The sequence below is a fragment of the Ammodytes marinus genome, assembly GCF_949987685.1.
Source record: "Ammodytes marinus genome assembly, chromosome: 9".
NCBI classification, from domain to species: Eukaryota; Metazoa; Chordata; class Actinopteri; order Uranoscopiformes; family Ammodytidae; genus Ammodytes; species Ammodytes marinus.
The window spans coordinates 7703044-7824939 of record NC_137213.1 but is presented as its reverse complement, the minus strand read 5'-3'; the positions used below and the strand labels follow the sequence as shown (position 1 = coordinate 7824939).

The 121896-nt window shown below is 42.4% G+C and overlaps 8 protein-coding genes across 11 annotated transcripts in view; 5 read left to right on the top strand and 3 right to left on the bottom strand.

Moving 5' to 3' along the window:
• Positions 1-10599: 10599 nt before the first annotated feature.
• Positions 10600-12230, bottom strand: cUnh14orf119 (chromosome Un C14orf119 homolog). Its single transcript, XM_080033876.1, has 2 exons — positions 11487-12230; positions 10600-11385 (listed from the first exon to the last, which is right to left on the bottom strand). Exons 1-2 carry the CDS (start codon positions 11928-11930, stop codon positions 11212-11214), a joined length of 618 nt encoding a protein of 205 aa, XP_079890002.1. The 5' UTR covers positions 11931-12230; the 3' UTR covers positions 10600-11211.
• A 324-nt stretch (positions 12231-12554) lies between these two features.
• On the top strand, positions 12555-36302 carry acin1a (apoptotic chromatin condensation inducer 1a). The gene is made up of 18 exons (XM_080034455.1): positions 12555-12696; positions 15760-15825; positions 16695-16806; positions 16909-16964; positions 17766-20717; positions 22975-23106; positions 23296-23378; positions 27825-27882; positions 29981-30020; positions 30270-30412; positions 30529-30672; positions 30815-31010; positions 31306-31451; positions 33785-33892; positions 34001-34108; positions 34196-34490; positions 34795-34895; positions 35032-36302. Exons 1-18 carry the CDS (start codon positions 12559-12561, stop codon positions 35332-35334), a joined length of 5181 nt encoding a protein of 1726 aa, XP_079890581.1. The 5' UTR covers positions 12555-12558; the 3' UTR covers positions 35335-36302.
• Positions 36303-42649: 6347 nt separating this feature from the next.
• Positions 42650-59918, bottom strand: mmp14b (matrix metallopeptidase 14b (membrane-inserted)). The gene is made up of 10 exons (XM_080034459.1): positions 59332-59918; positions 51047-51195; positions 50798-50920; positions 50324-50631; positions 48633-48794; positions 48118-48269; positions 47900-48038; positions 47610-47760; positions 44380-44495; positions 42650-44246 (listed from the first exon to the last, which is right to left on the bottom strand). Exons 1-10 carry the CDS (start codon positions 59428-59430, stop codon positions 43783-43785), a joined length of 1863 nt encoding a protein of 620 aa, XP_079890585.1. The 5' UTR covers positions 59431-59918; the 3' UTR covers positions 42650-43782.
• Positions 59919-61901: 1983 nt separating this feature from the next.
• Positions 61902-69199, bottom strand: sall2 (spalt-like transcription factor 2; the record flags this gene model as incomplete). Its single annotated transcript, XM_080034456.1, has 3 exons — positions 61902-63266; positions 63617-67464; positions 69124-69199. 3 exons carry the CDS (start codon positions 69197-69199, stop codon positions 62961-62963), a joined length of 4230 nt encoding a protein of 1409 aa, XP_079890582.1. The 3' UTR covers positions 61902-62960.
• A 9335-nt stretch (positions 69200-78534) lies between these two features.
• On the top strand, positions 78535-83623 carry LOC307255712 (E3 ubiquitin-protein ligase TRIM11-like; the record flags this gene model as incomplete). Its single annotated transcript, XM_080034463.1, has 7 exons — positions 78535-79026; positions 79111-79206; positions 79908-80141; positions 81354-81376; positions 81582-81727; positions 82248-82519; positions 83354-83623. The coding sequence occupies 7 exons, from the start codon at positions 78535-78537 to the stop codon at positions 83621-83623; spliced, it is 1533 nt and encodes a 510-aa protein (XP_079890589.1).
• Positions 83624-85973: 2350 nt separating this feature from the next.
• cbln12 (cerebellin 12) lies at positions 85974-87530 on the top strand (the record flags this gene model as incomplete). Its single annotated transcript, XM_080034466.1, has 3 exons — positions 85974-86255; positions 87124-87243; positions 87333-87530. The coding sequence occupies 3 exons, from the start codon at positions 85974-85976 to the stop codon at positions 87528-87530; spliced, it is 600 nt and encodes a 199-aa protein (XP_079890592.1).
• A 3798-nt stretch (positions 87531-91328) lies between these two features.
• chd8 (chromodomain helicase DNA binding protein 8) lies at positions 91329-113067 on the top strand. Of its 3 annotated transcripts, XM_080034452.1 has the most exons (39): positions 91329-91389; positions 93421-94404; positions 94864-95157; positions 95870-95983; positions 96128-96630; positions 96772-96883; positions 97414-97617; positions 97784-97852; positions 97953-98008; positions 98109-98226; positions 98336-98419; positions 98510-98647; positions 98773-98894; positions 99143-99386; positions 99474-99650; positions 100970-101113; positions 101233-101331; positions 101433-101592; positions 102495-102705; positions 102820-103015; positions 103193-103363; positions 103457-103750; positions 104168-104388; positions 104517-104719; positions 104859-105015; positions 105219-105308; positions 105430-105533; positions 105744-105867; positions 106076-106151; positions 106258-106529; positions 107116-107348; positions 107603-108262; positions 108348-108454; positions 108588-108797; positions 109056-109151; positions 109260-109373; positions 110613-110714; positions 110802-110906; positions 112137-113067. In XM_080034452.1, exons 2-39 carry the CDS (start codon positions 93523-93525, stop codon positions 112503-112505), a joined length of 7635 nt encoding a protein of 2544 aa, XP_079890578.1. In that variant the 5' UTR covers positions 91329-91389; positions 93421-93522; the 3' UTR covers positions 112506-113067. The 3 variants fall into 3 exon arrangements, with proteins under 3 accessions (XP_079890578.1, XP_079890579.1, XP_079890577.1); XM_080034453.1 differs by lacking the exon at positions 109260-109373; XM_080034451.1 differs by having other exon boundaries at positions 109056-109373.
• Positions 113068-119009: 5942 nt separating this feature from the next.
• Positions 119010-121896, top strand: part of tox4a (TOX high mobility group box family member 4 a) — a 5545-nt gene continuing 2658 nt past the window's right edge. Inside the window, exons 1-7 of one of the 2 annotated variants that reach the window (XM_080034457.1) lie at positions 119010-119490; positions 119565-119630; positions 119752-120051; positions 120215-120535; positions 120848-121180; positions 121323-121403; positions 121493-121896. The exon at positions 121493-121896 is cut by the window's right edge and continues 295 nt beyond it. In XM_080034457.1, the coding sequence (XP_079890583.1) occupies positions 119386-119490; positions 119565-119630; positions 119752-120051; positions 120215-120535; positions 120848-121180; positions 121323-121403; positions 121493-121896 (1610 nt within the window). In that variant the 5' untranslated portion in view covers positions 119010-119385. The remainder of the gene's footprint in view (positions 119491-119564; positions 119631-119751; positions 120052-120214; positions 120536-120847; positions 121181-121322; positions 121404-121492) is intronic. The other variant, XM_080034458.1, reaches the window with a different exon arrangement.

Below are 121896 nucleotides of genomic sequence, written 5' to 3'. Positions count from 1 at the left end.
TTCTGGCAGAGGACATAAAAAAGCAAGAAATCTTAAAGAAACGACTGGATACAGCCCAGGGACAGCTGAGTGAGTATGAAGTCCATCAATGAGTTACAAATATAGCTTGAATTTAGTCTTTAGTTTCTTTGAGATGTCGTTTTATCCATATACATATACTGTATATCATCTAGAAAAGTCAAACACTGAAGCATTTCCTATTCTTTTGACCAGTCATAAAAGTTATCAACATGTTGAAAGAGGTGAGGGAGGTCGATGAGCACACCCAGACAACATGGACAAGTCAAACCTTCAGTGAGTCATCCTCTACCACTTTTCAGTTGTTAAAGTCGTACTGAAGTGCAAATGATGACGGCCAAAACTGATGCCATAAATGACTTGCACTCACACCAATCTCTCACATTTCATTGTTTGAAATCAGCTCTTCAGTCTATGCTTGAAAGCAAAGCAAGGGAACTTGCCAAAGCTCAGGCTGAGATCATAGGTGAGTCATATTTTTTCCTCATAAATATACCTCCTCGTTTTCAAGTTGGCATTTTGATGAGCTGACTTCAACTGTCCGTCCTCAGAGCTACAGCGGAAGCTGCGATCAGACGGTGAAGAATGCTCCGGTCTTGAGAAAAAATATCAGGGTAAGTTGTGGACATGACTTCAGCTGAGGGCTCCAGTGAGGTCAGGTTTTAGTTTATGTTCTGATTTGCTTTGTATGTTGCTTTCTACTAGAGTTAAAGACCGAATTCGAACTGAAGATTGCAGAGCTGAACAGAACCGGAGAATCCAAAGAGGCCCTCAGTGAGTAAAGCTTCAATGAAATGTTGGCATTATTGCCCCAGTGTATGGCATTATTCACATTATACTGTAGATGAAATACACTTTGCTGTTAGATTTTTTTCAGAAGTATATACTGTCTGATGATGTTTGTTGTGTTAATTTGACACAGTTCTCAGCGTGATAAACCTGCATTATGAACTGAAGACCCTGAGCGACCTGATATCCACCACAGAAGACCAAGACACGGTCTTTGGTGAGTCGTTGCGACTGTGCATATGTCTTTGTAGAATGTCTTTGCTTGAATCTTGAAAAACCATCGAAAACAAATGCAGATTTTTCACTTGGTTTGACAAAACATGTTTTTGTTATTCACTGTTTCTCTCCGTCTCCTCACAGAGCTGAAGAACAAACTGGCGGAGAAGCAAAGAGAGCTGACCTCCAAGACTGAAGACATAGAGCGACTGATTGCCAACCCTAAAACCAGTGAGCACAACCATTTGATAGTCGATGTTCAAAGGTGGAGTCAGTTATTCTGGAGAATGCTTGTTGTCAAAATCATGTTTATTTAAAATCAGTGAATTAATCCTCGTGATCCACTATCAGTGCTGTGTGTGCGGTAACAAAAAAAGCCAGTGTTAATACACAGCCTAGGCTCTGTAAACTGGTATGTAAACAACGGGTATGTCAATGGATGTTCAAATGTGTATCATTTGACGCACTTCGTACAGTATAATGAAGTATTTAGAGTCAGGCGGGCTATCCACATAAAGGTCTAATGTAAATCATCAGACCCAACCGATCCACTTCATTAGCAGTCATTGAGCTAATTGAAAAGATTACAAATTCCCTGGACCAAAAGAAATATGCAGCTGGTGTTTTTATTGATCTCAAAAAAGCATTTGATACCATAAATCATGATATATTAATTAATAAATTAGAACGGTATGGTATCAGGGGGGTTGTATTAAACTGGCTGAGGAGCTATCTACAGAACAGGCAACAGTTTGTGAAGATGGGTGAATACGTGTCAGCTTGTTTGGACATTGCTTGTGGGGTCCCCCAGGGGTCAGTGTTAGGGCCAATTCTTTTTATTCTCTACATAAATGACATATGTAAAACATCAAATATTTTACAATTTGTGTTATTTGCAGATGACACAAATATTTTTTGTACGGGAGAGGACTTGCAGCAGCTTCTGGAGTCAATTACTTCTGAAATGAGCAAATTAAAAAGGTGGTTTGACAATAATAAATTATCATTGAATTTAAGCAAAACAAAAATCATGTTGTTTGGAAATTGTAATTTAAATAGTGATATAAATGTCAAGATAGATGGTGTTAATATTGAAAGAGTGTATGTAAATAAATTCTTGGGTGTGACAATAGACCACAAGCTATGCTGGAAACCTCACATAAATCATGTTAAATCTAAACTGTCACGAAGCATCTCAGTCCTGGGTAAAGCAAAGCATATATTGGATCACAAATCATTGCATATTCTTTACTGCTCAATGATCTTACCTTATTTAATTTACTGTGTGGAGGTCTGGGGGACCACTTACAAAAGCTCACTGCTACCACTAGTCACACTTCAAAAACGAGCCATAAGAATAATCAATAAAGCTGGATATTATGATCACACCAACCTCCTCTTTTTACATTCCCGTATCATAAAGTTCAATGACCTGGTTGAATATCAAGTTGCACAAATCATGTTCAAAGCTAGAAACAAACTGCTACCAGGTAACATTCAAAAAAAATTTTTTGACAGAGAGGGTGGTTATAATTTGAGGGAACAGTTAAACTTTAAGACACTGGCTGCACGCATGACTTTAAAATGTCATTGCATTTCAATTGGTGGTGTGAAACTGTGGAATGGTATGAGCACGGAGTTAAAGCAATGTCCAAACATGATTCAGTTCAAAAAAAAATTCAAAGCAATGATTTTTAACAGGTACAGGGATGAGGGAGAGATTTAAGACGGAAAGTATATGTATGTGTGGATATGGATATGTGAGTTGTACAAATATGGAGATATGGACGTATGAATTGTGTTGATGCATACGGTGGATGTATTTTTGTATGGATGTATGTAGTGGATATTTCATTTCATTTTTCGTTTGACTTTTGTTTATCCTCGGGAGACCAATTCAGGGGTGTCCCTCATTTGCAATGGCGTCGAGTATATATGGATATATGGATTGTATAAATATAAAAAAATATATATATATATAAAAAATTATTATAAAGTTATTGAGCTGTGGAAAAGGGGTAGGATTAAATAAGTTTATACTTCTTCCTACTCCTTTTCAGGCATATCAATTCAATGTTATGTTTATTTTTTGTTTATTTTGTTTATTTTTATTTGTGAAATCATTTGAACATATTCTTTGTGTTGTGTTTTCATGCTTTTAGTTTTTCTTTTTTTTTTGATATGTCTGAAATAAAGTTTAATCAATCAAGTTTAATCAATCAAATAATTCCACGATCGTTTGTGTACCAATTACTGAATAAAACAGCACAGGGTTCACAATGAAATATCATCTACTACTTTTTCCCACGTAAAGTTTTTTTTACATGTTGCCATGACCGTGGCTAAAATATGCCTGGCTTAAATATCTTTACAATGCAAGTTGAGGTTGTAGTCCTAAGAGTTTGAGAAAAATAGGCACTAGTCAGTGGTTGCTGTTCACATGCTCAGTCCAACTCACTTGCATGTTGGTTTGTTTCAGTTCTAAGAATCATTGTGCTGCAGAATGAGATATGGGACGTTCAGAAAGAGGTCGCCAATGAGACCACTAATAGCCGACTCCAAGGTAAGCATCATTTAAAGAGCTAATTTAACCATTCGAGGGTGAAATAATTTGATGCATACATCACATCATGTAATCCGCATTAAGGAAGATTTACGTTTTCTCCCAGAGTTGCAAACACGATTGGATCGCCTGATCAGTGAAATAGACGACAACGATAACACAAAACTGAGTGAGTTTTTTAATTAATTGAGAGAAATTATGTAGTGTTCCATTTGAATTCAGCTACATTTGTGCTCTCTGTGTTGTGGTGTGCTTCAGTGCTGAACATCATAGTCCTGCAGGGTCAGGTGGAGCTGCTGCAGAGACAGTTGTCAGACCTCCAGATGTTACACACCACCATGGTTACCCGTAAGTATCTCCAGGAAAACCCAGAGCCGGCAGATTCTGAGTGGCTGCTTAGGTTGTTTGTAATGTTGTGATTATTGTATCATGATCTGGTACTTATGACGCATACAATGTTCAAACTTCTTTACATTTGTCTCAGAGCTCAGAAATGAACTGACGGCTAAGAAGAAAGAGCTGCAAATATATGTCAACAAGCTGAATGAGAGGGACCAGACCAATGCCGGGTTGAGTGAGTTAAAAGAGAACTTTCAAAGTCTACAGTCGGTGTTGAGAAATTCAGTCTGAGATGTATTTCTCTTCAACATGTTGTTTCTGCGTTTCTCAGTTCTGTCAGCCACTGATCTGCAAAACCAACTCAGAATCCTGGAGAAGAAACGACACAATGATAACGCAACATCGACTTATGCAATTACTAGTGAGCGCCTTCAACATTACTGAATTCATATGTATCAGCTGTGCCCCCAATTAATCTGTGGCATATCTTACGTTTCTAGTGCTGCGCATTGAACTGGAGGCAAAAGTGGAGGAGCATTCTCGTGACCAGGCTGAGATCAAGGGTAAGTTCAGTAGGAGAATGTGTCGATTTTTCTAAAACAAGAAACAAAAAAGATGTTTAAGTGTGACGTGGATGGGTTTTTTTCTGCTAGCTCTGCAGAATAAACTGAATCAGACGTCGCATTGTTCCAGTAACGAGCAGGAACTTGAAGGTGAGTGTAGTCTCTGTTGACTTGTTGCCCTCTATCCCTGCTGGCATACTGTATTTCACACCCTTTTGATCCAACAATGGGAAATTAAATTGGTTTATTGTCTACTTACATCAAAGTGATTATTGTTACAAATAGGTTATCTTCTGTCATAAATGGTTTACTTAATTGTGTAAGTATTTGAATATATAGACTGGATGAAGTGTTAACGTTTTTCTAGTCATTTGTGCAATATGTGTTATTGTTTTTAAGTTTTTTTTTGGGAGACTTGGGGAAAATGAATGTGGAGGCTCAGTTCCTTCAGGGGCAACAGTGCTTCTTCAACCCATCAACTACCTTTAACAAACAAGATAAATGAGGAGATTAAAAAAGCAAAAAACATAACATGTTTGACTGTGTGATCTGCATAACGTGATATGAAATATGATGTGTTATGAACAGTTCTTGACTCATGATGAAGCAAATAATAATAATAATAGGGATAAAGGGAAACCCTGGCCAGGCCCCAAGATAGGAGATTTTGCTGCGCAGATGGTTGCCAGTCCAAGCTCTAACTTTTTAGATAAGCAGAAACAAACTTCTCATAGATCGCTTTCTTTAAGGTGTTGAAACGTTTCATCTAGCTCTGTCTGTGGGATCTGAAGTTGGCACGTATTTGTCCTTGTAGATCTGCAGAATGACCTGGATGCCAAAATGAAGGAACTGCAATCTAAATCTGGCACCATCACTTCACTTGGTGAGTGCTGGTTTGGTTACCAAACAGGGAATTGATTAATGGAGGAAATTATTGACTGGCTAATGAGCAGGACGATCGCCAGTTGCAGTAGAAATTGATTTCAATACATTTCTTCTTCAGCTATGGCAATCTGCACACAGACTTTTAACGAAAAGAAATGAGTTGAGACAATCTGAATACTGTTCTTTGGTTTAATTGCTTCTAACTCTGGCTCTTTCAGCACTCCAAGTGTCGACGTTAACGCTGCAAGTGGAGGGGCTAAAGACACAACTACAAAACTCTGTATCTGAGGCCAAAGTAAAAGGTCAGTGTGTGTGTGTGTGTGTGTGTGTTTGTATGTAACTTTGCAGTTTATTAATGCTTAATTGTCTATATATTTCTTCATTGCTTCAAAATAAGTGTAAACCGCTTCTGTTTTATGTAGTTTCCGTGGAAATGAAGTTGAGCAACACAAATATGGAAATGGCTGTGTAAAACAATAGGCTCTGTTGTGAGGAGTTATCCCTATTGAGGCATAATTCGGAGGGAATGTACTGTACAAGATAACACAATGCTTTTGTTTGTTGCCTTTTTTTGTTCTCCAGAACTTCAAAAAATTATAGATGACAAGACAAATGAGCTGTTCAGACTAACCGAGGAGTTGAAAGCAAGAAGTGCTCAGCCACAAAGATGTGAGTAGAAGGGGAATAACAAGCCACTGAATGATATGCATAGTCAATGTGGGGAAGCTACACATGCTAGAATATCACTCTCAATGTCGTTTCTTACAGTTCTACAGATCGTTATACTGCAAACAGAGATTGAGAGATTGGTAAATGTGGCAGAGAATGACACAGATTACAGTAAGATTAGAGGTGAGTTGAGACACATCTTAACTATAAATACTAAGGACTCTAGAGCAATAATAGCCTGCACATCATACACTTTCCTGCCTCTCTTATCTGCAGGACTCGAACAGCATTTGAGAGACTTAATTGACGGAATTAAAGATGAAAACGATGAATACACTAAACAGAGTGAGTCGTCAACATAAAGTGTAATTGCTCAGTCGTTGCTCAATCGTGGTCTTGTATCCAATGAGTTTACCTAACCCAGACTTTTCTCCTGTTAAGTGTTTAAACTCTTGGCTGAAAAAGAGGAAATAGCAAGACTTAAGAGGCAAGCGGAGAGTCAGACAAAAGCAGCACTGGAGCGAATCAAAGGTGGGGTGCAGAGTTTAGCCTACAAGACAAATTTATTGTGAATACTTTTTCATACTTTTTAAGGAAATAAGGCTTTATTGTCTCTGTCTGTCTGGAAGATCTGGAGTATGAACTGGAGGACGTCAAAAATCAGATAAAAGAAAAAACCCTTGTGCTGGACTCGAGTGACACGATGATTGATAGTTTGTGTGAGTGTTACCTTAAGCTATAAAAAAAATATTACAGAATTACCAAATGGTTAAAAGTGGAATTCTTTATTTTGTTTAGCGGCTCAGATTATGGAACTTCGGAAGAAAGTCAAAACAAAGGAAGATGAGATATCGTATCTCAAAGAGGAAAACGCTGAGAATCTCCGAGGTAAACAAGAAAATAGGAGTAACATTGTCATATGCCATGTGATACAGACACAGATGAATTCACAGATGATCCATGAATCCTTTTCAGAGCTTCAAGACAGACTGGATTTGACAAAGAGGCAACTTCAAGACAGTGAACTCCGACTCAAGGAAACTGATGCAAAGAATTATAAGTCCAGTATGAAGTGTTCTTACTTGCTATTGTTTCCTGTCATGTTTGTTTTCCTTTAAGCACAAAATGACACTGCAGCTTTGTTTTGTGTCTCTGCTAGTAATGGAGATTGCTGATTTAAGGGCACAACTGAAAAAGGCTCAGAGACAAGCGTCTAAAGCTGCCCAAAAAAATATCAAAGGTTTGTCTGTCACTTTCCTATTATTGTGTCTCTGCTGTCATCCAACACATAATTTCTTCCTTCGCATGCTTCCTCCTTAATCTTGAATGTTGTTGAGGGGGAACATGTATTTGGTTTTTCATGGGGTTGTGGTTATTTTCTGTCTTTTCTCTCAGAATTGGAACAACAAATACAAACACAGCAAAGAGATAACAAAAAACTTGAAAACACAAACGAAGGTATGCACCCTCATTCTCATATCTATAAACTACACAGCTACAGCAAGGAACTGGTGAGCTTAGCTTAGCAAAAGGAAAAGGAACAGCTAGCCTTGCTCTGTCCAAATCTACAGAAGCCAAGAACGTCCATGCAATTACTTTTGAATGTTGTTATGCTGAAAACAGACTTCTGTTTTCTCATCGTCACAAGATAATTAAGGAAAACTGAAAAAATAATACATAATGAGGGGAAACAGCCTTTTGTGGTAACAGGTTGATTATTGCGTAGTCTCAAGATAATGCTTGTTTTCTGGAAAGCACTGGATAACTGTAAATAATCGCAAACAAGGCTGTTCTTGGATTCTGTACCAAAGTGTGTTTATACACCAGAATATTTATTGGCCCAATTGAAAGTGACGGACCTCCTGCGACTAACCACACATTGTTTTTTTTTTTATACATCATATTTAGTAGGCCTACATGTGAGCTTTCACTGGTGCTGGTAGGTGGATTTTGTTACTTTTGGACAGAGACAGACGAGCCAATTCCCCCAATCCCCCCCATTGTGCTGAGCTAAGCTAACCGGCTGCTAGCTGAAGCTTCATATACCTTGCAGACAGGAGAGTGTGCACAAGTGTATTCCCCCAAAAGTGCTAAACTACTTCTTTAACACTTGTGTTTGTCCATTTTTCACCTCCTTCCTCTGTCAGATTTAAGGCAGCAGGTCAAGGAACAGACAATGTGCTGCTCGAATGTCAACAAAGAGTGTGCCGGTGAGATCCTCCACAAGACTTTATCATTCATCCCTCAAGCAGCTCATCCAGCCAGCCATTTCTCAAACCTCAATATTTCATTAAACAGATTTACAGAGACAATTACAACAGAGCCAGGGGGATGTGGATCGCCTGCAACAGCAACTGCGTGAAAAGGATTCCAACCTCCAACAGCTGCGTCAGAAGTCCAGAGAGCAGACAGAGAGTTATAATAAACTGCAGGAAGACTACAACAGTATGTTCAAACCCTCTGGAAGTTTTCATACATACACAATATGTAGATTCATTCAGTTTAATAGAATGAAGGCGGCGGCAGTGGTCTCCTGATGCTTGACAAATTGTTTACATCTTGCCGTCTCTTCTCTCAATGCTAGACCTGCAAAGTGAGAAGAACCAACTTGACATCGACCTAGAAGGTAACTTTTAGTTCTGTTCAGCTAATTTGAGAGCGTGCAGCGTGCCACACTGAACACACTGTTCTTTTCTCCCTCCTCAGATGTTCGAAGCAAACTTTCTGAAGTGGAAGATAAAACTATCTATTCCGGTGAGTGATGCCTTAAGTTAGGGTTCATTTCATTTTCTCTGAGCTCTTCATCCTACATGTGCTTTATTGTTTCGATTAAGTGTTTACATTTAGATCCTACATGATAAATGTTCAAACTGAATAAATATGATAAAAATATACAACCGGAACCACACACAGTATTAACAACAGACTTGTTACATACTGTATAAATATGACTTGAAAGGGGCATTCCATGGATGTTACACATTCAGGTTTCCCACTGCTGTGAGAACAGTGGTATAATGACTTCTGTGGCTCTGGCAAAGCTTTTGCTGTGTTATATGCACCTTGGATGGTTGTGTCAGAAAATCATTCTTCCGGTGCTCTCAAGTTGGAATATTTACGTTAGTTGCTGTTCACAGAGTGACCTAGATTAGTTATTGAAGTAATTTTTTATTTTATTATTTAAACACTACTATAAAGTCATGTATAACATTACCTGTCTTGTTAATCAGAGTAGAATGCTAATAGATACACAAACATATAGCTTTATAAAACGTACTTGACTTGTTATTAAGGGTTAAATACCTTACCTGTGTTAATAAATACATTTTCTAATTTAGTAGTCTAGGTCACTTTATGTGGACAACAACTAACGGTAATACCATATTACAAATTATATTTGAGAAAGCAGTCGATATGCAATACGTGAATTGATAAAAAAGTTCCTTACCTTTATTACCAAAACATTTACTTTTGCACGCCATGTTGATGATGCATATGACGTCAAGTCAGCAGGTCGGGCACCAAAATCTTTTCCGAGTTGTTGTTCCGACTTGAGCAGGAGTTCACATGCATTTTCCCACTCTGAAACTCGTCTTCCCGATGTGTCCGACACCACATGAATACAATATTTTTCAAGTCTGGGAAATGAACATGAAGATGTTATAGCGATATCATCAGGGTTATCACAGATTTGGCTTAGAGGCTACAATTTTCTTTTGACCGAAAGCATGCACTACTACTTGGGGTAGGAAGTTCGTTAAGAAGTGGGCATTTAACAGACTATGGATGTCTAATGACATTTGATCTTGACCCATGCTACAGCTTTAAAACTGGGATATCGATGTCTTAACCCCCGCTGCTTAAATTTTTATTTAATCTGTTTGTTGTGATTCCCCAAACATAATGGAAGCAAAACACTTACTGACTGGAATACTCCTTTAAGCGTTTTAATGTATTTTTCAAAATGGGATGTAACGTTTCTACATTTCTCTACTTACAGACAAGCCAACCTTTGACCAAAACACTGCAAACCCAAGAATAGCTATTTCTGCGGATCACACGGCGATGTCCACCAGTGAGTATCCACAAGATGTCGCAGTCCATCAGGGCCGGTTTGACGTGCATCTCGCTGCCCTGGGCACAGTGGGCTTCTCATCTGGCAGACATTACTGGGAGGTGTCTGTAGCTGGGACCATTTGTTTCCACCTTGGCATGGCCAGTGCATCTGCTCAAAGAACGGGATCTATACGGTTCAGTCCAGCAAATGGTTACTGGACCATACTTCTGAACAAACAGGGTCAGTACAGAGCTATTGATAGGAGACCCGTCACAATTCCAGTTGCGACACAACCTCTGACACTGGGCATTCTGCTGGACTACAAAAAGGGACAGATCTCGTTCTATGATGCTGGGGCTAGATCTCATATGTATTCATTTGTAGGGCAAAGGTTTACAGAAAAAGTCTATCCATTTGTCAATTTCTGTAGTGATGATTCTCAGAGTCAGACTTCAATAGTGTTACTTGATTCTGGATCAACTGACTGGATAAAATAGAGATAAGGGGCAAGTTATGAGTTATGTGCAATTTACATGTTATCAGACGGTTAAAAAACAATCATTTTGACTTCAGAATAGTTCTCGCACATGTTTCTGTAATTGCTGCTGCTGTTGGTGTTTCAGACAATAAAGCAACAACTATAAAACAAATGTATTTTGTTTATTCTTCTACTTTAGAAAATAGATTTGTCATCTTGTCCATTTCATTCCAGATGTGTATCAGTTGGCCCAGTACAGAAAAGTTAAGCCTGTATGTTTAATTGCCTAACAGCCAGATGTTAAACTGTTCACACCAGTGGGTCACTGAATGACAGACACACACACATGGTTGAAGTATTAAGCAAAGTGTTCTGAACTGCATAAAAAAGTGATATTATGTGTGATGCAGACCTGGAGAAACTGGCTTAAGAGACAGAATTAAAAAAAGAAGCTTACATTGAATGAACTCTTCTGTGAAATAGTTTAACTTCAACAGTGAGTCCCATAAGCTACACAAACATTTCCCTCAAGATAACTATCTCAGACCAAAGACATTTCACACTGCATGTCACCTTTTGAACATCTTTTGTAATAATCGCTTGCTTTTGTTTTCTGTCACAATGCAAACATCGCTCAGTGTCTTCCTGCCGTGCCTGCTACGCTCCTGTAAAAGTGGGCAACAAAAATGGGGTCCCGCTCTTCCAGCATGTGCAGGAAATGATTCCTCTCTTCTTCTCCCCAAGACTCAAACCACTGGGTCCACAGGCGCATCTGGCACTCAAAGATGTTTGGTAGTCCATCTTTAAGCTTGTCAGGACATAAAAAAAAAAGAGAAAGCAAGGGTTAAATATTAGTGATATGGCCTTACATCAGTCTCTTGACTATCTGTTTGGAAGTGCAGAGAGTACCTGGAGAGTATTGAGTGAATCTAAGAGGGTGCACACTTTGCCCGGCACAGCTTTTCCTAGAAGGTCCTGCATGAAGCGCTCCTTCTGAGTGGCGGTCCAGCCCTGGTACCAGCTCAGGACGCACCGCTGCTCCTGGAGGCTCACATAGGAAATGGGCTCCAAGTCTCTCGCCTGACCTGCACCAGGTGAAGCGCAGGACAACTTCTGAAGGCTGGGGGGGCTAACTACATCCCGTGGAGCCGATGGAAAGTCCTCGGGCCTGGGAGTGGAGTAGCCGGTCCAGTGTTGTGTTGCCATGACCGGTGTTCCCTCTGTGGGACCTCTAAACATGGTGTCTGTAAGTCTGTGGCTGCCTATGGGCTGCTGCTGTTGTTGTTGTTGTTGTTGTTGTTGTTGCTGCTGATGAGGATTAGTGCATTGACTAACATGACTGAACCAAGACATCCCGATGGCAAGACGGGTTTGTTTCAGCCGGAGAAGAGCCAGCTATTCCTCTGCTGTAAGTTAATCAGCAACGCCAGCTGTCAAGAGACTCCACCGGTCTGGGTAGTGTTAACATATAGGCTAGCTTAGCTTATTACTAAGCAAAATAGCCTACTACCGTCGAAACCTCAACCTCAAACCAACGTTACAATTAACCGTTCTTAAAATAAATGGCTGGGAGTGGCCATCGGTTTTTTCAACGTTAATTACCTTTATGTCCGCTTATTGAGTGCAGCGACGTTGAACGGGAGGACCGCTAATCGTTCTAACAAATATATACAGGAAGAATATAGCCAGTTGTTGTGAAGGAAATCAAATTTGCGCAGATTTTGCGCAGATCTCCCCCCTCCCCCCGTTCGCTGACCAAATAACGAGTTACTTCACATTATCAATTTGTGTATAATGTGTAAACAAAACAAATACATTGAATAGAACTGTAAGTGAAATGTGTGCGTGTTTTTGGGCGTTCACTATTGGGAACATTTTAATTATTTGATATTTGAACAGGGGGGAAGTCGTCGACGGTGACGCTGGTTGGAGGAAGGCGTTGCTCGATGCTCTCTCAGGGAACTGACTAGAGGAACGGAAAATGGCGGACCTCGAAGACGTTACCCTGGATGGGAGACCGCTCCAGTCTCTTCGAGTTGCGGATTTAAAAGCTGCTCTTGAGGAAAGAGGACTTTCGAAAAGCGGGCAGAAGAATGCGCTCATAAAAAGACTCAAGGGGGTGAGTTCTGCTGTGAAATAGCCGAGCGCGGTTGCTGCTAGCTAACGTTAGCGACGAGACGGGCTGATGCTCTCTTGAGGGCCGACAACTCAGTATCGTTACTGCCGAGCAGCGTAGGAGAGTTATCGAGGTTACCCGCCATCAATTAGCTGGAAAGATGCGTCTATTTGCGATACGCCGTGGTTGAGCAGTGTTTTTGCCGTGCACACATCTGCCGACCAAAGCCCCACCGGGAGTTCAATAAACTTAGTAGTTAATTTTAAAAGTGTGTGTCGAAGTGATGTTTTCCTGTTAGCTCGTTAGCTCCCCTGGCTAACGCTGTGACTTGAGCGGTGGCCCGTCTTGCTGCTGTGTGAGTGTTATCTTTAACGGAGTCTGTCCCAAGCACCGTTTGTGTGCTCGAGTTTTTGTAGGGATGTTGACAGTACACAGGTTATTCAGAAGCTCTACGACTTTTTATTGGATAAGTCCGAAGTTTTATTTAACGTTAATGCAATTTGTGTGAAAATACAAAGTGCGCTCGGCTCCGCCAAATTTGGTAATACTTTTGATACTGTAATGTACCTCAGGCCCACTGGCGCCTATGTGTCCTTCATTAGCCTGTTTGTTTACATTGCAACATGTATTCAACCCTATCTCACTCGCCAGGAGAGTTGTGGCATAATTTTCTTGGTAGTCCGGTTAAGTACAATCTGTCCGCTGAGTTGCACAGTGAAAGCAGCAGGTGGTGTTTATATGTGCCCTTTCATGTTGAAATATTGCCACAATGTAGCATTATAATATAATTTCTATTTCACATGTGAAGCCCGCACATATTTGTCATATTGTTTTAACGTAATACAGCTCGCTGCTGCGTTGCGTGATATCTGAAAATCTAAAAAAATCCCTCTTGGAACGTTTGATAGCTATGTAATGCCTAGTTTCCACCGAGTAGAGCGGGTCGGTCCGGGTAGTTTGGTTTTTCATTTGCCAAAAGTTGCGTAGGGTACGGTTTAAGCGCACCTAACCGCTCTGAGACGCTCCTAATCTCAGTACTCCTCCGTTGGGGTACTAGCCGCCTGAAAGGGTGCCGAAAAGGCGGAGCTACACACTGCCGTCATTTGATTGGTCGAAAGAATAATTTCTGCCATGTGTAGTCATCTTTGCAAGAGTGAAGAGAGTCTTGTGTTTTGGCGAAAATGTGAGCGCAGCACTTTTTATTGTATGGTGTTTTTCCTCGTCAATAAATTAATCAGTTGGTTGCACTGTGTCCCACTGCTAGTCACGTAGCTGCCGCAGCCAGCGCTGTTCGCTCACTGTCTCTATGAGTTGCACCGAGCCGTCTCTGTGTGTTTACGCCATAGATAGTAGTAAATACACGCTCACAACAACACGGGGAATAAATAAAGAAGCGGCTGGTTTGACCAAGCAAAACTGAGACCGCTGGCTTGACCACAGTTGATCGAAATAATAATTTCCGCCGTGTGTAGTCATCTCGGCTAGAGTGAAGAGAGTCTTGTTTTTTGGCGAAAATGTGAGCGCGGCACTGTTTATTGTGTGGTGTTTTTCCTCGTCATTAAATGAATCAGTTGGTTACACTGTGTCCCACTGCTACGATGTCACGTAGCTGCCACAGCCAGCGGTGTTCGTTCACTGTCTCTATCAGTTGTACCGAGCCGTCTCTGTGCTCACAACAACACGGGGGGAATAAATAAAGAAGCGGCTGGTTTGACCAAGCAAAAACGAGAGACCGCTGGCTTGACCACAGTTGTTCCACAGCCCGATAGTTTGACCCACATTCTGGCGGCGGCTATCACAGTCCAGCCTAAACCCCGCCCTACCAGTAAGAGTTGGGTCGGCGGTGGAAACAACACCGAGATTCTTAAAGGCCAGGACACACCAGTCCGACTACCCGAAAATGGAGACTGCCGATTCAGGGAGCTCCAGTCTTCCCGTTGCGGCCGAAAAAGTGCAAAGGACACACCAAACCGACTGCTGACTTTCCGTACGCTCTGCGCTTGCGCGGGACGTAATATCTCCATAACAGCAGGCGGCGCTAATCTGTATTGTTGCCCGAAAAAATACGGAAGCCGGAAATGAAGGGACGGCTCTCTAGACCATAAACATAGACAGACATACGTATTTATATTTATGGACCATAAAGAGCACCATTTTTAGCAGAGAGTGTCGAGTATGGTGTCGAGCAGTCAACAAGGGTTGATGCATGTGAGTACTCGCTGAACGAAACAAACAAACACATTAAAACGATGGCTAACTTTTGTTAGCTGTTTGTGCTACCCGCCTCACTTCCGGGCTTCACTGATTCGCTAGCCCTCCACAAATCAAATTGCTCCAACTGAAAGACTGCCCGCTCAAAAGAAGCCCGACGACATCTACAACGACCGATTTCACGGCACACATCAAACAGATTCGTGTCCCCGCCCCCTCCCGACTCTACGACGGCGATTATCGGGCCGGTGTGTCCTGGCCTTAAAAGTGAGCTGTCCCGCTCTGAGCCGCTCCGACCCGACCCGACCTACTCGGTGGAAACGAGGCATAAGTTAGGTGTACATGCAAAAGCAAGCAACTGACCTCAGATAGCCACAAATTCTTTATTTGTTGAATCACGTCCACTGTTTGTGTTGCTTATCACTGCTTAAGTTAGAGATGGTGCTATTATTTAACATTTCACTTAACGAAAAACGTTTATCATATGAGTCTCAAGAAAGACGTAGTTAAAAAAATGTTTGCTTGAAAATGTAAACAAAGTTAGATGTAGAAGCTTTTTCATGCAATATTATTCATGTCACCCTCCCCTCTTTCTCACCATGTTTTCAGTTGCTTTTGACCATTTCAAAGAGCTCTATCAAAAGCAAAATTCTCAATACCTAACAACAATATTAAGAAAAAGAGCCAGTGATGCTGATTGTTTTTCTCTTACTCATGTTGATGGCATATTGACTTGAAAAGTATGGATAAATTATCAGTGCTAATATTCATAAAATATATCCTAACTCTAGCGTCTCTGGAAGAATACCCGCTGTTATTTATTTTCATGACTAAAGTATTTTGTCTTAACAACAGGCTCTCATGCTGGAGGATCTGCAGAGGACCTCCACCAATCACATTGGACTGCAGCCAAACTCGCAGGTAAGGGTCTCAAATATGTGGTATTTTCAACGGCTGAAGGCTCATCCCCCCTAAATTAATGATAAAAAGGATCCATAAGCACATTAAATGACTTCATAGTGTGAAGTAATTTGTGAAGTTCACACAAGTATTTATGTGACATTTAGACTTACAATAAGTCCATACAATTTAAAGCATTTGGGTGAGAATCATGAAGAACATCTATTTCATCAAATTGGTTGGACTGCTTTAAGTGTTCAATAAAAAAAAAACAATAGAGCTTGAGAAATAAATATATATTCACTTTCCGGCCAATATTCCGTTGGACCACCTTAAGCTTTGATTACGGCACTCATTCCCAGAGGCACATTTTGATACTTTTTTTTGCACATAAGGTTTCTGAAGCTATGCTTGACCAACAGATGCATCCCATCATACTGCCCCCACAGGCTTGTACAGTAGGCACTAGGCATGATGGGAGCATGCCTTCATCTGCTTCTCTTACTCTGATGCACCCATCACTCTGGAACAGGTTCAATCTGGTCTCCTCAGACCACACAAGCTTCTTCCATTGCTCCAATGTGAAAGATTGAGTCTAATCTTTGAACTCCCTAGCAAATTGCAGCCTTATTTCAGGTTTGCCTCACTGATAGTAAGTGGTTTACTTAAGCCTACACAGCTGTTAAGTCCCAATCTGTTGAGTTTTCTTCACATTGTGAGTGTGGAAATGAACCTACTTTCACATTCATACCTAGCCGTGAGTTCTACTATTCATTTTCTAGGATTTGCCTTGGGAGCTATTTCCACCATTTTGGAAACAGGACCGCAAACAGTCTGGATTTTTTTGTAAATATATGTCTCTCTATTTTTGATTGCCTCTCTGTATTTAGATTGGTGAGGAAATGAGCCAGAACAGCTTCATCAAGCAGTATCTGGCTAAACAACAGGAGCTACTGAGGCAGCGCCTGGAGAGAGAGGCTCGCGAAGCATATGACACAAATGGTAAGTGTTGATCCAACGCTCCCCTGCAACCAAGTAGCTACACATATCGACTCATTGTGTAATACATTTCTCTGATCTTATTTATTTGTCTTTTGTAAACAGATCAAGAGGACCACGCAGAAGTGAATAACAGTACATCATGCCCTCCTCAAGCCCAGGTCAGATATTACTTTTTCTTTCACTTGTGCAATCAGTCACATTTTCTAGTTGTTTGTCTGGAGATACTCCATGCTCTAAATGATGTTGCACAATAATAATTCTACCTGATCATTTATACACTGGAAAATTGTCACAGTGAAGAGGTCTGCATTGTGCGGGCAGGCCCGCGTGACCTCTGGGCACCCTCACAGTTGTTTGCGGCGCGGGCAATTTTTATATTGTTTTGGGCAAGTGTGGTAGGTCAGGTTAATAAACTGCTGGTCTTATGGTTGTGCAGATTGGCAACAAACGTCTATTAAAGATTTAAGGGACGATCGACAAGTAAAGCCTAGTGAGTGAGTGTGACTGCCTGCTTGTCTATATCTATCACACACACAAACACACTGACAGACAAGCTTTAGTTTATATAGTTTTGCTTGTTTACACAGAGTGATTGTCAATGACTTTAAAGCTTCACTTTCCGACCAGCTGTCTAGATCGTGAGTATGTCAGACGTTTTTTACTTGCGCATCTCGCACAGAAACGCTTTAATTTGAATCTCTGCAGCTGTCCAGGGCTCACGCCTCAGCTGTGTCACACAGACACGCAACCTGAATTGTTAACCCAATCATCGGGCGGGTTTTGGGTCAGAACCTTTCGGGAGCGGGTGGGTTGCGGCTAGAAATCTTGCGGGAATGGGTGGTTGCGGGCACACGAATAGCGGGAGCTGGTGTGTGCAGGTTGAATGATTCAGACCCACGCAGACCTTTATCACAGTGTTTTGACAAAGTAAATCTCACCTGCTCTTCTATCCTCATCAGGATGTTGCACCAGCATTGGCTGAGCAGCAGAAGCCCCCTGGCCCTTCTGGTGGAGAGAGTGCAGCGAATGATGGTGAAAGTAACAGGAACCAGGAGGTCGACATGCCTGGTCCTCCTGCTTCTGGTTCTGTGGCAATGCGTGTTCCTGGTGGCGAGCAGCGGCCCGAGAGAGGTTCAGCATCCAACCAAGTGGCTGCGGATAGCGACGACGACGATAGTGAGGATGATGATGGGGACGATGATGACTGGGACAGCGGCGCTCGGAGGAGAAACCTCAGAGAGCCGGCGAGAGCGCCCGCGTCCAGAGAGAGGTCAGGAGCGTCCTGTCAACCCCCGCAGCAACACATGCCCTCTCTTTTGTCCCCTCAACTCCGCCAGCCAACCCCTCCCCCCTCCCCACCTCCAGAGTTATCATTCCCCTTGCCCGACACCCCTAAGCAGAGCCCCCCCAGTCCAGACGTAGCCCCTGCTAGGCGCTCACCTAGCAGCTCCAGCTCTGGCTCCTCCAGCAGTGGCAGCCGCAGTAGCAGCCCGGAGCCCCAGAGAAGTGGACAAGCTGAGCGCAAGCCTGGCCCGCTGACCCTTCTGGCACGTAAGATGGCAAAAGAGGGGGCTTTCTCGGGAGCAGGTTGGCATGGCGGCGAAGGGGCAGGCGATAGGCAGCAGGAAAACAGTTCACTTTCGTCTACATCATTTCTTGGCAGAGGGCCTCCAGAGGGTCTGGTATCTGCCATCACTCACACAACCAACACCGCTGGTCATGTTCCGTTTCCCATGATTCCAGGCACTAACCAGGGTATCGCGGGATCCCATCTTGCCCACATTCAAGTACCTGTGAGTGTTCTTAAAGCCACCGCCACCGAAGAGAGGGACAGAGAGAGGGTCGCTGAGATAGAGAAAGAAAAGGCCCTTGAACTGGAAAGGCAAGAAAGGCAGAGAAAACTTGAGCAAGAACGAGTGATGGAGGAAGAGCGGGAAAGAGCTTTGGAGAGAGAGAGAATTGAACAAATGCAGGCCTTAGAAAGAGAACGGCAGAGACAGGAGAGGGAACTTGTTCTAGAACGAGAGAGGAAGGAGAGGGAACTTGCTCTAGAACAAGAGAGACAATTTGCTATAGAACGAGAAAGGCAGGAGAGGGAACTTAATCTAGAACGAGAGAGGAAGGAGAGGGAACTTGCTTTAGAACGAGAGAGGCAGGAGAGGGAATTAGCTTTGGCTAAAGAGAGGGAGCAGGCCTTGGCACAACAGCGGGCCCTGGAGCTCGAGAGGCAGAGGCTCCTGGAGCAAGAACGTCTGCAGAGGGAAAAAGAAGAGAGGGATAAGCGAGAGAGAGCATTGGAACTAGAAAGGGCCAGGGCTTTGGAGCAGGAGCGGAAGGAAAGAGAATGGGCTCTCGAGCAAGACAGGCTAGAGAGGGAAAGGGCTCTGGAGGCTGAGAGGAAAGAAAAGGAGAGGATTCATAGAGAGATTGCTTTGGAACAGGATAGGCTGGAAAGGGAACGGTTAGAGAGGGAGAAAGAGAGAATAGAGAGAGAAAAGGCCTTGGAGCAAGAGAGACTAGAAAGAGAGAGAGTTGTAGAGCAAGAGAGGCGAGAAAGAGAGAGAGTTGTAGAGCAAGAGAGGCGAGAAAGAGAGAGAGTTTTGGAGCAAGAGAGAATAGAAAGAGAGAGAGTTGTAGAGCAAGAGAGGCGAGAGAGAGTGTTGGAGCAAGAGAGGCTAGAGAGAGATAGAGCCATAGAGCGGGAAAGACTAGAGCGAGAGAAAATGGAAAGAGAAAAAGCTCTAGAGCAGCAAAGGTTAGAGCTTGAGAGAAAGGAAAAGGAGAATATTGAAAGAGCGAAAGTATTAGAGCAAGAGAGGGTAGAGAGGGAAAGAGCATTGGAACGGGAAAGGAAGGAAAAAGAGAGGGCGGAGAGAGAGGCAGCTCTGGAACGGGAGAGGATGGAGAAGGAAATAGCTGAGAAGGAAAGGAAAGAGAGGGAGGCGAGGGAGAAAGCTCTAGAGCAGAAGAAGCTGGAACGGGAGAGGGTCTTGGAAGAGGAGAGAAAGGAGAAGGAGAGGGCTCTTGAACTCGAGAGATTGGAGAAGGAAAAAGCTGCCCAGAAAGAAAATGAGCAGAAGGAGAGGGTCATGGAACAGGAGAAAGAGAGGGCTAGGATGGCTGAAAAGGAGAGGGAGAGTCACCTCCCTCCCTTCAAACGTGGCCGTGAGATTGGTCTCACCCACCTGCCCACTCCTCCTCCCCCACTCTCCGCAGGACCAGCTAGAAAGTCATCTACAGAGGCTGCAGAGCAAGAAGATGTCCGTGCTCTACCAGCGGAATCCAGTGCACCCATGTCACCAACACCTCTTTCGCCCCCGTCCACATTCAAGAAGTTCCGGTTTTTAAGGGATTCCCCACTTCTACCGCAATCTTCTTCCACTTCCATGGTTATCAAGCGACCCCGTACCTTCTCTGATGCCCCTCAGCCTCGACCCCTACCCATCTTGTCCCCCACCAAAGTCGGGGACAGACAGCCAGAAGGACACCAGCCCACCGTTGAACATCCACAGATGCAGACAAAACTGGAGGTTGTCGCTGGGCTGCAGGGATCTGTAGAGACCCAGCCTGAGAAGGAGACCGCTGTGAGTACCACAATGGCACAGAGTCCCATAAAGGAAGCGGCTAAAAGCATGGTATTGGAGGAAAAAGCAGATTCAGAGAAGGCGGAACAGGCTGTCGAGGAATCCACCACAAAAGAAGTGGTTGAAACCAAGAGTCCTTTAAGTCCAGTGGATGCTGCACAGCGAAGGGGAAGAGACGCAAAGAGGGAGGAAAAACAAGCCAGACGAAGATCATCGTCCAATGACTCCTCTTCCTCAGAATCTGACTCTGGGTCCTCATCATCTCGGTCATCTGGCTCATCCTCATCTTCTCAAGAGAAAACCAGCTCTACTTCAAGAGCTAGAAAGGTAAGTTGTCTAATAGGACAGACATTGGGGTCACCAGTGTTAATTTTGGCAGCAAATTGTGATTTAGTCTTAGTCTTTTGAATATCACACCATTTAGTCTTAGTCCTATTCTAGTCATCTGAAATATTTTAGTCTTAGTCTAGTCTTAGTCTACTAAATATAAACATATTTTAGTTGACTAAATCTACAGCGGACTTAGTCGACTAAGTGTTTCGTTCGTCATTGAATGGTATTAAGTTTTGAATATGCAATACAGACACAGATTTAATGGTTGTAATACAAAACATGTATTCTATTTAATTCGTAATAATCTCACATAAAATCAGTGTACCTGACTGGATAGGAGGGAGGGGGGGCTTTATTATCTCATGATCTGTCTATGAACCAACTGGATTCCACAATCTTTTTTTCTTTTTGCGGGGAGCATGCACAAGCATTATTTATAAAAAAATTAAAATAAAGAAAATATTTAAAAAAAAGTGGGGGGCCCCACACTTGGTCTTGAAACGGGCCCCGAGATCGTTAAGGCCACCCCTGGGCAGCAGCAGCAGCACGCAGTAAGGTGCTGATAAAACTGAGCAACTGCGCTTTCCTTCAAGCAACACTGCTGCTGCTGTGTGTGTTCGGACTTCTTTTGCATCAAAGCCTTTTTGATAATAAAATTAGAGGTTTTAATTGAACGCTGTCCATGCGTCGGAGTTGTTTGTAACTTACTCGAGTGAAAACAGAAACTAACGGAGGGAGGCGGCAGTTTCACAGTTCATTTCCTATATAGTTGCGCAGTCAGTTTGGGGACATGGCTCTATTCAAGCTCGAGACATAGCCTACTACAAACATATCGCGGTTAGCCGTTCCCCTAGACAACGTTAACGGGAAGGATATCCCTGACTATCATTTTTGTCCATCAAACCGCAGTTTTTCTGCACAGCTGCTCACTCCACCCGCTCACACTGACGAGGTCTCCCGTCGATTTTCACCGACACAGGGTTGCATTCGCTGCTTTGCACTGATTGGATTTCTTCCCAACTTGTCCCACAAAAAGAGTAGTTCTGATTGGATCTCTTCTCCATTCGTCCCGCCCTAACAGTTTTCGTCTCTTTCGACTATAGTGTCAGTTATATTCGTCTCAGTCTTCGTCATCTTATCTGCCTTTTATTTAGTTTTTATTTAGTTTACATCCGTGAAAAAGGTTCGTAGACGAATATTTTTCGTCATAGTCTTAGTCAACGAAATTAACTCTGGGGGTCACAGCAACTCAGTTCATGACAGCCCCCTGTATCTGAAGCTGGAGCAGCATGGCGGTCAACTCTTTATAATATTGCCTTTTTATTAATAACATTTACAAGGCATTTAGTCCCTCTGTCGTGCAAAATGCGCTCCACTGCAGTCTACTAATGCATTTGCTCCGGAAAAAAATTATATTGGTGCGTAACTGTAAATAAAAATACATAGAGGCAGTCTGTCAGTTCAAGATTGCTTTCAGCTCTCATTGGACAGGTTATTTTCTGACAGTGTCTATAGGAGGATAAAGAGTAGGCCTGTCATTGTTTACTAATGCTAAACAACTCACTACATTTAGCGAGCTTAAATGTTTTAAAGAATACATTTGATATTACCTATAATTCACCTCAGAATATTAACGGTTGCTGAATCATTTAATACAATAATAGTGCCAGAGTATGTTATTGGTTGCCACTCCTGCAACTTATTTTATTTATAAAGCTCCAAGTACAATGAGTGGTATCCTGCCTCTTGTATTCATATGTCGGAATGCACCCTAAGGCTACTGCTGACACATACTAAACACGTCTTGGCTCAAGTCCGCAGAAGGTGTCTTGAAAGAAAACGTTCAAAAAGATTTAGTTTTTTGTAGGATGAGGGTGAAAACGAGACTTAAAAAAGAAGAGTGGCTCAGACAGAGAAGAGAGACTGATGTTACACTTATGTCATAAACAACAAGGAGGGTTTATCAGTTTGGTGTTGGGTTTGTGAGGAAAATATGGAATTGGAAAGGGCCCTGTAGTTGTGATTCATTAATCCAACACAACAAACTGCTTGTTACATGTGATATAAGTCATATATGATGGCTTGTATGTCATCAGATCAGGATATCGGAAATATGTTGTACAGATCTGCACGTGTAAATTCTGTTTATATCTAAATTGCATTGTCAGAGGTTTTTATATTTATATATATATTTATATTTTTATATTATTTTAGTTGCATTAAATGTGTCTATGTTTTCTTTCTCTTGTAGGAACAGAAACCTGAAAGAGATTCCTCCACACAGCACAGGGTGACAATGAAAACTCCACAAGCCTCCCCTTGCAAAAAAGAGATGTCTGTCGAGAAGAGGGACATAACTGCTGTTGGAGACAGTTACACCAAGGTCAGTTGCTCATAATTTAACACACCACCAAATCATTTTTTATTTGCCTTAAAAATCTAGTTTCATAAGCAAATAGATTCAACCTTTTAAGTTCTTAAATCACATGCTAGCATTATATCTGGTTTTTATGTTCACTTTGGTGGTGTTATCTACTTTTAAAACAACTTTGTTGCCCTTTCAAATCTCCAGAAACCCTTCATTGAAGCTCCAACCAGAGAGACACAAAGGAAGAGAACGGACAGCAAGGGAGCGGAGGAAAAGGACACACAAAGGTCTGCTTTTAAATCTTGGTCTTGTGAAAAACACACTATGCATACGGGTTCTACTTTTGACAATTTGCTTTCATTACTTCATGTTTGTAAAAAAGTTTTATGATAGGTGGTTTAGTTTATTCCAAAGTAATTTGGGGTACAATATTTTCTCCCCCATCCTGGGAAGACTGCACATTAAGGATCAGTGCTGTTGGTTCTGCAACTTCCCTCAACAGTCTATATTTAAAGACCACATTTAGGTATTCACATATCTGGTTCCAACGAGCTATTGGTTAACGAAAAGACATGCAAGGCAAGGCAAGGCAAGGCAAGTTTATTTATATAGCACAATTCAGACACAAGGCCACTCAAAGTGCTTTACAGGGGCAAGATTATAATACATAAAACACATTATAAAACATTTAAACGCGAATAAAAGAAGCAAATAAAATAAAAATTGCAGGTTAAAATGGAGACACATTATAAAACATTTAAAAGCTAATAAAAGAAGCAAATAAAATAAAAATGCCGGATTACATTTTCTTTCAGATTTCTTGTTAACTCTGCTTAAAACTTGTACATGATTTGAATTAAATCATAATCGTGTGTATGAGACGTTAATGAAGCCCCATGGTCAAAGTAAGATATGATTGTAACGATGTTTTCTTAATTCTATGGTTGACATACACAGGATCAATTCCACATTGAACAATTACAAATAGTGTGCATAGCTGCAGACATGGTCTGTTTGGAGTATTATTTTACAGGAAAGTGAATTTTCATCAAGATTTGACAGGATTATCATCTCAACCCCACTGAACACCTCCGGTATATTATAAAAACTGGAATCAGTTGCATACAAGTCAGCAGTTTTGTTGCAAAAATCCTGAGGTTGACATTTTTACATTGCTTCATAGATGATGAAACAATGATGACATTTTCTTCTTTAAATACTTTATTTTAGATTTTTCCTTTTAAAGAACATGAATGAATGAATGAATGAAAACCTTTATTTAAACAAACTCGAAAGGCATTGAGGTTCCCCTCATTTACAACGCCGACGAGCGCACAACAAACACAACAACAACAATAACAACAGAGTGACAGAATAAAACAGAGAAACACAAAATCCTAGCAAGATAAAAAAGATCAAAAGAAATAAAGAATTACAATAAAAGAGCTTAAAAAAATAATTCAGTTAAAACAAATGCAGTGGTGATGGTGAAAATCAGAAATCATAGATTTAAAAGAAGAAAAAGTGGGGAGAATGGTCATATTGAAGTTGCTCTGAAGGGCATTCCAAGAGGTGGGGGCACTATAGCTAAAAGCAGTTGTTCCCAGCTTAGAATGAGCTCTAGGAACCTTTAAAAGCAGCAGCTTTTAAAGGTTCCTGAGATGAACACACAACTGAAAAAAGCGAACACACAAACAAAAGACAAAACAAAATAAACAACTGACCAGTGTTAATTTTGGCAGCAAATTCTGATTTAGTCTTAGTCTTAGTCTTTTGAATATCACACCATTTAGTCTTAGTCCTATTCTAGTCATCTAAAATATTTTAGTCTTAGTCTAGTCTAGTCTACTAAATATAAGCAGATTTTAGTTTGACTAAATCTACAGCGGACTTCGTCGACTAAGTGTTTTTCTTCATTGAATGGTATTAAGGTTTGAATATGCAATACAGACACAGATTTAATGGTTGTAATACAAAACATGTATTCTATTTCATTAGTAATAATCTCACATAAAATCAGTGTACCTGACTCGATAGGGAGGAGGGGGGGCTTTAAGAGCCTGTGCCCGGGGGTCCATTATCTCATGATCTGTCTATGAACCAACTGGATTCCACAATCTTTTTTCTTTTTGCGGGGAGCATGCACAAGCATCGTTTATAAAAAAAAATAAAATAAAGAAAATATTTTAAAAAAGTGGGGGGCCCCACACTAGGTCTTGAAACGGGCCCCGAGATCGTTAAGGCCGCCTCTGGGCAGCAGCACGCAGTTGAGGTGCTGATAAATTTGAGCAACTGCGCCTTCCTTTAAGCAACACTGCTGCCGCTGTGTGTGTTCGGACTTATTTTGCATCAAAGCCTTTTAGATAATACAATTAGAGGTTTTAATTGAACGCTGTCCATGCGTCGGAGTTGATTGTAACTTAAAAACAGAAACTAACGGACGGAGGCGGCAGTTTCACATGGCTCTGTGTATTCAAACTTGAGACAGAGCCTACTACAAACAGATCGCGGAACTTAGCCGTTCCCCTAGACATCGTTAACGGGCAGGATATCCCTGGCTATCATTTTTGTCCATCATACCGCAGAGTTTTTCAGCACAGCGGCTCACTCCACCCGCTCACACCTGCGCGGTCTCCCGTCGATTTTCACCGACACAGTGTTGAATTCGCTGCTTTGCACTGATTGGATTTCTTCCCAACTTGTCCCACAAAAAGAGTAGTTCTGATTGGATCTCTTCTCCATTCGTCCCGCCCTAACAGTTTCGTCTAGTTCATATTCGTAGACTATAGTGTCAGTTAAATTAGTCTCAGTCTTCGTCATCACATCTGCCTTTTTATTTAGTTTTTATTTAGTTTACGTCCGTGAAAAAGGTTCGTAGACGAATATTTTTCGTCATAGTCTTAGTCTACGAAATTAACAGTGCAACTGACATCTACTTAAAAGGTTTCTAAGACATTGATTGAATTAAAGGTTAAGCAAAAAATAAAGTCAAATGTGTCATGAAGGTCACTTCAGCTGCTATATGGTCTAGGAAAGGCTGCCATATCTGCTTAAATTTCTCATCAGTTTGGTTTTTAATGTGAATACAATAGAGAGCTGATAAGACGGTGGGGGTCACGAGATGCTCGGTGTTAAATTTCCCATCAGGCGATTGATGAGACTGCCTTTAAGCCTGTGTGCCTGAGAAGGTGCGGGTCCTTTTCATCGTCAAGCTTTTTTTTTCTTTTTTTTTTAACATGGCTGCACTCCGTCGATGGCTTTAGCCTCCATGGTTTTAGCTCATATAGATCCTATGAGCCTATGCTTTTCCATACAGTGGCTCAGCTAAACGGTATACAAGGGTTTGTCCATTCCAGGTTGATATGGTTTGGTCTTCGGTACGGACATGAATGCGTTGTGGCAGGAGTAGTGTCTGGTGAGAGTAAGGTAGGAGGGGAGAGAGCTGGTTCGCTACGACGCAGTGCTTTTAGCAGCAATATGCTGCGTTTTGGGGGTTCGACGTGCTCCGTCTCTTTGCTGTGAAGTTTTCCCGCAAGTTCACGTGTGCGCGCATGAGGATGACGTGAGAGCGTGACGCACGCGCTCGTTAGGTATTGTTGAGCTAGGTTCGATCTGGACGCAGTCGGCAGGTGTGAAGGAGGACTGCGGTGCCTCTACTTCTTTGACTCCTCTATTAGGCTCGTTTTTTGATCGCCTCATGGAAACATTTAGAGCGACATATTACGAAATTTCAAAGTGAATGTTTTTATAACAGTGGGATGCGTTCGAGGCGAAGTTATTTGAGGTTCTCATTGATGCTGTTTGTGTGTCAGTGGAGTCTTCACTCGCTAACAATTTATGTTTTTTAAAGGTTTTATATATTTGTGGTTCTTAAGAACAAAATTCAAAATCAATGTGTTGGGCTACATGATTTTGTGCATAATGTTCAACATGATAATTAAAGGCCCACTTCACCGGTTTGAATATGAAGGTGTATTGAATTCTGAGATCCTATGTAGTATAAATGTGCGAAAAAAATTGAAATCGGTTCATCCTAGCCTGAGAAAAGGCAGAAAGAGTGTTTTTTTTAACCCTATATTTCTCTATCTCGTGACATCACAGAAAGAGAAATATAGGGTTAAAAAAAAACTTACTTTGTAAATATTACTGTGATGTCTTTTACTGTGACATCACAGTAATATTTACAAAGTACGTTTTTTTTTAACCCTATATTTCTCTTTCTGTGATGTCACGAGAAAGAGAAATATAGGGTTAAAAAAAACACTCTTTCTGCCTTTTCTCAGGCTAGGATGAACCGATTTTAATTTTTTTTGCACATTTATACTACATAGGATCTCAGAATTCAATACACCTTCATATTCAAACCGGTGAAGTAGGCCTTTAAAGGAACTTGCGTTGGTATGTTTTGCACTTTCAACTTCATATTTAATTGGGATGTGCCAAGGCATGATGATTTTGGTTACATACCAATATTTTGAGTTTTTTAATTGCTTTTCTCAATTATTTTTAGAATATTCATAAATCTGATTATTTATTTTTTTATTGAAAGTTGTATTCACAAATTGAGCTTTCATATTCTATGTTTCATTGCATGTATTAAACATGTATTAATGTATGATGTTGCATACGTTTACCCTTGATCATCTTTTAGATTATTGGATTTGATAATGTGATAAGAAAAACTATCCATTCTAATGGTTTCCCCACTGATATGTATTTTTCACTATATACAGGCAGGTGAAGGAGACTGCCATGGCCGAACCAGAGAAGCTTCCAGAGACCAGTGAGGAGGTAAGACACTCAAAGAACCATGAATCATCTTGGTCCTCAAATCTGTGGGTACCAGAGGACTTAGGTGGAAGGATCTATTTGAGCCTGTGTAGTTCAATCTCTATGATTCACACATACTTTGTATTAAACTGGATACATTACAGTGTAGTTAATTTAATAATGTCTATATTCTTTGTTGGAAATCTTTTCTTGACATTTAAAAAAAATTATACTTCCCCTCAACGACTGAAAGAGCCCTTGTCACAAGTGTTAAAATGTGTGTAGGAAATGCGATTTTTACAGTTGGCTGTTTGTAAAACCTTTGTTGGCACTGTCATAGGCAGAAACGGCAAGGGCATTTTTCTCACTGTGGCTGATGTTTAAACCCCAAATGATTGCTTTGTTATAAAGGTGCTCATGCCTCTTCCATTGCCCCTTTTGGTACCTGCATACTACCTCTGCCACTACTACTACTACTACTACTACTACTACTACTGCCGCACCTGTTCCACTGTCCCCAAGAATCCAGAGTTGACCACAGATAAGCCCCCAAGGCTGCACTACAGAGAGACACCTATGGCAACAAAGGCTGCCTCATTTACATGGATATGGCTTGCAAGAGCAATTGATTGGACCTCAAGTTTCAAAGAGGGAGTTGGCTAGTCAATGTAGCCTACCTCCTCGTAGCTTTTTATCAACTGATCTGGCTGTTTGCCTTTTTTAAAGTCAACATGAAGAAGAGACGAGCAAGGATGTGTACTCGCATCAAGTCAAGGCTCCTGTGAGATCTTCTATACAACTCGGTATTTCTAAGACTGTTTCACCTTGAGACATTTTAACCCACTCACAAAGACATGTTGGGCATTAAGGACAAGTCATTTAATGTGGTTGGTGAACTCGAACAGGCTTGAAAGAGGACATTTTGGATTTTGGTAATATCTTGGAATTGTATTGAGATTTCTCCAGCAAATACCATTCTTGGATACTAAAAGAGTTTTCAAAGGAGCTAATGCTTTTATCTGGACTCAATGGACTTGACCGTTTGTAATTGTACTGAAGAAGGACCTACCATATTTGTCCTGTTCTACAACAGCCATCGCCAGATTATTGCTACTGGTGACTCTCGGTATGAACTTACTGTGGCCCAAGCACAAATGAACATTATCATCAAAAGTCTGGATTTTTCCTCAAAGTGACTATTGACAATATTCATCATCTGGTCTCCAATTCCTTGGACTTGTTTCTTTCAAAGAGCCTACCACATTTCTTAAAGGACTAATGCCAAAACACCTGAAGATGACTGCTTTGGCTTAAAGCATTTCAAAGCCCCCACCCAAATGAACTATTGAATCCAACCTGCCAACCAACCAGCTTTAAGATATTCATCCAAACATCTCAGCCACCTTTGATTGGACCCTTGTTGCCTAGATACAGTACATGCAGTCGTGATTGGGCCATATCCAAACCAGTAAGGATCAGGTGTCAGTGGTACCAGGGAATAAGTAGACGTTTACTCAATGTTATATTCCATACAGTTATTTTGAAAATGCTTAGTTTCCATATTCTATGTAGTCTCTGCTGGGAGAAGCAGCATTTTAAACATGTTTATCATAATTTTATCTACTGCAGTTTAACCAAAATGGTTCTAAACATCTGTTAAATAATTATTTTTAATTTATTTTCACTTCTGTGAAACTAATTTGAGTTAATTTGTTCATTTGGACACAAAGTTTAAAAAAAATAGTTTTTAGTGCCAGAATTTAAACTGCAGTATATCCATCAGATCCTTCTTTGTATGATAGAGACTGCAACTACAGTTTATTCTTCAAACGTAGTACTAGAGAATCTATAGGAATAGATTATTAGGTCATTTTGAATTGAATGTACCTAACTACCTGTACAGTACAAGAACACAGCTCGGTGCCAGTCAGTAGACCTGACTTTGGGGGAAAACTTTACACAGCAGTTTCTATCATTCACTCTCTCAGGTCCTACTTGTCGCCCTTCCTTTTTTTGTGCCACCTTTCCTCCAACCTGTCCTTGACCTTTTGTCTCCATCCTTAGTATCTGCCTCTCACCTCTCCCATGTATCTTGGGTTGTTTTTGTTTTGTGTTGCAGACACCGAAGGCCTTCTCAGCTCGTAAGATCTCTCTTAGCAGTGAGTGAACCCTCCGGGCTTACCCTCTTCTTAACCATGATTTATTATGTATTATTGGCATTATACGTGTAAGGTTTGGGAAATCAAGCTAAATCTTAAGTAATTGGGATTGCATGATTGTGATCTGCTGTTTTAAAAACATGTTGTGGCCAGAACACAGTATTGTTGCATGGATTCATAAGGTAATGTATTATTTTCCTGCATGCCATGTGCCTGAGGATTCAATTGATTTTGTTCTTGTCAAATTAGGCAGTAAATCGTCCCCAGGCACTGGCAGTGCAGAGGTCGAGCAGGATTCTGGGGCCTCGCTTGGTCGCAAGAGGAGATGGGGATCCAGCACAGCTGTCACTGCCAAGAAACCTTCCATCAGCATCACCACAGACTCACTCAAGGTAATTGCAGCATAATGAGACTGATATTGTGTTGCATAGTTGCACTGTGAGGCACTTCCACTCTCAACTCTGATTGAATATAAAAATCCCATTCATCCTGTGCTTTTTGCCTTCAGTCACTCATCCCAGACATTGGGCCATGTCTGGGCCAGGAGGCAGTAGTGGACCTTCACCCGGAGGAAGCTGTCCTCTCTGAGGCAGAGGATGAAGAGAGGGAGCGCTCTGACCAGGATCTACAGATCAGACGCACTGTCACACAGGTTGGTCTGCAGTACAGCTATTAACTGTGAAACACAAATAACTCCTAACTGTGAAATGTAGAGCTCTACTCGTGAAATTCTGAGTCTTGCATGCATCTCATAATCATGCATTGTTCTTGTTAATTCCATCTTTCTCCTGCAGGTGGTGCATTCAGAGAACCAGGAGAATGGACAGATGGAGACAAAGAGGAGCAGGTGTGAGGAGTTGGAGGATGAAGACCTGCAGGGAGACCTGGAGAAGACAAGAGAGCGTGAAGAGAAGATGGATTCCTCATTCCCTGGAGCCATGGACACCCAGTCTCCATCACATACCAGCCATGATGTAGAAATCAACACTGGTAATGGATCTTTCAAATTTGGTCTTTTATCTAGCATTAAATTCATCCAAATGAATTCCTAAAAATGTCTTTAGACATTGAAACAATATAATATACATGCTGTACTTTACATTTTGCGTTAAATAGCCTTTTTCTTTAAAGGTACATTTAACAGGGCTTGGTTTCTGTTATGACAGGATAAAAAAAAGGTTTATTAAGTGTGTTATCTGTTTAAAAACATTTTTTTAGTTAGTGTCTTTTATATTATAATTAAAATGTGTCAGAGTAGTAATGGATATGATCTTTTTTATCCTAGTGACCCCGAGCGACACTCTAATTCGCCGCTCCATCAGCCAGCAGAAAACAGGAGTTTCCATAACAATCGATGACCCTGTTCGCACGGCCCGGCAGCCATCACCACCTCGTGGCAAAGTCTCCAGCATTGTCCACATCAGCAACCTGGTGAGAGACCATAACTCCCAGTGCATCATCTTTCATAGGGCATACAACTCTGCTTTAGAAATATGTATGGACATGTTTATATTTATTATCTTTAACTCAATGCATAATGTTTTATAGGATATAATACACATTTTAATCAGATTAATCACAGGGTAGCTGTGGATCAATCACTATTCGAAATCAGATTTTCTCTGTATATTGTTGTAGGAACAGAAATAGGAATGCCAGAAGGTGGATTTATACATTAACATTTGTTTTTTTTTAATCATGGCAAATCCAAATGATGGTGTTAATACTGAAAAATAATATCAAACAAAAACATACCACCTCATAATTCAATTTGGCTATCTATTTGCTATGCCTCTGAGCAAATATATAGAATGGCATTTATTTGGTGTTCTACACTAGAATCAATGGATAAATGTGTGTTTTCATATATGTGCATGACATTAACCCTCTGAACCCTAGGGCTATTTTGGCCGTTTTGCATACTTTTGATCAATCCTTACTAAACTACAGTAAGAAATGTTTATCATGCCAAAGTTTGGTATCTTTTTGTTCAAAACACCCTAACCTATATGACCTGATAGTTATTTATTTCATTTTGACATGATAAATGATCATATTGGACCAAAAACCACATGATAAATGTAAAAACGGATTAAAAAATATATTATTGCTACCATGGGTAACTCAAAAATTCATGTTGAATTTCTTTGAAAGCTGAAAATAAATACATGGAATGTTTTTATGGTAATTTAAAAGTTTGATTGAGGTGGCATCAACCTTCATACAAATGTTATGAACAAATAGCAGGTGAATACATAGGCGTTTTCCCCAAATTCCTCAAAGTTCTGTCAATCATAACACAGAGGGCACATAAAAAAATGTTAAGCTTGCTGTGTTTGGTATATTTTGTTTCAGTAAAACTTCACCTACATTACCTGCCAGTTTTTTTTTTCAATTTGACATAATATTTGAACATTATGGACCCAAACCACAAAAAAAAACATTTTTTTATTTTTTTTTCATATATGCCTTTTTATTTAAAAAAAGCTAGGCCTAGGTAGACCTATATAATAACACATACAGTATATGGATACATATATGACATGTATGTGTAAAGAACAGATTATTAGGCTACTGTGTCTGTAGGCTACACGTTATGAAGGCTGGCTGCTGTGTGTGTACTCAGTGCTTCAGTCAGACAACAATGGCTTTATGTAGCCTACATAGTCATACTTTGACTCTGAGGATGAACTGTCCTCCTCCTTCATGTCAAAGAACAAGCTGATAGCTTGACTTACGTTCAAAGTTTTCTTCAATATGACTAAAACATTCTCAGTAGTCTTATCTTCAAACCTCTCATTACCTCTCAATCTTCCTCCGCGTCTGTCAATTTTGTTAGCTAGCAGCCTCGTCTCTCTCTCTCGCATAGAGAGACTCTCCCACAGCTCCCGCCCCCTGTCACTCTTCTTCTTCGTCTCTTTTGGTGTAGCTTCGTATCACTCCGCCAACCCCTGCTCCTCCTCCTCCCCTCCCTGGTAAATGCAGCCTGTTGAGTAGGAACTAGTTTCCGGCATCATTTTCTGATCGTAAAATGACAAAATAATGGCCGCGACCATCGAATTATCATACTTTTGAGCCCGCGAAAATAAAATAGATATGTATCAACTTCAAACCATTATACCTCTGGTTATACTGGGTCAATTTAAATGAAACAAAGACTGGCATATAGCTTTAAACCAGTACTTTCGACACATACCGTCGGCGAAGTTGTCCCCGCTTTAGTTTCTATGCTGCGTCGGATCGAAGGTGATCACGTGATCAGCACGTCAAGTAACGCAATAGAACGCAGTACTGCGGGCTCCGGGTTCAGAGGGTTAAGTTCAATCATTTCTGGTCAAGTTTTGCATCCCTGCATACAACTTGATTGCAGTCCGTGGTGTGTGTGACTGTGTGTCTGTTTGTGTGCGGGCCCACATTCTGGGTGACTGTTAATCTGTGCCAGAAAGCCGACATTATGTTGACGCATTAATCACACGCACATCTGAAAACTGCAGACGGGTTTAGTCCTCCCGTGCACTGAACAAAGACAATGTTGCTTCTCCTGTTGCTTCCGACAGCAACCGCTGCCCACGAAACACACGTGGCCACTTGCAGGTCAAAACAAAACGTGCTGCTACGTGCATCGCTCATTGTGCCCAGTCCCGATCCTGGGTCAGCCATAACTTTAAAGCCACGACTAGTGCAGAGTGGCTGTCATTTTGCCCCCACTGTTATTCATTGTGTAAAGCAGTGTATTGATGAGTGCTCACTGTCATTTTGTGTAGGTGAGGCCGTTCACTCTGGGGCAGCTTAAGGAACTGCTCAGCAGAACTGGCACCCTGGTGGAAGAAGGCTTCTGGATTGACAAAATCAAGTCTCACTGCTTCGTCACCGTGAGTTATTACAAGCATGTGTTTTCCCTCTAGCTCTGGACCAAAATGCATTTGGCCTGTGTAGGGTTCCTGTGTGTCTCATAAAGCTATTCTCTTCTCTGTGTGTAGTACTGTAGCCCAGAGGAGGCAGTCGCTACACGGGCAGCTCTCCATGGAGTGAAATGGCCTCAGAGCAATCCAAAAGTCCTTAACGTAGACTTCTGCCAGCAGGATCAGGTAAGACCGCATTGTCATAAGTCTGTTTCTCTCTGAAGCCCACAACGCTTAGCCATCTGTAGCCTGAGCATATCTCTTGCTTTGTAGCTGGACTTCCACAAAGTCCTGGGCACAGCCAGCAGACCAGGAGCAGAGGAACAGGGCCCTGGTACCGGCCGTGGGCGAGCCTCTGGCCTGCCCTCTCTCCTCCCAGAGCGAGACCAGTGGGCCGAGCGTGAGCGCGAGATGGAGCGCCGGGAGAGGGCTCGAGCAGATCGTGAGTGGGATCGAGACAAGGTCAAACCCGGAGAAGAGAAGGAGGGAGGCCCCCTTAGGTCACGCTCCAGAGAGAGACGCCGCAAAGAGAGGGGAAAGAGCAAGGAGAAGAGAACTGAGAAGAAAGGTAGGAGAGCCTGACTCAAGATTGGACTGTAATAACATGTAAAATCGCTTTTGTTTTATACCAAAGAGTTAAAAAAATGTATTGATTAGTTGAACGAGAAGATGTAAATCTGCAATTATTTAAGTGATTGATATTTGGTTTAATCAACGAAGACTTCACCTATGGATTTATTTTTTTATATAATTTAACACTTTATAAACTAAAAGATTAATTGACATATTTTGCTGAATAATTCAAAATGAACATCATTTGAAAGTCATTGTTGCAGCCCTAATACTGTGGTGGTGTTGTCTTTTTTTGGCAGAGAAAGCAGCTGAGGATCCCCCGGCAAAGCTGCTTGATGATCTATTCCGCAAAACAAAAGCAGCTCCTTGCATATACTGGCTTCCACTTTCAGAGGAACAGGTTAGACAGAAACCAGTTCATACTCCAAGCTTGCTGCTTTTATTGCACAACTTTGCCGTACATGGCCCATATATCTAGTTTAAGTCTTGAAGTTAAGTCTCAAAGTCTTACATTGTGTGCATTCTGCTAATTTTAGGTTGTTCAGCGGGAAGCAGCCAGAGCAGAACGGACGAAGGAGCGTGAGAAACAGAGGAAGGAGCTGGAAGAGGAGGAGAAAAAAAGGGAAGAAGAGCGTAAAGAGAGGATGAAAGCTGGAGGCGGCACAGCAGGAGAGCGGAGTGAGGGAGAGAAGGACAAGGAGAGAGACAGGGACAGAGACCGAGGTAGGGAGAGGGAGAACGACAAACGCAGGGATGGCTACCGTAGGCCAGGGGGCAGTGGGGCAGGCGGGGGGCGTCGCTCACGCAGCCGCAGCGACCCGCGAGATAGGCGGCGTTAAAAAGGCCAATCAAAGCGATGAAACTGTCCTAGAGACCACATTTCACCTCTTCCATTTGCCTTTCACTACATGTACTTTGTTACAACTAAGACCCAACAAAGGACCAACTGATGTCGTCATCATCTCTCAAATTGTCACCTTTTTTAAAGTACATCTACAGTACACCTACACAGTCTTGTTTAAAGGGGACCATGAATTTTTGCAGTGTTGTTTCCCAGAGTGCTCTACGTCTCGCTCCTGTCGAGGCTTGATTTCATTATATTTTTTTCCAACTTTTTGCTCTCGTCTTTCGTCTTGACAGCATAGCAGTATGGCACACTGGGTGATTTTTAATAATCTCCTTCAATGTTCCCCAAAAGTGTAGGTGCCAATTTTTATTTGCTATCATTGTCGTCGCCTCAGTGTTTTAACAGCTCTGCAATTTGGAGGAAGAATCCTTTTGTTGCTGCATGTAGTCAAAGGCTCTCCTCGGCAGTCCTGCCTAAAGAGAAAACTCTGCCCTCTGCGCAAATCTAAAAATATTGGATTAGGTGTGTTTGGCATTTTGTACAGACATAGATTACTCAAAATCAAGTCTTTTAAATGAGGCAGCTCGGGTATTTTTGGACATGTGTGGACTAACTACAAAGGCAATGCAGTGTTTCCCTCCCACTCGATTTAGTTAAGAGATGAGACGGTTCTCTGCGGGAGGGGATCTATGTCTGTTACACCACAAATTATGATTATGTCCTTTTCATTGGTCTCTTCTTGCTCCCTCTGCTTCCTCCAATGATCTTACCCTGTAGTGTCAATACAGGCCCAAGAGGGGAGGTTGCATTATAAGTTTTCTCAGCAATGGTTTTAATATTGTTTTGTAATCATTATTTTATCATTTTAGTACCAAGGTTTGTTTGTTTTTGTTTTTTTAATTTCTTCTTTGAGTACGCCTATCAGTGGTGAATGTACAAATAATAAAAATTGAAATTTGAAATTCTCGTGATGTTTCTTTTCCACTTTCTCTCCTGATGGCGTTTGTAGTTTCGTATATGTATTGCTCCTGGGGATGACGGATTAAAAATATCACTTTTTACTACTTGCCGGTAATAACTCTGTATCCATCTTACAAGTTAAATGTGCGGCTACACTTAGAATCCACAAGGTGTCAGTCACACCACGTTGTTGCCAAAGTCAGTCATGGCATTTGACACGAGGACAATGGCTTCAACCAGTCAAGTTAAAACTAAAAATATGAAAGAAGTTAATGCTTTAGTGAGAATACACTGATCTTCCAGCAACTTCTTCAATCCCCATGTTGGAAAATTCCTCTTTCCCCTTAATGCCATCTCAACGTGGCAACCAATGGTATTTATCAGTTAACTTTTACATCTTAGTTTTGTGGTTTCCTCCATGTTAGGGAATGTTTGCTTTCTGAACCATCCTTCTGCATTGCCCACTCTTCACTTCTCTTAGTCTGCTGTAAGTCATTAATTTGCCCTCTTCCCTCCTCTTCCGTTGTTCCATTGCTCCGGTCTTGACGTTCATCCTGCAGAGCTCAGCAGTGCTCCTATGTAATTACAGCCCTATGGTCGCTGAGCATAACATTTTTCTGCCCTGATGCAACTCGGTGTGTCTGGACTCTGTGAGGACCAGTGGATCCTTCACCCTGGCATCTCTCTGGCAGCCCAGGAACACATTTCTAAAATGGGCTGCCTAGTTGGAATGAGAGTGCTTGATAGGATGTCGTGTTTTGTCTCTAATGAAGACAATGAACTTTGATGTTTAGAAGACACTTGTTTGAGGGTGGATGTGTGTCTGGCAGTTGGCGGTTTTGAACATAAGTTGAACAACGGAGCTAGGTGATGTGCTAGTCAAAAACCGCTTTAATATATACAGGCTGCGTTCTAATACCCATACTTCCCTGCTATTTAGTATGTTAGAAAAGTAGTTAGAATGTCCCAATACATGTCAGTTGCAGCATGCTGAAAGCAATTAAGACCCAGAATCCACTGCTCACTTTGACTGAGACTCTGAGTGAAAACAACCAGCGATGCAACAGATATACTGTATAGGCAAAAAGCAAGTTAAAGTTGCGATGCTATGTTGAAAGAAATATGTAATTAGATTGTCTGTAGAGTTTGAGGGCACAGTGTGATAAGGGATTAAAGTGAGCAATATTGTTTCGCAAAAAATCCCCAAACCCCCCCCCCCCCCCCCCCAACTGTCTTTGTCTCCCGTAGGCAACATGTAAGTGGCGTCATTGATTGCCAATGTTGATATTGTCCACGTTTTTAAATAATCTTCATGGCAATGACTGGCATCCACAGAAACTGAAGAATTAAGATTCTTTTTTATTATTTGTCTTTGGTTGCGAACTGACCTAGATTGGCATAGACCAGATCCAACTTTGTCCCATCAATCGTCGCACCCACATCATATTTAGCTCACTATGCCGGTGCCTGCCTTTTAAAGGAAATGACATAATAGATCCTCCCAAAAGAGGCAACAGGAGCAGTCTATCCACTGGAAATTGAGCCACCCAAAGAAGAACCATTGCATAGGGAGAATTTTAGTTTGCTTATTCCACATTGTGAATACTGAAGTCCTTTTTAAAAATTCAAAGTGCAAAGCTGCCTATATCTTTAACCTGGGATAAGAAGAGTTCTCTCAGTTCTGTCCTGGACCTGCCCAGCTCAGAGGAACGCCAGATTCAGTAAAGATCCCTCCCAGCAATTCTAAAAGTGAAACAGCTGGACGGCAAAGATGAAGACATGACTCTGCAGTGGTGGGTCTTTGTACAGAACTGCTGGTGACAGTTGGAGGACCACGGCAGACCACCTGTGTGTGTCTGGTGTTGCGTCCAGGTCAGTGGTAAAGGTCTCCATGGCCAACCAGTCAAAGGAGCAAGGCCTCTCTAATGCTGACGAGTGGGCAGTAAAAAAACACAATGTTTTTGCTCTGTAAGCAGTGCCCTCCCCCTCCTCAGTGTAACCACATATGTCTTTGTGTCCAGCACTGTTCGGAACTCAGCATAGAGGCCCACGCGGCTCCACTTTCAAAGGCAACCTCTGATGTGGCCTTTCTGATCTCGGCATGTCTCGCTGACTTTCCTCTGACTTGGAGGTTTTCTATGCTTGTCCTATTTACCCAATCGTTTCCCTCAGTGTTGGGCTCTCTCTATCTCTCGCTCTCGCTCACACTCACACTCGCTGTCGTAGATTTCCTTTTTAAAGTTTGACTGAAGGGAAGCTGGCTCATGTCATGCAAGAAGAGTTTGGAGAGATGATATAAGACAGTGATATCTTGACAGTCGGTCTAAACCATTCCTTGAAGTTCAAACTTCCCTTGATGTATACACACCCCTCCCCCTCCTCTCCTTTTGCGATGACATGTATGTGCTTATGGAAACCAGATGTGCCCTGTTGCAATGGAAGAGGCGGTGAGAGAATGAAAAAACCAAGCATGAGGTCGTATGATACTTAATTTACAGACTGCAGGAGATGTGGGGACTGTAGGAAGTGAGAATAGGGGGTTTTGGGTTGGTAAGAGTTCAGATGGGGACTGTATATGTATGTTTAAATGTCAAAAGAAATATTCCCACCATCTGACAAGGTCCCGAGCCAAGCCAGGGGGCTTTCCTTGCTGGTTCAGGTGGAGGGTAGCTGGGCTAGGAGACTCTGAATCAGCATCTCCTACGACGGAGGTGTTTTTGTGCAAGCTTGGGTAACCACGCCATATGAGACTGGGTTTTGAAAAATAAAATGCAATGTAATGCTGATTGTTCAACTTCCTTGCACCTGTATTTCTTTCAGCCTGCACAATACTTCTGTCTGACATTTAAAAGCGACTGCCCCCACTAACTGCACCACACCCATTCCGAAGTGCAGACATTGTGTTCAATTGTTACAAAAGTAGACGCATAGCTTTAAAGTGATAGCTTTTAAGCAGATTCAGCACTGAGGGGGCAGACACTTGTAAAACTGTGTGGCTAAAGAAAACAGATCCTAAACCAAGCAGTTCGTAAAATACACAATGAAACAGAAAACTGAGATTGAGCACACACAAAAAGTTATGTTAGGGAATGTCTTTTTCCAAGCATAGCTCCATGCCTTGCTTAATGGATTAATAAGATGCAGACATAACGGAAAAAAGTATTAGGTATTGATCCCTGTCTCTTTAACTGCCAAATATACCGCATGTGTGATTGCAGCAGCTGAATAACACCCTTACTGTACACTCTGTACAGTATCCTGTTTAAATATATATATTTTTTTTTTAAACTATGAAGAACGTTAATAGAAAGCAAACTAACCCTTAGACACCATTAACCTTTTTCACAGCATTCTGTCATAATGCTGATTTTTTAGATTTCTTTATTTAAAAGGGACAGCGCACATTAATAAACATGAGCACCAAAGTTCAACACGTAAATGTTGATAATGCTGGCTTCATTCTATTTGTGTCAGCCAATTTCAAGGCCAAGTATTGTTCATGCTGCCTCACTGGCATAGAAGCACAGAAATGGAATGAAGGGATTGTCAGTATATTGATTACACCTGTGCTTTTCTCCCTTTGTGAGAGGCCTCTAAACTGTTGCACATTCAATGCATTTTTTAAGAATATTTAGATGTTGTCTATTATATACCTATTAAATTACCTGCTGTGATCCCGCATGATAGTTTAAACATACGGCACCATGCTTTGACATTGTTAACATGCTGATATTTCGCAGGGTTAATGTTTACCACATCACCATCGTAGTTTGGCATGCGGTTGCCAATTCATTTAGATCGTTAGTATTGGTACTGAATTTCAAGAAATTCAACCTCAAGAAAACAATGCCAGTTTGAAAGACATGACAACTGACAAACTTCCAACAACAAAAAACTATTTGGAAAGTGTACCGTATAATCCACTGGTGCATCCACTGTAACCAGTCTTTTTTATTTTGAATCTGTCTCTTACACATTTCTTTACAGAATTGTTATTCTAAGGAGTAAAAGGGAAAGTACGGCCTAATGGCAATATTTTTCTGTGATGAGTGCGAACATGCAAAGCAATTGCTAAGTTTTGGTCAAAAACTGAAAAACAAGAGAACCACGTTGCGGTTCCTCTTCTATGGAAGAAGTGAACACTGCAACGCTATCCTGCTCTTTACCTCCTATCTGTTCATAGGTGTAAGTATGAGACAGACTGCGTTCCTGTATGTTGTATTAGAGCTTGGTGCAGGATGTGGCAGAGCTCTTAACTGATGCAAATGAAAACCATGTGTAACCTACATAGCTGCTAATCAGTTTCCTTACGAAATGCCCCTTTCCCCATCGTCCCACATCCTTGTTACCAGGCAGACAATAACCATTCTCTGTTAAACATTCATTCCCATTGAATGGGACAGTTACTCAGTCGTCTCTCTGAGGTTGGTCCTGCAATTACAGTATGATGTTCGACTGCTCGGCTATTATGAGACACAATAGCCAAGAGCAGGATTTCCCCTATTTGGAAGTTTCCATTCATCAGCCTGCAGGCAATGCGCATGCCAACGGAAACAGGCACAGGAAGTGTCCAGCGCACAGAAAGACAGAAAGATAAAAGAAGCTTGTTAATGACTTTAGTTGAGTGGAGTTCAATGTAGACAGAGAGATGAGATTGTATGATTAGTGCATGTGAAGTCAAGTGAGGCACTTGATTTTGCAGAAAGGGTGGTGAAATGTGAGCCAGGGGGATAGGAGATGGCTGGAAGAGGCTGGGGCAGTGTGGTGTGGTGTGGTCTTTTGTTGGGCTTTGTGAAAAAGAAATAAAAAGAAGTGAGTCATTCTGCAGACAGTGAAGAAAAGCTCTCCAGTTACACAGAGAGACGAGGGAAGGGAGAGCTGTGGGGGAAGAGTTTTGCTTATGAGGCAATTCTTTTCTTCCCTCTGCAGAATCAGCTGGGGAAGATAGAAAACCCCAAGCAGTGACCCCAAGCTAAAGGTCTGACTTTAGCAAGGAAAACACTATGCACCCATAAAGACATGCAGACTAAACTAGTTGGGGATAAAGATTTTTGTTTTTGTTTACCTCCTCACATATCCTTTATTAGGACTTTGATAGAGTGTAACAACAACAAACACAAAAAAACAACAAATGAAACTGTTCTTGACCAATTCCCATCCCGTCTTTGCAGGCTCCTGCAGTGTGCCTGGCATACTGTACATGATGCAGTAGGAATTCCAGATGTTGCTCATGGAATTCTGCTCCGTCCATGGCTTCCAAATTTGACTTACCCCTCCTCAACCTTCCCTCATCTCCTCCTCCTCCCCTCCCTCCTTTACCACCCCCAAAAGTCCCGTGACTTCTCTCCCCAGCCCCAGCCCTTCAAAACACTGCAGCAAAGTGGAGACAAATGGGCGCCCTAAATCTTCTCGGCACAATAGGAAAATACCTCATCATTTTAATTGCATAAAGCCCTGTTGATGTAATCATAACATATCATAGAGGGGTTGACCCCCACCCACCCTCTTTCTCACTCACATTCAGTCCTCTTTACCATGGGTCTTATGGCAGTGTGGCAAGTTATTCATTAGCGGGTTCATTAGGGAATGGGGAGACGCCTAAGTTTGCTGTTTGAGGTTTTATTAGCTTATGGTTGATGGGAGTGCACACATAAACAGTTAATAATGCACAAACAATGGCATTTATAGCTGTGCAGAACATGCTTGAGGGCAGGCTTGTATTTGAGGACCTTCACTCACTGAGCCTTTCATACATTAAAAAGTAACCTCTCCACAGCTTATCGAAACCCTACATTCAAACCTTAAGCCTGAAAGAAAAGAATACGTCTTACACTTTGCATGCTTTTCATCAAACTCCTTCCTCCTGTGAAAGATCTATGGTCCTCACAAGTGTGGAAAAACAAGAACCCACACACACACACACACCCTCTCTTGCTCACTGTATAGCTGAGATATGTTTTCCTGCTGTGCAGCAACGGGTTTCACACAATCGCCTTCATCCCTGTTTCTACTTAGGCTTTGGATCCACTCCGCGTTTTCCGACCCAGTTTCTGGCCTGACAGTTTCCGAGCCCCAGTATTGCGGCGTGGTGCAGTCGGGGAGCAAGAAACCTGGAGGTCTAGGAAGACTGGGAAAGACTGACAGTGGGGCGTTGTGAGAGGTTAAGGCAGACAGTCCAGGTAAAGCTGGAATTGTATGAAAGCAGCCAGGCCTACATTATAATACAAGATAATACTGCATTAAAGGAGATTAAGTGGCTCCAGTTTAGCCTAGTTAAACAGAAAGACGGCACAAAGACATAAAGGGTTAAGTGGATAATTAAGTAAGTGAAAATCAAAGCACAGAAAGCCTTTTGAAATGACTTTATTTTGTAAGAAAAGCTGAAAATATATAAGTGAGTAATAACACACACACACACAATCTCATTGAGAAAACTAGATATTATCATTATCATTGTCACTAGTATCATTATCATTGTTGGCAAACTGCTTGTCACCCCTGACTAGTAATGTAGCACCAAGATTGTAAAACTGTAAACAAGTACAATGACAAAAAGGGAGTCATTTTCAGATCTTCAATTTATTTTCATTTGAGATGGATTCAAGGTAAAAACAAAACAAAAAAAACAATCAAGTTTCAAGAATACATAACCCCCTTCCCCATTCACTGTCCCCACAAATATAAAATTAAGGCCACTTTCAAAACTGTATGTCACTGTCCAGCAGGACTTTTTAATGACAATGTACAAAAACACATTCTTTACACAGAGAACATCAACAACAATAATAGTAATAGTCATAATAAAAATGACAACATCATTTATAATAATAATAACCACTAACGACATTGATAGAAAGGAAAAGAGACTGTCGTATTTTTTACTTTTTACTCTGATACGAGTGTATCTCATGCTTCATGAGGACTTAAGCTAATATTTAGTTTCCCTTTTTATGGTCCATACTGGCTCTGACATGTTCCTTTACAGGAGGATCAAGAAACACGATGACTGTGTTAATGTGAGTGTGTGCAAGTCGACAGAAGGAGAGGAACGCTCGTTGCTTTCTCGAAGAAACATGCTAGAATGGGCGTCTTGAAGGTGCAGGTTCGAAGCGGAAATTGACAAGGACACAAACACTGACCACTGAAGAAAAAAAACTAAAAATAAGACATTGAAAAAGGCTAAAACAAACAGCAATGAGCTGGCGTCAGTATAACCACGAGGAGAGAAGCAGAGGCTGAAGGAGAAAGAGAAAAAAAGAAAGAAAAAATGGAAGGATGGAGTGGTTGAGAGATAGAGCAAAAGGAATCTGGCAGTGGTAAGAATAGTTTCAAATGCAAGTCTGGTGCTTTTCCTTATGCTCTTTCTCAAGTTTTATCTCAGTCTCTTCCTGCTTTTATTATCTGTGTTCAAAATGTCCCCACACTTTCTTCCCTTTTTTCCTCCCTGTGTCTCTCCTGTCTCCCTCCTCTTGTCCTCCGTCTACACCTTGTCCAGTAAAGATCGTTGGCAGTAGAGGAGTCTGCGTGGAGTACCGTACCGACGGAAAAACACCAATGCTGCAAGCGTCGCAATCACACACACTAACAGGAACAGTGGCAACACCACCGCTGCCGCTCCACTGCCTCCACCTACCCCTTGCTCCTCATCCACTTCAATAATGATCACCTCCCTGTCCTCCTCCTCCCTCTCTCTCTCCCTCTCTCTGTCCCTCTCTCTGTCTCTCTCTCTGTCTCTAGTTTTGTCCTTTTCCTCCCGCTCTTTGTCCTTCTCCCGCTCCTTGTCCTTGTCATGTCCGCCTCCACCTCGTCCTCCGTCCGTCTTCGGGTCCTCGTTGGGGCAGCCCATCCAGTCGCGAAGGGCTGATTTGGGGTATCCCGGCTCCACACGCATCATCTGGTTGTTGAACTTCCAGTACTTGTTGGCTTTGTAGAAGTAGGTGTATGCTGAGGGCGTGGAGAAAGGAAATGTTAGGATAAAAACCTGAACTTAAAGGAAAAAGCGACTCCAGTCTCCAATCTGTTCTCACTAAGATGTGAGAAAATAAACTTAGTAATATTACACACACGAGACCCTTACCTTGATCTTTGCTCATGAAGGCTGCTTTGATGTTGTCAGGCACTCCCTGCCACACACTAACAGCTTTTGGATAGCCCTCGTCAACGGCGCGTGATTCTTCGTTGAAACGGTAATACCTAGACAAAGAATGAGATTGGAAAGGTAAAGAGAGGAACAGCTCTGATGAGTTACAGTAAATCACGTTAAGAGCCCTGAAACACTTGCACTTGGATTATACTGTAAAGATCCGTGGCTTGACAGGTCTCCTTTGGACTTGCCCTAAAGGACCTGAGACTTCACTTGGACTTTTGTTAAATTCATTGAGGGGTCACTCTGACTTGCTCTTAAGGGTTCGATGCTTGTTTGGACTAGAGTTGTGGCGCGAGCCTATCATATCAATCGTTTGGTATGAGGTGGTCTTTGTCAGGATTTTAATTCTCAATAATTAATGATGATATATCCCCATCATTAATGCATTTAATCAATATATCTTATATAGCCTAACTAACAATTAACCATTGATAAACATGTGATATAGAAAGTCGTAGAACTCTATACTGCGTTAAAAAGCTCCTTCTGTAAGAACTGAGACATCCCATGACATACTGTTGTACAATTTTTGACTTTCCCAAAGTCTCGAGGCCAACGAGTATCCTTTTCTAACAATGGCCCTCTGTAGGCTCGCTCACACCGGTAGTTTAGCAACAGATAAGACACCTTATTCTATCAAGGACACCAGCACAGAGGCGTTTTTCTCTCCCATATGGCAGATTCAACAATCCGGAAGACGAAAGAAGAAGGATGATTCAAAATAGACCAATCAAATGCATATCTGTACTTGTTATAATGTGTTGATGAAGAGAGAGGCTCTCACTTTTTGGCTGTTCGCTTGACCTGCATAACTGTAACCTGCTGAACATCATTTTTTCATTAAATACCATAGAACCTTTTTCGTCTGACTCCTCAAGCATTTTTGCATCTTTTTCTTCCTCTTAAGAAACGAACACGTTTAATATTATAGTTTTATTATCTTCCTAGCTTTTATTGTAAGTCTTCAGGTTGGTTCATGCAACTAATGAAGTTTAATGACACACTGAACAGCCAATGCACGTGTGCTCTCTCCAGCACAAACAGGTTGCAGGCGGGGTGGTGTTAGGTGCTGCCTGTGAGACACTTATTTTGTACACTGTACCTGGTAGACTCCGCTGGAGAACCGGACTGACAATTGCACAACCTTAACACTTAATCTTCACATTTCGGGTTAGGATTTAAAGTTATTGGGGGACGGAAAAGAAGAACGGGATTAAAGCCGCTCAAAAAGGGCTACCAGCGGGATGTCCCCGCTTTGCTCTACAGTATGAGTGAAATTCTTTTTTCAACTTACATCATCGTGATCGGGCTTATGCTTGTTTTACATTTACGTGTTTAAGATTAGAATCCACTTAACATGCTAAAAATACCCTTTAATATGACTGAAATCATTTTTTATCCCCGGGAGAAGGACGGTAAATAATCGTTATCCCAAAAGGAATCTAGTTGTGGTCTTTCAAATAAGATCCCCTGTCTTTGCAAAATCTTATTCTGTGACTAAAAACTCAGAGACTTATGACTAATTGTCTTCAGATGTGAACTGATGTCTTTAGATGTGAGATGGGATCATCAGACTTTAGTCTTTTCAGAGTCCTCTAGTCAAGAGTATGGTAGGCATAAGCTTATCAGCTACACAAAACTCTCTCAGTATTTCTCAGTATGGCAGCGTTTAGAAGCTGGTGTTGACTCTTTCCACAGCCAGACTACGTCTCTGAATAAACCATTTCAGTAAAAAAAGAAAATCACAACTTAAAGCATATATGGCCTTTGTTTATATAGGTGGCCTGTTAGCACTGTAATCACTGACACCCACATTTGACCCAGATTTATTATAACAATCCCTTTGGTCAGGGCTGTACGCTTATTTTTTTAGGTGGTAGCACTGGTGCTAGCAAGCAAAAAAAATCAGTAGCACAAAAATAAATTCAGTAGCACACAAAGTATGATCGAAAACTTGCATAACCTTAACCCATGCATTTCGCTCTAATTACCTTTTAGCCTGTCATCTTGGTCTCATTTGAAATTCTCAATTAATGTCATATCCTAGTGTGTGCAGTAATAATTGTAGAAAAATTAATAGGGGTGCACTGATTGTAATTTAGACAAAAGAATATAATCTGCCAATTGCAATTTTTTGCTGATTCAGAATTATTTCTCCCCATAAAATGAATATCTATATATTTTTTGTATACACATCATTATTATATTCATAATAATAAACATTTTTGGTAAATGTCCTTCTGTTAATTAAAACCTAACTTTAAAACATATAGCCTATTAAATAATTAAGTATACATATTGGTACAATTTAGGATAAGTTAAATAGGTTGTTGTGAATGTGTTGGGAGTTGTTCTTCAGTGGCTTATCAGTTATTTCAAACTGTGTTTAAATAGACTACTGTTGTTGACTGCTCTCTGCAGCTGAATGAGTTGCCTTTCAAGCTAGCGCACTGCAGGGCTGAGAAGCGCGAACTTCCTGTTCTTACCGGCTTCAAAAAAGTAAACTGACGTTTGGCTAGTAACATGCTTTTAATGTGAAGGTGCACAGGAAATGTTCTGTTTGCACACGCGCTAACTTAACTGCGTGCCGTCTTCTTCCGGTTATTACCGTTGTTGAAGTTTATTAGACGCTAGAATCGCCGCTCCACAGGTCCCGAACACACATCTTTCACCAGCCAAAGTGGAGGGTGGACTCAATAACTTACTTGCCTAAGACTACATTTACCCGAATTTGGAGAGTGTTAATGTAGAGCCCTCTAAGCAGTGTTGTGCAGCGCTCCTCTGTGTTTCAAAGAGACAGCATCTGCTCATTAGCACGGGTTCATCATCGCACGTGATCAATTTCAGTAGCAAATGCGATCAAAACTGTCGCACTGTACAGCCCTGCCTTTGGTGTATATTTGGGAGCTTAGCAAGCTTCAAAGTGCGTCAAGCTTTGTTTTAATGTTTAAATGGAGGGCAGTTTGTAATTCAGGAAAGTGACTGACTTCAAGCATTTGAACCTTATACGGTCAACATTGAAATATGTTTGTGGTTGGTGGTGACCCAAATAGATTTTCCTTGGAATCAGTTTATAAACTTCAGCATGGTGTGACTTTTCAGGTTGTGGCATATGACACACACACACACACACACACACACACACAAAGAAGATGACTAACTTGTCTCCTCTGAAGAAAAATGTTTGTCCAGTTGGGGTGTAGTAAAGAGCAGCTTCTATTCGGTCTTTGGGAAGCCCACTGCCCATCTCCTTTAGATTCCTAGGGTAACCAGAATCTAGCATTGATTCAGTGAACACCCAATACTTTTCACCTAGAGAGAGAGGCATAGAGATGCAGAGACAGAGGGAGAATACAAATGAGATGAATGCAAGATGTCACCTGTTAGATGATGACGACTGCTTTTAAAAAGGAAATCATGCAGATGTTTTCATCTATATAAAAAAGTGTACCTTTGAAGAAAGCAAATTTCCCATCTTCTCTTTCAAAAGCGGCATTGATATGAGTAGGCAATCCCCTCCAAAAGTGACCAATCGGCAAGGGGTATCCATCCAGAACTTGGTTGTTGCGTACCCTCCAGAACCATTTATCCTGATTGAGAGAGGAACTTTATTAACAGCCTGCCGAAAAACTCTCACATCGAAGATCCCACAAGGTTGTGATGGCTTACCTTGAACACAAACATTTCTCCTCGGAGGATGCCGATTGTGTCAAAGTGTCCATCGCAGATGTTGGGACCGAAGTGAGGCTTGTCGGGTGCATATGTGGGGTCAGGGTCATGGTACGGAGTACGTGGTGTGACATGAGGGCCTGATCCAGAACCTATATGTGAACACGGACAAATTAAAAGAATTTTTGCAAACCTAATTTTAAACTTTAAGCATCACCCTGGTTCTGTTGGATCAAAGGAATCGTTATGATCCCTTAAAGGAGAGGAGGTTATTTTAGCAGCGGACGGCAGAATGTTACACAAACAAAAATAGAAAGGGTTTGGAGAAAATGTGGCATGAGTTAAGTTTTATGCAGCACTGGAAAGATACTTTTTGAATCTACCTTCTAAGTTAAAAAACTTCTGGTGAGTTTTTTTTATGTTTCAAACAATTGATCGCAAAATTTGCAACCGGCTTATAAAGATATAGCTTTATCTTTGACATTGATTTTGAAAGTGAATGGTCGATAACGCACCATAAAGTTGCTGTATGCCTCTGAGATCGTCTTCAGGAAGTTGGAAGTTCTCAGTTTCCATCCACTGGTAGAAGGGAGCCATGATAGCTGAAGGGTCATTGGAGTGCTCCATACCAAGAGCATGACCCAGTTCATGCACCGCAACCAGGAATACATCATTACCTGGAATGGTGTTGACATCAATACACAGTTTTCTTGGCAAAGTGGAAGGCATAACAATTACGGAGTCTGATCTTAAAGGGCTGATCCCACAATGAATACTAAAGGCAAAGGAGTCAAATTGGTTAATTCCTCATTTAGTAAATGACTGAAATGCACACAATTACTTATCACATCAGTTTGTCAAAATAAACTGATCTCAAGGTCATGTGAGGATATGTCTGACTCAAACAGCTGACTTTCTAAAAATGAATACTTCTCCATTTCTGCAGTATCAACAAAGCCCTAGGCCAGGGGTGTCAAACTCTGGCCCGCGGGCCAAATCTGGCCCGTTTCAATATTTAATCTGGCCCGCGAACCAATTCGGCAATTCCATTCAATTTGGCCCGCAAAAAAAAAAAAAAAAAAAAACATGATTTTTTTTTTTTTTTTTTTCTCATGTGGAGCCTGTGCCATATTGGCACGTCGCACACGCTCCCAACCGTTAGGACACTCGCATAGCTTACCACTAGGAATGTCTTCTGAAAGTTCCACAGCTCAGGATTTTAAGCCATGAATTGATGAATTTGCATTGAAGAAAAGATGTCAGTTTTCTAATGGCTGTAAATAGGCCAATCTATGGGGCTAAATAGCATGCTAATATGATGATTGATTGTGTCAACTGTCTAAGGATGAATGCTAACATTATCTGGTTTCTAACTTTTGCCTGAAGTTACAATATAGCTCACTAACTAGATAGATACCCGCTGATAGCCCACCCCTTTTGTTTCCAATGGTGGCTTTGCATTTCATTACCAATGTAAAGTGTCATAAATAGTTAACACTGGTGCTGGGTCATGATTCCTATAAGAAAATAAAATTTAAAAATGTGATATGTTTTGAATGTGCAGAAAGTTTTGAAAAATCCAAGAGAAAACATATTGTGGCTCAATCCAGGATGCCTGAGAGCCTTACTGCATTATAGTCCTTTAGAATTGTTTCACCAGGAACCTGAATGTTGTCTTTTCCTTTACAAAAATAAAGACATTTCCACAATAAATTGACGCAGAAAAGGCACAGAAAACCAACACAGAAAAATCCACCAGAATACAGGAAATTAAGTGTTTGACGCAGAAAAATTTCTGGGGGAGCACCCCCATACCCCCCACATATAATTTGTCCCCCAAAATATGTAAACAAAATCTAGCCTATGCCTCGTATGTACGCAGGTTATATACCTAGATATGTTGTTTGAGACATGTCAGTAAGCGACATGTCTGGCCCTTCGTGTGATTATCATGTCGTAATTCGGCCCTTTGTGAAAATGAGTTTGACACCCCTGCCCTAGGCCTTCACTCCCACTAATGTCCTGAAACAAGACTGGACCTGTTGGTGCATTGGTGTTCTGCTCGCATCAGGAAAATTAAAACTCCTGACTCCCAACATTAAACCTTTTCTTTTGTAGTAAGGTTTAAGTGAATCACAAGAGAAAAAGAAAGAAATCCATAATTTATCCAAATGTCAGTTTTGACATAGATTCAACAGAGCCTCACCATACAGATCCTTGTTTCCAATAGTCCATGGCTCAGCTGCATCAAAGTGGGTGTCCCCACCGAGGCCATTACCAGGGAAATAGGCGTGTGCAAGGAAGCCCCCCTCACCATCGAATGGGCTGGCGTCACCGTGGAAACCCTCAGCAAAGAACAGCATAATGTCGGCAAACTCCTCTACCTTGTCCCGTATGTAACTGTAGGGGATTTCCCGGAACCGAAGTGGAGTGACACTCTCCCACACCTTGAAGGCTTTCCTGATGGCGTCATGGGTCTCGTACTCACCGACCTTAGGGCTGTAGTTTTGTATACTGGAGAGTGTGTAATTGTGGGGGAGGGTGAGAAAGACCTGAAGTTATTCCCTCTTTATAGGAAATCATTTTAGTAACCTCATCAGTTTGCTCTTTCTCACATTGGTCCATGATTGGGTACAAACAAATAATATCAATTTAAAAAAAATCATAGCGTCTTACTTACGAGAAACTGATTTCTTTCTTATCCCACTTCAGGCCTTGGATGGCGTATCGCTTCTTCCTGAGGTTGGTCTTGAGCTCAGCACCAAACTTATCCGGCACGCCACAACGTGGTCGGCCCATAGCCCTGCCGAAGACAAGACACGGTCCACTCAAAACAAGGTAGGAAGTACCTGTTTTGATTTATAATATTACCCTGTTTGGAGGCTGAACTTTTATAACAGTTAGAATAAAGCAGTTTGAAGGTGCTCACTCAATGGTTTTGTCATCAAAGGACCCGGTGATGGTGAGTCCGTAGAACCTCTGCATGGCGGCAATGGCTGAGGTGACAGAGTGAGGGGAGCGGAGGGCGTGTGTCCTCATGTCCCCTGGGGGTAGGTAACCGTACTGCTGCAGCCATGACTTTAAAGCAAAGCATAAGTTAGTTAGTTAGTTAAATCTTTATTGTCCACGGTGTGGAGATTCGTCTTCGGTCTCATACAAAAAACAACAAGCAGGACAACACAACAATAACAACAACAAAAGCAACAACAACAACATTTACACACAGACATCTTCAGGGCAAGAAGCAACAGTGTGAGAAATATTGTAAAAATTAAAACCACGGAAAGTCCAGTCTCAGTGTGGAGAAAGAAAAAAAAAGCTTAAATTAGAAACGGACACAAAAACCTATCAAATGTCACTTGTTTTTACTTGTTAAGCAACGTTGAATCAGTGTAAAGAAGTGATTAGGTATGATGTTGACTAAGAGGTACAAGGACTACAAGTGCAGGATGTTTTTGTACGTAACAGTGGCCAAAACACATTCCTCAATGAGAGTGAAAAAATAAGCTCTCGAATGAATGTGTTTTGGTATCTGGATATGTGGAAGGAGTGGAGCAACATCTCAAACACCTGGCACATCTCCATCTGATGACTTAACACAGGCTCAGGCTATGTTCAATATTCTGACGGCTTAGGGGAAGAAGCTGTTTTTCAGTCTTGTGGTGCATGACCGAATGTTTGTTTTTGTAACCTGCCCCTGAAGTCCAGGGTCCAGTTACAGATGGTTGTGTCCATGGAGTTAAGACACTAGGTTGTTGAGGATAATGTTATTGAAAGCTGAACTGAAATTCAAAAAGAGCATCCTGACATTTGTGTCAGGCATTATTGCCAAGTCTGTTCAACAAAGACAGTTCAGAATTCAACATTAACCCTGCGAGACAGAAACTGAATGGAGAAACCCCTCTCACATTCTGTAGCTACTTGTTTGTGTTTCAGTGAAGATTGCCACACTGAACCCATCCCTGTTGTTGAGTTTGTACATGCAAAAGGTAGTTTGAAGCCATACATATTATGAGGTCGTAGAACCTCTGCATGGCGGCAAAGCATGAAGTAAACAACAGCGTTAGAAATAATGTAAAAAATGAAAACACGAAAATTCAATTAGAAACAGACACCAAAACATATCAAACGTCAGATATGATGTTGACTAAGAGGTACTGGGACTACAAGTGCAGGATGTTCTGTATGCAACTGTAGTAAAAACACATGTCTCAATGACAGTGAAAATAAGCACTTGAATGATGCCCTTCTGTGTATCGGTATCTTAATATTTTGAAGGAGTGGAGCAACATTATTTTAAACACGTGGCCCGTCTCCATCTGATCATCATGACTAAACACAAAAGCTATCCAACCGTCAACATGGCTCTCCAGTGAGGACCATAGTTGGTTGAAACCATGATCAACATAAAACAGTAATGCAAGCTTAAGCCGAAAAAAAGAATAAAACAAAGACGGTTCATGTTTTGACATTGACACTACGGGACAGAAACTGAATGGAGAAACCCCCCTCAAAGAGTTAAATATTAGCTTCTTCACTCTCTAGCTACTTGTTTGTGTTTCATTGCAGACTGCCACACTGAACCCATCACTGTTGTTGAGTTTGCACATAACAAAAGTGTTTGTTTGAAGCCCTACGTGCACATAATATGATGGTCACTGAGTTCTTCAGGCCTCCAGATCCCTCAGCCCTGGCTTAGCTTGACCTTACTTTCCCCTGGAAACCCATTTCATTGCGGTGCTGGTTTAACATCTGGACCCGTGCCAACGGCTTCGCTCCGCACCTCTCCCACACAGCGTCTCCTAAACTCTTTCCCTCTCAAAGTAGAGCCGAAAAATAACACTGAGGCTATTGTGAGCCCAGTGAAAACCTGGGACAGCTTTGATATTCTGCGGTACACAGTCTCTTTGTGTGCTTGTAAGGCACTTTTAGGATGTGTTTTATTGTTTTGATATAGAATGGGCTCGACTGTTAAATGTTATCTATAAAAATAACTGACTTTTTTCTTGGAGTGGTGGTTTCTTTCACCCTAGGGCTTGAAGTGATGCAACTTAATGTGATCTGTTATTTGTTTTGGATAGTTCTGATTAAAAACCACTTGCGTAGTGGCTTTTTTTTTGGCACAGAAGGGGATTGAAAGAAAGAAGAGAGAAAGATAGGGAGTGTCCCAGGGTGAGACTCGGGCCTTGGGCAACCTCAGCCGATGTCTCCAGTTGAGCAGCAGCGTCAGTCAGTAATTTAACTGGGAATTTCTTACTAGTCGCATCCAAACCTCAAAGTCAAACTCTCCCCCCAACGTCCATGTCTCTGTCTTCGCCTCACCACTCCACTCCACCCCTATTCCTCTCTTCTCCCTCGTCCCTCTCTTATGGAAAAACCTAGAGTCTTGAGGGTAAATACTTATGAACAACCACACCCAGAGCCGCCCAATTATTGCTGTATATCCTACATTTGCTGCTCAAAGTTACTAAATGCTATGACGGCAAACCATGTTTTGCCTTGTTTTAGCACTCTTCCACTTTTAATGTACAGTATAAAGCAAACATGTGCAAAATACTGCTGACATAGATTACGGTATCTGAATTTGTGCTAAGGTCTGTGGTCTTATATTGATCCGTGACTATACAGTAGTTATAGTATGAATTTGGCCTTGAGTGAATGGCAGTATGGCATTTTTGAGGCCCCTGAAGGTCTAATCTCTCCCTCTCTGTCTGTCTTAAGGAGACATGGAGGTCCCAGTGTTTAGACTTCAACCCTGAATGAGCCCTTTCTGGTTGTGACTCACCCATGGAGCTCCAGTGGACACATAAAGACGTACTGTTTGCCACTGTTACAGTACATCCACATGAGTGGGAAACCCCAAACCTTAGCATCAGAATTGTGTATATTTTACTCTGAATGTAAGAATAATGGATGTTGGAGGCTTGATTTGACTGTGCTTAAAGACTTGTTTGTCCCCTTCACACATTCACTGTTTTCTCTTTTCTAAATAAAAATCCTAACCTTGCCCTCTGCTCAGTCAAAAGGCTGCTGTCTATTAGTGACACTGAGCATTTGTTTCAACTTTCAGGCTCCCACACCTTTCAAAGGTCCCTCACTCATGTGACTTATATTATATACAACAAATACATATTATATTATGTATTTGATATTATATTATGTATTTGCGGATAGTTATATATTTGTAAACGTTAAAAAAAATAATATATATATATATATATATATAGTATATGTACAGTATATGTATTTTTCTTTTATATATATAATTAATAATGGTAAATGAAGGTGTTAATAATGAACTTACTATTATTGTAAAAAGGGTCGGCATAATAAGCCTCGGCTTCAGCCTAGACCTTTTCGGCCATTATTTTTTTATTTTTTTATTTTTTTTATTGATCGCATGTGATGTGCTTTGATGGACCGAAATAAATATTTTTACTACTACTACTACTACTTGACAAAGTCGTATTTAGCGTCACACTAGGCTATTTTTGACCACACTAATGGGCCTAGTAACTAAAGCAGTAGCAGGAAAAGAAAATTACCACTGTTTATAGTGGCATAGGAGATGACAGTTTAAGCCAATAGCCTGCAGCCTTTGGATTTAGGCCTACCCCCACAGTCCTCACCTATAAACTATAGCCCTTCACTGACAACCCATACTTTTCAAATATTCATCCATTACTTTTAGCAAACTATTTTGACTTTTTGTTACTTTATTCTGACTATTTCAACTGTTTATAACTATAAGCTAACATTCAACTGTTGTTCGGTTAATGTTGAAACATTTATCCTTAGTGTACTTTGAGCTATTTCAACTGGTAACCATTACTTTTAGCTAATGTTTTCAACTGTCAACGATTGCCTAACTCTTTCAGCTGTTTATTGTATCCATTACTTGATACTTATTATTATAAAATGTGTATCCATTAAGCTTCTATTTGAACCATTCACCCATAAGACTACTTTTTGCTATTTAGCCATTTAGCCATTACTGTTAGCCATAGCTAATTATTAACTGTTTATCCTTTACTTTTAAAACGAAAGTTGAACATTTTATATCCATCACTTTTACCTTATCAACTTCAAGTATTTATTCATCAATGTATACATTTCTCTGCTTGCTTGCACTTATAAAACTGGGTGTTCAAGTAGGCCTAGCCTATTACAGCTGACTCAATATCAGTAGCTACTCCACAATATTTTCACATACCCTGTAGCAACCATAGTACCCGTGGTCAGGAATACATTTTTAAGCAACACAAAGATATAGAAGCACAGTAAGAACGTACATTCAGGTAGGCAAATCCAAGATTTGGAGGTAAAAGGCTCAGTTCACTCAATTCCAGTGATGCAAGTTTATTCTTTGATGGAAGGGGGATGTCTGGGGAAGAGCAATCGTTTTGTATAGGATGAGAGAAGGAGGATGAGGCATTGCATTTCAGAGAAGAAAAAGAGTCAGTTGTTCCGTTTAGTGAGGTCCAATGGAAAGAAACTCTGGTAAACAGAAATGGTAGTCCAATTGAGGCAATGCTCTGTAAACAGCACACACACATATACCTCTGATTGCACATCCACACAGTCTGCCCAGAGAGCTGCAGTGTTATGTAAAATCTCATAAACATGTAAAACTATTGCTCTCAATTCACTTCCAACAGCTCGTTATTGACAATTAGTGTAAGTTTGACCCTGCTGGCCCTCCTGGCCAGTACCCCCCCAAACACACATGCAGAAAGCTCTTGTGTGTGTGTGTGTGTGTGTGTGTGTGTGTGTGTGTGTGTGTGTGTGTGTGTGTGTGTGTGTGTGTGTGTGTGTGTGTGTGTGTGTGTGTGTGTGTGTTTGTATTCCTCCAGCTGATGTCTATTAAAACATGCAAGCCAACCAAAAATAAGACCGGTGACAAAAGAATGGAAAAACACTTGTCTCTGCCAATGGTATTTGAGTTTGAGCAACAAGTCAAACTGGAGCAAATGGCGATGGCAGGATTTTGTCTCCAGGAAAAAAACAGAAAAGCTTAACCCACAATCTGGCTCATTGAAGTCTTCCTTTATGAAAAGGAAATGAGGTAATGACTTTGCGTATTACCGTATTTCCTGTAACACCTCCTATCTCTCCCCGGGGAGTCTGCCCTCTGGCCACCCACTGGTGATCTGTAGGATGTGGCTTTGTCTGTAAACTAAGCACCCTTCCTTCCTTTCTTCCTCCAAAAGACTAGTAAGACATCAAGATGTGACTGTTACCAGTTAAACCAATCTGAATACCTTTAAAGCAATGCTGAGCTGAAGGAACTGGACATATATTCACACAGGATATGTGCATGACAGCTATGATTTACACCCTTTCATGGATAATTGCTTCATTTTCAAACTGTCCTTTCCCCTGATAGAATCACTCCCATCCCCACAATGCCTCCCTGTCTAGCCACGAACAGCCTCCTCACTGTCTTCTCTGCTTTGCCTTCATCATCTCATCTCATGTCCATCTATCTTCCTTTGTAGCGAATGACCTCAGCATGTAGACATGTCTGTGCATGAGAAAAGATATGTGCACGTAAGAGAAGTACATTATGTGTGTGTGTGTGTGTGTGTGTGTGTGTGTGTGTGTGTGTGTGTGTGTGTGTGTGTGTGTGTGTGTGTGTGTGTGTGTGTGTGTCACACGCAGGTGGTTGCTGACACACGAGGTGTTCTTAGCTGCAAAAGAGAAAAACCCCGCTGCCCACTTCCTGTCCCAGCCACAGACCACAGGACATGACTTCTGCATCCTTACAACCCCCAACTGTTTGTCTCACCAGCACGGACCCATTGACCAACACACAACCGCTCACTTAAGCAGAGTTATTGTTAATTAAAACGCAAACATCCTACTCAAAAGCGGAACTGTGCACTGATACTGGTCACTTGTGGGTCTGTGGAGGCAACTTATGAGATCACAAACATCCCCTATTTACAGGAATTAAATAAACATATGGGAAGTGGTTTTAATTTTTATAAATTACATCAAAAATAGGTGAATCACTAAATTAATATAAACTTAATATACCAACACACTTTCCAGGGCACTTCCGGCTATGCCTGCCCCTGCACTTCAAGGCAAATGTCCACAGCAACTTGGTAGTCTTTCTATTTAAAGGCCAAGCAGTACTCTCTGAATGATTAAAATCATCTACGTTTTAGTGAAACCAATTTCCAAAATAACAAATACATTAGGTTGTATATCTGCCATGTTAAGTCTAATCAAAGTGATGTCCTTCATTAAGCCTATCATTTGTTATGCAATACTTGCTACAATAAATATTTTCAGTTTATCTTGCTTTGTGTTGAATGGCATCAAAAGAGAGTTGGAGCCCTGCAAAAATATTAAAAATTTTTGTTAACGTAATTATATTAATGTTTAGTGAATTTGTTACTTGAACACCAAAATGAACTGGGAGACATTGTTATTATGGGAAAATGTGCACTTTGTGTTTTATGACAATTAACCTACAATTGATGGTCTATCAATTCAGGAAATGCCTTGATATTTGGATCTCTTGCCCACTCTTTAAATATATGCATATACCAAATAATTGAAATTACTCTTAAATGACTTAAATACATGTCTTTTGTTTAGTTCTTTATTGGAAAATATAGGCGTATATTACCCTTCTGTTAACAATATTACTCATAGTAACCGTCCTTTAAATTTTAAATCCCAAATTTGATTGCTCTCTAGTATACTGTATGAACAATACAATTTAAAAGTAAGAGCTGATACCAATCGTAGGGTTTTGAATGGTTGTGGTGAGCAAGCCCTTCCATTTACATTTGAATCACAGATGGTGTCTTTAAATTGACAGTCTAATGTAGGTCAATGGAGTTAACTCCATTTTCTTCCACTTGCACAGCTGGAATTATTATTCCATTGGCCATAGGCAGGGTACAGTGATTAGAGATATATTAGGCGCCACTGTATGACCTACCAAAATCATAATAAGATCCTCTTTTATGCTTGTATGTAGGCCTACACACACACACACACACACAGAGTATGGACTAATGATCCTGAAAGAAGCCGGTATGAAGAGATGTCATAACAATGGCACAGAACAGGAAGTTTTCCCTGGCCTACAACACTACTTATACCTGGTACCTCTGCTCACCGGGTTATTGGGAGTCTTTAGAAATAGAGTTCAATCGGTGGGCTGAGATGCAGCACAAAATCTCAGATTGTAAATCCCACCTCTCCGCCAGTCCACTGAGCAATAACTCAGCACAGATGTCAACCATTACATCTCCCCTTGCCTCTGAATAGAACTGTACACACGGCTATGCTATCAATCCCCCTCCCTTCCCTCACCACCACAAAAATTGCCTCTGTCTCTGCCCCGACCACAATACAAGCTCATGCATTTCTCCTCATTGGCTTTTCCTCTCTCGCTCTCCTCCTGCTTTTGCCCTCTCAGCATTTCTCAGTGTTTTCACGAGCGTCATCATCGTTATGGGCTGCTTCCTCTAACCCAGGGTCAAAGCCCTTCCCATAATTCCCTGTGCCAACAACAGGCAACTGGTGAAATTACCATCCATCAGGATGAAACCATTTAACAAAGCCTTTATGGTTGTCCTAAACAAAACCCACCAGAAATATTATTTTCCGGGTCCTGAATTTATTTTTATTTATTTAGTCAAATCAGGAAATCTGTGATAAGTTGCAGGAAATATCTTCTTCTCTCAGAGGATATAGTATATTTAAGTCACTCATAAACATTTCAAACCATTTTTTAACTCTAAACTCTACACACATTTCCTGAACCTGGCTCTTATCCTGTCTTTCTCACATAATTATTTGTTTGACCTTATTAGTCAAGTCTAGATTTATAAATAGGCGAACGTTTCAGTTATGTTTATTTTATATATTTATCTGCTCATTCTTCAATTATGCGTTATTTTATTAACGAGTTTTATTCTCCTTTGCTGCATTCATCTATTTAAAATCAGGAATAGATTCTGGATTTTTTTTTAAATTATTATCTGACTTTACTCCTCAATCTTGGATTCATCTACGTAGTTTTATTCTTGAATCTTCCTCTTTTCTGTATGTAAAACGGTTTGTTTCTTTAATTCTACCAGGCCTTTACTTCTTTATTCTGGATGTATTTTCCACTTTTGGCTTCTCCGTCACCTTTTCCTTTACTCCTAACCCCTAGCTTTACTCCCAACCTCTGGATTGATTCCTCACCTCTGGATTGACTTGTCGCTCCGTCGCTCCCTGCACGCTCAGCTCCCACACCAACGCCAGCAGCAGCAGTCTGACCAGCGATTTGAGCTCTGGTGCCATCACTTGACTCTCCCAACAAAACAAAAAACTAGTGGAAAAAAATGGAAAGATCTTCCCGATAGTTAGCGCAAACCTTACTTTGCTATTTGTCAGAACATTGTCAGTGTCTTAACTTAACCCATTAACGAATTTCTGGGCGCAACCGTGATCGACAAAGCACAAAAGAGCGTTCCAAGGAGCGCCTCGGCAACTTAAGTTACTTAAACCACGAGGTATTCGTCCAGTCTGTGCATTCTTATCGCGCTTTGGTGAATTTCGACCAAATTATCATACGTTACTGGAAGCAGGAAGTCTGAAGCGGGGGGCTCTGCAGGGCTGTGCGTATTTTATGTCCAAATGTAGCTATTCGCTTCACTCCAGATGTTGCAGCCGACTTTGTTTTCATGAAGCCATCTTAACTCCTCGCTGTCCTCTTCTTATTTTGATCCCCTATCCTCTTCCACTCTCTCCCCGCTGCAGACGTGGTAGTTTGATTCTCCCCGGAGACATGAAGCTGGAAAATAGAGGGATGCAACCCTCCCCTCTGCCCGCCCCTCTGTAGGCCTACAGGGGCTGGAATCAACTTGGTGACCTTCGCATTAGACTTGGCACAGTCTGCCCTAAACCTCGGGCTGTGATTTAATGCCTTAATGCTCCCTTAAATGCATGGAGGTGTTATTATTTACAGAAAAGGGGGCGCAAAACACTGCGCATAAGATGAAACTCATTGAATAAGTTACTTTTTCGGGATGACTTGGTTTCACCTCATATATATACAATTCATTTTGTTAACACAGTTCTTAGTCCTCGCTTTCTTTCAAGCCTAAGGTAATAACCAAATATTGTTTAACTTTTTTTCGTGCAGCAGCCCACTGTTTTTTAAACATTTGGAAATCATAAGTTTGTTACAAGCTGTCCTTATTAGAGGCGAACGATTGACTGTAAACAGGTCAATAGTGTTTTTTCACACTGATTTTTAGGGAGTACAGCGCAAACATCCCCTTAACAATCTGACTTTGGGCCATTCAATAGGCAGCAGCACCATCAAACTGTGCGTAAAAGGGGGAATTGCGCCCTCTAATGCATGCATTGCACTAACGTCCTATAGCCTTCGTCGTGGCTGTTTTGTCTTGTGCTTTTTGTGTTCTCTTTCAGAGATAAATCTCTAGTGGAAAATGTCTCGTGTCTGTTATGCTACTAGATATTATATCAACAGATTATTATTACTCATAAGGTAAACGCAGTGTAGTATTGTTATAGTTGGTTAAGGTGGGTTCCATTCTTATTTTTTTTAAATATATAAAGGACTGCAACTAATGATTATTTACATTATGAATTAATCTGCTTAGTAGTTTATAAATCAATTGATTGATTGTTTGGTTTGTTGAACTTCAGAAAATAATGAGAAATGCCATCACAATAACCCAGTGCCCAAAGGGACACCTTCACACTACTTGTTTTGTCCAATGAATACTCCGAACGAACACAACTTTAATTTAAATCAAATGATCAAAATAATTTTAAGAAAAAGCAGAACTTCTTCACATTGAAGATGATGGAACCATGACCTTTATTAGCTTGAAAAAGGAATTTCCAATTTTTTGTTGGTAAGCTGATCGATCAATTTACTTTTTTATTTTTTTTTATCAATTTGTATACTGCACACTCTCGGGTAGTTTGAGAATATAAGGATTTGGATTTAGAGTGCCATTGAAGCTGATTAGTTACAGCACAGGCCACATAATTGCAACATTGCTGGTTCAATTCCAGCTGTCCACATTTGTTGCAGGTCAATATCCCCTCTGTCTCCCCACATTTCTTGTTTACTCTCTAGTTTCCCACTGTCCATTTATTGCAATGATGCCCCCAAAATATATTACACATAATTTAAATGTAGTTTATGAATGTAGACTACTCTGCATTGTTAAGGAGTATAAGTATAAAATAGCATGAAAAGAAAATACACAAGTAAAAGTACTTTAAATATTTTACTAAAGTACAGTACTTGGGTAAATGTACATAGTTATTCTACCAATGCTAATAAGCATGCATGTGGTAGAACTAATTTGTCTGTGATTGTGGCATGATGCTTATTTGCAATTATGTGTACAGATGCATTTAGTGACATTTTTAAATATACACATATTAAGTAAAATACAAACATTTCCTGTCACAAACCTTATGAGCAAACATACTGTAGCTCAGCTGCTGTGCAGTTTATGGCTGAGTGAATACAGCTGGCCTCCTTCACTTCTCCCTTTATCCTGGTTAATGTGACACGAGAGAGGGGAGCTTTGATTGTCTTGGCAGAGTGGGATCACTGACATGTGACAGTGGGGGATCAAGGACGTTAACTGGCACACAATTGACTGAGAGCATGCATACATGCCTTGTTTAGTCAGCAGACAAGTTACAACATACTTTGTTGTGTAAACTTTACAGGACTGAGCAATATTTTGTTTTTCCAAATTCATTTTTTAATACGGAGATACTGAAAGTACAGCTTACAACAAACATAGACATCTGATATATATATAGTAAATTAAAGTTTTAGTAACTAAATGTTACAGATATTACTTTTGGACTAAACAACAATCATAATATTCACAAAGCTGAAGGTCAAAGGTCACACACAAGACCATGCCCTCACTGGGTTCACAAACACTACAGCTGTGCTTCAGATTCGACAGGACAATACAGTGAAAAGTAAACCACAATGACATGAGTGAGTAGTTTCTATAAATCACAAAATGGGGGACAAATGACTTAATCCCCACAGAAACACAATCAGTTTGCTGGCCTAGTTTGCTCTTACAAAGCAAAACAAAGTAAGGTAAATAAGGTATGCAAATCATCCTCATTTACCTCTGCTATTGCTGTAATTGAAGGAAAGAATTGTTTAGATAAAAAACTAAACTCAGTGGGGAAGCATTTGCAAATACTTTAAACATTGTCTTTTGGTTAGCTTGAGCCTCCTTTGGTGCCAGTTGTATCAAATTTGGTACGTGGCACATCACAATAAGCCCCGAAATGTTAACATACTGATATACAATAATTGAAAACTATTCTTTTAGTGTTATCTCCGTGACTAATTAGCTGATACTATCAAATGTGTTAAAATGTGGTGTACTGTACCTATATCTGTGCCTGGTAATTAATAAACAAAACAACACTGACTATTATTGGAACCAGGTCTGTTATGAAACATTGAAACAACAGGGATTTTCTTTTTTTGATATAATGTGCATCAAATTATTGACAACTTCAGACAGACAAAAGTAGTGTCACTTTGACAAATCCAGCAAAAACTGGACTTGCTTTGTTACTTCTTGAATATTTTTACCTTTATTTGTACAATAGCTGTTTTTTTTAGCACAAGACCAAGCTTGTTGACTCACATACAAACATATTACTTTGACTATTGAACTGACAGGCTATTTGAAATATGTTAAGGGAGCAGTACTACCGAAATGCCCATACAGTTTCAACAAAAGGTAAACATTGATTGAAAAAACACCAGTATATTATCCAGCCAATCACGCTGACTTGAGTTAAGACCCTTCACTAGACTCTTCCCCAGTTTCATCAGGGCCTCTTGGATCTATCTGAGATTGAACAGGTGATTTTGCAGACCGTGACAACTCATCCTCCCCTTGGCATATAGCAGTTGGGTCATCAGTTGGCTCATTGTTGGTGTTGAGGAAGGTTTGGTACTGGTTCCAGAAGCCTGCTGAGCTTCTGGTGGCAGGAATGCTCAAGGAAGACATAGTAGGAGGAAGTTGGTCAGAGGAGGAACGACAACTCCGGGCTGGTGGACGTGATGTTTTGGTTGCCACACCATGGTGCTTCATGTGACCCTGGAACGTAAAGGTTTAGGGTTAGGCAAGGTATAACATACCCATTATAATGCGCTGTAGAGTAAAATCCATGGGTAGTTTAGTCCAACATATGAGTGGATAATTTAGCTTTTCTCAGCACATGGACTCATTTCTATAGACTAATTCTTCAACTCAGTGTCAGTCTTCTTCTGGTTCCATTAACAAGATGATCATTGTAAATATGAGTCCATTGCAATATATAATCCTTTACTAAAGCTGTAAAATATTGCTTAAACCTCAAGAAAAAAAACGTTGTGCTACAATTACTCAATATATTCATACCTCTATGATACATTTGTTATTTTCATATCAAAGGCGTTTTTCCTCACTTTCAAACCGCTGCGACTGGCATACTCTTTTCCACACTCAGCACAGCAATAGGTCTTCTTCTCAGGACGAGACATTGGAGATGGAAGGGTTGGGGCAAGGCTGATGGGGACAGAAGCATCCAGTGCTTCACTTGGGGCCAATCCACTAATTTTAACACTTTCCACCCGGTCTTCCCTCCCAAATGAACTGAAATGAAAGCTTTGACGTGTCTCCCTTACAAAAGTTGCAGCTCTCTGTGTTGCACCCCTTATTTCAACACCAACATTGTCAGCAGCCTCAAACGTAGACATTGTTTTGGGGCCTTCATCAGGCACAGTTGCTTGGTCTTGCTTTAGTGTGGCTTGTGGAAGAGGCTGCTCTTTGTCTTCTTCCATTGGTTCTGGTGATTGAGATCTTGGGGAGACTGAATCCAAGGTTTGTGTTGCATTAACATTAAGGACATCTTGACTCAGGATGGGGTTAGAGGAGGTACTGGGACAGGTGTAAGTAAAGGGGGCATCAAGGGCAGGTGTGCTTTGTAAGTCCTCCAGGTTTGATTTGGTGCCAAGGAAGGCATCAGAAGAGGTAGAAGCTTCATACTCTTCGCAGTCCACCTCCTTAGCGTTAGATGACACTGTGGTTTTAGTAACAGTTAAGGAAATTGGTGAGGGGATGGATTTAGGAGGATAGAAATCGGCAGCGGCTTGTTGTTCAACTTGGTTGTCTTTGCTAACTGGGGAATCTTGATCTGTCTGCTGGGAGGCTATCAAAGGGTCACTAACACAAAGGACAGGGGGGTCTACACTGCCTGGAGTGGGAGTTTGTGTGGCAGGATTCATGAAGGGGTCAGGGCTAAGGTCAGAGGGGGGGATGAGGTCTGGGCTGGAGGACCCAGACTTGCTGGGATTTTTGGTTAACTCAACTGATTTCATAATGCCACTGACAGGGACCGAACCAACTTCTGGAGTTTGAATTTGTGAGCTTGGGGCTGGGCTCTTAGAGTGGCCTGCTAGAGGAGGTGTTTTACTAGAGGCAGTATTATGGTCAGTGGACTGTGATTGGGATTGTGACAAAGGTTTGGCATTGGAATCAGCTTGCATCTCATGTGCAGAATCTTCTGTGCCATCCGTAGGCAACTGTCCACCGAGGTGCATACGGATGTGGTGCTGCAGCACTAGGGCATTAGTGAACTTGCGCTGGCACAGTGGGCAAGAGTTCTGGACACGTGCATTGGGTGGTCTGGCATGATGGGTTGCCAGATGGGACCGCAGGCTGCCTTTAGTAGAGAAAGATCTTCCACATAACTTGCATGGAAACGGGCGTTCTCCAAGGTGTGTAGCCTGGTGAAGACGCAGTGCTCTGGGACAGCTCAGCACCCTTAAACACACCCCACACTGATTGGTAGCCAGACTACCAGCTGGACCTGTGATGCTTAGTGATGGATGCAAGCTCCCCGCCATGGCACTTGCTCCATTGGCACTCATGCCTAGGGCAGCGACCATCTCATGGGTGAAGTTTGAAACAGAAGTGGAGACAAGAGTTGAAGATGGTGGAGACGCCATGACATATGTAGAAGAAGTGTTAGCATTTGTGAAACGACTGTTAGCTGAAGAGGCAGTGGTACAGTTAGATAACATCTCCAGCATGGAGGAGGAAGTGCAGGAAGTCCATGGAGAAGAGGAGAGCACAGGTGCCTTTTCTAGCTTCTCAACCAGCCTCTGCAGCTTGGAAGTTTCAGATGTAGGAGTTGAAGTAGCCATGGAGGAATGCAGAGAGGATGGAGTGGTAGTGGGTGGACCTGGGACTTTGGGAAAGGAAGAGAAAGGGAATGAAAGCTGAGAATGGCTGGAAGAAGCAAGTTGATGTGAGCCTGGATTAGAGGGTAGCTGGCTGCGTAGCAAACCCAAGGCTGGATGGTTGTAGAGTGATGAGTGTGCAGCAGGGGTAGAGGAAGAAGTGGAGACAGATGGGAAAAGGAATTTAGGCAGTTGGGCTAGCTGGGAGTAAGCTGCAGGAGAAAGCATTGGGGCATGAGGGGGAGTGTTCTCATCAAAGTGCTGCTTGGCACCCTTGAATAACCCTGTGATGGTGGAAGAGGAAGACAATGTAGGGTTGGAAAGGAGGGAGGTAGCCAGAGAAGAGGTGGAGGCTGAAGATGAAGACGATGAGTGGGAGGAAACAGAGGTGATAGAGGCTGCAGCGGCTACAGCTGCAGCCCTATTGAGCTGTAGGAGAGAGTGGGAAATCAAAGCCAGGTCCACACTAGGGGGCAGGGGTAGTGTAGAGGGGGTAGATCCTCCAGACAAACCCAGAGAATAGCCAGTGCTGGTACCACCAACCTCGAAATTATCTCCACATGTTTCATCCTCAGGCCTGCTTTTTGGCTTCTTCTGAATCATATTCATGCCACTAGTACTGCTACTACTGCTCATGGTTTGTCCCATATCTGATCCCCTTGTGGCCCCTAATGCTACCCCAAACAAAGAAGGCGGCAGGAGTGAAAGGGAGAGTTCTGGGTTTTGCTCCCGATGGCGTAGGAAGTGGACCTTAAGGTTACCCCGTGTGGTGAAGCGGCTCAGGCACACTGGACACTGGTAGGGTCGTTCCCCAGTGTGTGAGCGTAAATGTATCTGGAGGGAAGAGTCACTGCTAAACGTTTTTCCACAGAAGCGGCAGGCATGTTGGAGGCGGCCACTTGAAGTCGAGCTGGATGCAGACAAAGAGTCTGCTCCTCCAGAAACAGATTGCAGAGGTTGTTGGGTGTTTGGGACCAGAGCTACAGATGTGGCAAGGGATGAGTTTAGGAAGGACAGGCCACTGTGCCCACTCACTGAAGTGGTATTTGGAGATTTCTCATGGAGATATCGGTTGGGCAGGGCTAAAGACAGGGCTAATGGATAGTTGGATGAAGCCATGGTCATGGCAGCAGAGGAAGAGGTGGGGGGAGCTGTGGATCGGACCCTCATATAACCATGAGCCCCTGCACTCCCTAGTGTCCCTTCCATCAGGGGCTTGTGGGGCTGCAGGATTTGAGACAAAGAACTGCTGGGCTTTGTAGGTTTGTTGGCTGCTTGAGAAGGGAGCAATGAGGAAAAACATGCCAGGAGAGGAGCCACAGAGGAGGTAGGCTGAGGTGCAGTTGGCTGAGTAGTTGGGCTGGCTGCTCTTTTGCTGCCTTCTAGGCAGAGCTGAGGCAAGGGAGGGAGGAGATGCTGAGAGGGTGTGTCCATAGTATAGGAGGCTCCACCGAGGCGTAGCACCTGCCTACAGATCTCCTCTGTTATCTGCATCTGGTGGATCTGCCTTTGCTGCAGCACACGCAGCTCCTCCAGAATCAGGGCAATACTCAGTTGGGCCCTAGAGGGTGCAGCTGAGGCAGATGTCACTCCTGGGCTGGGAGCTGGAGTGACAGGACTTGGGGGGCCCTCAGGTACACGACTGGGGCTTCCAGGGTGCGGTGGAGGACATAATGAGGAAGAGGATGATGAGGAAGAAGAAGAGGTGGTGGTGGTGGCTGACAGCCCCAACTTTGGGGAGGCCATGTGTGAGCTTCGGTAGGGGTGGATAAGGGCACCCGCAGAAGAAGTATGATTGCAATCAGACAGTTGAAGGGCAGGCTGATGTTGAGTTTGGGACGAGAGAGAAGAGTAATCGAGTAGGGGCTGTAGGTCTTTGAGGGGCTGGTGGAAGGGCTGGCTCAGTGAGTAGGATACCGGTGGACCATGAGTGGGTAGAGAGTGGGCCTGAGAGCCCTTGAGAGATGAACACAGTGCAAGGGGCCACTGGGAGGTTTGAAGAGAGGATGGAGAGCACAAGGGAGAGTCCAGGATAAATGGAAAGGGATTTGACTTCACTGCCAAGATGTCATCTAGGGAAAGAAAAAGAAGAAAATGATAGCATCCTCAAGGGTAACAAAATAATCAAAGTTTACATAATGGTGTAAAATGTTTTATAGGATAACTTTTATTTTAAGAACAAAACAAAAAGAACAGCAGAGACAAGTAAAGGATGTTATGAGGTGACTTATAACCTCTCGGTTTAATTCCCCCCACTTTATAAACCACTACTTCCCGTTTCCCTCTTTGTCCTGTCTATCTTCATCTATTACAGCCTCCCCACTGATCTGCAAGTATACACAGCTCAACCGCAGTGGAGCCTACCTTGTTTCCACGGCAACACGCCCAAGACAATGGACTTAACCCCCCCACCCCCCCATAAAAAGAAGCCACATCCTCACACCAAGATACTCTTCCATCTCTGCCTCTCTTTCATTCCTCCATTCATTCTCTCTTTCTTTTATCTCCATTAGAGCCCTTCCCCCAAGCCCAATTGGGTGCTAAGGTTAAGGTCCTGGTTGGGTACTGGACACTGTACTGGGTGCCTGATTGGCTGGCAGACTTGACCTTAAACACTCTGAGGTCGCATTCCTGATACGGTTTAGGACAAGGCAGGGGAAGAGAGGTGGCGTGCAAAGAACACAAACAGACAGACATGATGACTCACAGACAATCAACAACCTAACTAAGTCTAGAAAAGCATACAGGGACAGCAGGGAAAGCACAGACACACAGCATATCTGTCAATACAAAACAAAAAAAACACAAAAAATTGTATTTATGCATACGCAAAGACATACAGGACTTGCTGCTATTGTCTTAAAAGCTGCAATTTTATGACACCATATGGGCCCAATTCTTGTAACTGGAGTGGACGGACGGATGCAAATACACACACTTGTGTGTGCACACACACACACACACACACACACACACACACACTTCTTCATGGGTATGTTCATGCTTCAGTGCCCAGCAACAAAGCTGAAAGGGGACAATGGGGTCTAATGCTATTGCAGTAAGAATACCTTATACAGTGCCTCACAAAGTTTCCTTTTCCTTGACCTTCTCATGCTCATCTCCTTGCTTTTACCTTATTTTTTAACCAATATATCCCTGGGAGTTTACTGTATATCCTCCCATTCTGGGTGGTCTGTGCCTTTGAACCTGGCAGGGATGAGGAGTTAAGAAATTTGGGTTTTACAGGGCAAAAAAAACAGCTCATGGCTGAAACCGCAGATATTTAAATAAAAACTGCAGGCCAGTAATTCCAACGGACTCTCCTTATTTTGGTGTGTCCATCTTTATAATCTAGTTTTCAAATGCAAATCAAACAGATTGGATTGTTTCATAATCCCGGTAAGAAACAGTTCATAAATTATAATTGACCTAAATGAAGACCTCTTAATAAAGTTTAAGAATAAATGCTATTTATGAGGTTGGACAAGTAATTTTAGGTCAGAAGTCACAATGCAGTGCAAAAGGTTATTAAATCAATTTAGGTCCTGTGTTATAATGATAAAGTAGATAATGACTACGCCATTAAATAGAATACTAAATCACTCTATGAACAATGAAGTGGTACATACAATATCTGCATGACTTATTTGAGGCCTAAAGCTTCTGTCCACTGTAAATCTAATGCTATTGACTAACCACTATTCTTTTGATATATACGGTCTAATTCTCACCATGCTCAAGTATCCGACAGGCACCGAGGGTCAGGCTCATAAGCTGCTGGGGTCGTTTCTGTTTCCGACGGGACATGCTTCTGCAGGATGTTACCAACGCAGCGGCGCATTGACCAACTCACACTTCTATTCTGTCTCCTTGCACACTGAAAAAAGTAGGTATCTAAATTACACAGAGGAAAAAAATTAGGAAAAACTAAATGATGATCTCCAAAAAAGCGACAATGGATGATCCAGGTTGATTAATCGCAATAAAGCGTGTCCACGTTGGTGACATTGTGGTGCAGAGAAAGAAAAACTAAAGTGCCATGTGACAGTTTCTCTCAACAAGTCTCCCTTTTCTCAAAACTCACCGTTGGCCCTCCTTCCCCACACACACATGCGCACACACACACATGCACACACACACACACAGCTCACTTGTTCATCCACTACTTTGCATTCAAATGGCAAGTGAACACCCCTTCTTTTGAGCCAAGAGTCCACTGCCTCTCTTTAGTAAATCTTCATTGGCGCTCAAGTTTATCACATAACGGCCTGTGCCTGGGCTTTTGATCACTGATACGAGTCTATCAAATCTAAAACTCATGTGTCTCCTGTATTGTCTTGTGACGAAACATGGACACACAGGTGTTCGCAAAAGCCAACACCAGTTCACGGTTAAATAGTATAGATTTTTTACTAAACCAGACATAATGTGTTAGGCCACCATGCACACGCACCATGGACATATAAAGAAAGACACGCACGCGCACACACACACACACACACACACACACACACACACACACACACACACACACACACACACACACACACACACACACACACACACACACACACACACACACACACACACACACACACTATTCAAGTCTGTGTGATAAGCTATGTGTGTGAGATTTCAGGATGCTCTTGCCACCTCTAAAACAGGCTTCTGTGTGAGCTCAGCAAACAGAGCGGCTGAAATGAGGTGGAATTTGCAACAATGGCGTTGAGGCAGCACAGCTGAGTGAACATCACCCTCTCAGAGCCTCTCCAACACATAAGGCCACTGACTAGAAGGCACAATGCTCCCTTTTCACCCTCATCCCAACCGCTTACCACGTGGAGAGAGAGGTAGTGAAAGAAAGACAGAGTGAGGAGGAAAATAATTTTTCACCCGGGCCCTGTGACACCCTCCACCCCCCACCACCCTCTATGTCTTTCTGAGGCTTGGACCGAATAATACAATGCCCTAAGGTTTGACATAAAGTCTGAATGTTAAGGTCCTCACAAGGTGCTTGTGAAATCAGGCCTCAAATCAATGACGTGTATTTGAATTATTTAAAAGAGGTCTTCCTTTGTTAGAATGGGAGTCTTATTAATTACATGTAGACAGTCTAATACAGGACTTATTTCATTTCTGTAGTGGGTTTATGAACATCTTGCTATGCAAACTAAGCAGTTATTTTCGAATAATATAAAATGATTAAAAATCTGATAATTAGGCTATAAACATGCTCGTCGTTGCGTAATCGATACTACTTCGTCAAAGGGAAATAAGCAACAACTCTTAGCTTATATAGTTATCAAACAGTCAACAATGAGAATCTCATTGCTTTTTCAGGTCTATTGTGCCAACAACGCATTCGTATTTTTCGTGCCATCTTGCCAATATGTTCACGACGGTCGGTCGTTTTTTTTAACACCAATGTTTGGAAACGAGCGCAAAATACGGCTGAGAAATGCGCGTCCCCGCTACTGTACGCCGACCTGTTGCACGCCACGCGCGCTCTCACATCATAACAAGTTATGATTCATAAAATATTATGACTTCTCCGAAAAATACAGTCCCGGATGTGCATTTCCCCCACAGGCCGCTCGTCGCCGACACAACCCTTTTAAATATAACACAAAAACAACTTACCATGTTAGAAACGATGATTTTTGGCAGCGAGTTTGTGTAATGACAAGGGGGGCAAAAGGCTCAGGAGCTTATGTTGGGTAAGATCAGCTCCGTCTCTCAGCCGGGACACTGGCGCAGCATTTCCCTATTCACTCCCAGGGATGCGCAGTCGGACAGCCGCATTTTTTTTTCAATTATTTATCTCCGTCGCAAATCGCGTTTCTGTCTCTTATGACAAAGGGTTATTATGCCTGAATGTATACTCATAGTCCAGTGGCGGGACAAGAAGCAGGGCGGTGCAGATTGCTGTACCCGCTAGAGGGGGAGGATTATTTTCTTGGCCGTGCGTGCTGCTCTTCCTCCTCTCTTTGTATTTGGTCGGGGCCTGCTCTTGTCAGGCCTGTCTGCGCTCTCTGCGGTACTGTCTGTCTGTCTGCTTAGCTGTCTGTCTCCCTGTCTCTTATAATTAATGGCCCTCGCCGGCAGACGGCCCTCTGGGAAACAGTGACCACGGTTACCTTCACATTGGCTCTCAGAGTGCATCTTAGGCTACATATAGGTCTGGCCCGGGCACACACATCTCTGATTCAGGGCTCAGTCAGTCAGACAGTTCGGCTATTAGAGATTTGCATGACCCCCCCCCCCCCCCACACACATTATCATAAAATTATCATATTTAAATAAATAAAAAAAACATATCGATGAGATTTTCTTTTTTAAATGGGACTTTTTATCCCTATGGATGGATGCACTGTGCTCTAATTAAAGTATTGGGCTGTTTTGGTTCTAGCTCATAATGTTAGAACTTGAGGCATACATTATCCAAAATAAAGGATTGCCACCGAATGAAACCATTTCCAAAGACAAAGGCACGATGGAACTTGGATCATGTTTTTGGTCATTTGGAGACTGAAAATATTTAGAACGGAATTAATTAATCTGATAATGGTTATGCACGGTGTTTAAAGTCCTGTCACATGGACATATAGGATATTCTGTCATTTGTTGTGGCCATTTCTAGTAGCCTATTCTTATGTTGTTACATTGTAACTTTTTCTTTGGATAAATATATAACTTCCAGTTTTAGACTTTTGATTGGATGAGTCACACTCTTTTAGTACCAATATTGCTTCAGATGGTTCAATAAAGTGCAAACCATAGTTTTAGGATTATCACCATACATAAAACCCTTCTCTGATAATGAAAAGACTACTACCTTATGTATGTTTTTGGTGATAAAGTATTGGATAATTGCAAACTTTGACCAGATGGTGCAGGGGATCAAAAAGTTATTGAGATTCATCCTCTGTGGACTATCAATTTGTGTACCATATATCATGGAAATCCAATAGCTGATGAGCTATTTCTCTCTGGACCAAAGTAGTGAGGCCGTAAATCATTGCCCTTGACTGCGTCACAGCATTAGTGGTCAGTTGGCATGGTGGCTCAAACAGGGATTAGCATACATGTAAACAAGAATAGCACTAATCTCCTAGGTAATATGATCTTATTTTTAGACTTCTAGTAGCTGGACACCCTGACCTATTAGAAGAAATCATTTACTGCAGCAGCAGCCAACTGAGCTTGTTTCAAACTAAATACATCTTAATAATATGTTTTCATTGAAATTTGATTGGACAGTTTTGCAGTTGTCATTCATTTATAAACTCAGCCTAGTTTAGCTGTGACTAAAAGCTTTGTAACTGCGATGGCATGTTAATGTCTACAAACAAATTAAATTGAGATAATGCAAACTTTACACAGTTAGGCTAGTTGTCTTATCAGCTGACAACCGTGTCCCCCAGCACACTGTAGGTGAAAGGTGCTGGGGTTTCGGTCTTACATTAGTATAACCACTAGGTGTCTCTCAAAGACATAAGTTAGAGGCATGTCATTCTTGAGTGCCTTATATTTTAACGCTGCTAAGTTCTACCTGATCATTTTAACAATGAAATTAACCTTTAACCACTTAAAAAATATAATGCACAAATATATTTTATTTAAAACAATCCATGTGTTAAAGAAAAAGTACAGTAATAACAGGTCGAACAAAAACATAAAAACATCAGTTTATCAATAAATATATTCATGCGCTCAACCTGTCTATAGCCAATTCTCATATAACACATATACAGGTACTATATCACTGCACAACCTATCTTAAAGTGTATTCATGTTATAACTGTACTAAGTCTACCACAATATTATATTTATTTAATATAAAGGTATATTGTATTTTTTTTCCTATATTTAACTTATTTGTTTAGATTCCTATTTTTACAGTATAATTTTCATATTATACATTTTTGTTTGAGCATTGTTGGAGGTATCCTGAAGCCCGGAGAATTAAGAAATGAATTGCCAGTATTTTTCAGTGAGACTATAATTGTTGTGCACATGAAGACTACACTGAACATATTGCAGCAAGTTAGGCATATAGCTGCGCTTTTTCGGGGTTTATGTTCTAACTTTTCCAGGTTTTCAACTTGTTGTTATAGAGAAGTAACTAGCAAACAGTTGTGTTTAACACATGTTGCCGACATGGAGCAACATTGCAATTCTTTTGGTGAATTTATTCTGGCCACCTGACAAATGTAAGTCCAATGTTCACACTTTTTTGGCTCTGTTTGCCTTCCAACAGCTGTAATGACATCGGTGATAATGAACCAAAACAGTCAAGTTGTGGGCAGTTAATGTACAATAACAACAACAAACTAAATCCACTGAAAAATGCTGAGCTGACTTTCACCGTGTACAATTGCTGTTATTCAATGCAGTTATTAGTAAGGTCTTTTCACACTTGGGTAAGATTTGATGTCCTTGAGAAACCCGCTGCATAGTAGTTTGGTTTTTCTTCAGGACATTTTCCAGACAACTTTATTTTTCTCACGTTGGGAGGTAGACCTTGAAACTCAAAGCATTTAGCGTATGCGAGAAAAACAGATGATGCAGTGGAAGCGACAATACAAGGGGAGTCAATCATACAGTCGTCTCTGTGTGTGAAGTTACTGCCAGCCTGTGCTGAAACTCTTTGAACTTCTTCAGAGGCAGTTTGTAGCAGGGAAACGATTCCACCGTGTCCCTCCTAATGAAAATGTAGATTAAAGGGTCTACCAACGGGCTGAGATAGACAAGACAACTGGTCAAAACACCGGACCAATCCCTGACAGTGTCTTCTTCACTGTCACCTTTAAAGGAGTAATAGAGGTTCCTGATACTGAAGGGGAAGAACAAGACTGTGTACGTCCCCAACACCAGACTCAGAACGCCCACAACTCTCCTCCTGTCCTTCCTTTTATGTCTCATAGATAAACTCTTCTTGAGGGCTTTCCATGTGGCCACGAAAACACCCAGAAGAATTGGTGCGGGGAAGAGGCAGAAGATGGAAAATATCGACAAGGAGATTCTGGTGTTAGTCTGGAATTGATAATCCAAAATGGAGTAGGCCAGCGAAAAGGTCCAAACGCAAAGTGAGATGAGGATGGGTAATCTTGCCTTGTTCTGCGTGTGGTACCACAATGGACAGGCCACCATTACATACCGCTCTACAGAAATCAGTAGCATGAAACCCAAACTGGAGGTCAGGCCAAGGTGGACCAACAGTCGGCCAATGCAGCGGGCCCAGACTAAGGGGGAGGAGGTTGCATCAAAGTACCTACTGATTATGAAGATACATGTGATCCCGATCTGAACGAGATCTGATAGGAGAAGGTTAATGGCGAAGATCGGAGCCACTTTGTTGTTCTTGAGGAGACTCAGCAGAGCGTAGCAGGCCAGGCTCACCTCAGGTAGTCCCACCACGAATATCACCCAGTCCACCCCAATGCCTATGGGATTTGAGTAATAGGCTGGGTCTTTACAGAAATGTGAAGCATTATGTATCCAAGTCATCTGGCTGTGGTTGGACATCTTGTAGTAGCATTGAGCTCTGCAGTTTTGCTCAGTGACGTTGTATTTTTTTTATCAACTTGTGCCCATTGGATAGGCCTATGTTCTTGCTTTTCCCTTTCTGCAAACACCGTGACACAAAAACAAATACATATAAACGAACAACATGTGAGTCAATAGCCACGCATAATGCACACATAAGGAAATTGCATAGTCATATTATTCAATATGTTTCAAAGTAAAATGTTGGTATCTTTCATATTTGTTAAAGAGATTCAACACTAGCGATACAAACCTAAAATACAAAGAAGATGTATCAGAAAAAAGCAGAGAGAAAGAGTTTTCTTAATTGATTGACTTACCTTGACATCTTAGTTGCATTGTGTTATTCACTCCCCTGTTTCAGTTAGAGCAGGGAAGTTGTTCGCTGTCATGATGTCGAGAGGTTTCAATGACCTTCGATCCAACCATGTCCTGGAAGAGCAATTATGCAAAGCAGGAGATGCAGAGAATAATACAGTGTGAAGCCAAGTCTCTTTTTTGTTATGCGCTAAACAAGCAGTGGAAGCATGACACAAATCCCATTGTGATAATATACAAACCAAGGCAAAACAGGTACGCAGGTGACGCAGACTGATAGAGAAGCAAATAGAAACCACACGTATCTTATTGTATATACACAGACAAAAAAAAAGTAACCACTTACATGCTTCCACACACTAACACAGCATAATTCAATAAAGTCATAATACCGTCCTAACAAAAAGGTTCTTAATTCAAACCCACTGGCTGGCTGGGGCCTTTCTGTGAGGAGTTTGTATGTTCTTCACAAGACTGCATGGGTTTTATGCTGGATTTCCAGATTCACACCTGCAGCATCTGATTATTCCTGCTTTTTGTATAGGCCATGGAAATACTGGTCCAGTGGCACACTTGGAACTTGAAACTTAGAAGCATGAAAAGCATGTAGTATGTAAAACAGAGAGAGGGGAAATTATTTCTGAATTCTATATATTGCAATGTCATATAATTTCTCTGATATTGGCTAACTGCTATACAGTTCAAAAATGAAGTAAAAACAGGAAGGTTTTACATGGCATTATAAAAAAATGGATGAACAAGATAAGTCTTCTGAGAGCAGAGGCCAACCAATTTTTGTTCTGTGACGTACATGATAAACAATAAGAATCCTTCCAAGATCCTTATCATTTCCCCCAAAGCCTTCCATTCTAAGGATCATGTGACCTGTCTGAGTCCGGTGCCGTGGTGGACAGTGGAGGGAGGGGGTGGGGGTGTTGGGGATCTGTTGGGATTAGCTTCAGTCAACCTACTGACCGCACACAACCCCCACGCTCACCGGAGGGCTACAGCCTGCAAACACCGCAACAACATCAGGTAGGAAATCCTAATTTTGTACTCAACGTTTATCTAAAAAATTCTCATTCAATTGCAGCTTTTGATTTATGTGAGTTGGTGGTTAAACATTTAAAAGCAGATCACTTGTAGGGTAAATGAGGCCACCTAGCTGTCAAGGATGATCTCCTGATCCTCGTACTTGGTCTGAGTCGAGTTAATGCTGATCTAAAGTCAGTTTTATAACCCTTTACCCTTATTGTGATCGCAATTACTTTCCTTACGTATTGGTCATCTACTATAAGTTATTGTATACCTGATACATTTAATGTTTAAATTCCATCAGTGTCTCACTTGAGACTATTTTAGTTAAGTGTACTGTCAAAGAGGTCTTAATACAACTTTATGGTAATTCTTCTGGACACTTTTTATAGTGAAGGTTCATTGCTTTAATAAAGCTATGAGGTGTTTGTGTTATTTTTGTCCACCCTCTCCCCATTTTCCCAGTTAAAATGGTTTCATATTTACTGTAAGTATTCAATTATAGACCATGGTAGGCACAAGCCCAGTAGAAAGGATTATTGGTCCAATCGCACAGTTGGAGTGAAACAGGGAACTTCCACTTGCCATCAGCTCAGTTAAAGTTGTGTTATTACTATCTGTTTAATGCTTCCTACAAGCAACACATTTAAGGTCACCTATTATTCAAAATACACTTTTTCATGGTTTTCAACATTTATATGGTGACGGTATGACTAGAGACTCACAAATACGAGAAAAAATAACTATTTTTTTCCACCTCCACCTTTCTGAAAATCTGTGTTCCCAAAGTACAGACAGATTTATCTCCCCTTAAGACGTCATAATGGGAGAAGCCAACCTAACTAACACAGCCTCCAGACAACACTAAACACACCCCAGATCCCACTTAATCTAACTTAGATTAAAACCGGCAGTTAGATTCAGGGCCAATGATAGCAGACTGGGCTTTTTGGAAGGCGTCGCTTAAAGAGACAGGCTCTAAAACAGAGTGTTTCAGACAAAGCGTGAAAAAAGGAGATTCTGCAATGGCACTGTGAGAAAAATAAATGTTTTTTACGTACACTACACAATGACAACAATTGCTAGTAGAACACCAAATTATACATTTGACTATTTTAATAAGCATTATATTGACCTCTAACTTGTGCAAATGTTGCCTTTCATTTGGTGTTGAACATGTCCACAACATCATTACATTTCATGTCATTTAGCAGACGCTTTGATCCAAAGCGACTTACAACTGGAGCACACTTTCATACATTCATATGTTAACTATCGAGAGCAATTTAGGGTCCAGTGTCTTGCCCAGGGACACTTGGACTTGTGGCGGGTCGACCACCCTACCCACTGAGCTGCATCATGTCTGCTTACATTTTCTATAACATGAAGCCTATATTTTGATTTGATTTGAATATTTTATTATTGTGTCATGCATTAGCATACCCAGCCCACAAGGCCTTACAAGACACCATTATAAAACACAGAAAGACCAAAAACCGAAAATAGATGCTAAACAATAACATTAACGATATAAACCATCCTGACGTTTCATCCAGGCTTTAGAAACAAAAGATGCCAACTTATAAACATTAAAGGAAAACAAACATTCCATCCTGACCTCATCATTACTCCAAAATATTTCAGGGTTTTGAGCAAACAGTTCATTTACAAAAGGTACTCTCAGTTCATCATAGAAGAGACAGTATAAAAGAAAATGAGATTCATTCTCCTAGGTCACACAGTTAACACAGTCTCTGTTCCTCTGGGATGTTCTTAAATCTGCCAACCTCAAGTGCCAGGGGAAGGAATCCCATTCTTAATTGGGCAACCAAGGATCTCTGATTTCTTGGTAAAATTGTTTTAACATATAATTCTGTTTCATAATTATGCTTGATCTGGATATATGTCCGTAATTTTGGTTTTAACATTATATCATTTAACCATTTTTCATTGAACGCGACAAGTAACTTTTTTCTAATTTTGTTGATGCTGCATGATCAATTATTTCTATAGATATACTGAAAATCGGCTTCTTCCAAGACAGCTTGAATCTCTGCAGCCCATGGAGAGTTCTGAACTTTACTCCACTTTACTACAATCACTGACTGCAATGCAAATTATCTGCAGATTTTCTATGCTCTTATAAATATATCACCAAGTATTTCATTTCTCTTGTATTTATAAATCCCCTATTTAGATAGAAGTCGTGTGTGACACAGGAACCCATTTATCTGCGCACTATGGCATCCCTGGAAGAAGAGCTGACCTGCTCTGTGTGTCGAGACAACTTCAGCCATGCCCACCCCCTGCCATGTGGTCACAGCTTCTGTCCCGCCTGCATCCGTGATGCCTGGAGCAGCCAGTGTGAGGGCAAAAATCGCTTCACCTGCCCACAGTGTCAGGAGGAGCATGGTGATGTTCTGTGTGACTGCTGCCCTCCTGAGGAAGTGGCAGGGCAGCCACCACTGTTGGCTGTCAAGACCTGCCTGAGATGCGAAGTGTCAATGTGTGCCCAACACCTTCAACCCCATCTAGAGAGACCAGCATTTAACACCCACCTATTGGTGGATCCGCTGGTGGACCTATCCCAGCGAAGGTGCCCGAAACACGAAGAGGTACTGCGCTACTACTGTGCCGACGAGAGGGTGTACGTGTGTAGTGACTGTCTGCTGGAGGGAGGCCATGCTCAGCACAAAGTGAAGGCACTGAGACAGGTGGAAGAGGATCTGAAGGTCAGCTGAGAGACAATTGTTCCGTTATGTTTGTGTGTGCATGCATGAGTATGCCATTCCTGATATATATGTGTGATTCCACAGGTCATTCTTCAGACACTACTCAGAAAAGCAGAGGAGAAGATGAAAGATGGAGAGCGAATCCTAATGGAGCATGAGCATATTGATTACACCATGGCTGTGAGTAAAAATTTACTTTGAGCACCCAGAAGATTTAGTTACGCAGCAATATGGCTGCTGCAAGAACTTCTGGGCAAGATCCCTGAAATTGGTGTTGCAAGAATCAAAATGCAGTTGTATTTTAACCTTTGACCTCAGAGCATGATTGGCCCACACATACAGTATACCCTGCGTTCCAAATCACATACTTTTTCTGTATACTCTACTACATACTAAAGCATGCAGGTTTGCATAGTACAAAATGTAATTGGATGTATTAGGACATCCTGGTATTTTTGGCATACTGCATTTGACATGCATGTATTGGGACATCCTAAATATTTTCCTGGCATACTAAATAGTATGGAAGTATGGGTATTGGAACGCAGGGATAGTGAAAGTGTGATTGGCTGTGCGCAGTTGATGGGCCGGAGAATCGCAACACATCCCTTTCCGCCATCCAAATCCTACCGATTACTCTTATTGGCTGTTCATATTTGCTGGCTCCGCCTAACAGCCCAGGTTTTGTAAGGCTTCCCTCCCAAAATGCAACTCTCTCAGTAGATGTTATGTTAACCCTTTACTGCCCAAGTTATAATAATCCTTTCCATGTACAACCCTCCAACTGGCCTCCTACTACAGTTGATTTTCTCCCCTTTGGTTTGAGTATGTCTGAATCAAAGATCTGTCAGAAACCACCAATCTCTCCTGACTGGTGGCAGGAGTCTCTGAGGCAGGATGACAGCAAGGTGGAGCGGATGGGCTCAGACCTTCAGGCCCAGGTGAGGATGCTTGTGTCCGCTCTAAGGGACATCACCAGGAGGGAGAGACAGCAGGTCATAGAGCGTGTGCATGAAGACAGTGCCAAGGTGAGAGATGACATGAACCATACACTGAGCATCCAGCACTACCTAGCCTCACTGCTGGTGGAGACGGACCCGTTCCTGCTCGTCTGGGTAAGATTTAGGTCACAGAAAGTGAATTATAGTAGAAGTAGTAGGATAGCAAGTTTGAATAATGATTATACAGTGATCTTTGTTTTGTGGAATTTGTTATTTCGCCATGTGGCATGGCTCGAATGATAGTAACGTCAGTCTGTTGGCCCATCAATTTGTCCCAGGCTGATATCAACAACTGTTGAATGGATTGTAATTCAATTTTATCAAGATATTCATGGTTTTCAGAGGACACATTTGACCTATGTTGGTAATCTCTTGACTTTACTCTAGAGCCACCAAGAAGATGACATTTTTAGTTTTGAGTGAAATAAGTCAACAATTGCCTTAATTTTTTTACGGACATTCGGGTCCACCCTATGACGAATTCTCATTACTTTGGTGATCAAGTTTTCCTTTGACACTATCTTCAAGTCAACATTCAATGTGTCCAATACTAATAGTTTAGGACACTGACATGCTTAATTGAACATGGTAAACAGTATATATGCTTAACAGTAACATATGTTAAAAATGTTACACTGCATTAGCATTAAGCTAAATCACTTCCGTAAGTATAGAGTATAGCCTAGCAGTAGAATAGTATTGTTTGATTTCGTACCTCTGTCTTGGTAAATGTAAAATTAAATATGTTTCCCTATGTGGCAAATCGCAATGATCTGGCAGAAACTGAATGGAGGATAATTTTGATAAGTTGTGCACATTGCTGTCATCAGGGGGTAGGGGATTCAAAGCCCCTGAAAACAGATTGTCAGTGTTTCTTTGTAGTTTGTATTACTAATGAGCATTTTGTACTCTTTTGTATGACGTGTACCATATATAAAAGCAGCTGCTTGATGATTGGCAGCTTAGATGAAAACTAACTGGAATGTTGTTACGGAGTAAATTCAACCCATAGAAGATGCTCTCATCAAACAGTTTTTTGTTATTAGTATATATGAATCTGAAGAATAGCAAGTTTTCAAGAAGTATTCTTATTAATGTTGTATAAGCTCGTGTATTGAGTAAAAAAGATGGTAGTCCTATGTGCAGAATCTACCTAATATAATGTTGAAGGCCACAGATGTGGTTAGCTATGTTTGAATGAGGGCTCTTGTCATTGTTAACTTATCGTGCTGGGCCGATTCACAGGGACATTTGTAATTATTTCAGTGAATGTCTCGTTTTATGTCATGTTTTTTTAAAAGCTGTCCTTGACTATTCTTTCCTAAGGCCTTTCAATCAGATGACACAAAGTAAGTCCATATTAGGTCAATGGTACTATGCTATGGTAGGTCCTCAGGTAAACTTAGGCCAGGACTTTAGTTGTGTTTGTTGGAAGGCAGTCTAGATGAAAGCAGTTTTTAAAATTACCTTTTAATATGCCTTTAATTCATTTGTGCTCATTCCTTAAAAGCCAGATAGATTCCCTCCTGCGTACCTTGTGCCTTTGTGTTCCAGGTTGCTAGCCGAGCTGAACAGCCCACTGTTTGTCCCTGCTACCGTCACTGTAGACAGGAAACACATCTTGGAAGACATGGAGAGCAAGTATCGAGAGTTCATCACCGCCACCCTCCGCTGCCTCAGTGAACTCAAGAGGGAGCTCTGTGAGTGGCAGATGGGTGACCCACACGCGCCATGTGCATTTATTCAACTTTCCCTATGGATTTGTGTGACAGTTTGTGAAATACGCTTATTCACTTTCTTGGCAAAAGTAAGCGAAGAAGACTGATACCACTCATATATTGTCCGTTAAAAATATGAAGCTACAGCCAGAAACAGGGAAACAGCTAGGATGGCTCAGTCCGAAATCTTTCAGGCTAGCTGTTTTCCGCTGGTTCCCGGTCTTTACGCTTAGCTAAGCTAAGCTGCATGTCTCCTGGCTTAGCTTTATATTTCACAATATCAACGTGAGTGTGGTATTAGTGTTAAGTGATCTCTGAAAATGACAAATGCCATGGATGATTACTTCATCTTTCAAATATTGATAAACTTTTTTTTGTTTTATATTTTGTATAGGCCTAGTATAAAGCACTAAGTGGTTGTATCTGTGTGGTTACTAAGACTGTACATGGATGGTTGAGTTTATAAATATATATATTTTTAATTGTTTTCCCTGTCTTACAGTAACCAGTGCCTTGACCCTGGACACTAACACAGCCCATCCTCTGTTGAGCATCTCTGATGACCTTCGCTCAGTGACGAGGGTAAAAAACCGCCTTCCTTGCACTGCTCACCCCGAACGTTTTGACCACTGGCCACAGGTCCTCGCCGTCCAGACCTTCTCCTCTGGGACTCACTACTGGGAGCTAGAGGCTGTTGGATTCTGGGATATCGGCGTGTGCTATAGAAGTGTGGGACGGAAGGGGAAAGAGGCCAACGCCTTTGGGAACAACAAGGTATATGTGTGCCCACAGCAGTTGGTTTAAAACGCTCAACTATTTAAAGATGATACATGTCACATTATAGCATTCATTTTATGTTTTTTGTTACCAAATGAAATGAGTGGGAGCCTCCGTTTAATGCCAGTGGTATTTGTACTGCCAGAGTTTTGACCACATTTCCCATGAACTCTTCGCTGACATAACTAAGATGGTTTTGTCTGGCTTCAGAGAAAATTAAAAGGTTGTTTTCAAAGATTTTTCCTTTCAATTTTTTTTCATTCAGTCATATCTCAGAAAATAAAACTGTTCGTTTGCACTCAATAAAAGAACACTCCTTTGTGCTGTAAAGCAACTCAACATTTTTGCATCAACATTTTACAGGGTTGCCTCAAATTACCACAGTAGGCCTGTATCTTAAAATGTACTCTCCACTAGCAAGTGCATTATTTATTTTAATAGAATTTTGAGAAAATCTGCAAAAAGAAATGGAGGTAAACAGCAGATTGTACTAGTACTTCTTTTCCAGGCAGGTTCCATTAAACCATTGCAGACGAAAAGGGCACACACAATAAGAGTATATAATAAAGAGAGAACCATTCAAAACCTCCGATGGTGAAAACATTGTAGAAGACATTTATCTTCACGTTAATTGGCATTTACAGTCTCATTATGGCGCCCCACAGATCAAATGTTTTCATTGGTGGATGTTTAATTCACAAGCTTCATATTTCAATGTATTTATTTTTACACCTAAGATGTAAGGAAAATTGTTATTCTAGTTTAAAATGATTTAAACCATTACAACAAAAACGTGTTACTCCCATTGAAAGGCCTATGTTCAATTCCCAGGTATCGTGGAGCTTGACACAGCAGCATGACAGGAAGTTGGCTGCCTGGCACAACCGCAGGAAGGTCCGCCTCACGTCCCAAATGACTGGAAACCGAGTTGCTGTCGCGGTGGACTACGGCACGGGCACCATCACCTTCTCAGAGGTGGGACCGTCGGGCAACCTGAAACATCTCCACACTTTCTCCACCTTGTTTACTCAGCCCTTGTGCTTGGGCTTTGGACTCTACAAAGCTGAGCTCCATAGCCGAATAACTATTGTCAAAGTGTGAGAATGGAGGACAGGGAAAACAATGCTGATGGGCACTGGGCCGGTTCAACTCAGACAAAGCCATGAAGACAAAGTGGAGTTGATTTTTTTTTCTCCACTTCTGGAACCACACAACCCTGTGATGAAACTTTTGCCGTAAGCCTCTGTGATATTTCTCTCCTCCGATCTTGAGCTAAGCTCTTCTTGGTCCTCAATAAAGAGAGAAAAACGTAGCTCCTAAGACTTTCCTCAGCTGACATTGACATGGAAATGATTTCCAGCAGAGAAAAGGGACAATGGAACATCCAATGAGTGAAGATGAGTGCATTCTAGTGGGACAGCAAATGAAGAAGCTCCTTTGAAGGAGCACATACATTTGTTTTCATAACAAAACTGCAAGATTGCTATGTCCTTTTGAAAGTGGACACTTGTCCCACTCCTTTCTGCTGCATTTCTGGTGGTCTACCTCAGTTTGACTGAAACTGAATTTTGTGAATACCAAATTAGGAACTTTGGCATTATGTATGTATGTCCAGGCATGTTTATGTGTTCATATACTAAAAAAAACACCAATAAAAGGAAATTGATGTAAACATCCTGCTCATCCTTATTTTGCTATAGAGTCTTAGAAAAGAAGCTACTTATCTACAAAAAGCATCAAGTGTTTTCCAGTGAAGGTGCACAAGAAACAAAAGGAGCACTTTATCCTTTTTAACTCGCCTTGAAGACACACTGAAGGAATCACTGATTTGATTGTATAGTAAAAAGGGAAAACAACTGTCACTCACTCCCTACGTTTGCTCTTTGAAGCAGCTCAGATATCCAATTATTTTGCCATTTTTCTTTATTTAACTGTAAACGTGAGTGGGCGGATGTAAGGGTGTGAGAGAAGCAGATGGAAAGGAAGGGGGGTGGCTGAGAGAAAGAGAGAGAGAGAGAGAAAGACAAGGAAGGAGAGCGAGAGAGAGACGGATCAGAGCTTAGTCTGTCTTGCTCACGAGCAGACTGGCTGCCGTGCTGTGAAATAATGTGATGGAGGAGCTAGAAAACAGGGATTCTTGACCATATTACGCTACTTCAGCCGGGAGGAAACAACTGCCTTCACCTGATATGGAGAACAAGACTGTTCAGACGGAAACAGGTGATCATCTCTTTTTAATAATTACTCGTATTGTACTGCACAGCAAAACAAAACAAAACAAATTCTGTCAGCGTATTCTAAAAGGATGTCTTTTTAAGCTGAATAATTGATCATTTTGCAATAACGTGAATCCTCCCCCAACCAACAAGCAGATGTACTTACATATGTGTGATGGAATCAGTTTAATTCAAAGGGATGTTTTCACACATCTAGTTCAAAGATAGAAGAATGGTATTAAAACATTTAAAATGTAGTGTTTAAAACGTAATGGCCTCGATCACTAGATTACTATGTCTGTGTCTTAAACAACAGAGCGAGGTTGTTCACACTGGAGAGAAAAATAAAAGAACAATGCACTAAGTGATTTTAGTTTGTTTTAACTGTAAAGCTACTATATGTGTGTCTGTGGGCGTGAAAAAAAAGCACAAGTGAGAGAGAGAGAGAGAATGTGTGTTTGTTGTGTGAGGGAATGTGTGTTGAGCAGTGTTGGGGAGGCAGGGGGTGTTACGTGTGAAAGGCAGATGGTCACACAGTGGAGTTGTTCCCCCACTCCCTCTCTCTTTCTTACTCCCTTCTGGGTCCTACATCTTTTCCCTGTCACCTTTCCAGAATCTTACCTCATCGTTTTTTTTTGTTTTATTTTTATTTATTTATTTATTTTTAATTTTTTTCTTACTTTCTTTCCTCCACCTCTCCTCAGCATCTTCTATCTTCTCATCCTTCCATCCATCTATCTGTTGGAAGTTTGATCCTGGATCCTCACTGACTTTGCTTCACTTTTTCTTTTCCCAGACCCTATCTTCCCCTTTCCAGCTACTCCTCTTCTGCCTTCTTGTCAGGCTCTTCTGAAGAAGAAATCAGCTTGAAAATACCAAGAGATTCTTCCTTTTTTTTGTTGGGGTGATTGACATCCTGGTCCCTGCTGACACAGCAAGTAGGACACTGAAGAGATTTGGGGATTTTGCGGGGGAAACAACAAAACTAGAAAGAAACACAAAAAGGCAATGATTGAAAGATATGGCAAAGGATCAGTTTTGAGTTTTTCTCTGATAATAATTTAACCCTGCAGGTGGTACCAGCCAAAACCACATAGAGGTTAAAGTTTGGAATATTTCAACAAAGACCATTTGTTACACTATAATGTTTGTTTTCATTTCAAGTCGTCCAAAGTGACACTTATCTGCGGTAGAATCGATCGGAGATATTCCTCTTAACATCCCAGGGTTCGGTCATGCATCCCAGGGCAGTCTCCCTCGACATCCTCATGCTGTTGGTTGTGCTCCTGTTGTGGGGGCCTATGGAGTCCAGGGCCCAGAATGACACAGAGCCCATCATCCTGGAGGGGAAATGTCTGGTGGTGTGTGACTCCACTCCTTCCTCTGAGCCCGCCGGTAGCGCCCTGGGCATGTCGGTCCGCTCCGGCTCCGGACGGGTTGCCTTCTCCGCCAGCCGCCAGACCAACCACGAGCCCACGGACATGAGCAACCGCACCATGATCATCTACTTTGACAATGTGAGCATGGGACTGTCCTTAAAGTTGGAGTCAACCATTCTGGAGAACACTTGTTGTCAAAATCACTTTTTTTGTCACAATCAGTGAATATCTCCTGACAATCCACTACCTGTCCGTACTGTGTGCCCGCTGAAAATAACTTGTGTTATTACATAGCCTAGGCTCTGTAAACGGGTATGTAAACAAAAGGGGCCCGCTTTAGCCAGCGAAATGCCCTCAAACAGAGCCTAGGCTGTCTGTTTGTCAACACAGTATTTATTTCTCAGCGCGCACACACACAGGTTGCGGACCATGAGGAGATGTTTTCAAAACAAGTATTCTCCGGAATCGCTGACTGCACCTTTAAGTTTCAGCAAGCCATTTTGCTGTTCAAACACAGACTGTAAACACAAACACACACTGTAGATTCAATTGAATTCAATTATGGTTGTTGTTGCACAGTGTACAACGATATTACATTTCTTTAGTGGTTCATCTTCGGAATCTCCCAATTTCACAGAATAGAATATTTTTCCAGCGTCATGATGAAATGTGATGAAAAAACAGCTTCTGGGGCTGTATTTCAGGCAGAAGTCTTCTGCCAATAAGATACGATTACAGTATGTCTGTAATCGTAATAAGTGTAAGAAAACAACTTAGTATCTTTGGAAAAGTGTAACAGGTTACTCCATGGACTAAAAATAATGACCCAGGGAACCTGGAGTGAGGAAGTATGTAGCTAGAAATCTTTGTACAATAGCTACTTTTTATCACTGGACTTCCAAGGCTGTTTTTCTGCTATACCTTATAAACAATATGCAGCTGGCATGTGTATATCACACATCACCTTCTCTTCCTTCTCTCTCTTCCTCCCTTGCTATTGGTTCAGATTTTGGTGAACGTCGGCACTCACTTTGACCAAGAGAGCAGTGTCTTCCTGGCACCAAGAAGAGGCGTGTACAGCTTTAACTTCCATGTCGTAAAGGCCTACAATAGACAAACCATTCAGGTACGATACCTCAACCATGCCCCCTTATGGCTTTCATTTGCAGTGGACAAGATGCACTCTGACCCCTTTATTTGCTCTCTCTCTCTTAGGTCAGCCTGATGCTGAACGGCTGGCCCATGATTTCAGCTTTCGCAGGGGACCAGGATGTGACCAGAGAAGCTGCCACTAACTCCGGCCTGCTGATCATGGAGAAGGGGGACAAGGCTTACCTCAGACTGGAGAGAGGCAACCTGATGGGAGGCTGGAAGTACTCCACCTTCTCTGGGTTCCTGGTCTTCCCCTTGTGAGGACGGCGGAGGGAGAGCAGGCTGACATAGGCTATTGGAAGGGCGATAGGACTGGGAATTGGATACAGTTGTATTGAGAATGAGTGAGAGAATTAAAAAAAGGGAAGCTGTAGAAGAATAGAGGAAGGCAAGGCTTCAACCTGTAACTCTTTATACGGTGCATGATGCAAAGATTAGATGAAGCTTGTGCAAATTAAGGCGAGACACTGCAGGTGACTACAGTAGGGTCATTTTTCAACTTAAATATAAATATCATCATGAGACTTTGCCAGTTGATTACTTACATTGAAACAATTATTTCTTGTATTACATTTTTTTCAGAAATGTTTGAATAAATATGCAAATTTGGCAATATATAACTCATTTTGTGTATTATATCTCTTTAATAACCAACAACCTAGATGTAAGTTAAACCCAGAGTAAAACAACTTTTTTTTTTTTTTTTTTTACAACTTTATGGAACGTTATGTTATTATGGAAAGTTTGGTTGATGGTAATGCTTCAGAAGTGGAAATTGTTGATTGTTTTGAAAAAAGCTAATGTTGGGATAGTGGCTTTTAAAGATGGTTTGTTGTATACGAGAAATATAAAGATACAAACAGACAAGGTTTAGTAAAAGAAACACCTAAATGTAAACTCTCAAAATGTACCAGTGTTTGAAAAACTATGGTTTTGCCTGCAGTGTCTGGCCTTAAATGAATTCACACTTGAAACCAAAAGGAAATGAGGGGAAACAAAGAGGTAAAAACATTCAGTGACATTAGTTCTGTTTCTATGGATGAATATTTGTTGGGTTTGTATCAGAGTTATTTTATCCGTGACATAATTATAAAGTAGCCATGTGCAATGTGGGCTTCTGTAGTAAGATTATGTGTTTTCTTCCCCTATTCACTGCTGTGCCCCACCTGGCATCCATATAGCTAACAAACTTGCAAATGTTCCCTTTATTCTGCTGGTTTGTATGAATGATGCTCCTCATATGCCTGTTAGTCTCATGCAAGTGTTTATTTCCACTGACATTTCTATTAAAGAGGAAATTATAAAACAAAAAATGTGGTGTTGGCTGTCACATAATCCTAAACATGTTAAGGTTTATATGAATCAATGCTAGATTAACACTCAGAAATAACTGATTTAAAGCTGTACTATGTTAGGGCGTGACGGTTTAATCTGCTCATGCAGGGCCGGGCCTATCCCTCCTCTCGTGGTGATCTACCCCAGTGCCACGACATGGCAGCTGTTTGTAAATATAGCTCTCACCAGCAGAGTTGGCATTGGCATGGCCCAGGCACGACCAGCATGGGGCAGAGTGTAAGAGTGGTGGATAGCGGATACTCCTCGCAGGGCCACAGACAGATGGAGGCTTTGGCGAGCAGGAAGGCTCCTCTCTACAGCGCTGCCATGGATAAGGAGCGTGGTGCGCTGTCACATATAGTCACTTATGCTTCCCTGGTTCATAACTCCCACCCCTCTCTCTCACTCTGTTTTCATGTCTCTGTCAGTCTGTCTTATATCATATGTTCATGCGTTGAGGACAGGCCAGTGAGGATTCCTGGAAATAGAGAACCAAGAAACATTAATGAATGGTGTCATATTAATGCACTGCTTGAGGGACCCACATAAGCTACAGATTCCTAGTGCACATTAGGTTTACGGGAATATAAACAATTATAATTTTCTTTGGGAATTTGCACTGCTAAAATGCAATATCATCTGACATGATAATGGTGTTGGCCTGGACTTTATATGGTCCTGATGCCCTGTCATGTAGAAAAATCTAGTTGCGATTATTTCTGCTTATTTTCTAATTTTCCTAAATTACATTTTTAACCCTTGTGTCACCTTAACTTTTACTGCACCTTCATTACCCTATGGGACAAAAACGTCCCCTCCCTTTAAACTGCCCTAAAAACATTATACAGTAATATTTTTTTCTTCTTTTTTTTAAAACCTTTTATCCCACTTGACCTCTTTACATATATATTAAATATTCATTAATTGTCAGTTGCTTTTGACCCTTTTAATTCCAGTTTCTTTGATGATGTCAACAAAGTACTGTGAACCTGCAGCCACCTGAAAACCCACAAATTGCACCTTATAGCTGCACACATATGCATGCGCACAAAGACATACACACATACACACACAGTCATTTCACAACACACAGACACAACACTAAGGTATCCATATGGATCCACACTTTCCATTAATTTCTCATATTTCTTATGTTTAGGCCTGCACCTCGGGAAAAAAAAATTACGAAAAAGTACAAAAATGGTTTTAGGGAGCATATTTGATCCTCAGAAAAAACAGGGGGAAATAAATGATTGAGCTAGATAGGGCTAAAAAAGCAATTTTGGTGTCTTAAGTTTTGGATTATTGCCTAATATCATCAAATTCACATGTGTTTGTCATCATGGCTATGGTTTGAAAAAACTAAGTTTTTACAGGATTTAATGCTTTCAAATTGGGGCATTTTTTCAATACAAGTTTGAGTTTGTAAAGTTTGGCTGTGTGTACACAAACACACACACTATATTTCCTCAATACACACATATGCACCACACACTAGCATCCCTACCAACACACTCACACCATTTAGGTTGATTTTTTTTCTTCTATTGCACTGTGGGGGGCAGGACCGACAACCTGGAAAATTGCTTGTAATTCAACCCTATGCCAAATATAAGGAAATGGCTCAAAATGGTGATGGTGTTGAAAATTATACATTTTTATGCTTTGTGTCTAGGATGAAAGCAAAAAATCATTGAAAAAAATATTTTATGCTGTAATGACAGCAGGATCAAATTGGTAAAAAAAAAAAAGAGGCCATTTTGAATGGGAGTCAATAGGGGACAAAAACGTCCTTAGGGAGCTGAGAGGGCATAAAAAGTGTACAGCCTTTATTATAGATGGTACAAAGTTGCTGAGTATAAATTCACAAAATATTTGAAGAAGAAAAAAAATCCCTGGCCAAAATGTATTCAGTTAACATAAGCACAGCCAAAGTTATACACAAAAAAGAGCGTAAAAAAAATGCAAAAGGACAAAAACGTCCCCAAGAGCACCTAAGGGTTAAGCATTAAGATATAAGTAGCCTATGATGGAACTTGGCCAATAAAAACTGAAAAAAAAGAAAAGGTCAAAATGGCTGACAATTATATTTTAGTGCGCTAGAGGGCGCCATATCAAGCAGCACTGAATTACTCGTTTAAGCATACAATTCATCACGTTGGAACCTAGAGGAAAGCCATTATTGATACCTCAAAGTCTAATTATACTCAACAAAACGCATAGGGCCTACATGTGTCCACGGGGTTGTGGGTGATTATTTTTTTAGAAACTAATGAAGCAATATGAGTAGATGAAGATGATTTCTGAGCAGTGGCCACTGTAATAAAACCCTGAAAAAACGGTCAGTGTCATTCACAGACAGGCCTGTTGGGTTGTGCACTCCATTAACCCTTGAAGACGATTAAAACGCCGTCTATTTTCCTCCAGTTTGCTCTGAAAGACCTCCGCTTTTTAATGTCAGCATCCATGGCAATAAAACAGCGATGGTGAAGATCACTCAGTCAAATGGTCTCAACTAGGCCGCATTTATTGTTCTCTCAATCTAACTATGGCTCCCATCCCGCCCAGAAGCGACCGCGCTTATGAGGGATGGCTCTTACAGCCAATGAGATAGCCGTTTGCTGCCGGGCAGGGAGGGAATGGACCAATCGTCGTTTGAGAACGTCCGAGGGGCACGCTTACTACGCTTTCTCTGGCAAGAATGTTAGTTCCTGCTCTTCCCTGGCCGTTTCCTGTAATCGTACAGTGTTGTGAGACGGAGAAAGCCATGTGTGTCGATGCAAAGGTAAATTTAGCACCCCCAAATGTATTACTGTGAGTGTTGGGGCAGTGGATATGATGGTTATCTTCAGGTATTTTTGCCGAAAAACAGACGCAGACCAAGCGAAACAGTATTGCGGCCTAACCCGTGTCTGAACGTTGACGGGCAATGGTTATTGTGGCACGTTGCTTTGGTTTGGTCCGGTTTGTTGATGAGATTGAAAGAGTCCGGCGGACTGAATGGTTGGTAGTAAATGACAGAGAAGCGAGGTAACACTTTTAAACATTCAATACGCCGTGTTTAAAAGCCCAATTGTGTTTTCGTGGCCACCAAGGCTTTTGTAATAGGCACATCTTGGTCGCGACACGAGCTAATGCTAGCCGACGGTTTTGTGAGAAAGACTGCAACATACGAGAGGAGAGCATCCTAGCTGTCCAGCATCAGTACCCTGCTCCTCTGACTTCACTACTAACTAGTTTATTTAGCTGAATCTTCTCTGGGTAGTCCAGCTCAGTGTATTATCAATAATTTATTAGCCGACTGCTTTTAGTTTCTTTCCTAAACCTTGAATGTCACATTGAGTCCGTTTTCTGGACCGGGTGGCCACAGGTTAGAAGTTATATCCAAAAACAATGTTTTTGCTTGGAGTAATAAGTAATTGAAACTTTAGTTGTTATTGTTGTTGTTGTTGATAAATGAATGACTGTTGTGATCAACCTAACTCAAAGTCGATTCAACATGATCATGTCGGTCACAGACTTAAATAATTAATATGGTAAGTGTGTTCAAATAAAAGTTGTCTGTAATTTAGTAAAATACGCCCTTTGTTTTCTAAGAAATATAAGAAAAAAAATTGGAGCAGAGAGGGATACAATAACCAGTAGTTACAGAATATCTTATTGCCACATTGTACTCTTAGGGCGCACTCACACTAGTGCCGTTTGCCTGTTCCGTGCTCAGCACGATTCAGCACGATTCCCCCCCCTCCCCACTCCCCCCGCAGGCCCGTGCTCACACTGCTCGTGGCCTGGGCACACTTGCACCTTGCCTACGTCACCGTGCACGTTTAGGATTTGGAGCTTAGTCTACTTGTAGGCTATACGACTGTTTGTGAATATTTTCATCCGGCCAAATTTGCATCAAATATTCCACTTCCACATTAGAGCAACGAGAATCCTTAAGCTATTGTTTTTTTTTAAATGTAGTCTTGACGTAATAGGTCGCGGTGGACAGTCTCATATTTGTGCAGCACGCTGTTTATTATTAATATAACGGCCCGTCATCAGACCATATGTATCCGGATGGTTTTGTACACATCGATCGCTCCATCAAATCCAAGTCAGAACTTTTTGTATGGGCAGAGATCGTTTTTTTAAGTGTCTTTATAAAGTTTCTTGTTAAACCTTAGTGTAGGCTACTGTTTCCTTATCACCGGGCTGCGGTGTGTTGTTTTGGGTGCGTCTCCACCGCCATGCGTAAATGCAGTTATGACAGCTGACGGGAGGAAAAAGAAAAAAAATCATCTGACGAACGTGAGTAAACACGAAAACCTTTTTGCTGTGCTTTCTGAGCCGACCTAATTAGCTCTCTCCCTCTTTTATTAGCCCACACCTAGGCTTACACACACGTTAATTCTCACACATTATAGCTACAAGTCCAAGTGGTGGGCAATTCTGGTGCCGACTAGTAAGGCAGCGGACGTTAACGGACAATGCATCCTTAATAAATTCACGTCAGGAACGCCGCCTGTGCGCTTGCTTGTGCGCGTGTCATCTCATTAGCATCTGTACTTTGGCCACGGCACACCTCTCCCAGGTGTGCCGTGGCCAAGGGGCTGTTCCGTGCTGGAATACGGATGGCGTGGTCACACTAGCCAAACGTTCTAGACTTTAGTATGCTAATGAGCTTTGGCACGGGGCCGCGGCCCTAGTGTGAGTGGCCCCTTAGACCAGATTGTTCTTACCATTGAATGAAGCAAACCAACAGCTTTTGGGTCATTCATATCCAAGTAATTTACTTTTGCCTCATTGATCATCGATTCTCTTCTTTTACTAGCTCTTCACCTAAAATTTGAGAAGGATTGGACTGCCGACTATTTAGCTCCCATCTCGGAGTCTATTTAACGCTGTGCCCGTCTCCCTGTGTGGAGTGGGCAAGATGGCAGACCCCATCATGGACCTCTTTGAGGACACGCCCCTGTTTAACCTGGATGCTCTGCCGGACGACTCTTTCTCTCAGGGCTCCTCGGACCCCGTGGAGGAAGCCCTCAAGCTGGCGTTGGGCCAAGTTGACCCACCGACTGAGTCTGAGCTTACAGTCAACGCAGGCCTTAATGTTCCCGTAGCAGCTCCAGCCATCCCAGTTCAAGTCCAAATGCAGCAACCGGTGCAAGTGGCGACTGCTCAGACTGTTTCCATAGCTGCGGCTCCCACTGTAGCTCCGGCGCCTGTTAATACTATACCTCAGATCCAGGCCCGGACCACCATACCCATTGTGAGCAACGCCAGTGTGGCCACCAGTACCACTGTCCTGCTGACTGTTTCCAACTCCCCGACCACGACCACCACCGCCACCACGCAACAGTTCTCACAGATAACACACCAGCTCACTCCGCAGCAGTTAGCCGCCATCACACAGCAGGCGGGTGGTAAAATAGTCATTCTAAAAGGTCCCCAGGGTCAAGCCCAGGTGTTGCAGACTATATCAGGAGCCACGGGCCAGACCACTGGAAAGGTCATCCGAGTGTTGTCTGGCACTCAATTTAAACCCGGCATGTCCATACTACAAGGGGGGACAGTCTTGAATCAGCAGGGACAAGCTCAAGTCAAGGTGGGTACTGCGGGGGTGCAGAGGCTGCTGCAGTCTCCCAACGGGCCAGTCAAACAGATGCTGCTCACCTCCATGCCCCAGCAGACGCAAGGCCAGCAGGTTCAGGTGCAGATGGCACAAGGCCAAGTTCAGCCCCAAGCCGGCCAGATCCAGGTACAAGGCCAGGCGGGTCAGATCCAGCTCCAGCCAGCCATGCAGGGCCAAACCCAGGTAAGCCCCTGGGGTGTAAATTGCTGGTTACATCCCAATATATTAGATAAAATAATCGGACAACGATATGATATTAGACGATATCGCAAAGTCTGTCACAATATGACTTCCATTTGATTTAGGGGCCTGCATTCGATATGAGACGATGTCATATGTCCATTTAAGACAACCTGTTACATTTATATCGACTCACAAAAAACAACTCAAATATGATTTTACCTTTTTGATTTTTGAGCTACAGATAATTAAATTAAAAATAACAAATATTTTAGTGGAAATAGTGTCACACAGAGATATGCAGAGAGACTGTCAAAATGAAAGCGTACATATCAAAGACAGCAAAAGCTGATGCTGGAGTGGTTTTCTGGTTTGCTCATTGTTGAAGAGTTTCTCAAGCTGTATTTTCAGGTCACTCTCTTTCCTGATTGTCATACTCTCCTTGTGTGTATGTGATTCCAGGGTGGAGAAGCAAAGCGGATCACCCTGGTTCTCCAGCAGGCCTCCCAGGCTGGCACAGCCGGTCAGCAGCTCACACAAGTCCAGCACGTTCAGACAGTCCAAGGGGGTCAACAGCAGCAGGGCCAAGCTAGACTCGTGCTGGGTCAGCTCCCCGGAGGCAAACTGGTGCTCCAAGGAAGCCAGCTAGCTGCTCTGACCCAGGCCCGGGCTGGAGGTCAGGCTGGAGGGCAGCCCAAAGTCCTCACCATCCAGCTCCAGGTGCAGCAGCAGCCCAACCAACAGGGAGGAGTTAAGGTGAGAAACAAGTGTTTCACAGTCTGACGTACACGTCATTTCTTTTATTTTTTTATAAATAATTCCAAGTTCTGATGCTTTTCTTTTGTGGTGCTGCGTTATTCTAAGAAATTGTACAAACTCCCATTCATTTTCTATGAATGCAGCTGTGTTTAAGGTCTTGAATGTTACTGATATTGATCGAAGTAAAGGTTTTTGCAAGTACCTTCGATATTACCATTTGTTTGCTTGCTCTAAAGTTTTCAGACATCCCCCGTAGTCAATTATTGAAAATGCTGTATTCTGAAATCTTACCAGCTGTGAGCCCGAGATACCGCAACAAATGTGTCTGTGGGCCACCAATACTTTGTTTGCCAACATTTGTGTTGAGCTAGATTTTCTTTTTTCTTTTTTGAGAAACTAAGTTTCAAAGTAACTTAATAATGCATGTGCTATCTGTGACAGGGCACCACAACAGAATAGTCACTACTTATGTGTAGCTGGAACACATAAGTTCAAATGATGAACATTCCCACATTGGCTCTGCTATCTAGTATTCATTTGAAGTTGATTTTAACATTAGCTTCTTTTATTAGCCATAAAAAGACATTGATTGCTTTGATTAAGAATTTTTTTCCTGGGTCCTTTTTACATATGAGTAAATGGTTTCAGGTAAAAAGATCGGCATTGTTGGGGAGTGTGACATGACTTGTGTCTCTTTTCCCTCTCACAGTACCAACTGGTCTCAGGAACGGGCAACACTGGCAGCCCACAGATGCTGCAGATCTCACAGGGGCAAGGAGGACAGAGGGTTGCTGTGCCCATCAAAATGCTCCTCCAGCCACAGGTAGACCATCAGATATGCATAGACATTTTCTAATATTTTTAACATTACAGGATGGAGGCTAAGGGTTTTCTTCTGAAATGTGTCAGAAAATACAGAAATCTGCCTGTACCCCTGAACATTTTTATTTTCTTCCCTTTCTCACAGACGAGCGCAGCATCCTCGGTTGGCGGCACGGTGTCTGTGGTGAAGGTCATCAACACGTCTGCGGCAGGCCCCTCCACTACAACCACCACGCCGTCCGGGGCCATCCGTATCACCAAGGCCCCCGGCGAGCCCGCCTCTGTGCGACGAGTGGAGATCCTCTGCAAACAGGAGAAAGCAAACCGTATCGTGGCTGAAGCTATCGCCCGGGCCAAGGCACGTGGCGAGAAGAACCTGCCCAGAGTCCTCAACCAGGATGAGCTTCCGGCCACCCAGACCACCCCTGAAACGGGGGCCACTGTGACCGTGGTAACGACTGCTAAGAAAAAGAGCAGCGGCGGAGGAAGCAAGAAGAAAACTCCCGTCGCTGGAGGAGCCACGCCCAAGGCCGCAGGAGGGGGCAGCGCAAAGGCCAAAGTGAAGACCCCAGGAGGACAGACCGGGGTGGCTGGTGGCACAGTAGTAGCTGGTGGTGGGAACAAGAGCAAAAGCAAGACTAAGCCAAAGTACGTTTTATACATATGAAGAGAAGGGGAGGGATGAAAGAGAATCATTTGAATGTATAAAACAACATGTATCACTGTCCATTTGCTGCCACTTACGCCTACATTAAGCCTTTGTCTTTCCTCTCTTCCACCTTTCTGCAGCACTATTACGCTGGTGGGAGCAAAGAAAAGAAAGAGAAACGTGTCCTCGGACCACTCTGACGGGGAGTTGAGTCCCGCCTCACCCACTGCGCTGGAGGACGACTTGACCACGGTACAAACACGTGCATGTCACGTCATTGTGATTCAATGTTTTTGCAGAGTGGTGTTGCGTTAGTCGCACGTTAATTCTGACATTTGCCTCATCAAAACATTTTAGCTCTACGAAAACACTGAAGCCAGAAGTTTGTTTGGACCAGTTTTACTCTTGTCATTCTCAGCCCAAATGTCTGTTTGCTCAGAACTATAGTCGTTGTGGAGCCTTGTGCCTCCCTATGAGAGGGTTGACATGTCCATTTAACCTCTGGCACACGCTAATTCTTGAAAATCATGTTTGATCATGTGGTTATACTAGCCTAAATGGCACACTAGTCAATGTTAAAATGAGCATGGGAGGTGACTGATATATGTCTAGTGGTGCCTGGCATGCACACAGTATTGCACTGGTTCTTGTTCTTTTCTCATCCTACATACATTTGACATTGCACTGTTTGCACATGCAGATCTCATCTTACATCTGCTTGAATCTTTTTGCTTGACCTTTTTAAAAACACACTAAACATACGCCTCACTTTTGGCCAGCAGAGGCGCTCCAATCGCGTGCTGAAGAGGAAGAAGTACACAGAGGATCTGGACATCAAGATAACAGATGATGAAGATGAGCAGGAAGACGTAGATGTTACTACAACGGCCACAGCTGTTGCCTCCATCAGTGGTGGGACGGCAGCGCTGCTCAAACAGGAGCTGGAGCTGGATGCGGACGGACAGCCTAGCATGCAGTTCTTTGTGGTGAGTGTAGACATATTGTAACCATTTTCTGATGAGATTAAAGTGATTTTCCTGAAAGATGCACAGTGATTGAAATGTTCTGGGTTGAATTATACATAATGTGAATCTTAATTAAGACGATTGAAGGTGTGTAGGTCAACAGCTTACTCCTTTTTTTTTTTAACAGGAAAACCCAAGTGAGGAAGATGCTGCCATTGTAGACAAAGTTCTGTCGATGAGGTTAACCAAGAAGGAAGTATGTTGATACCAATTCTAATTTATTTCAATGTGATTCTTTATTTTATTTTATTTAATCTGATTTTGAGAATCGTAAAACAATTGTTCTTCTCTCCAAGGTGTGCCAGGGCCAGTACACCACTGTTGAGGAATTCTTTGTTAAATACAAGAACTAGTAAGTTTCGATATCTTGCTGCATACCTTTGGCCTTGGCACTTGACACTATTTCTTGAGGAAAGATCCAAATGAGTAAAACTTGGTTCTCCTGTTCCCAGTTCATACTTACACTGTGAGTGGGCCAGCATGCAGCAGCTGGAGAAGGATAAGAGGATCCATCAAAAGCTCAAAAGGTTCAGGGCCAAGCATGCACAGATGAGGCGCCTCTTCCAGGAGGTGAGGGGGAAGCAAATACTCAAACCTCTTATTTTACGATGGGGTCCAGCTGCTAAAACCATATCTTTGTGCATATCTTTGATGTCTCTTACCCTCTTGTTCTTTTTAGGAGGAGGAGCCTTTTAACCCAGACTATTTAGAGGCAGACAGGATCCTGGATGTTTCTAACAGTGTGGACAAGGACAATGGCGAGGTGAGATACCACGAAGTCAAGAAAGTCTTTATTTATTTTTTCTGAAATAGCTATACATTCAAGACGTGCTTTCATTGTTTCCCCCCCTAGCCTGTTATCTACTACTTGGTGAAGTGGTGCTCTCTGCCGTATGAGGACGCCACTTGGGAACTAAAGGAGGACGTAGATGAGGGCAAGGTCGAAGAGTTCAGCAAACTTGCAAGCCGACAGCCTCGCCTGAAGAGAACGGTGAGCAGTCCTACTAACTGCTGATATAAAAAGCAAGAAATGTATGAGGGAAAGGCGTGGCAACATGTTAGGAACCCGTGTAAAATAACAAGCATTCATCCCGTTTTTTTCTTCTCTCTCCTCAGACACGGCCGAATGCCACTGGATGGAAAAAGTTGGAGGAGTACAGAGAGTACAAGAATGCCAACACACTCAGAGAGTACCAACTAGAAGGAGTAAATTGGCTTCTCTTCAACTGGTACAACAGGTATAAATCACACACAGTCTCTATTCTTGTGTGGTAAAGTGCATTTTGATGCCACACAGTCAAACTGGATTAGTTGCTAAGGTTCTATAATGAAGGCAGAAGCTGTTGCAGTCGTTGAATTAGTATTGCGGTAGAGCATAACGTGAAGTAGGCGTAGTCTCGTCTATATTCTGGGAAAGGGTTTGGAATGATGCTTGTTAACTGCTGCTCCAAAAGCTTCACTAATTACTCTGTTTGTTGTCTCTCAGGCAAAACTGTATCCTAGCAGATGAGATGGGTCTGGGGAAGACCATCCAGTCCATCGCGCTGCTCTCTGAGATCTACGATGCTGGCCTCCAGGGCCCTTTCCTGGTCATTGCTCCCCTCTCCACCATCACCAACTGGGAGAGGGAGTTCGGCACGTGGACCCAGATGAACGCCATCGTCTACCACGGCAGCCTGGCCAGCCGACAGATGATCCAGCAGTATGAGATGTACTGCAAGGATGACAAGGTGGAGTTATTGATGACCGTATGATTGTTGTAGATTATGGTTACCGATGTGACACGTGTCTGATGAGACTTTTCATTCTGTTTACAGGACCACTTGATCCCAGGCGCTTACAAGTTTGACGCGCTCATCACAACCTTTGAGATGATTTTATCTGACTGCCCAGAGCTGAGGGAGATCTCCTGGCGCTGTGTGATCATTGACGAGGCTCACCGCCTCAAGAATCGCAACTGCAAGCTGTTGGACAGTTTGAAGATGCTGGATCTGGTGAGTTAACCACAGTCGAATTTGGATCTTACAACAAAACCAAAAAAAAGCGCAAACAATAAAGGATGTCTGCTTGTCCAAGAATCTCTCTTATGGTTAAGTGTTTCACTCAAGAAATACTTGATCTTTGAATTAACCCATTGATGACTATGGCAATCTAGGATGCATGTCCTTAATGCCTGTGGATTTTCTGAAAAAATAGTACGAATTGTCAAGTCTACCAAAACCTTAATATCTAAGCCTGCGTAGCACATAGAAACATGAAATAAAATACATTTAAAAGTTAAGGTTCACAGGTTTTATTTAAACATGCTCCCTTAGCGCTTACAAACCAACACATTTTTCAAAAAATCGTCAAAATTAGATGGGGGAGAAAAAAAAGAATAAATAATATAAAATATTTAAAAATAATGTGCTAAATGAGGTTATAATCCTGCTTCCTTTTAGCATGGGTAGTAGTGACTGAGTGTGCAGTGGAGGGATAAAGATAGACAGATATAGGAAAGAGAAGATAGCTTTATTTTATTATTTAGTTCAGTTATCACTGGCACCATAAATACGACTTCCCAGTACAACTGGAACGCAGACTGACTCCTGCTGTCGGAAGCCGATCAGCTGGTCCAAACGGCTGTATACCACGGAGATGAAAACAAAACTGAAACTTAACTATCGCCTGGCTGGGCTGAATTTGAGTTGGAGCAGCAAAATATAGCCTAAATTCATAAATATTGTTAATAAATAGATGCAATGTGTTGTGTGATTTTCGTCAGTAGTCTATAGTAGACCTTGATTCTGCGCTCCGAACGCCACTAACTGTTCTGTAATACACTATCACTGACACATCTTGCATATTTTTTTTATTATTTATTTATTTATTTATTTTTAGTTTTTTTGATTGGCGTGATTTTCGGCAAACCACACAACTTTTGGGTGGTCACGTGGTCTTAAAAAATCAACAAAACCCACCTCATGTGTATTTGAACCAATGACGGTGCATTCTATGTTGCGCACGCCATGAAAATTAGATAAAGTAACAATGCTGCGCAGCATCAGGCAGGAGATACAATGTGGCATCGCGCAGCAGCCGTCATCAATGGGTTAAATATAAAATGTTGCTTTTCCTTAATGCACTCACTTTAGCATTGGCTTAATAAGAACTTTTCCTCATCTGTTATGGTCATATGGTTGTTTATGTTTCTATAAATAACACAACTTTGACTTCTCTCTGGCTGATGAATATGTGGCCTCCTGTCTTCTTGCACTGTCTCTCCTCCCTCTGTGCTTCTCTGCTTACACTGTATTTGTGTTGTTTCTCCCAGGAACACAAGGTGTTGTTGACCGGCACTCCTCTCCAGAACACTGTGGAGGAACTTTTCAGTCTGCTTCATTTCCTGGAGCCTGCTCAGTTTCCCTCTGAGACCGAGTTCCTCAAAGACTTTGGAGACCTCAAAACAGAGGAACAGGTGTGAAAGATACACAATCATACTCCAACACACACCTGCCAGTGTTCTTTGTCTTGCACATCTGCACATTTAACTGGTATTACATAGGCGTCACTGAGCCCTTTCTTTTTTTGCCATAGGTTCAAAAGCTGCAGGCCATCTTGAAACCCATGATGTTACGAAGGCTCAAAGAGGATGTTGAGAAGAACTTGGCACCCAAACAGGAGACCATCATTGAGGTAAGTGTAAATAGTGTGCATCCAATGTAAACTCTGCTGTGTGGAGATCTTAATGACACCAATAAAACAACCATTTGTTTCTTTGAATGTGTTTCTCTCAGGTTGAGTTGACGGATGTCCAGAAGAAATACTACCGGGCCATCCTGGAGAGGAACTTCACTTTCCTCAGTATGGGGGCAACCAGTAACAGCAACGTCCCCAACCTGCTCAACACTATGATGGAGCTACGCAAGTGCTGCAACCATCCCTACCTCATCAATGGTATTGCATTATAATATTAAACCAGTGTTGTGCAGTGTTGATGAGTTTAATAGTATCCTCTCTGCTGATGTTGGCTGTGATGACCAACAGTCTAGGTTGTCTAGCTCTTTGTACTGGGCAGCTTGCTGGCTGTGTGTCTGTTTGTTATATTCCGTACAGTTGTACATGTATGTATGCATTTGGTGGCATTTAGCAGAGTAGGCTTATGTGAAATCAGAGGGGAAATGTTTCTGTCAAGCTGCCTTCACTTGATAAGCACTCTGAGCTGCACTTTATGCAGACAGTGCTGTGAGATCAGCCTCATGGGTCAGTAATATATGCTGTGTAAACAAGAACTGCAAATTAACAGTGATGAAAAATACAATAACTCTGTTTTCAAACAGATGCATTTATCTTTGGAAACTTCAAGTTTTACTTTATGATTCAACCCATGTCAACTTTGATATGAATACACTTTGAAAAGTCAAATGAACACATGAAATATACATTTATGGAGCAGCTATCCAGATTCATAAAACTTTATTGTCTAAGCTAAAATCGTCTTTGATTTCACTAATTGTGAAAACTAAAGTGGTTGTTAAGTAATTCCTCCATAGATCACTTGTACAAAGACTAATCAGGACTTCTTACGGTCATGGATTTGTTATGCCTAATTCAAATGTCATGCACATCAGTCTTGTTTTTGTTGTCCATTTAAATACCTCCATCACCACTGGTTAACCGAGCTAGTTTCGAAGCACAAATTGTCTGATGAGATGTTGTCGTTTCTTAATTTGAAACAATTAAGCATTACCACTTTTATGATACAGGTGATTTAGTAGTAGAGCTGAGATTCCGCTCATGAAAAGCTATCACTGTTGGACCGCATGCTAAAATGTTGTCTCTGCTTCGGTCTTGTCCAGGCGCGGAGGAGAAGATCATAGCGGAGCTGCGGGGGGTGTACGACCCCATGGCTGCCGACTTCCATTTGCAGGCCCTGATTCGCTCGGCCGGCAAGCTGGTGCTACTGGACAAGCTGCTGCCTCGCCTCAAGGCTGGCGGCCACAAAGTGCTCATCTTCTCCCAGATGGTGCGCTGCTTAGACATTCTGGAGGACTACCTCATCAACAAGAGGTAAGAGGGCCGAGGCATATTTCAATGCAACCGATGATTTTTGACAAGAGAAAAATATTCTATGTGCCCGTACTTGATGTGTTAACTAAAGGTATGTAAACCTACCTTTTACAGATACCTTTATGAGCGCATAGATGGCAGAGTGCGTGGGAACTTACGTCAAGCTGCCATCGATCGCTTCAGCAAGCCTGATTCAGACCGCTTTGTCTTCCTGCTGTGTACCCGAGCCGGCGGCCTGGGTATCAACCTCACTGCTGCTGACACCTGTGTGATATTTGACTCTGACTGGAACCCTCAAAATGACCTGCAGGTACAAGATAGTGCTGTACTGTATACAGTGTGTTAAATGACAAGACCAAGAACCACAAATCATCTTAACATTTATTTCTTTGCTTACAAGTATGTTTTTGCATTTAATGTTGAACATTGGGAAATAGTATTATCTACTTATGATGTTCTTTTGACCCTATGTTTATTCTTCTATCAGGCCCAGGCGCGGTGTCATCGTATTGGCCAGTCTAAGGCGGTCAAGGTCTACCGTCTGATCACTAGGAACTCCTATGAGAGAGAGATGCTGGATAAAGCCAGTCTGAAGCTGGGCCTGGACCGTGCTGTCCTGCAGAGCATGAGTGGCAACAAAGAGACCAACGCCAACGGGGTAAGACACTCTCCTGTCCTGAACATCATACAACCAGGTCATTTTTAGGTTGATCAGTGGTGTTAGTTATTGACTTTCTTTGTCACCTTTTAGCAAATCCAGCAGTTCTCCAAGAAGGAGATCGAAGACCTGCTGAGGAAGGGAGCCTACGCTGCTATAATGGAAGAGAGTGATGAAGGAAACCGCTTCTGCGAGGAGGACATTGACCAGATCCTTCAGCGCAGAGCCACCACCATCACCATTGAGAGCGAGGGCAAGGGCTCCACCTTCTCCAAGGCCAGCTTTGTGGCCTCTGAGAACCGCAATGACATCGCCCTCGATGACCCTGAATTCTGGGAGAAGTGGGCCAAAAGAGCCGACATAGACATGGACACCCTCAACCGCAAGGTAAGGGCGGGGTGTTTTTTTGAGTGCTGATTGACACAGCATGTAAAATACTGCAATACTATCTTATTTTCTTGAACATAGGTCTATATATATTTTCTTTTGTTATTGGTGATAATGTACAAGTGAAAACAAGTACGTGCACGCACACAAACAACAACAATATAAACCAACGACAAGGGAAACTAAATACAGACAATAACAAAAAATGATTAAATAAAGATTAGACAAGGCATGGTACACGCACTGGACTTAATTAAATTTGGGTAGAGAACGGAGTGAAAGATGAGAGGAAAGAAAGGGAACGGAAGACAAAATGTATCTTATACAATAGGCGATATAGTTTTTAATTGAGAAATGATTTTATATATTGCCTCGAGTAATATGTCATTGACCAAATGTTACTTCTTCTCCAAAAAGAACACCCTCGTGATTGACACGCCCAGAGTCCGCAAGCAGACGCGTCAGTTCTCCACTTTACGAGGTGAAGGTGGAGACCTGTCTGATGCGGAGAGCGACGATGAGTATCCACCTGCCAACTCCAGACAGTCACGTTCCTCCCGACGCTCTGAACGTCACAGTGGAGTGGGTTACGGCCGCACTGACTGTTTCCGGGTGGAGAAACACCTCCTTGTCTATGGGTACATAGACTTTGATAATAGTTTTTTATGTTCTATCATTTTATTTTAATATGAATTGGTCAATTTATACTCCTTTTTATTGTTGTCCTGTTCTCACAATATTATCTTTTCTTTTTTCTTTTCTCCAGATGGGGTCGCTGGAAGGACATCTTATCCCACGCCAGATGTAAGCGTCGTCTGAGTGATCGTGACGTGGAGACCATCTGTCGTGTCATTCTGGTCTTCTGTTTGCTTCACTACCGTGGAGATGAGAACATCAAGAGTTTCATCTGGGAGCTTATCACACCGCCAGAGAACGGGCGTGAACCCCAAACACTACTAAACCACTCTGGTAGGAGCTGTGCACAGATTCCAAAAAAACATTAAAAGGATGCCAACTATCTCTGAAAGAAATGATAACTGATTAGCCAGTTCAAATGTCTACTATTTAAATGTTTATTAATTTAACTTTTCTCTCTCTCTCTGCCTAGGCCTGTCTATCCCTGTTCCAAGAGGCAGGAAGGGTAAGAGGGTAAAAGCTCAGAGCACATTTGATGTTCAGAAGGTGGAGTGGATCCGCAAGTATAACCCTGACACCCTTCTCGTGGACGACAGCTACCGCAAACATCTCAAGCACCAGTGCAACAAGTCAGTGGGGCCCAATCAGCTGTGTGCTTGTGTGCGTTTGTCATCCATGCCCAAACACTAAAACCTTCCATCTCTCTCTCTCTCTCTCTCTCTCTCTCTCGCTCTCGCTCTCGCTCTCGCTCTCGCTCTCGCTCTCGCGCTCTCTCTCGCGCTCTCTCTCTCTCTCTCTCTCTCTCTCTCTCTCTCTCTCTCTCTCTCTTAAGGGTGTTGCTGAGGGTGCGAATGCTCTACTACCTAAAACAGGAGGTGATTGGTGAACATGGAGACTCTGTGCTAAAAGGGGCCAACTTCAGGTAACTGCCGCAAAATACACACACGCACACACACACACACACACACACACACAGGCTCTATTACGGACTTCCACTGTGGTGTACTTGAAAACAGTTTAACATGCATTCATTCCTCTTCCAGGGAAGTGGATATCTGGATGCCTGAGATGGAGCAGCAGGAGGTACCTGCAGGATGGTGGGATGGTGACGCAGACCGCTCACTGCTCACTGGCGTATTTAAACATGGTAGGTTTTTCTCCATCTATAAGCTCATAACCTTTATGACAAGAGTTTGGGGATTTGTAATGTCTTAAATACAAAAAGGTTTCTTGCTCAGTGTTATTTATATTCCACATTACTGTAACATGTATCAATCTGCTCCAGTTGCCTCAGATCTGTTTCTTGTTAATGCAGTTTCTTATTTTTATTTTTTAACTCTTTTATCTGTGTTACCAGGTTATGAGATGTACACCACTATGCGTGCTGATCCCTGCCTATCATTCCTGGAGAGAGCTGGTCGGCCTGACGATAAGGCCATTGATGCTGAACAGCACACTGGTGATGCTGAGATGGGAGACGAGTGAGTGATTCTGACTAACATGGCAATTTAAAACGTATTTGCTGATATATTTGTAGCAGACTAACAAGTCACCATTGTACATTGTACTTTTTTTTTCACATTCATGGTTGGCTTCAAACTTCACCTGTCATTATAATTTGAACTAAAATGATCACAGTCGCACTCGCCTTTCCCTGTTTAATGGTGCTTCTTTATGTGTGTTACCTAGTCCTGACTATGATAAGTACTCAGAGGACCCAGAGTTCAAGCCTGCGCCAAGACATGCCAAAGACCTTTTCGACGAGGTACGAATATGAGCCATCACATAGATTCTATCTGGGTTGAATATTTTGGAACAATGTGACAGTTTTGAACAATTGAATTGAGTCTCTGTTTGAACTTGTTCTCCAGGCCGACTCCATGAATGTGGACGATGAGATATCTGTGGAAGACAAGGTGGGGCCAGTGATCACAGAGAGCGTATCCAGTCAGAGCGGTGCGTGTGGCTGGCCCTCCAGCTCATCCCTTACAGCGCGGATGCGGCGGCTGATCACAGCTTACCAACGCAGCTACAGGCAGGAGCAGCTAAAGCAGGAAGCAGAGGCAAAGGGTGACCGCAGGCGCCGGCGCTGCGAACAGGCCAGCAAGCTGAAAGAGATTGCGCGGCAGGAGCGCCAGCAGAGGTACTGGTGTTACATCACATTTTGTCTCCTACATCTCAGAAAAACAATGGTTATATTTTCCTGTATACATGTTTTCCAAGGGCTAAGTTATGTCATTATTAAAGGCTTTTACTAAAGTAGGAATGTGCAGCGCTCATAGTAATGTATAATTAATTTTTATTCTGGCTATTTTAACTTTCTATTCTGTTTTATAAATGTGTTCCCGTCTGATTCTTGCTGTCGATATGACACATAAAGGGTAGCCTGTGGAATTTTCAAAGAAACAAATTATGTTTACTTTCGGTCTTAATCATCAAAATGCATTGTGTATATCCTTGAGGTATAACAAATGTGATTGTACCATTTCCTTCCTCCTGAAACATTTGCAAAAACAAATGTTTGTAATAGCAATTACAATTTTGTAATAGTAAACCATTTATGTTTAATATAATTTTTCCCTCTTGCCTGTCTTTGATAGATAGATAGATAGATAGATAGATAGATAGATAGATAGATAGATAGATAGATAGATAGATAGATAGATAGATAGATAGATAGATACATACATTGATTGATTGATTCTTCACTTTCCTTCTGTCTTTTCCAGGTGGACACGCAGGGAAGAGTGTGATTTCTACCGTGTTGTATCGACGTTTGGTGTGGAGAAGATAAAGAAGGAGCTAGGTCTACCCGAAGTCGGTGACCCTGAGTTTGAATGGACCCGCTTCCGTACCTTTGCTCGTCTGGATAAAAAAACGGACGAGAGCCTCAGTCGGTACTTCCGCTCATTTGTTGCCATGTGCCGGAGGGTTTGCCACCTGCGCCCAGGCCGTGGTGAAGGTAAACACTTCCAAAATTAATTTAACTTAGCCACATTAGCAGCAGCCAAAGTGTTTGATTTTTGTGACGGCTCACAATTTTCACTCCAACACTAGGTAATTAAAAGGCTACTGGTGACTCCAGTGTTTATACACAGCTAAATTCATTATTTTATTCTAAATATGTCAATTTACAGTTTTCCTTTTTTTGGCAGATTGCTAGAAATACTGTTTGTTTCCAGAAACAGTAAATATCTCTCTTCTCATCCTGCTCAGAACAATTGGAGCTCTCCCAGACTGTGGCCCCCATCACTGAAGAGCGTGCGTCCCGTACACTTTACCGTATAAGCCTCCTTCGTCGCCTACGCGAGCGAGTCCTGCCACAGCCTTCCCTGGAGGAGCGTCTGTCTCTGGCTCCCATCAGCTCCGAGCTGCCCAATTGGTGGAGCATACCAGAACACGACCATCAGCTGATGCTGGGCGCTTCACTACACGGCGTGAGCCGCACCGAGATCTCCATCTTCACAGACACGCAGTTCACCTTCACTCAGGCCCGGGATGACTTCATGGCGAACCAGCAGGTCCCTCCCCCTCCACCCCCCCCTCCAGCCCCGTCCATCATGCCCCTTGGCCAGATCAAACCCGAGGAGGACGTGCCAGGTCTGAAGGCAGAGCTGGTGGAAGAGGACATCCGCTTGTCTGGAGGTGACGTCACTCCTATCCTGCAGAGTACACCACTGAGACACCACGATGGCAAGGTGCGAGGGCCGGGCTGGAGCCTGAAGAGGAGCAGGGGGAAGGTCGGGAAGTCAGGAAGGAAGGGAGAAGGAGAAGGAGGGTCGGACTCAGATTCTGATTCTGATTCAGGCTCTTCGTCATCCGGCCGATCAGGGAGCAGCGATGAAAGTGGAGAGAGTGAGGATGAGAGGGAAAGAAGTAAGTTGCTTGATAAAGAGAAAAATGTGCAATGCTGTTGAAATAATCAAAACACATTGAATGATACCCCTTTTTTGTTCCTTAGCAGGCATGAAACTGGGTGACGGGGATGAAGATAATAGTTTACTCTCCATGACTCCATCTCAGGACGGCATTCTTCCTCCTGATCCTATCAGAGTGGATTGGCCCAAGGTAATAAATGTTACGTTTACTCAATGTTTGCCTAAACTTGATTGACATTTTCAAAGCATTTTATTAAAGGGATAAACCAGGATATTTTGTTGTTTTAAAATAACTGACTTGAGCGTCTCCCTCTTTATCACAGGACCGCGTGTTGATAAACCGTCTGGACAGTTTGTGTACACTGGTGCTGTCTGGTCAGTGGCCCTCAGGGCGGCGCTACGTGCCTGAGGCTCAGCTCATTCCGGGCTCCGAGCTGACCGGAGATGAGATGGCATACACAAGAGTGATCCGCAAACCCAGCGGCCCCGGGGCAGAGGGAGACGATGGAGAGTTCACTGTCAAGCTCCTCAAGGTGAGAATCTGAGAGGCTTCAGTGCAAGATCTGTCCAAATAATTCAAAGGTGGAGTCAGCGATTCTGGAGACTGCTTGTTTTCAAAATCACTTTTTTGTGCCCACAAACAATACGGATAGGTTGTGATTTTGAGATATGCACTGATTTGGACAAATAGTGATTTTTGTCAACAAGCGTTTTCCAGAATCGCCAACTTCTTTTTTCAGTGGCCACTTTGACTTAATTTGAGGGCTCTCTTTTGTCTTTCACCCTGTCAGGAGGAAGGACTGAAGCTGACCTTCTCTAAGCATGCCTTGATGTCCAATGGATCACCGGGAGAGAGCAGCGGCCGCAAGAGGCGCAAGGACCAAGAGGTACAAATGTCAGCTTTACATGTTCCACTAGAATACAGGAAGAGTTGGAGACTAAAACTAAACTGCTTCGGATTTAGTTTGATTACCATCCTTTGTCTGTCCTTCAAGTTATGCGACCCAGACATACTCCTTGATCCACTAGAACGCACTCCTCGGCGTAGGGACCCTCCCACCTGGTTGAAGGAGAACCCCGAATATGAGGTGGAGGGAGATATGCTGGAGGTACATTCACAACACTTGATCAGTGATGGAATAGGACAAACAGTTGATCAATTGTTTATTCATATTGCGCTATTTATAGAAAGACCTTGGTCTCAGGTTGACTAGTGCCTCGTTTCCACCGAGTAGAGCGGGTCGGATCGGAGCGGTTCAGTCCGGGTAGTTTGGTTTTTCATTTGCCAAAAGTTGGGTAGGGTACGGTTTAAGCGCACCTAACCGCTCTGAGCCGCTCCAAATCTCAGTACTCCTCCGTAGGGGTACTAGCCGCCTGAAAGGGTGCCGAAAATGCGGAGCTACACACTGCCGTCATTTGATTGGCCGAAAGAATCATTTCCGCCATGTGTAGTCACCTCGGCAAGAGTCTTGTGTTTTGGCGAAAATGTGAGCGCAGCACTGTTTATTGTATGGTGTTTTTCCTCGTCAATAAATTAATCAGTTGGTTACACTGTGTCCCACTGCGTAGCTGCCGCAGCCAGCACTGTTCGCTCACTGTCTCTATGAGTTGCACCGAGCCGTCTCTGTGTGTTTACGCCATAGCCTAGATAGTAGTAAATACACGCTCACAACAACACGGGGGGAATAAATAAAAAAGCGGCTGGTTTGACTGAGCAAAAACGAGAGACCGCTGGCTTGACCACAGTTGGTCGAAAGAATCATTTCCGCCGTGTGTAGTCACCTCGGCTAGAGTGAAGAGAGTCAGTGTGTTTTGGCGAAAATGTGAGCGCGGCACTGTTTATTGTGTGGTGTTTTTCCTCGTCATTAAATGAATCAGTTGGCTACACTGTGTCCCACTGCTACGATGTCACGAAGCTGCCGCAGCCAGCGCTGTTCGCTCACTGTCTCTATCAGTTGCACCGAGCCGTCTCTGTGCTCTCAACAACACGGGGGGAATAAATAAAGAAGCGGCTGGTTTGACCATGCAAAAACAAGAGACCGCTGGCTTGACCACAGTTGTTCCACAGCCCGATAGTTTGACCCACATTCTGGCGGCGGCTATCGCAGTCCAGCCTAAACCCCGCCCCACCAGTAAGGGTAGGGTCATAAACCCCGCCCTAGGGTCGGCGGTGGAAACAACACCGAGATTCTTAAAAGTGAGCTGTCCCGCTCTGAGCTGCTCCGACCCGACCCGCTCTACTCGGTGGAAACGAGGCATAAGAAACAAAATGTCTGATCTATATAATAATGGATAGGATTTATATAGCGCTTTATTGCTAAATCACGTCCCTGCTTTTGTTTCCCCAGCTTCTTGTAAATAGGAGCAAGAGGAAGAGGAGAAGGAGGGCAGACAAAGCCCTGACGGGCAGCGAGAAGGTCAAAATCATCAACATGAGGACAGGAAAGAAGGTAAGACATGCATTAACTGGTATCATACACTTGATTTGTCTGACATGTGTTATTTCTGGCTAACACAAACAAATTCTCCATTTTTAGGTTGGAAATGCTTTCTGTCCGATGCTGCAAGACCTGAGGGAATATCTAGAGGAGAATGCAGATAATGCTGTAGCGCCTGAGTGGTCTGAAACTGTTCGTAGCTCGGTACGTTCTCAAGACCGTATATATTATTTTATAATTTATATTATTATTAGGGCTGTCAAAATTAACGCGTCAACGCAGGGTGATTAATTTCTGGAATTAACGGCGTTCATTTTTTTAAACGCATTTAACGCATGCGCAGAATGATCCGCCCCGTACATCCCACCGGCTCTGTACTACAGTCATCTAACGTTGTGGCTGACCCAGGATCAGTAGCTGCGCGCAGCCAAAAATAGCAGCACGTTAGTTGCCGTGTTTTAAAGTTTTAAACTGCTAACGGTCACGTCTGTGTCGGGGGCATAGATAGTATATAAAATCAACTGCCGCGGCTGGCAGTTGATGTTGGGAGCAACAGGAGGAGAAACATTGTCCACTCTGTTCAGAGCCCGCAAGGACACAAACATCTGCAGTTTTCAGAGGTGTGTGTGATCAAACATCAACATAACGTCGGCTTCCTGGTACACATGAACAGTCCCCTAGGACGTGGTCGCGTCTACAAACGCACGCACAGACACACACACACACACACCGCGGACTGTAATCAAGTTGTATTTAAGAATGCACAACCTATAGGTTCACCAAATAAATGTCATTCTATAGCCTATCCTATATTTGCCCAAAGACATAGTAAAGAGACAGACCAATTGAATTATGGTTTGGTTTAAATTTATTTTCAGTATTAAAACCATAATTTGGATTTTCAATTAATAAACATAGCCTACTAATTTTAAATGTACATATCCACCTTCTGTCATTTATCTTTCCGTTCATACAACAATATACAGAGAAAATTCGAATTTTTCGGGCATATTTCGAATGGTAAAATTAATCGTGATTAATCCACAGAATCCTGTGATTAATCTGATTAAAAATTTTAATCGTTTGACAGCCCTAATTATTATTTTACAAGACTTGGTTCTGCAGTTTTCTTTAGAAATGTCACTTTTTGAAGGATTCTATTTGGTAGAAAAGCTGTTGAGGTCTGACATTAACAAATGTTTTATAGTATAACCATGTAAAAAAAAAAAGATTGGTGTTTTGCTGGAAGAGAATTTATCACATTTAGGTTCAGGGAGAGGTTTTCAAGGTTTTCTCCTAGATTGGTAAACTTTGGTCGGTAGAACTGTGGTTACTGTAGCATCAGAGAAAGGAAGCTGTGAAAATGCATCTTCCCATCTTTGTTTTTCAGAATAGACTTTCTGATATTCCTACAAATTTTTATTTTCCTAACAGGGCTTCCTGCCCGAGACCTTCTTCCATCGACTGCTGACGGAGCACTCGGAGATCCCTAAGAAAAGCAGGCGTCGCCATCACCACCACCATCACCACGTTCCAGTGCCCGCCTCCGAAGACCCCAACCTGGACGGAGTGGAGGAGGAAGAGGAGGAGGAGACTCTGGTCTCAGACGGAGCCTACATGATGGATGAGGAGGACCTGGAGACCTCCCATCACTTTCTCACCAGTCCGGACTTTGACGTTAAAATGGAGGGCGGCGACAGCCTTTCCCAAGGTGACTATGACAGCTCGGATCAAGAAGCGCTATTGGACGATGTCATCATAGCACAGAAGGACTCTGACTCCTCATCAAGCTCAGAAGATTGACTCAACCCCACGCTCCCTACACATCTGACTTGGTCCCCGTCTCAACAATGAATCATGTTATTCCTCATTTATTTTTACCTTATTATTATGTATCTAATTATGGATGACTGTTTTTTTTGTTGCCGCTTTTATTCATTTATTTTATATATAGATTTGTTTCCATGAAATGAGCAGGTTTGCACCCATCCGTTTTCTTTTTCATCAACATAATTGTGTTCCATCTTTGTCTGCTCGAGCCTCCTCTCTAACCTCTGACATGTGGCAAAAAGCTGAGTGTTCTCATGTCATGCCTCGTCATTCTCCTCCTCTTGCACCAAACCTTTTCTTTCCCATTACATTCCCAGCCATGACCAAAAGGGGACCCCTGCTGTACAGATACCCTTTTCTTATCTAAGAACCTCAATGCTGGTCCTCTAGCGCTACATGAAACTGGACATGTGTACTGAGCAGAGCCTGGATCCAGTTCCCCCAGACGTTGGGCCATATTTCCAGCGTCCAGACAAGTCTGTGAACTAAAGGGGGGAATCCAGTGTGTGGATGTACTGTTATTGTTTTCAATCTATGGGAGGGTTGGGGTCGAGCGGGAGGGAGGGGGAAAAGTGTATTAGTTACTGAAGCAGTGCTAGAAGGATGGGTGTATTGTACAATGTAGAGCTGGTCAATTGTGTACTTTGGTACAAAGATGACGGCAATGAGTTACTATTCTTGTTTTATGATCTGAGTGTATCTGTGAAATGAATAACAGCAATCTACAGTGAAAGCAAGTTTGTGTGTATTATTGTGACTTTTAGCCAGTACGACTAGTAAGGTTAACTGTTTGTACACAAGGTTGGTCAAGTACATTTCTCCCAGTGTGTAACACTTGTTCTATTTTCAGCAGATTTCATCCATTCATTCTGAACTGTAAGTTAGTAATGGACGCAATATGTTCACATACACAACTTTTGAGTATTAGATGGGAACAGTACTACATGGTAGCTGACATTGAGATATATTATTGGGTGATTGGGCTTTATTCAATACAAAATTGGTATTTATTGCTAAATTTCCAACATGAACTTTTTTTATTAAATACTCTGACAATATTGATGCACAAATGGTACTAATGATTGGGACACATTAAGCTTAGAATATGAGTAAATAATCATTAAATCAACCAATTAGAGAAAGTTGCATTGTCAAACACATTGGTGGCAGGACTTAAGCTCCTGTATCAAAGCATGGGCCATGATTGGTATTGGTATAACGAGATGGTGTTTGGGTTTTTTCCATCCTAAGAGACCTGCTCCCTGAAAGGCTCAATTCAGCGGATGGACCTAAATGTGGGTATAATTTATTCAAAGCCTTTGATAGAAGTGGATTTATGCAACGCACTAAACCTTGTTGATGGAGCTGGGGGCTGCACTGGGTATGTGTGTATGCAGAAAGTACATTTTGTTAATTGTGACAGTCTTTAGCTGAAATTAAGTAAGTGTTATTGCATGGTGTATGTCCTGTAACAAGAAAGCATAGAAGACAGCAGCACAAAATCCTGAAGTTCAAAATATTTAATGAGTCCTACATGGGGCAAAAGTGAAGACTTCAGATTCAACCCACATGCCTACTGCTGTATGATGACTGTTTAAGCAAAAGAAGAAAAAAATGACTTTATACACACCTGACAGTTGCAGTCAATAATGTTTGTAAGAATCGAATATTTATCGAACCCATAAATTATAGTATAGAGAGTATATCGGTTGGTCAGTAGCCTATGCTAAATTAAATTAAAGAATTACAAGAAAGAAACGTGTACCACACCCTCAAGTCTCCAAAAGTGGATAAAGTGTCAAACAGGATTTACATCATGTTGTAGTGCCTTTTCCTGATTTGACTTAGTTATTTTAATGTGACTTTGAAAATGGATAGACAAATCGTCTATAAAATTAACATATAAACACATAAATTAAAGCCAGTTAGCATTGACTTGTTGATTTGAAGGTCAACATACGTTTAGAGCAGCTTCAATTTAGTTCCATGTATAGGTTTATATTAGATGTCAAGTTTACATATAACCATTAAAATGCCCTTTCATACAGCCATTAATATTGTTTTTTATGAATGTAATCTCTTAAATACAGTATTTTATTTTGGAGCAGAGTATTTAATATTGATAGTAGGCCTATTGACAAAAGTGGTATATGCAATGAATGCAATTACCATCCTGCTGATTTTGCTTTCAGTCGTCGTTACACTAAAAAACACTAGATTACTTTCATTCAACTCTTAACAGCTGCCATTCACCATTCAAATTCAAGTCAAATTGATAGGGTACATTTGTTGCGATGTAACAACCTGATATAATTTAATATTAAAACTGCAAGCAGTGATGACCGGGCCCTCGCCCACACATGCTGCACGCCGGAAGCGCGGAAGTGTCGGCGACGCGCTCGATACGGATGATAGGACCTACGGTTAAGGAGTTATGGCCAATTTGTGGATAGGCGGCGCCCCCTATGGGTTGGTCGCGATAAGCTTAGAGGGACATGCTACCACATGACTTCTGCACATACCCAGCAAGTTTGATGATGATAGGACCTACGGTTAAGGAGTTATGGCCAATTTGTGGATAGGCGGCGCCCCCTATGGGTTCGTCGCGATAAGCTTCGAGGGACATGCTACCACATGACTTCTGCACATACCCAGCAAGTTTGATGATGATAGGACCTACGGTTAAGGAGTTATGGCCAATTTGTGGATAGCCCCGCCCCTGTGGCGCCCCCTATGGGTTAATCGCGATAAGCTTCGAGGTACATGCTACCATATGACATCTGCACATACCCAGCAAGTTTGATGATGATTGGACCTATGGTTAAGGAGTTATGGCCAACGTGTTATTAAGCCCCGCCCCTGTGGCGCCCCCTATGGGTTCATCGCGATAAGCTTAGAGGGACATGCTACCACATGACTTCTGCACATACCCAGCAAGTTTGATGATGATAGGACCTACGGTTAAGGAGTTATGGCCAATTTGTGGATAGGCGGCGCCCCCTATGGGTTGGTCGCGATAAGCTTCGAGGGACATGCTACCACATGACTTCTGCACATACCCAGCAAGTTTGATGATGATAGGACCTACGGTTAAGGAGTTATGGCCAATTTGTGGATAGGCGGCGCCCCCTATGGGTTGGTCGCGATAAGCTTCGAGGGACATGCTACCACATGACTTCTGCACATACCCAGCAAGTTTGATGATGATAGGACCTACGGTTAAGGAGTTATGGCCAATTTGTGGATAGGCGGCGCCCCCTATGGGTTCGTCGCGATAAGCTTCGAGGGACATGCTATCACATGACTTCTGCACATACCCAGCAAGTTTGATGATGATAGGACCTACGGTTAAGGAGTTATGGCCAATTTGTGGATAGCCCCGCCCCTGTGGCGCCCCCTATGGGTTAATCGCGATAAGCTTCGAGATACATGCTACCACATGACATCTGCACATACCCAGCAAGTTTGATGATGATTGGACCTATGGTTAAGGAGTTATGGCCAATTTGTGGATAGGCCCTGCCCCTGTGGCGCCCCCTATGGGTTCATCGCGATAAGCTTAGAGGGACATGCTACCACATGACTTCTGCACATACCCAGCAAGTTTGATGATGATAGGACCTACGGTTAAGGAGTTATGGCCAATTTGTGGATAGGCGGCGCCCCCTATGGGTTGGTCGCGATAAGCTTCTAGGGACATGCTACCACATGACTTCTGCACATACCCAGCAAGTTTGATGATGATAGGACCTACGGTTAAGGAGTTATGGCCAATTTGTGGATAGGCGGCGCCCCCTATGGGTTGGTCGCGATAAGCTTCGAGGGACATGCTACCACATGACTTCTGCACATACCCAGCAAGTTTGATGATGATAGGACCTACGATTAAGGAGTTATGGCCAATTTGTGGATAGCCCCGCCCCTGTGGCGCCCCCTATGGGTTAATCGCGATAAGCTTCGAGATACATGCTACCACATGACTTCTGCACATACCCAGCAAGTTTGATGATGATTGGACCTATGGTTAAGGAGTTATGGCCAACGTGTTATTAAGCCCCGCCCCTGTGGCGCCCCCTATGGGTTCATCGCGATAAGCTTAGAGGGACATGCTACCACATGACTTCTGCGCATACCCAGCAAGTTTGATGATGATAGGACCTATGGTTAAGGAGTTATGGCCAACGTGTTATTAAGCCCCGCCCCTATTCACATATTTCACATTTAAAGACTTCCTGTTGATTTTGGGGCGGGGCTTCAAGAGGCTTTTTTGTGGGGCCTGCAAAGATACATTTGGGTTATTAATTTGGTGCAGCTAGGTATAACACAGCCTGAGCTATGATGAATTGAAGTTTCATGAGGTGCGTATTTACGCGACACTTTGACCCCAAAAAGATCCCTGGTTCCGGGCTAACTTCCTGATCTTTTCGCAATTCCTTATCGGGCAAGGGTCTTTTGTATTTGAGAAGTGGTTTGACGTCCCTGGCGTCAAAACTCTAGGACTAGTTCGTCGAAATGCGAAAAGATGTAAAGTGGCGGTTTTAGGCACTAAATCCAACATGGCCGACTTCCTGTTGATTTTGGCTAATGACATATAAATTGCATTTATGTGCGCCTTGGGCCATTACATGTTGTCCTGTAATTTCAGGCATCTAGCCCAATTTTTGAGCATGCATTTGCTGAAAAACTGTTTTTGGCCATAGGGGGCGCAATTTTAGAGATCAAATCCTGAACCACTGATACATTAAAATTTTTTGCAGGTCTGATGGGTCCGCAAACTTTTTCAACTAATGCATGACGGGAAGGGGGTGAAAAGTGCCAAAAAAGAGTCGGAAAAAGAATAATAATAATAAGAACTAGAACTGCAAGCAGTTTTGACCGGGGGCCAAGCCTCCGACGCAACTCGTCGTCAACCGCTGCGCCGGCCGCTCACTTCACGGAATATGTGGATGTAAAGTTTTTGACCGTGGGATGTTCGGTGTGGGAGTTGTATAGGTATCATTGTTTATGGATGATTTTGCAAAAAAAGCCACGGTGGAACGATGCAGCTCAATTCACAGAACAAGTGGATGTCAAGTTTTTTAATGTGCGATGTTTGGTTGGCGAGTTATGAGCAAAAGCAGATTGTCAGCCTTGAAAAAATGGCGGCCGGAGCTAATTGCACAATGTAATGTCAATGGACATGCTAGCTGAGATTAGCATCCCGCCTTTTTTCTTTGATGGAAAAAAAAAATATCTAATTTTATTAAAAAGTCCCTTACACATTAATATTTGTTGGCCATATTTTTTATATAGACTCGTGTATGCCCCTTGATGCTTTCCCGTGAGTTTTAAGAAATTTTCTCTGGCCAATTAGGAGATATGAAATTTCCTAATTTATGGCGCCCCCTTATGGCAAAAATGTCCAATTTTTTTATTGAACGCAATTAAGGGTAGCCCCAACATATGTCTAAAATTTGGACTTGATCCGACTTATGATTTTGGATTTATGAATTTTTTCGTAAAACGTAGCTAATCAACAAATATTTAAAACGCTACCGTTTCGTTATCCATGGTCGGATCAAAATTCTTTTACACAAGTTTTTACCGTGTGGGTCGGTAGATGTTCTGTGCAAACTTTGGTGTCGATTGTCCAAAAATTGTGGGAGGAGTAGCGAAAAATATGTTTTTCAGTTTTCGCGATTTTGCGAAAAATCTATAATATCGCAAATGGGCGTGGCCTATGCCAAATGATGCAGCTGACTCCAGTGCATATGTGGATATAAAGTTTTAGACTGTGGGACGTTCGGTGTGGGAGTTATGACCCCAAACGCGTTTTCCTTTGTTATAGCGCCACCTAGTGGCCGGCATGTCTGAATTTTTTTGTATGCGTACACGGCCCGGACCTGGATCTAGTCATGCAATTGGCATGTCTGCACCCTTTACGGTTTGGGCTGTGGACACAGTTTTAGGTGACTACAAATAATAATAATAATCCTTACAAAAACAATAGGGTTCCCTGCCCCGCAGGGCTTGGGAACCGCGTTGCTTTGCATACAGCGGTCCCAGCCTGCTCGGGCTTGGCCCCCTAATAAGAATAAAAATCGTACCGATTACAATAGGGCTTTCGCACATGTCTGTGCTCGGGCCCTAATAAAGCCTGGGTTCTCATGCCCATCTTTAAAAAGAGCGAGGACAGTGGAAACGATTGGTTTGGTGCTTGAAATGGCAACTTCTGCTGTTGCGTTCAGGGCTCTTTGTTTGCTCGTACATTTATTTTGGACAAACGACAAATGGAAACTAGCGCCTATGCTATTTAACTGGTTGTTTCAATTAGCTAAACTAAATGTTAATTAGACAAAAATATTTGTTAATGCCATTTTTTCGTTCGTCCCTTCGCTGATTCAGGAAGTCACCTTGCTTGTCTTTCAAGCGATAATTATATGTTTTCCGACAACCTCTGAATCCAGCATCGGTTAGTGCCTCCTGCTGGTGCTGGGAGCTGCTGTGCTGTTAGCATCACTCCGGTGGCATATGAATGGGTTTGTGCTGGGCCTTTTGTAAGCTTTTCACCTCGGGGAGCTCACACGCAATATTTTGGCAACATTGTGGTATTGGGCTGCTAATAGGCTCAAAGCACCCCATTGTCCCACTTTTTCGTTTGGCTTCGGAAGCCTAGCGTCATGTCCTCGACCATAACATTATGCTAACCTACAGCAGTTAGCTTGCTAGCTAGCTAGTGGCTCAGTTACCTAGCTAGCTAGCCGCTAGCAGCTTTAGTTAATGTTGGGATAGTTGACCTACATGGGAAGAAATTCACCTTTCCAAGAAGGTATATAACGTGCGCGTTAGTTTGTTTGGAATAGATCATTTCAAAATGGATCTAAATTTTTACTCCGACCTGTCCGATGGTTGTACTCAAAATGTTGATCAGGAGTTTATGGACAGCCAGGCTTATGGCGGATACTCGGAAGAGAATAAGGTATTCAAACGTGACACAGTAAATAATCAGAAAGATCAGCTTTGTCTAAGTTTAAAGCTAACCGACTGTTTCAGTTCGCAGGAGGCGACAACAGTTACCTGACTATCAGTGGAGGGGGCCATCCTTTCCTGTCAGCTGAGGTGAGTTAATTCTGACAACATGGTGTTACAGTGTTGTGAGCCTTTCTGATGTTAATATGTACAAATGTGTCAACGTTTATTAAGGTCTGACCCAGTATTTGGTGTCGTTCTCCACATACAGCAGACATTTCATACTCCCAGTCTCGGCGACGAGGTTTTTGAGATCCCCCCAATCTCCCTTGATCCAGACCCGACTCTGAGCATCAGTGATGCGGTGTCCCACTATGAGTTGACCGATGGGTCGGGCGGCACCGGGGGACATTCAGGCCCCCGTAGTCTTGTTAGCAACCTGGTGGTTGCAGCCAACGACCCTTCCTTTGCTTCCACCTATGTGAACTCTGGGTCTCAAGGCCTGGAGCAACTGAACCTTGCAGCCATGGGCCAGGGTGGAGGGGGAGCCCTGCTGAGCTCTTCAGCATTGGTGAGTGCTATGCTCTGCCTGCATACCCCCCCCCCCCCCCACACACACACACACACACACACACACAGAAGAATACTGTTTTCTGTTGTGTTTGAATATCCTTTGGTTCATGAATGCAGTTCTGAGTTGTTTGACTTTTAGTGTTCTTCTTACCCCTCTGCAGGAGCTGGGGAGTTCCACCGGTTCACATTTCAGCAATGCGTCTCCCATGACCATCGATGTCCAACTTGGTGACATCAGCCATGGTCTTTTGGGGAGCAGTCACCTTACCACTATTAACCAGTCAGAGCTGGCAATGGGTCTTGGGGGTGAAAACATTAGGCATCTTTCAGGGACACCTGAGCAGCCACTGTCAGCAACGCCATCGCCCACCGGCTCCCTGCAGGATGAGGACATGGATGACTTCAAGGTGAGGGGCTCCCCCTGCAGGGGCCTACATCAGGGACTACATCGACATCAACAGCAATATTCTGATATTTACCAGGTTAAGATCATATTCAGAATAAGACATTGTCATGTAAACAGCTATTTCTTCTATGCTTCTACTACTAGTGTACGTCACTGTTTTATTCAAAATACATCCGTAGCTGCTGCGCTTTTAAAAACTTCATTTGAAATATTGTCTTAACTGGAATATGAACCTTAACCAGAATATGCTGTGCGTGTAAACATAGTCAGTGTTTGCTCGGGAGCATTATTTCGGTCTTGTATGAATGTATTTTAGATCCCACACTATGCTTTCAAATCCAGCAGGCTAACATGTGGTCTCCCCTCTCTTCCTCTCTCCCCTACTCAGAGGAGTGTGCTGATAGACTCACCCCTGACTCTGTCGACTACCCTGTCCCACATGTCCTCTCATCCAGCTGCTGCCTCCTCTCTGTCTCTGGCTGTGGCCAGGAGAGGTGGGGGCAAGCCGACCTCGCTGTCTGCGATGAGCGGCATGGTGACCGCCAAGAGGGGGAGGAAGAAGAAAGACCCAAATGAACCACAGAAGCCCGTTTCAGCATACGCCCTGTTCTTCAGAGACACCCAGGCAGCCATTAAGGGCCAGAACCCCAACGCCTCTTTTGGAGAGGTGTCAAAGATTGTGGCCTCCATGTGGGACAGCCTAGCCGAGGAACAGAAACAGGTAGGAGAACACATGCTTCTGTAGACTCTAGAGTATATGTATATGCTGTGTCAGTCTTTGGGGCGTAAAAAGGCTTGTTTCTGATAATGTTAAGACAAATAACATTTATTTACACCAGTGCTACTTGTTTTGTCTCCACTAGGTGTATAAGAGAAAGACAGAAGCAGCCAAAAAGGAGTATTTGAAAGCACTGGCAGCGTATAAAGCCAACCAGCTCTCACAGGTAACATCTTGTGTTCTGATGGAAAAATAGTTTATTGCTCTGTGGGATTTGTACACGTATATAAGTATTTTAATATGTCTTCACCACAGCCTGCCATTGAGGAGATGGACATTACCCCTTCACCACCTAGACCAGTGGTCAACCCTTCACCCGCAGCCCTTTCCCCGGCTGCTCTCCAGGCCATGCGCCTGGCCAACACCAGCCTGGAAGAGAACACCATCACCAACATTTGCGCCTCCAACATCATCCTGGACGTCCCAGAGAGAGCCACACGCTCCCGCACGGGGGCAAATAAACCCTTGGCCCCAGCAGCTGTGGTACCTCCGGCCCAGACCATCACCAAGATCATCATCCCCAAACACTTGCTGCAGGCTGGGGGCCAGGTGGTCACCATGTTGCCTGGAGGCGTCCGTACCTTGCAGCCTACCATGGTGGTGTCGGGGGCCTCTCGTCAGCCGCCTCCGCTGCAGCAGATGCAGAACGCGCCGCCTCC

Excerpts from the sequence above, each read along its gene's own strand:
- cUnh14orf119 (XM_080033876.1), bottom strand. The coding sequence starts at position 11,930 with ATGTCTTGGTTCAGTCATGTTAGTCAATGCACTAATCCTCATCAGCAG. Across the intron at positions 11,386-11,486 it reads ATTCACTCAATACTCTCCAG|CTTAAAGATGGACTACCAAA; the intron begins GTACTCTCTGCA and ends TGTCCTGACAAG.
- acin1a (XM_080034455.1), top strand. The coding sequence starts at position 12,559 with ATGGCGGACCTCGAAGACGTTACCCTGGATGGGAGACCGCTCCAGTCT. Across the intron at positions 20,718-22,974 it reads CTACTTCAAGAGCTAGAAAG|GAACAGAAACCTGAAAGAGA; the intron begins GTAAGTTGTCTA and ends TTTCTCTTGTAG. Across the intron at positions 30,673-30,814 it reads TCAGACGCACTGTCACACAG|GTGGTGCATTCAGAGAACCA; the intron begins GTTGGTCTGCAG and ends TTTCTCCTGCAG.
- mmp14b (XM_080034459.1), bottom strand. The coding sequence starts at position 59,430 with ATGGCACCAGAGCTCAAATCGCTGGTCAGACTGCTGCTGCTGGCGTTG. Across the intron at positions 50,632-50,797 it reads AAGAAAGAAATCAGTTTCTC|TATACAAAACTACAGCCCTA; the intron begins GTAAGTAAGACG and ends CACACTCTCCAG. Across the intron at positions 44,247-44,379 it reads CTTCATGAGCAAAGATCAAG|CATACACCTACTTCTACAAA; the intron begins GTAAGGGTCTCG and ends CCACGCCCTCAG.
- chd8 (XM_080034451.1), top strand. The coding sequence starts at position 93,523 with ATGGCAGACCCCATCATGGACCTCTTTGAGGACACGCCCCTGTTTAAC. Across the intron at positions 99,651-100,969 it reads GTTTGAAGATGCTGGATCTG|GAACACAAGGTGTTGTTGAC; the intron begins GTGAGTTAACCA and ends TGTTTCTCCCAG. Across the intron at positions 101,593-102,494 it reads CCATCCCTACCTCATCAATG|GCGCGGAGGAGAAGATCATA; the intron begins GTATTGCATTAT and ends GGTCTTGTCCAG.